The 144,179-nt window shown below is 34.0% G+C and overlaps 4 protein-coding genes, 1 long non-coding RNA gene and 1 pseudogene across 6 annotated transcripts; 4 read left to right on the top strand and 2 right to left on the bottom strand.

The window, feature by feature from the left end:
• The first annotated feature begins 39,013 nt into the window (after positions 1–39,013).
• On the top strand, positions 39,014–42,666 carry LOC139839794 (stem-specific protein TSJT1). Its single transcript, XM_071829952.1, has 5 exons — positions 39,014–39,304; positions 41,098–41,338; positions 41,475–41,595; positions 41,961–42,070; positions 42,289–42,666. The coding sequence occupies exons 1-5, from the start codon at positions 39,102–39,104 to the stop codon at positions 42,322–42,324; spliced, it is 711 nt and encodes a 236-aa protein (XP_071686053.1). The 5' UTR covers positions 39,014–39,101; the 3' UTR covers positions 42,325–42,666.
• A 1,548-nt stretch (positions 42,667–44,214) lies between these two features.
• LOC139903987 (nuclear transcription factor Y subunit C-3-like) lies at positions 44,215–47,935 on the top strand. Of its 2 annotated transcripts, none has more exons than XM_071885919.1 (4): positions 44,215–44,339; positions 44,425–44,495; positions 45,713–46,501; positions 47,689–47,935. In XM_071885919.1, exon 3 carries the CDS (start codon positions 45,721–45,723, stop codon positions 46,495–46,497), a length of 777 nt encoding a protein of 258 aa, XP_071742020.1. In that variant the 5' UTR covers positions 44,215–44,339; positions 44,425–44,495; positions 45,713–45,720; the 3' UTR covers positions 46,498–46,501; positions 47,689–47,935. The 2 variants fall into 2 exon arrangements, with proteins under 2 accessions (XP_071742020.1, XP_071742019.1); XM_071885918.1 differs by having other exon boundaries at positions 45,701–46,501.
• A 1,677-nt stretch (positions 47,936–49,612) lies between these two features.
• Positions 49,613–82,326, bottom strand: LOC139903986 (uncharacterized). Its single transcript, XR_011778612.1, has 4 exons — positions 82,303–82,326; positions 81,750–82,054; positions 50,637–50,735; positions 49,613–49,742 (listed from the first exon to the last, which is right to left on the bottom strand). It is a non-coding gene; the product is annotated as an uncharacterized lncRNA (long non-coding RNA).
• Positions 82,327–99,185: 16,859 nt separating this feature from the next.
• On the top strand, positions 99,186–100,655 carry LOC139903982 (ubiquitin domain-containing protein DSK2b-like). The gene is made up of 2 exons (XM_071885916.1): positions 99,186–99,579; positions 99,996–100,655. Exons 1-2 carry the CDS (start codon positions 99,348–99,350, stop codon positions 100,412–100,414), a joined length of 651 nt encoding a protein of 216 aa, XP_071742017.1. The 5' UTR covers positions 99,186–99,347; the 3' UTR covers positions 100,415–100,655.
• Positions 100,656–101,115: 460 nt separating this feature from the next.
• On the bottom strand, positions 101,116–105,187 carry LOC139903981 (ATP-dependent (S)-NAD(P)H-hydrate dehydratase). Its single transcript, XM_071885915.1, has 10 exons — positions 104,832–105,187; positions 104,162–104,238; positions 103,962–104,071; positions 103,742–103,856; positions 103,265–103,327; positions 102,986–103,149; positions 102,833–102,894; positions 102,358–102,424; positions 101,875–102,054; positions 101,116–101,494 (listed from the first exon to the last, which is right to left on the bottom strand). The coding sequence occupies exons 1-10, from the start codon at positions 105,067–105,069 to the stop codon at positions 101,467–101,469; spliced, it is 1,104 nt and encodes a 367-aa protein (XP_071742016.1). The 5' UTR covers positions 105,070–105,187; the 3' UTR covers positions 101,116–101,466.
• A 1,350-nt stretch (positions 105,188–106,537) lies between these two features.
• LOC139842979 (protein trichome birefringence-like 11) lies at positions 106,538–109,140 on the top strand (annotated as a pseudogene).
• The last annotated feature ends 35,039 nt before the right edge of the window (positions 109,141–144,179 follow it).

The following is a 144,179-nucleotide window of genomic DNA, read 5'->3' as shown; positions in this document are numbered from 1 at the left end:
AATATAAATTTGTAAAATTAATGTATAAAAATATTAATGATATTTATATGAATTTTTAATTTTATGCATTTTAAATTTAAGTTTGGTGTGAATTTAAAAACAAAAATTTACTTTATTTCATTAAGTTAAAAACTTGATTTTAAAATTCGTCGTGAGTTGAAGACTAGGTCGTTGAACCGAAATTGCTTTACCCGAGGGCGGGACGAGAAATTTTATTATCATTATTTTTAATCTTATTGATTTAAAGTATGCCAAAAACATTTAAAAAAACCCAAAAATCTTTGCTTTTAAAAAAATAGCTTTAAAATGACAAATTTTAAAATTTTGCCGAGGGACGAACTAGGACAACGATCTGAAACGCCCTCATTCTAAAAGAAAACAAATTTTTAAAATTAATTAATTGTTTTATAAGTAAATGATTTAATAAAAAAAAAGGGATCAGACCCCATGCGATCGCATGGGGTTTATGCTGTATGGCCATGCGATCGCATGGGAGGAAAAACCTGGTCAGATTACAAAGTCCCAGCGAGGTGTTCTCTGTCTCCACTTTCAACACACACATACACGAACAAACTCACAAAAACACCCCTAAAATCATCAATTTTCAACCAAATTTCACGAAATTCGTCACAATAATCCGCTATAATCATGTGTTTTCTCAGATGGGGAAGCAGGAAGGTAAAGATTTCACCCCTAAAACTCTTTAAATTCGAATTTTAGTGTTCTTGAGCTAATTTTTACCTAATTTGATTTTGTTAATTTCTAGTGTAATTAGAGTTAAATTGTTAGTATATTATGCATGTATAACCTAGATTGATGCTATTTGTCATGATTTGAAGCCAAAAACTTTAAAATTTTTAGAAATCTAGGGTTTGTGCTCTTGTGCAATTTGGGACTTTTTGATATAAACAGGTTATGGCCGATTTTTGTCATGAATTAGTGCTAAATTAAGTAGTGCAACATGTTTAGATAGCTAAATGATCCAAACTTTGATCCTAAACATGATTTTTGAGAATTAAAGTGAACTTTTTAAGTCTAAAATTCATGAACTTGATTAATTTGATATAAATGTCATTTGAAACTTGTTTAGTTGCTAGTAATGATTATTTTGACATGTTATTTGAGTTGAATGCTTATGAACTTTGTAAACATTTTCATATATGCTTATTTGAAAAAGTGTAGAATTGATAAAAAAAAAATGGAAATGAGTATAAGTTTAATCTGGATTAAACATGTTATTGTAATTATTTTAATTTGTTATTTTGCTAACACTAATGCATATTTGGATGCGCAAATTCTGTGTTTAATGTGTTTTGCAGAGAAATACCGATACTGATGGTGCATCATCATCATCATCTAGGCAACCTGATCCGGAACCACAGCCAGAGATGCAATATCACGAACCGGAGCAACAACAGGAACAACAACAATAACAACATTATGATCAACACGTACCATACTATGAACCAGACCCACAATTTTTTATTGCTTACGTTATATTTCCCGTTCATCATATAATAGAACACCCAACAATTCATGAAGAACAGTTGCATCCCAATTTAAGGATTGATAGAAGTTGGAGAGATTACCCGACGTACCAAAGTAACAAATTAAGCTTTGGACCAAAAATGTAGAAGTACCAAGGGTAATAGATTGGGAGCCTTTGGAAAGGGTCCACCTAGTTAACCCAGTTAGGCAGCATCTAATCCAAAGGTATGGCAGCTCTTCTTTTACTGATTGGGAACATTTATTTACCACTCGTAGGCCTGTATATAAAGAGTGGTGTGTTGAGCTAATGAGTACTATAGCTTTTAATAAAGATGTAGATAGGTTAGATGAGATGTACAGGATATCCATGCTGGACATGGCCAGGGCTTTACAGATTTACACTCCTGCTGAATTACTATCACCTGATTATACAAATTTGATTTATCATGGTGAACGGGTAGATAGAAATTTTGACGCTAACGCCATCTGGAGGCGTATGTCAAATTTTAATGTGTTTACGCGGGGAGGAAGACACTCCTATTTAGATATTAATAAAGCCGAGCTTCGTATAATACATAGATTCTTAGCAAACTCGATTACACAAAGAGGTAACAACAAGGAGAAAATGACATTACACGATTTATTTTACCTTAAGTGCATTCGAAACCTTAGAAGCTTTGTTAATATCCCATACTGTGTTGGTTTTTATCTGTCCAAAATGGTGGAAGGTATACAGGAAGGGGGAATAATAGGAGGAGGTATTTTTGTTACTCTCATTGGAGAGTATTTAGGTGTAGATAGGGATCAAGGGGGTCCGATGATGGTATGTAGGGAACAGGAAGAAACTTTAGGTTTGCAAGTCTATCAAGGTGCAAAGGTATTGACTAGGAGACGTAATCAGGCAGTACAATATCAGGGCCGCCATCCACAGGTAGAGAGGGGCTCGGATGAGGAGATGGAGGAAGCGGATGACATTAGGGATGTCATTAGGGATAGTGCTACTGACGTTTTCCAGCATATAGATGAGGTAGAAATGACTAATGAGGATATGCATCGTCGGTATGAGCAGTGGCAAGCCGCGAATGAGTATGAGACTTCCAGGCGACGCCAACACGATAGCTGGCAAGTTCATCAGCACCAAATCATGAGCCAGCTATCATATCAGGTACCAAATAACTACATCCCGACTCGGCCTGCTTACTATCCACCACATCAGCCCGACATGCGACCACCCTTTGACCTGTACGACCCCAATCAAGCATACCAGAACACCTATCACCAACCATGGAACCTGAACGACGATATGAACTGGAACCCCTATCCAAATCAATAGTGTTCCATTGGTGATGTCTTCTCTTTTATTATTTTTATCTATTTATGCTAAACATTTAACATTTTGATACTTTTATGTAATTTTTAATATGTTTATTATTTTGTACTAATATTTCATTTTTATACTTTGAAAGTGGGATATCAAGTCCCATTTCAAATTACCTTGCATGTTTATATTTGTATTGTATGTATTTTATCTCATGTACACAACAGGGTAAAACAGCGCAATTTTCAAAGACTGGCATTAAGTTCAGCAAAAGCAACTAATTTTAACGACAAGATGCAAAATAAATGTGAAATAACAACTGCAGGAATGAACAAATGATGTGCACCATTTATCATTCAAAGCATACAACAATATGTTTGGAAACTCTGGTAAATTTAATTATTTTTCTACGCTAATCACCCTCAATAATTTAAATTATTACTGATTCCTTGCAAATGAGGGCATTGCAAGATCTTAAGTGTGGGAAAGGGTTAAATTCTTTCGGGTTTTAAAATTTTAATTTAAACACTTGGTTACCATTAAAAATACTAGTAACGCAGTAATTGTATTAGAATCTAGTGCTCTCTGATAATAAAGAACAGCCCTAGTCTTATATACTGACTACCCAATTCTAGTAAAATTTTTAAATTTTTTTTTCAAATAAATGAATTCAAAATCATGTTTATACATATTTATGAACGATAAAACTAGGTGTTAACACGGAAATTATTGTTACCTCGTAAAAGACATAAATTGAGAAACAACCCAAAATGTTAGAATTCATTTAAAATGGAATAGAGGAGAATAAAAAGGCAAAGAAAGAAAAATAAAAGCCAAGTGTGGGAAAAATTTACCAAGTTATTTAGAACATATATCACATATTTTTGTACAAATAATTGAAGAAACTTTTGTTTTGGACGATATTAATCAGTTTTACCCAGTTTATTGTAATATAAATGGAATTTAAAAGGAAGTAAAGTCTTTCGAGAAAAAGACACGCGCTTCTTGATTTAGGTCAGGAAGTTGTCGTGTCGTCTAGACCAGTTGTAGAGTCTACGAAAAACCTTGAAAAGTTTTCTCGAAAATTAGCTGGAAATCCACGGACCTCAGCATCAAACAGGGTCGCAAAGTGGTCAGACTTATCCTAACCATGAGAGGATCTGTCTCGTACAATGGGGGGCACCGTGCAAATTAGCTTATAAGACTAATGAATCAGATCCCCAGAAAGGATAATCTCCTTAAAGATAAAAAAAAATCAGCTTTTAAGCCTGATATTACTCAATCCTTGAGATTGACCTTAAAGATTGAGAATTACAAACTCATGGAATTCGATGATATCTAAACTCGAGCTTGAACGAGAAAATATTTTGATCAAATTACAAACCGATTTGTTTTCTGAAAACTCATTTTCAATGCGTTCATTACCATTGAACGTAAAATTATAAGAATTCATTGGAATTCATTAGGTCACCTGAACCAAATTGGGAGTCAACCGTAAGAACGGTGGTTGCATAGCATGGTCGTAGACAGGACCTTGTGCCAGACCAAAAAATTATAGGGTGATCTTTACTATTGCTCCTACAAAGGATAGTAATTGCATCCGACACGATATAGACCATAATCAAAAGCATGTCACGGGACATTGCCTTAACAGTTGCTTGTTCAACGCTTTCCTTTACAACCGGATGGTAGTTTACCTAAAGGTAATATACGGAGCAAGTAAACTGGACATGTTGCTTTCCTAATACAAGGTTAGCAAGTGGGTGACACAAAACCGCAAGTTTTAAGCTAAAATTTTCAAATCTGAAACCCACAAAAACAATTTGCAAACACCGGTGAAGGGTTATTTCGGAAAACTAATCTAGAGTAAAAGCTAGATTGAAATTTCAAAAGATCAAATGTTTTCATAAAGATCCAATTTCCTAAAGGATCTAAATTTTTATAGTCATGTGGGACTGTAAACCACATCGTTACTACCATTGTTCATACCACCGTATTAAAACCACTGATGTACAAAGTGTGAAGAATAAAGAAGTGATTCTAGTAAAGTTATATTCAAGTTCTATATTGCTTGAGGACAAGCAACGCTCAAGTGTAGGAATATTTGATAATGCTAAAAACGAACATATATTTCATAGCATTATCCTTCAAGAAAGACAAACTTTTGGTTGTAATTGTTCTATTTACAAGTGATATTCATTTAAATAATAAAAGGTGAAGACAAAAGACAGATTCGACGAATTGAAGACGCAAACGACCAAAAAGCTAAAAAGTACAAAATACAATCCAAGTGGTTCAATTTATTGATGAGAAACGTCTAAAAGTTACAAGAGTATGGGCCGCAAAGCGCAAAGTACAAGATATTAAATTGTACGCAAGGACGTTCGAAAATCCGGAACCGGTACATGAACCAACTATCAATGCGCGATGCAACGGAGCTAAAATTACAAGTCAACAATGCACAAGAATATAATAAAATTAATAATTAATTATATAAAATTATATATATTATATTATATATTAAATATACGCGCATCTCACGTTTAAAACTCAATGTGAGCTGGTACAGCTGGCCATGCGATCGCATGGCCAGGAAGGAGGAAATTCATGCGGTCGCATGAGCTACTGTAGCTGGCCAAGTTCTATAAAAAGTCAGTTTGCTCGACGAGTTATGTACACATAATTCAATCTATCTCTCTCTCAATTTATATATATATTTATATTTTAATTTTAATTTTAATTTTAAGTTAATAATAATAAGGTTATAGTGGCGAATGTTTTAAGTTTGTAAGTCGAAATTCTGTCCGTGTAACACTACGCGATTAATACTCATTGTAAGTTATATTCAACCTTTTTAAATTAATGTCTTGTAGCTAAGTTATTATTATGTTTATTTAAGCCGAAGTAATCATGATGTTGGACTAAATATTAAAGACGGGGTAATTGGGCTTTGTACCATAATTGGGGTTTGGACAAAAGACCGACACTTGTGAAAATTGGACTATGGGCTATTAATGGACTTTATATTTGTTTAACTGAATGATAGTTCGTTAATTTAATATAGAGATTTACAATTTGACGTATCCATAAATAACCATATACACTCGATCGGACACGATGGGCGGGATATTTATAAGTACTAATAATCGTTCATTTAACCGGACAAGGGAATGGATTAATAGTCAATGGACTCATTAAAACAGGGGTGGATTACATACAAGGACACTTGGTGTAATTGTTAATTGAAACAACCCAACCCGTATTAAAACCGGCCCATAAATCTTTTTTCCCTTTTAATACGCTTTAAATAACACTTTAGGTCCCAATTGTGTTTCCATAAACATCTTTAATACAATAAAAGGTTTAATAAACCCTAAAACATTTAATACATTGATTAATTGTCCAAACGGACATACACTACCCGACTAGTTTAGTTTCCAACCAAAACCGAGCATGGTGATTTGGGACTACGCTACCCAAATCCTAATCGAATACAAAAGCAAGATCTTCTAAGCAACCTAGCCAAGATCTCTAATTCCCAAGCTTACCCGATCTGCCAAGCATGCGAACCTATAAAAATATCAACAACGAGAGGGTAAGCTAACGCTTAGTGAGTGAGAATATACTACATACATATATATGTATAAAATGGACACGCCACAAAAATATCAAATACCGTATACCGAAGCATCCAAGTGTAAAGGCAAGCTAAGCTAGGCATACCATACAATCACTAAGCAACAAGTTAAAGATATCAACAAAGTATAAGTTCACCAACGACGATGTGAACAACGCCAATAAGCTACACCCGGAGGGTTAGCTACAACACAACATTACATTAATATATATAACAATATAAAACGAATAAGGTTAACCCCTTAACACCATTACCGAATACCAAACGCCACAATGAAGATTGGCCGAACTACACGAGCCTTAGTAATCCGAACCCACACGAGATTACTATCTTCACAACATCGAGGTTGGCCGAACTACACGAGCCTTAGTAATCCGAAACCACATGAGATTACTACCTCAATAAGATGACCGAACTACACGAGTCATCATGAATCCGAACTACACGCGATTCACTTCTCAACATCAAAACCCACGATCACGGGATTATAAAATCCACCACATCGGGGTCATCCACATCACAACCAAGTGTGATGACGTACACACATAGTGTGCACCTCGCCAAAGGTAGTCAACCAAAATGCACAACCGTACCAATTGGACCTATACACAAGTCCATCAAAACCACCTATATGTGAAGTGAGCTCTATAACCGAGAACCACTTCACCCGACCCGCACCCATCCTACACATACATATGCATATAGGATATTAACACTCACCTTGTCGCCTTGAAGAAAAGCTTCCAAGTAATCCGCAACTCGTCAATGGAAAGTACCTAATCCATTATCACAATTACAACAACACACAATTGGGGTTGACTTACAAACCAACCCAATTCGACACTTAGTGCCATTTCGACCCAAATGCACTTCCAAGGACAAACCGCGCCCAAACTAACCAATAATCACTAACACAAGTGATAATGGTCCTAATATGCCAATTAAACCCGAACACAAGTGTTAAACACTTATCGTTCTCAAAATCGCCATTAAACCCTAATTTTGACCCATAAGGTCAAAATCTCACCATTTACAAGTTTTGACACCAAAACATGTTTAACTCGGTTTTATACTTCAACTTAATCCATTTTAAGTTTACAAAACTCAACGAATCGACATTCGGGTCATAACCAACAACAAACCCTAATTTTGACTCTAGTCAAAATTAGTCAACCACAAGAACCCTAGAAGTCTCCAAAACATCAATAATCACTAATACTAGTGATTATACACCATCCTTAAGCCTTAAACATGGTTAAATCATTAACCAACCCAAAACTCACCTCTAACACTTACAAACCCAAATCTTGGTGTTAATCTCCAATTAACAACTAAATGGGTTCCATCTATGAATCATACAATCAAAAGCCCCAAATTTGAATGATGAAAACGAAAATAAAATTCGGAGTTAGAGCTTACCACTAGTATCACCGTGTAGCTAAGAACGAGGAGAACAAACTTGTCAACTACGCCAAAGATCAAATCCCGCTTCTTCCTTTCCATAAATCCTTTTGAAATCAAGTGGGTGTTTGAGTTTGAGAGGAAAAATGAAAAGAAAAGGAAAAGAAAATAAGAAATGAAAGGAGTGGATGAGATTTAAGATCTCAATCTGGTTCAAATGTGAAAAGACCAAAATGCCCCTCACTTTACCTAAATATTGCGAAAACAGGAACCAGTTAACCCACATTGCCGCGCCGCGGCCTTAAATGTCTTGCCGCGACATTTGCCTAGGTCTGGGATCATTTTTTGTCAAGCTTCTGATCTGGATTCCAGTTAAATGCCGCGCCGCGGCCTCCTTTATCGCGCCGCGACGTTCAACGTGGTCTGACTCATTTCCTTGCATACAAGACCTTAACACTCGAACATGTCCCCAACCCTTCGTACATACACAATACACTTATAAATCACGTACGGAGAAAAACGGGGTGTTACAACTCTCCCCCACTTAGATTCGATCACGTCCTCGTGATCCTCGTCACTTAACCAAACGGACCACACTTCACGGTCCTCAAACATAAGTCCCAACCAACATTCCTAAGCAATTCTTCCCACTGAATTGCCTTTAACAACTAAATCGTCACCCGCGATTTATCAAATCCACAATCCGAGCACTAAAACCATGCTTATTCCCTAACATCGGGAAAACTCAACCAATCTCGTACCGAGATATCAACCCCTTAGCGTACCCTTACCGAGTACGACGCTAAAAACAACCAAGTCTCAACCTAAGGTCAACAACCCGAAGCGATGAAGACCGAACCAAACGAATCCTGACGGATAACACCAATCACTAAACATCCCTTGTAGTGCGCAATATGACCAATACGCAACTACCGTAACATCATAACCCAACGGCTAAAACCAATAGCGCCCAAAACGACTATGGAAACGCAAATCTCAAGGTGTACAAAATCAACTATCGTCACACCCTTAACATCTTGTGAGCGAAACACGGCTATCGCCTCACTAATCATACAACATGGTCCTCACGACCCCACCATCGGCGTATAAAAAAACCGATAGTTCCCACAACATGGTCCTTACGACCCCACCATTGGTGTATCAAACAACCAATAGATCACACGACATGGTCCTTACGACCCCACCATTGGTGTATAAAACAACTAATAGATCAAACATCATGGTCCTTACGACCCCACCATCGGTGTATAAAACAACTGACAGATCACACAACCCGAAGGCTGGCCGAAAACACACGCGCCTTAGTGAATCCGAACTACACGTGACTCACTACCTTCACCACAACAACAATCGGGATTGGCCGAACTACACGCGCTTTAGTGAATCCGAACTACACGAGAGTCACTATCCCGGAGGAATGACCGAACTACACGAGTCATTTGTGAATCCGAACTACACAAGACTCACTCCTCAATACAATGACCGAAACCACACGAGTCATTTGTGAATCCGAACTACACGCGACTCACTTCCACAATAAGATGACCGAAACTACACGCGTCATCGTGAATCCGAAACCACACGCGATCCACTACCATGATGAAGTCAGCGGAGCCGAAGATCATGTTTCACCAATCTCAACACCGGATGAAGTCAGCGGACCCCGTCAACGGTAATGCTTCACCGATATAACACCTCGCTCATGATGAAGTCAGCGGACCCCGAAGGTCATGCTCCACCAATCGCATACTCCCATGATGAAGTCAGCGGACCCTAAAGGTCATGCTTCATCAATCACCAATACCATGATGAAGTCAGCGGACTCCGAAAGTCATGCTTCATCAATCAACGCCCTTTTGGCCTCGAACGACGAGTAGCGTAACATCGCGCTCTGCTACGCCATAGTGAACCCTAACGGATACCACTAACCATTCACACACTCGAGCAAGAACCACCTATATCAAACATAGGCACAAAACAATAATTCTCTAGAAGAGAATCCGACACACACCTCCCTTAACCGAAGGATTTCACCTTGCTCACCAAACACGTCCATTATCTCTCAACGGGATTTACCACATTACCACCTCGGTGATAATTCAAATCCAAACCATAAGTACAATTTATCCGAAATTGTAATCTACCACAAATCGACCAAAACCAGGTCTCGACAACATTTTCCGGATCTACCAAAAGCGTCATCCGAAATCTCACACTAAAACTTCCTCGTGCGGGAGTGTAACTCCCCCACTTGGAACTACGTCCCATATCCACAACTCGTACAACCGTATAATGCTACCAAGGGTAGACTTTACAACAATTGGGTTCACACGACCCATCACCATATCTTGCTCCAACCTTGAGCATACTAAGGATCTTAACCTATCCTTAAACACTTCGAACGAAAAGTGTACCACCAATTACACAACCCAAATCCCTCGCAATCATCCAATTGCTTTAGTTTGTCAACTTCCACCTTGTCACTCATGTACCTAAGGGTTTCACTTCGGTACCCTAAGTACAATGTAACCACAACATAATCGTAGTCGAACACCACGCTAGTAGGTATAAAAGAGGCACCTAATGTCGCGTCACGTAGACTCCTTTACCAACGTACATCGAGATCCAAAACACTCGACTTCAAGGGTTTCATCCCACCCGTCGAACCTCATGGTTCATCAACTCCAACATACAAGCGAACACGCGCTTAACAATCGAACACCAAAACCCATTTCCATGGCTTGGTAGAAACATTTCCCAAATACTAAGGAATGCTTGGTTACGCCAAGTCTTACGCCCTTCGCCCAACAATCAAAACGTCACCATAGGGTACTTCCATTAGAAACGTCACCCATGACGATAACATGCACAACACGATGCATTTAACATACTCCAATTCAAACGGCACTTAATAAATGATCAAAGGGCATATTTATTAAAACGAAACGTACCTTAACGTCTCCTTGCCGCACCCATCCCCGCTAACTTGGGACATTCCGACTTACGATGTCCTTCTTCTTGGTAATTGAAACACACCATACCATCACCCTTTGGTACCGAACATTCCCAAGACTTGTGACCCCTCATGCCATATTGTAACATCTAGATGCACTAGAATCCAGTATACCCGTCCGCGTACCACACTCGGACCCTTAGTCCTCTAACTCGGAGCACCATACGAAACAACCCTTCTCTCACTTGAAGGTTCACCAATCTTTGATCGCGTATACGACTCGAAACCTCTAGCCACGGCGAATAATTCCGCAAACGATTTCGCGTGACCCCGGCTAATCTTATTCTTCAAGTCATCATTCAAGGTTCGATAGAAATCTTGCATCAACAAATTATCATTCCCCAAATACTCCGGGCAAAAACGAGCCTTCGCCATAAAGGTCGTCTTGAGAGTATTCAAATCCATAGAACCCTGTTGCAAATTTTGCAACTCATTACGCACTTCCGACAAATCGGCTGAAGTCCGGAACTCCTCGAAGAATTCCTTCTTAAACCCGTCCCGCGCTAACGCCATAAACGGTTCACCACCGACAAGATCAATCTTACCATCCAACCAATCCTTTGCCCTACCCCGCAACAAACTAGTAGCGAGTCTCGTCTTCTTCTCAGGAGGGCATTCAATAGTATGAAAACACCCTTCGACATCCGAGATCCAAGTTGTGCTTACCAAAGGATCATGTTTCCCGTCATACATCGGGGGTTTAATCCTCATGAAGCTCTTAAGACAACGCTCCATTTCACCATTACTTTGAAGTTCGGAGTACTTCTTATCCATTTCTTCTCGAAACGCACTCATTTGCTCCGCAACGGCGGCCGCAACTCTAGTATTAAACTCTTCATCATTCGTCTCAATCTCGTTTCGCGTCGCCATTCTAAAGAATGCAAAACATTTAGTCCATGAACTTATAAAACCATACGCACAACACTGCCCCATCTTGCTTAACACCCGTCGTACATCACTTGTTTGACACGATTTGCACCCGTAATAAGGTTTGCAAGTCCTTATTACGCATACACGTCATCTCAACTCGTTAGTACAACGACCGCCTCGCTCGATGATATAAACAACACAACGACGATTCCACGCGATATAAATACACGCAAGGGAATAGCATCACAACACAAGCAAAAAATCCTAGTTAGTCCACCTACAAACAAGGCACTAACTATAACCCGTTCCGACCCGTTCACCTACAAGTCCCGCAACAAATAAGCACACACAAAAGTCTAAGTCTAGGCACCTATCTCAAGTCGCCTAAATCCCTTAGACCATGCTTTGATACCACTTGAAACAACCCAACCAGTATTAAAATCGGCCCATAAATTTTTTTTTCCTTTTAATACGCTTTAAATAACACTTTAGGTCCCAATTGTGTTTCCATAAACATCTTTAATACAATAAAAGGTTTAATAAACCCTAAAACATTTAATACATTGATTAATTGTCCAAACGGACATACACGACCCGACTAGTTTAGTTTCCAACCAAAACCGAGCATGGTGATTTGGGACTACGCTACCCAAATCCTAATCGAATACAAAAGCAAGATCTTCTAAGCAACCTAGCCAAGATCTCTAATTCCCAAGCTTACCCGAGCCGCCAAGCATGCGAACCTATAAAAATATCAACAACGAGAGGGTAAGCTAACGCTTAGTGAGTGAGAATATACTACATACATATATATGTATAAAATGGACACGCCACACAAATATCAAATATCGCATATCGAAGCATCCAAGTGTAAAGGCATGCTAAGCTAGGCATACCATACAATCACTAAGCAACAAGTTAAAGATATCAACAAAGTATAAGTTCACCAACGACGATGTGAACAACGCCAATAAGCTACACCCGGAGGGTTAGCTACAACACAACATTACATTAATATATATAACAATATAAAACGAATAAGGTTAACCCCTTAACCCATTACCGAATACCAAACGCCACAATGAAGATTGGCCGAACTACACGAGCCTTAGTAATCCGAACCCACACGAGATTACTATCTTCACAACATCGAGGTTGGCCGAACTACACGAGCCTTAGTAATCCGAAACCACACGAGATTACTACCTCAATAAGATGACCGAACTACACGAGTTATCGTGAATCCGAACTACACGTGATTCACTTCTCAACATCAAAACCCACGGTCACGGGATTATAAAATCCACCACATCGGGGTCATCCACATCACAACCAAGTGTGATGACGTACACACATAGTGTGCACCTCGCCAAAGGTAGTCAACCAAAACGCACAACCGTGCCAATTGGACCTATACACAAGTCCATCAAAACCACCTATATGTGAAGTGAGCTCTATAACCGAGAACCACTTCACCCGACCCACACCCATCCTACACATACATATGCATATAGGATATTAACACTCACCTTGTCGCCTTGAAGAAAAGCTTCCAAGTAATCCGCAACTCGTCAATGGAAAGTACCTAATCCATTATCACAATTACAACAACACACAATTGGGGTTGACTTACAAACCAACCCAATTCGACACTTAGTGCCATTTCGACCCAAATGCACTTCCAAGGACAAACCGCACCCAAACTAACCAATAATCACTAACACAAGTGATAATGGTCATAATATGCCAATTAAACCCGAACACAAGTGTTAAACACTTATCGTTCTCAAAATCGCCATTAAACCCTAATTTTGACCCATAAGGTCAAAATCTCACCATTTACAAGTTTTGACACCAAAACATGTTTAACTCGGTTTTATACTTCAACTTAATCCATTTTAAGTTTACAAACCTCAACGAATCGACATTCGGGTCATAACCAACAACAAACCCTAATTTTGACTCTAGTCAAAATTAGTCAACCACAATGAAATGTCCCGTTCTTATTGATTAAAAATGTTCCATATTAATTGATTTCGTTGCGAGGTTTTGACCTCTATATGAGACGTTTTTCAAAGACTGCATTCATTTTAAAATAAACCATAACCTTTATTTCATCAATAAAGGTTTAAAGAGCTTTACGTAGATTATCAAATAATGATAATCTAAAATATCCTGTTTACACACGACTATTACATAATGGTTTACAATACAAATATGTTACAACAAAATAAGTTTCTTGAATGCAGTTTTTACACAATATCATACAAGCATGGACTCCAAATCTCGTCCTTATTTAAGTATGCGACAGCGGAAGCTCTTAATAATCACCTGAGAATAAACATGCTTAAAACGTCAACAAAAATGTTGGTGAGTTATAGGTTTAACCTATATATATCAAATCATAATAATAGACCACAAGATTTCATATTTCAATACACATCCCATACATAGAGATAAAAATCATTCATATGGTGAACACCTGGTAACCGACATTAACAAGATGCATATATAAGAATATCCCCATCATTCCGGGACACCCTTCGGATATGATATAAATTTCGAAGTACTAAAGCATCCGGTACTTTGGATGGGGTTTGTTAGGCCCAATAGATCTATCTTTAGGATTCGCGTCAATTAGGGTGTCTGTTCCCTAATTCTTAGATTACCAGACTTAATAAAAAGGGGCATATTTGATTTCGATAATTCAACCATAGAATGTAGTTTCACGTACTTGTGTCTATTTTGTAAATCATTTATAAAACCTGCATGTATTCTCATCCCAAAAATATTAGATTTTAAAAGTGGGACTATAACTCACTTTCACAGATTTTTACTTCGTCGGGAAGTAAGACTTGGCCACTGGTTGATTCACGAACCTATAACAATATATACATATATATCAAAGTATGTTCAAAATATATTTACAATACTTTAATATATTTTGATGTTTTAAGTTTATTAAGTCAGCTGTCCTAGTTAGTAACCTACAACTAGTTGTCCACAGTTAGATGTACAGAAATAAATCAATAAATATTATCTTGAATCAATCCACGGCCCAGTGTATACGTATCTCAGTATTGATCACAACTCAAACTATATATATTTTGGAATCAATCTCAACCCTGTATAGCTAACTCCAACATTCACATATAGAGTGTCTATGGTTGTTTCGAAATATATATAGATGTGTCGACATGATAGGTCGAAACATTGTATACGTGTCTATGGTATCTCAAGATTACATAATATACAATACAAGTTGATTAAGTTATGGTTGGAATAGATTTGTTACCAATTTTCACGTAGCTAAAATGAGAAAAATTATCCAATCTTGTTTTACCCATAACTTCTTCATTTTAAATACGTTTTGAGTGAATCAAATTGCTATGGTTTCATATTGAACTCTATTTTATGAATCTAAACAGAAAAAGTATAGGTTTATAGTCGGAAAAATAAGTTACAAGTCATTTTTGTAAAGGTAGTCATTTCAGTCGAAAGAACGACGTCTAGATGACCATTTTAGAAAACATACTTCCACTTTGAGTTTAACCATAATTTTTGGATATAGTTTCATGTTCATAATAAAAATCATTTTCCCAGAATAACAACTTTTAAATCAAAGTTTATCATAGTTTTTAATTAACTAACCCGAAACAGCCCGCGGTGTTACTACGACGGCGTAAATCCGATTTTTACGGTGTTTTTCGTGTTTCCAGGTTTTAAATCATTAAGTTAGCATATCATATAGATATAGAACATGTGTTTAGTTGATTTTAAAAGTCAAGTTAGAAGGATTAACTTTTATTTGCGAACAAGTTTAGAATTAACTAAACTATGTTCTAGTGATTACAAGTTTAAACCTTCGAATAAGATAGCTTTATATGTATGAATCGAATGATGTTATGAACATCATTACTACCTTAAGTTCCTTGGATAAACCTACTGGAAAAGAGAAAAATGGATCTAGCTTCAACGGATCCTTGGATGGCTCGAAGTTCTTGAAGCAGAATCATGACACGAAAACAAGTTCAAGTAAGATCATCACTTGAAATAAGATTGTTATAGTTATAGAAATTGAACCAAAGTTTGAATATGATTATTACCTTGTATTAGAATGATAACCTATTATAAGAAACAAAGATTTCTTGAGGTTAGATGATCACCTTACAAGATTGGAAGTGATCTAGCAAACTTGAAAGTATTCTTGATTTTATGTAACTAGAACTTGTAGAATTTATGAAGAACACTTAGAACTTGAAGATAGAACTCGAGAGAGATCAATTAGATGAAGAAAATTGAAGAATGAAAGTGTTTGTAGGTGTTTTTGGTCATTGGTGTATGGAGTAGATATAAAGGATATGTAATTTTGTTTTCATGTAAATAAGTCATGAATGATTACTCATATTTTTGTAATTTTATGAGATATTTCATGCTAGTTGACAAATGATGGTTCCCACATGTGTTAGGTGACTCACATGGGCTGCTAAGAGCTGATAATTGGAGTGTATATACCAATAGTACATACATCTAAAAGCTGTGTATTGTACGAGTACGAATACGGGTGCATACGAGTAGAATTGTTGATGAAACTGAACGAGGATGTAATTGTAAGCATTTTTATTAAGTAGAAGTATTTTGATAAGTGTATTAAAGTCTTTCAAAATTGTATAAATACATATTAAAACACTACATGTATATACATTTTAACTGAGTCGTTAAGTCATCGTTAGTCGTTACATGTAAGTGTTGTTTTGAAACCTTTAGGTTAACGATCTTGTTAAATGTTGTTAACCCAATGTTTATAATATCAAATGAGATTTTAAATTATTATATTATCATGATATTATCATGTATGAATATCTCTTAATATGATATATATACATTAAATGTCTTTACAACGATAATCGTTACATATATGTCTCGTTTAAAAATCATTAAGTTAGTAGTCTTGTTTTTACATATGTAGTTCATTGTTAATATACTTAATGATATATGTAGTTCATTGTTAATATACTTAATGATATGTTTACTTATCATGTTAACTATATATATATATCCATATATATGTCATCATATAGTTTTTACAAGTTTTAACGTTCGTGAATCACCGGTCAACTTGGGTGGTCAATTGTCTATATGAAACATATTTCAATTAATCAAGTCTTAACAAGTTTGATTGCTTAACATGTTGGAAACATTTAATCATGTAAATATCAATCTCAATTAATATATATAAACATGGAAAAGTTCGGGTCACTACATTACCTACCCGTTAAATAAATTTCGTCCCGAAATTTTAAGCTGTTGAAGGTGTTGACGAATCTTCTGGAAATAGATGCGGGTATTTCTTCTTCATCTGATCTTCACGCTCCCAGGTAAACTCGGGTCCTCTACGAGCATTCCATCGAACCTTAACAATTAGTATCTTGTTTTGCTTAAGTCTTTTAACCTCACGATCCATTATTTCGACGGGTTCTTCGATGAATTGGAGTTTTTCGTTGATTTGGATTTCATCTAACGGAATAGTGAGATCTTCTTTAGCAAAACATTTCTTCAAATTCGAGACGTGGAAAGTGTTATGTACAGCCGCGAGTTGTTGAGGTAACTCAAGTCGGTAAGCTACTGGTCCGACACGATCAATAATCTTGAATGGTCCAATATACCTTGGATTTAATTTCCCTCGTTTACCAAATCGAACAACGCCTTTTCAAGGTGTAACTTTAAGCATGACCATCTCTCTAATTTCAAATTCTATATCTTTTCTTTTAATGTCAGCGTAGCTCTTTTGTCGACTTTGGGCGGTTTTCAACCGTTGTTGAATTTGGATGATCTTCTCGGTAGTTTCTTGTATAATCTCCTGACCCGTAATCTGTCTATCCCCCACTTCACTCCAACAAACCGGAGACCTGCACTTTCTACCATAAACTGCTTCAAACGACGCCATCTCAATGCTTGAATGGTAGCTGTTGTTGTAGGAAAATTCTGCTAACGGTAGATGTCGATCCCAACTGTTTCCGAAATCAATAACACATGCTCGTAGCATGTCTTCAAGCGTTTGTATCGTCCTTTCGCTCTGCCCATCAGTTTGTGGATGATAGGCAGTACTCATGTCTAGACGAGTTCCTAATGCTTGCTGTAATGTCTGCCAGAATCTTGAAATAAATCTGCCATCCCTATCAGAGATAATAGAAATTGGTATTCCATGTCTGGAGACGACTTCCTTCAAATACAGTCGTGCTAACTTCTCCATCTTGTCATCTTCTCTTATTGGCAGGAAGTGTGCTAATTTGGTGAGACGATCAACTATTACCCAAATAGTATCAAAATCACTTGCAGTCCTTGGCAATTTAGTGATGAAATCCATGGTAATGTTTTACCATTTCCATTCCGGGATTTTGGGTTGTTGAAGTAGACCTGATGGTTTCTGATGCTCAGCTTTGACCTTAGAACACGTCAAACATTCTCCTACGTATTTAGCAACATCGGCTTTCATACCCGACCACCAAAAATGTTTCTTGAGATCCTTGTACATCTTCCCCGTTCCAGGATGTATTGAGTATCTGGTTTTATGAGCTTCTCTAAGTACTATTTCTCTCATATCTCCAAATTTTGGTACCCAAATCCTTTCAGCCCTATACTGGGTTCCGTCTTCCCGAATATTAAGATGCATCTCCGATCCTTTGGGTATTTCATCCATTAAATTTCCCTCTTTTAAAACTCCTTGGTGCGCCTCCTTTATTTGAGTAGTAAGGTTATTATAAATCATTATATTCATAGATTTTACTCGAATGGGTTCTCTGTCCTTCCTGCTCAAGGCATCGGCTACCACATTTGCCTTCCCAGGGTGGTTACGAATCTCAAAGTCGTAATCATTCAACAATTCAATCCACCTACGCTGCCTCATATTCAGTTGTTTCTGATTAAATATGTGTTGAAGACTTTTGTGGTCGGTATATATAATACTTTTGACCCCATATAAGTAGTGCCTCCAAGTCTTTAATGCAAAAACAACCGCGCCTAATTCCAAATCATGCGTCGTATAATTTTGTTCGTGAATCTTCAATTGTCTAGACGCATAAGCAATCACCTTCGTTCGTTGCATTAATACACAACCGAGACCTTGCTTTGATGCGTCACAATAAATCACAAAATCATCATTCCCTTCAGGCAATGACAATATAGGTGCCGTAGTTAGCTTTTTCTTCAATAACTGAAACACTTTCTCTTGTTCATCATTCCATTCAAATTTCTTCCCTTTATGCGTTAATGCAGTCAAGGGTTTTGCTATTCTGGAAAAGTCTTGGATGAGCCTTCTGTAGTAACCAGCTAGTCCTAAAAACTGGCGTATGTGTTTCAGAGTTTTTGGGGTTTCCCACTTTTCAACAGTTTCTATCTTTGCCGGATCCACCTTAATACCTTCTTTGTTCACTATGTGACCGAGGAATTGAACTTCTTCCAACCAAAATGCACACTTTGAAAACTTAGCGTACAATTCTTCCTTCCTCAATACTTCTAACACCTTTCTCAAATGTTCACCGTGTTCTTGGTCATTCTTTGAGTAAATAAGTATGTCATCAATGAAAACAATGACAAACTTGTCAAGGTATGGTCCACACACTCGGTTCATAAGGTCCATGAACACAGCTGGTGCATTAGTTAAACCAAACGGCATGACCATAAACTCGTAATGACCGTAACGTGTTCTGAAAGCAGTCTTTGGAATATCAACTTCTTTCACCCGCATTTGATGATACCCGGAACGTAAGTCAATCTTTGAATAAACAGACGAGCCTTGTAGTTGATCAAATAAGTCGTCGATTCTCGGTAGTGGGTAGCGGTTCTTGATGGTAAGTTTGTTCAACTCTCGGTAGTCGATACACAACCTGAATGTACCATCTTTCTTCTTGACAAACAAAACAGGAGCTCCCCACGGTGATGTGCTTGGTCGAATGAAACCACGCTCTAAAAGTTCTTGTAATTGGCTTTTCAGTTCTTTCATCTCGCTGGGTGCGAGTCTGTAAGGAGCACGAGCTATTGGTGCAGCTCCTGGTACAAGATCTATTTGAAATTCAACGGATCGATGTGGGGGTAATCCCGGTAATTCTTTCGGAAATACATCGGGAAATTCTTTTGCAATGGGAACATCATTGATGCTCTTTTCATCAGTTTGTACTTTCTCGACGTGTGCTAGAACAGCATAGCAACCTTTTCTTATTAGTTTTTGTGCCTTCAAATTACTAATAAGATGTAGCTTCGTGTTGCCCTTTTCTCCGTACACCATTAAGGGTTTTCCTTTTTCTCGTATAATGCGAATTGCATTTTTGTAACAAACGATCTCTGCTTTCACTTCTTTCAACCAGTCCATACCGATTATCACATCAAAACTCCCTAACTCTACTGGTATCAAATCAATCTTAAATGTTTCGCTAACCAGTTTAATTTCTCGATTCCGACATATATTATCTGATGAAATTAATTTACCATTTGCTAATTCGAGTAAAAATTTACTATCCAAAGGCGTCAATGGACAACTTAATTTAGCACAAAAATCTCTACTCATATAGCTTCTATCCGCACCCGAATCAAATAAAACGTAAGAAGATTTATTGTCAATAAGAAACGTACCCGTAACAAGCTCCGGGTCTTCCTGTGCCTTTGCCGCATTAATATTGAAAACTCTTTCGCGGCCTTGTCCATTCGTGTTCTCCTGGTTCGGGTAATTTCTAATAATGTGGCCCGGTTTTCCACATTTATAACAAACTACATTGGCATAACTTGCTCCGACACTACTTGCTCCGCCATTACTCGTTCCGACACCATTTGTTCCTTTCGTTCTATTAACCCCTGGTCCATAGACCTCACACTTCGCCGCGCTATGACCATTTCTTTTACACTTGTTGCAAAATTTGGTGCAGAACCCCGAGTGATACTTTTCACACCTTTGGCATAGCTGCTTCTGATTGTTGTTGTTGTTGCGGTTATTATTGTTGTTGGGATGATTGTTGTAGTTGCTGTTGTTGTTGTTGTTGTTATTGTTGTTGTTGTTGTTGTTGGGCCGTTTGTTGTAGTTGCGATTGATGTTGCGATTGTTGGGATAATTGTTGCGATTATTGTTGTAATTGCTGTTGTTGTTGTATTGGTGATTCTTATCACCGTTTTCCTCCCACTTTCTTTTAACTTGCTTCACATTGGCCTCTTCAGCAGTTTGTTCTTTAATTCTTTCTTCAATCTGGTTCACTAGTTTGTGAGCCATTCTACATGCCTGTTGTATGGAGGCGGGCTCGTGTGAACTTATATCTTCTTGGATTCTTTCCGGTAATCCTTTCACAAACGCGTCGATCTTCTCTTCCTCATCTTCGAACGCTCCCGGACACAATAGGCACAATTCTGTGAATCGTCTTTCGTACGTGGTAATATCAAATCCTTGGGTTCGTAACCCTCTAAGTTCTGTCTTGAGCTTATTGACCTCGGTTCTGGGACGGTACTTCTCGTTCATCAAGTGCTTGAATGCTGACCACGGTAGTGCGTACGCATCGTCTTGTCCCACTTGCTCTAGATAGGTATTCCACCATGTTAACGCAGAACCTGTGAAGGTATGCGTAGCGTACTTCACTTTGTCCTCTTCAGTACACTTACTTATGGCAAACACCGATTCGACCTTCTCGGTCCACCGTTTCAATCCGATCGGTCCTTCGGTTCCATCAAATTCCAAAGGTTTGCAGGCAGTGAATTCTTTGTAGGTGCATCCTACACGATTTCCTGTACTGCTAGATCTAAGGTTATTGTTGGTATGTAGCGCAGCCTGTACTGCGGCTATGTTTGAAGCTAGAAAAGTACGGAATTCCTCTTCATTCATATTCACGGTGTGTCGAGTAGTCGGTGCCATTTCCTTCAAAATAGTCAAATGGAACAAGTTAATCATACAGAATATTAAGAGTAGTTAATAGTATTTCGTAGCATAATATGAACTCATTTATAAAAGCTTTTTCTTCATATTAGCATTTTATAAGTTTAAATTCGGGTAGTACCTACCCGTTAAGTTCATACTTAGTAGCTAATATACAATTCAACTACTACAATTCTATATGAAAAACTGATTATAATAATATTTCGCGTTCAAACTTTTACACAATATTTTACAAACTTACAATACCGCTTATTTTACATATAGCATGAAATATAGCACACAATAAATTTGATACAAGATAGTTGTGAAGATAATTCTAGCTAGTACACAAGTCGTTCAGCAAAGGCAATAAAGACACGTAATTCATACGTCCAGAAACAAGTCATGCATTCTGGTTTTACTAGGATTACTTCCCATCCTTGGTCTTGTGGAACATAACCGTTATGGCCGTTGATAAGACAGCATGTTGTAACGTCATCAAAGGGACGAGGGTTACGTAATGTCCAACAGTCCCGTAACAATCTAAAAACCTCATTTCTTACCCCAATTACCGACTCCGTCAGTTGTGGGAACGTTTTGTTTAATAGTTGTAGCCCGATGTTCTTGTTCTCACTTTGGTGAGAAGCGAACATTACTAATCCGTAAGCATAACATGCTTCTTTATGTTGCATGTTAGCCACTTTTTCTAAATCACGAAGTCCAATATTCGGATATATTGAGTCAAAATAATTTCTTAACCCATTGCGTAAAATAGCATTTGGGTTCCCCGCAATATATGCGTCAAAGTAAACACATCGTAACTTATGGATTTCCCAATGTGATATCCCCCATCTTTCGAACGAAAGCCTTTTATAAACCAAGGCATTCTTGGAACGTTCTTCGAATGTCCTACAAACTGATCTCGCCTTAAATAGTTGTGCCGAAGAATTCTGACCGACTCTAGACAAGATTTCATCAATCATGTCTCCGGGTAGGTCTCTTAAAATATTGGGTTGTCTATCCATTTTGTGTTTTTATACTGTAAAATAGACAAGAGTTAGATTCATAAAAAAATACTTATTAATACAAGCAATTTTTACATATATCATAAAGCATAAGCACACTATATTACATATATTACACCACACGAATACAACTATCTTATTCCGACTCGCTTGTTTCTTCTTCTTCGGTTTTGGTTCGTTTTGCCAAGTTTCTAGGGATATATGATGTTCCCCTAATACGAGCCGTCGTTTTCCACATTGGTTTAGAAAAACCTGGTGGTTTAGAGGTTCCCGGGTCATTGTTACAACTTAAGGACTTCGGGGGTTGACGATACATATAAAGTTCATCGGGGTTGGAATTAGATTTCTCTATTTTTATGCTCTTTCCCTTATTATTTTCTTTTGCCTTTTTAAATTCAGTTGGGGTAATTTCTATAACATCATCGGAATTCTCGTCGGAATCCGATTCATCGGAGAATTGGTAATCCTCCCAATATTTTGCTTCCTTGGCGGAAACACCATTGACCATAATTAACCTTGGTCGGTTGGTTGAGGATTTTCTTTTACTTAACCGTTTCATTATTTCCCCCACCGGTTCTATTTCTTCATCCGGTTCCGATTCTTCTTCCGGTTTCGATTCTTCTTCCGGTTCCGACTCTTCTTCCGGTTCCTCTTCGGGAACTTGTGAATCAGTCCACGAATCATTATAATTTACATTTGACTCTTCATTATTATTAGGTGAGTCAATGGGACTTGTTCTAGAGGTAGACATCTATCACATAATATCAAACGCGTTAACAGATTAATATATCACATAATATTCACATGTTAAAAATATATAGTTTCCAACAAAATTTGTTAAGCAATCATTTTTCAAGTAAACACGGTCGAAGTCCAGACTCACTAATGCATCCTAACAAACTCGATAAGACACACTAATGCAAAATTCTGGTTCTCTAAGACCAACGCTCGGATACCAACTGAAATGTCCCGTTCTTATTGATTAAAAACGTTCCATATTAATTGATTTCGTTGCGAGGTTTTGACCTCTATATGAGACGTTTTTCAAAGACTGCATTCATTTTAAAATAAACCATAACCTTTATTTCATCAATAAAGGTTTAAAAATCTTTACGTAGATTATCAAATAATGATAATCTAAAATATCCTGTTTACACACGACCATTACATAATGGTTTACAATACAAATATGTTACAACAAAATAAGTTTCTTGAATGCAGTTTTTACACAATATCATACAAGTATGGACTCCAAATCTCGTCCTTATTTAAGTATGCGACAGCGGAAGCTCTTAATAATCACCTGAGAATAAACATGCTTAAAACGTCAACAAAAATGTTGGTGAGTTGTAGGTTTAACCTATATATATATATCAAATCATAATAATAGACCACAAGATTTCATATTTCAATACACATCCCATACATAGAGATAAAAATCATTCATATGGTGAACACCTGGTAACCGACATTAACAAGATGCATATATAAGAATATCCCCATCATTCCGGGACACCCTTCGGATATGATATAAATTTCGAAGTACTAAAGCATCCGGTACTTTGGATGGGGTTTGTTAGGCCCAATAGATCTATCTTTAGGATTCGCGTCAATTAGGGTGTCTGTTCCCTAATTCTTAGATTACCAGACTTAATAAAAAGGGGCATATTCGATTTCGATAATTCAACCATATAATGTAGTTTCACGCACTTGTGTCTATTTTGTAAATCATTTATAAAACCTGCATGTATTCTCATCCCAAAAATATTAGATTTTAAAAGTGGGACTATAACTCACTTTCACAGATTTTTACTTCGTCGGGAAGTAAGACTTGGCCACTGGTTGATTCACGAACCTATAACAATATATACATATATATCAAAGTATGTTCAAAATATATTTACAATACTTTAATATATTTTGATGTTTTAAGTTTATTAAGTCAGCTGTCCTCGTTAGTAACCTACAACTAGTTGTCCACAGTTAGATGTACAGAAATAAATCAATAAATATTATCTTGAATCAATCCACGACCCAGTGTATACGTATCTCAGTATTGATCACAACTCAAACTATATATATTTTGGAATCAATCTCAACCCTGTATAGCTAACTCCAACATTCACATATAGAGTGTCTATGGTTGTTCCGAAATATATATAGATGTGTCGACATGATAGGTCGAAACATTGTATACGTGTCTATGGTATCTCAAGATTACATAATATACAATACAAGTTGATTAAGTTATGGTTGGAATAGATTTGTTACCAATTTTCACGTAGCTAAAATGAGAAAAATTATCCAATCTTGTTTTACCCATAACTTCTTCATTTTAAATACGTTTTGAGTGAATCAAATTACTATGGTTTCATATTGAACTCTATTTTATGAATCTAAACAGAAAAAGTATAGGTTTATAGTCGTAAAAATAAGTTACAAGTCATTTTTGTAATGGTAGTCATTTCAGTCGAAAGAACGACGTCTAGATGACCATTTTAGAAAACATACTTCCACTTTGAGTTTAACCATAATTTTTGGATATAGTTTCATGTTCATAATAAAAATCATTTTCCCAGAATAACAACTTTTAAATCAAAGTTTATCATAGTTTTTAATTAACTAACCCAAAACAGCCCGCGGTGTTACTACGACGGCGTAAATCCGATTTTTACGGTGTTTTTCGTGTTTCCAGGTTTTAAATCATTAAGTTAGCATATCATATAGATATAGAACATGTGTTTAGTTGATTTTAAAAGTCAAGTTAGAAGGATTAACTTTTATTTGCGAACAAGTTTAGAATTAACTAAACTATGTTCTAGTGATTACAAGTTTAAACCTTCGAATAAGATAGCTTTATATGTATGAATCGAATGATGTTATGAACATCATTACTACCTTAAGTTCCTTGGATAAACCTACTGGAAAATAGAAAAATGGATCTAGCTTCAACGGATCCTTGGATGGCTCGAAGTTCTTGAAGCAGAATCATGACACGAAAACAAGTTCAAGTAAGATCATCACTTGAAATAAGATTGTTATAGTTATAGAAATTGAACCAAAGTTTGAATATGATTATTACCTTGTATTAGAATGATAACCTACTATAAGAAACAAAGATTTCTTGAGGTTGGATGATCACCTTACAAGATTAGAAGTGAGCTAGCAAACTTGAAAGTATTCTTGATTTTATGTAACTAGAACTTGTAGAATTTATGAAGAACAGTTAGAACTTGAAGATAGAACTTGAGAGAGATCAATTAGATGAAGAAAATTGAAGAATGAAAGTGTTTGTAGGTGTTTTTGGTCGTTGGTGTATGGATTAGATATAAAGGATATGTAATTTTGTTTTCATGTAAATAAGTCATGAATGATTACTCATATTTTTGTAATTTTATGAGATATTTCATGCTAGTTGCCAAATGATGGTTCCCACATGTGTTAGGTGACTCACATGGGCTGATAAGAGCTGATCATTGGAGTGTATATACCAATAGTACATACATCTAAAAGCTGTGTATTGTACGAGTACGAATACGGGTGCATACGAGTAGAATTGTTGATGAAACTGAACGAGGATGTAATTGTAAGCATTTTTGTTAAGTAGAAGTATTTTGATAAGTGTATTGAAGTCTTTAAAAAGTGTATAAATACATATTAAAACACTACATGTATATACATTTTAACTGAGTCGTTAAGTCATCGTTAGTCGTTACATGTAAGTGTTGTTTTGAAACCTTTAGGTTAACGATCTTGTTAAATGTTGTTAACCCAATGTTTATAATATCAAATGAGATTTTAAATTATTATATTATCATGATATTATCATGTATGAATATCTCTTAATATGATATATATACATTAAATGTCTTTACAACGATAATCGTTACATATATGTCTCGTTTAAAAATCATTAAGTTAGTAGTCTTGTTTTTACATATGTAGTTCATTGTTAATATACTTAATGATATGTTTACTTATCATAGTATCATGTTAACTATATATATATTCATATATATGTCATCATATAGTTTTTACAAGTTTTAACGTTCGTGAATCACCGGTCAACTTGGGTGGTCAATTGTCTATATGAAACATATTTCAATTAATCAAGTCTTAACAAGTTTGATTGCTTAACATGTTGGAAACATTTAATCATGTAAATATCAATCTCAATTAATATATATAAACATGGAAAAGTTCGGGTCACTACACACAAGAACCCTAGAAGTCTCCAAAACATCAATAATCACTAATACTAGTGATTATACACCATCCTCAAGTCTTAAACATGGTTAAATCATTAACCAACCCAAAACCCCCCTCTAACACTTACAAACCCGAATCTTGGTGTTAATCTCCAATTAACAACTAAATGGGTTCCATCTATGAATCATACAATCAAAAGCCCCAAATTTGAATGATGAACACGAAAATGAAATTTGGAGTTAGAGCTTACCACTAGTATCACCGTGTAGCCAAGAACGAGGAGAACAAACTTATCAACTACGCCAAAGATCAAATCCCGCTTCTTCCTTTCCAAAAATCCTTTTGAAATCAAGTGGGTGTTTGAGTTTGAGAGGAAAAATGAAAAGAAAAGGAAAAGAAAATAAGAAATGAAAGGAGTGGATGAGATTTAAGATCTCAATCTGGTTCAAATGCAAAAAGACCAAAATGCCCCTCACTTTACCTAAATATTGCGAAAACAGGAACCAGTTCGCCCACATTGCCGCGCCGCGGCCTTAAATGTCTTGCCGCGACATTTGCCTAGGTCTGGGATCATTTTTTGTCAAGCTTCTGATCTGGATTCCAGTTAAATGCTGCGCCGCGGCCTCTTTTGTCGCGCCGCGACGTTCAACGTGGTCTGACTCATTTCCTTGCATACAAGACCCTAACACTCGAACATGTCCCCAACCCTTCATACACCTATCGTACATACACAATACACTTATAAATCATGTACGGAGAAAAACGGGGTGTTACATTAATAAAGTATTAAAACCTTGGATTGCACACAGTTGATAACCATGTGTAATCATTAACAATGTATTAAAACCTTATTACAGTTTAAGTCCCCAATTAGTTGGAATATTTTACTTCGGGTATAAGGATAATTTGACGAGGACACTCGTACTTTATATTTATGACTGATGGACTGTTATGGATAAAAACCGTATGGACATATTGAATAATCCAGGACAAAGGACAATTAACACATGGTAATAAACTAAAATCAACACGTCGAACATCATGATTACGGAAGTTTAAATAAGCATAATTCCTTTATTTTATATCTTATCGCATTTTTAATTATCGTACTTTTATTTATCGTCATTTTATTTATCGCACTTTAATTATCGTCATTTACTTTACGCTTTAAATTAAGTTATTTTTATTTTTTAATATTTTACATTAGGTTTTAATTGTGACTTAAGACATAAAATCGACAAACCGGTCATTAAACGGTAAAACCCCCTTTTTAATAATAATAATAATAATAATAATAATACTTATATATATATATATATATATATATATATATATATATATGTATATATATATATATATATATATATATATATATATATATATATATATATATATATATATACAAATATAGTTTAAAATAAAAATATAGTGTTAAACTTGGCTAGTTCCCTGTGGATGAACCGGACTTACTAAAAACTACACTACTTTACGATTAGGTACACTGCCTATAAGTGTTGTAGCAAGGTTTAGGTATATCCACTCTATAAATAAATAAATAACTTGTGTAAAATTGTATTGTATTTAATAGTATTTCGCAATAAAAATATAACTATTTCGTATACACCTCGCATAACATCAAAATCGTCGGAGACTTTGTCAAAGCTGTTTATCAAATAGGTGATATCAAGGCATGGGGTTCCTATATCCATTATTTTGGATAGAGATACTTGTTTCACGTCATGGTTTTGGAATAAGTTTCATGAAGATATGGGTACACAATTGAGAATGAGCACGGCGTACCATCCTCAAACGGCAACCGAACGTACGAATCAAACATTGGAGGATATGTTACGGACGTGTATTATCGATTTCGGTGGTAGTTGGGATGAGTATCTGCCTTTGGTGGAATTCTCGTACAACAATAGTTACCATGCTAGTATTGGAATGCCACCGTATGAGATGCTTTATGGGCGAAGATGTTGAACTCCTATTTGTTGGGGTGAAGTGGGACAAAGGGAAATCGGGAGTACCGATTTGGTTTTAGAGACGAATGAAAAAATTGAGATGATTCGGACTCGATTGAAGGCGGCGCAAGATAGACAAAAATCTTATGCCGACAAACGTAGGTGAAAAAACCCGTCCATATTACTATAAACGCAGTACGTTCTCATTGATCCCATAGCGAGGTATTTGACCTCTATATGATACGTTTTAGAAAATATTGCATTCGTTTCATAAAAAGCAAATCATTATTATACATAATGCATGTTTTAAACAAGTGGGCGATTATTTAAGAAATAATCCCCAAAATACATCGGTTTCCAAATACTACACACGTGACGTAACAGTCGAATATAATACATGACAAAGGTTTTATTGAATGCAACACTTTATTTAAATAAAAGTATGAGACTCCATGCACAGGTTGCTCAGATAATGCAACAGCAGAAGACTTTCTTAAGGACCTGAGAATAAACATGCGTAAACAGTCAACACAAAGGTTGGTGAGATATATAGGTTTATCATTGATTTTATAGTTATAAATATATGTACACTCGCAAGTGTATAAAAGTATTCTATAATTTGTTGAGCACTTCGGTAACCATACTTAACCATTAATGTGGCATATTCCCTTTATTATGAAATCTCCCTACACTGTACCAAGTGTAGTAAAAACGAAGTACTATGCAACCGTTTACAATACTAGAGCGACTAGCCCGGTTGGGGTTGTCAAACCCGAGAGATCTATCAATAGGATTCGCGTATACATGTTCTTACAACATGTAAATATTAGTTACCAAGCTATTAGGGAAGATATGCAAAGTGGTACAACTCAACATAGAATATATTTTAAGTACTTGTGTCTATAGCGTAAAACATAAAATGCATGTATTCTCATCCCAAAATATTTGTAGAGTTTAAAAATGGGACTATATACTCACAGTAGTAAAAGTATATTAATAATAATTTTTCAACTTATTAAAAATATGACCGTCGTCCTTGGATTCACGAACCTATAACAATAATAACGATTCAGATAATAATACGACATATGAATAAAATAAAGCAAGTTCATAGAATACTTATATAATAATTTTTAACATTTTATGTTAGTAGTCCATTGTTAGTAGTGCTTTGTTAGTAGTCCAAAATAGTCCGAAAAGTCCAACAGTCCAATAATCGGTATATATATATATATATATATATATATATATATATATATATATATATATATATATATATATAATCTTAGAATTACCCCACGACGTATTGTATACGTATTGTCTTTGCATCAACCCAGAGACTTATTGTATACGTATTGTCTTAGAATTAACTAAGACGTATTGTGTACGTATTGTCTTAGGATTTATCAAAACGTATTGTATACTTATTGTGTTAGGACGTACCAAGAATATTATTATACATATATACAATCACAGAATTAACCAAGATTATAATATTTTGTTATACTATTGATAACATGGCCAATTATATATAGGATATAGGAAAAGTTAACAAGGATATGGTTAATATAGTTTTTATAATATAAATTTCGTTCATACAACGTTAATTTTAGCAGATTTTGTTTTGCTCGTCAAATATTCATTACAACTCCGTTTAAAGTGAATCAAATTGCTATGGATTCATAAAGAATTAAATTTTACAAAACCAATTCGAAAAGTTCATCACAAGTAGTAATTTGTAGAGCTTTACCCTCTTTTTGTGTCGGTGGACAGATTTGGAAAAATCCCGGCATCCACCCAATATATGATTTTTGATAAAAATACTTCCACTTTGTCTAAAATCATGAAAAAAATACTGGAAATCTTATTTATATATATTAACATATTTCCAAAGTCTTAGCCTCGAACTCAAAGTCTAAGATAGGTTTTTAATTCCCAACCCAAAATAGCCAGCTTTTTACCGAATGGAGATGAAAGGATATATGTTAAGTTTCAAGGTGTTCTTCATATGTACAAGTTATAAGTTCTTATATTAACTTAATATAACATCATAATACATATAAATAAGTGTTATTAGAGTTAAGTTAGAAAGATTAGATTAGTTTTTCAAACAAGCTTGGTGTTCACCCAAACAAGTTCTAGTTTTTACAAGTTTTATAAGTATAATAAGATAGCAACTATACAAGGAATTGAACAAGGATTTTGAGAAGTATTTTACCTTGATTATGAAGAGGAAAGTTACTGAGATTAAAGTATGATATGAGAATATTCAAGTGTGTGTTTTTAGTTTAAGAAAATGTGGAGTAAAAATGAGTTAAAATGGTCCTTATTTATAAGCTTATAATTTTGGCTTTTAGTGAAAATATCTAAGATAAGTTAAATTGTATTAAGTCATGCATGACATATTAAATTGATTAGGTCATGGATGACATATTACACAAATAATTGCATATTTCTATTAGTATATACCAATAGTAAATACTTCTAAAAGCTGTGTATAATACGGGTAAAAATACCGTATGAATGCGAGTAGAATTCTTTGAGGAAATTGAACGAAAATACGAGTATAGCTATCCTTTATATGTATTGGTATATTATAAAGTGTATTCAATACTTGTAAGGATGTATTTACACTCGTAATACATTATATGTAAATACATTTTAACATAAGTTAATTACGTCGTTTAAATAGTAATATATATATATATATATTATTTGAAAACTCTTTAAATTAGTAGTATGAAAATATATATATAATACTTTGTTAATATACTTAATGAAATATTTAATTATCATATTTTCAAGTTAAATATATATAAATCCATATATATATACACAATAATTAAACAATTAAACAATTAAATCAAGTTATGACGTTCGTGAATCGTCGGAATAAAAGGGTGACCAAAAGCTTGTGTAAAACTCTTTTCGGAGGTTCAAGATTTATTAAAATTCATTGCTTATCAAGTCAAAATTATATAAAGATTATGTTTAAATTTGGTCAGAAATTTTCGGGTCGTCACCAGTGGCGACCGATTGAGTTCCAAGAAGGTGACATGGTGATGCTTAAAGTTTCGCCATGGAAGGGTATTATTCGGTTTCGAAAACGGGGAAAGTTAGCTCCTCGGTTTATTGGGCCATTTAAAATTTTAGCTCGTGTTGGTGAAGTTGCGTATCGTTTGGAATTACCCGAAGAGCTTGCGGGGATCCATAACACATTTCATGTTTCCCATCTCCGTAAGTGTCTTGCGGATGATTCATCATGGGTACCATTAGACGAGATTGAGCTAAACAACAAGTTAAAGTATGTAGAAGAGCCGATTGCTATACTCGATGAAAAGGTGAAAAGGTTGAGAAATAAAGAAGTGGGAACTTTTAAAGTTCAATGGGGTCGTAGTAAAGGTTCCGAGTTACTTGGGAGCCCAAAGAATTTGTGTTGGTATATCTTCACGCTTGTCATGCGGCTTGGATCGCGAGGACGCGCTCCGATTCAAGTGGGGGAGAGTTGTAAGACCCGAATAATTATTGTACAGTAGTGTAAATAGGATACATAAAGTGTGGAAGCGTTGTGTAATTAAACAAAGGTCAGAATCTGTCCAAACCTTTGTGCGCGCCACGCAGGGTAAGTGTGCGCACCTCGCACTGCTCCTGTGCACAGATTTCAGTTTTAATTTAATTTAAACGTGGGTCATTTTGGTCTTTTCACTTGAGGTCGGATTTAAAGCCACTAAAAGGCTGGTTGGAGTCTTTAGTTCACATCTACCAACCTCATCATCTCTCCCATACAATTCTAGAGTGAAAAACCCATTGAGAGAGAGAAAGCTCAAATCAAGAAGGAAGAAGTTAATTTCGGGCCAAAACGCGAGTATTAAAGTTGTTCATCTAATCACTAGCTACGTTGTGATTGTGGTGGTAAGCTCTAATCTTGATTTCCTTATTTAATTTGGTTAAGGGTTAGGGTTTTGGGTTAGTGATGAACATAAAACCCATTATTGATGATTTTGAGGGTTCTTGGGTAAGATTGAGTCATGAGGACTCAATAATAACTAACCTAGGGTTCAAATTGTTAAATGGTGTTTATGAGTTTTAATTGGTTAGTTAATTACCAGCACACCTAGATATTAAGTAAATGGGTGCTATTTGGGTATGTTGATGACCCAAAATGGGTGTGTTAACCTTGAGATGGGTCAAAGGAGTCTTTGGTGACCCAAGTGGTCTAATGAGTGTGAAAATGTGATAACCTTGTGTTAAAAGTGCATTAAGACCATAATCGAATTAATGTTAGGGGTTTGGCGAAATCCCGACCTAGTGTTAGAGTTAATGGTGCAAATGGGTCACATTTGCACTATGGGTCAAAATGACACTTGAGTGGTGAGTGAGTTGGTTCACCAACTTGAATGTATGATTAATATTGTGCATAATGTAATAGGTGAGTTACGTTGAAGGTTGCGAGCTCGATTTATCATTCACCAAAAGGTGATAAGGTGAGTGGAATAATTATACATGTGTGTATGTAATGTATTTTACTTGTGCGAAATGCGATGTGGGTTCTAAGTTCGGGTATGCGATACCACATCATGTTGGCATGGGATGAGGGTTTAAAGTTCGGGCGTTCGATACCTCATCATCATGTGTGGCATATGATATGGGTTAAAGTTCGGGCGTTCGATACCATATCATATATGTGCGTGGGCGTGAAGTGTGGGTTTAAAGTTCGGGAGTTCGATACCACATTTCACGTGACGGGTGGGTTTAAAGTTCGGGCGTCGATACCACCTAAGGGACTAGTAATACATACTAGTGGCGTCTGCGTGGCTAACGGTTCATTCGCGAGAATCGTTCCCTTCGTGTTTTGATTAACCATGGTTGTGTAGTTGTAGTGTAACATATTATATTGTTCATGTTATATGCTATTGTTGTGCTAGCTTGTGTTATCGGAGATTTAGCATTATACTTGCGATGGTATGCTAATTAGTTTGCTAGCGTGTATGCGGTAATTGTGTAAGTGATTGCAAGTAAGTAGGTTATATATGTAAATGTATAATTATTGTATTCACTAAGCGTTTTGCTTACCTTCTCGTTGTTTACCTTTTTATAGGCTCCGACGTGGACAAGAGAAAGGGTATTCGTTTGGACTAGTGATCCCACTTCGTTATTTTAGGAGAAGCTTTTGGACGTTTAGCTTTTGAAGTTTGACCAAGATTTGGGTAGTTTATCCCCCAAACACCATGTTCAAAGTGTCGTTTGGAATTTAAACTAATGTGGTCGAAACTTATATTTTGTACGAAACTCGTAATTCGTCATATGTGGGCCCGGTTTCGTAAAACTTGTTTTATTATTGAAACGTGTTAGTTTTAACTATTATAATGTGATGTGAAAAGCGTTTCGTCTAAAAGTGTCAGGAAGTGGGAAATCTTTAACGCAAAATTGGAAAATTTTGACAGCGGGCTGTCAGGCCTTGTGCGCGACGCGCACATAAGGGGCTACGCGCCGCGCATCCCACTGTTGTAAAAAAAAAAAAAAAAATTTGTTTGCGGTTGGATAACGGGTTGGGTCGTTACATCATCATATTCTCAGATAAGGTGATCACCGAAAAATTAGCTTTTTTGGCAGAAAAAATCGTCGGAAAACTTTTTGGCCGAAAAATGGATGACGTGGCGCCGAAAAATTATATGACGTGACGTCACCTTATCAGATTTGATGAGGTAGCGTCTTGTGGATCAGTGGATGCACATGTGGATGTATATTACTTTTATTGGACTTTTTTAAATTCCGAATCCTTTTTGTCTATCAAATTCAAATCAGGATTCTTATGGAAAAAGAAAAAATCGATATTTCCTTTATCAGAAAATTTGACTTTTATGTTATTGTACTTTTTAGGCTATTTTTACCCTTTAAAATAATGTGAATACACTTTAAATTAATTTGATCTTACAAAGAAAAACATCAAACTAATATTATTTTTAAGTGTATGTGTAACATCGTACTTTTTTTTAAACACAACGAAAACATATTATATTAATATTTACAAATCATACATTAGTAATTAACTAAACCATAGTTATTACAGTCATCCAGGTGTTACGTTAAACAAAAAGCTTTTACACACATATAGGTATCAAAATACAGACATCAGAGTTATGTGTATCAAACATATCAAATAGACAAACTTCTCAGTACCCGGCGTAAACATCCTAACCTGCAAGGGAGGAAATGTGGGGGATTAGCACAAGGTTAAGTGAATGAAAACATTCTAACAGTTATACGCATCTAGCATCAAGCTAAGTACAATTGCATAACACAACAATTAAACAGCCAATACAGTAACAAAAGGTCCAGCGACTTGCGGGCCATCAACTATTAGATGATCGGGCTAGAGTTTACCGATAGTTCCTGTTACTGGCTCCTTCGTATAGTAATACATAAGCAGGGGATACGTCATTCAAACTATAATACACGAATAGTAACACTTGAACCCAACCTCACTATTTAAGATTGACCTTTTGCCCAACTTTACTATTCAAAGCCGATTGTTAATTTCATTATTCAAAGCTGACAATACCCATGTGCACAAAATCATCACAAACAACATTGTACATCATATACTATCAATATCAAGCTAAACATGGAAGAACAACAGTAGCATAACCCGCTACTACATACATATAGCAGTTAAGATAGTCCCACTCACCTGATAACAACATGAACTCAGAAATCTAATGTTACCGAGTCTTCTCCGTTCCTTTAATACTTGAGAATATCATATCTCAAGTTAGTACATATCACATCAATTATATCATCAATCCATACTCTAAAAAACATGATATAGCTCTATATGTCCATATATGACAAGTTTACATGGTTCTCCATTTAATTGAAACTATCACACGCGTGTAAAACGAGGCATACACGCTATCATGTCATTTTGACCCAAATTAAAGTTTGATTTAGTGTTTTAAAAGCTTACCATTGGAAATTAGACGTTATTACGTCTCCAACGGTAGTTTATTCATAAAAAACGGAGTTACAGTTTGAAAGTTACGGTCAAAACGACTTTTGCAAAATCCTGACAACCTGCAACTGCACGGATGCGCCTGCAACCGTACGGATGCATATGTATTCGTACGGATGCATCTGTATCCGTACGGTTACACCCAAAATGGTCCGGATACAACCCGTATCCGTACGGATGCACCTTGTATCCGTACGGATGCTATTCATCAGCACCAGGTCGATGTTTTCGTGATTTTATGCTCCAAATCTCGTTTTTGCATTGTTTTGACACTAAAAATCACTTAGGAAATATGTAGAGATCATAAGTAAACGTTTTCTAACATCTATGGGTGTTTATAACACCTCAAAATACCATTTTGATTCATAAACCCATTTTATATAAAAGTTGGACAAAATCATCAAATTCAATTGAATTTGGACATGAAATCGTTTGTAAAATACCTTGTTTAAGCTACTGAAATCACAAGGAATGATTTCACAACTTCAATTTAACACAAAAACGAGAATCAAGGATTAGGGCTTGTGAGGATTAAAAACGTATGTGGTGTTTATGTGTGGAAAGTTTCTAAAGAAAGAAACTAAGAAGATGCAGGGGTTTTAAAGCAAAACGGGTTTCCTTCATTGGAAGGAAATCTCTTCCGTGTGTCATACGGGTATTTACCAGTTATCTGAAACATCACTTACCTCCTTAGGCGGTCCTAACGAGGTCCAAATTAAATAAACAAATATGTTCTGTGACTCTTGTCACAAAACACACTTAACTAACCAGTCAAATAATTATAAGTACGTAATATTAACTAGGGTAAAATGGTCAATTACCACTATGCCTGAATCGAGGTTGTTACATTATGTCAGGAAAATTATATCTGTAATAACATCATATTCATATTCTCATAATATAATACGAACTCATTAACTTTTAAGTATAAAATCTTTCTACTTTTTTCGAATTTAATTACAGATAAAACAACCCGTTTCCAATAATTACCACGTTAATTTGTCACATAGGAGTTGCATGTCAATTTAATAACATCAAATATAGAAGAACAAAATTGTTTGTTTATTTAATCAACATCATGTCATACATCGGACTGTCTAAGAAAGTTTGAGTTCATTATAAAAGTAAATATGTTCCTTAGATGACACAACACGTGTTGAGACTATAAGCACTACAGATCTCATGAGAACTCTTCAGTTAAGCACACTCGAACGAAGAAACTCTCCAAATATCTTTGTATCACCACACAAAACCATTATTAGTATGTTAGTACAATATATTAAAAAAAAAACTTAGTTAAAACCATTAAATATTAGTATGTAATTAATGTTTCAGTATCTACGAAGCTTAAGGCTGTTTTTTTCTTCTTCGGACGGTTGAAATATCATTAAAACTAGCGAGGAGCTAAGAAAAAGTTACAAGGTAATAAAGAATAAAACAAAGAAAAAGCAAAATAGAAAATTACATACGAAGCTTAAGGCTATCTTAAGCCTCTTGTATTCGATAAAAACTTTTGTCGACGAATAGGTTTAATTTACCTAATGACAAAAAAAAAAAAAAAAAAAAAAAAAAAAAAAACTTGAATAAAAGGTACAAAAGTGGTAGCATAACATGAAATATTGCTAAAGTAAATATTCTTGAAGTATATGTGCTATGAGTATCTTATATTATTCTAGATATAAATAATTTACTTTCTACTTTAATAAATATCTAAACAAAAACAAAGAAATTTAGAAAGGAATTGTATTTAGAGACTTCGATAGTCAAATAAAACATCATAGAATTAATCGTGTAGGTATTCTTAATCAAAAGATTTATAGCTTCTAGTGAAAGTATTTATATATTCTTTCATCGTCCTTCAAGTATATTAAATTTATAAAAAAATATTCATTTTACACTTGTTAAGGAAGATTTACTTTAAATAGAACAATCGCGTACCATGTATAAAATAATACATGCTACAGTAGTTAGTATAATAATCTTTATAAGTAATAAAATCTTAAGATAAAATAAAATTTTAAGATAAGATGCGTCTTTTTTTTAGAACGACAAATTTTATCAAACTATCAACTCGCTGGCGAGTAAATGTAGTAATCTAGTTTAAATAGTAATGGGTAATAGATTATAGAATAGTGTGTGAATAAAATTTAGAAAGAGATATTGTAATCTGACTTAAATAGTAATGGGTAATATGTCTATAATTCTAGTAATTCGTCTTCTGATTCAATGCTTGTTGAAAGGCCGAGAAAGAAGAAAAAAAAATTGTCTCATGAAGAGGAGTTTGAAGTGTTTGATGGATTTGTTAGAGAGATGCTTGATTCTTTTTGTTTAGTGAGAAGGCGGTTAGATAGATTATCATCTTTTTTTTAGTGTTGTCGTGTCCTTTTGAGTTTCGTAGTCCTTTTGAACTTTAGTTGGTTTAGCAAGCTTTGATTTGGTCTAGTTTAGTTATGCTATGCTTTATCGATTTGTAAGTTTTTAGAAGGTTTCATTTTTCGATGATCCTTCAAATGATTTATAAGAAAATTTCGTTTTTTGGGGTAAAAAGAAAAGAAAATAAGGGCTCTAGTTAGAGCACTCTTAACGGTACCGTCCTTGGTACCGTCCTTGGCTTAGTCTTTAAAGATTCCAATATTAGTAACCCGTCATGGGTTAGTGCTTGGAAGACCCGTGCTTCACTTTTTCATGGTATGACAAAATGGATCACGAATGTATGTATATTTTGCCTTACTACTTGTACCCGTAAATAATTAATCAATTTAGTGAGTGTGAGGAAGAGTTTGATGGGTACGTCATGGTTGTTAGCATTTAGTGTTTGGTTAGTGATGAGAGGAAGATGCTGATGTGGCGCTAATGTGAGAGTCAGTAATTCCATGACGGACCGTCATGGATAAGAGTGGTGTTACACAACTTCTCTGTCAATGTAGAAGGAAGATAAAACACGGGACATGTCCGTCAAACCATTCAGTCGCTATCTTAGACACGGAAATCATCGACTAAAATCGGGTCCAGAACCCACATGCCCTTCGTTCCCTTATTTGTCATTTTCTTTTGTTTAAAAAATAAATTAATTAATAATTTAATGTTAAATAAATAAAAAAATTATTTGCAAATGACAAAAATAACCTCACCTTCTTTCTATAAATTTCTTCAGCTCCGTATGATAACTCTCATGTTTTCAGTTATAGGTTTCAATTTTACAAAATAAAATAAAACAGAAAATAAATAACTTTAAATAGTTATAATAATTCAATATGTTAGGTGTATTTAGCAGTTCAATAGTTTCACCGCCGGAGGAGCTGGTGGCAGCCGGAAGCCGTACACCGTCGCCGAAGATATCGTCCAAATCGCTCGTTAATCGGTTCATCGGAAGTAATGAATCGGTGGTATCGATGCAGATCGGTGATGATGTTCAATTGGCGTACACTCATCAGAACGAATCAATTACACATCCGAGGTAAAATATTATATAAATTATTACATATGTGTATATTTTATATGATCATCGGTGACACGTGTCAAATACTGATACAGTTTACGATTAATTTTTCTTATCTCTGAGGAATTAAATTGTTTAATTGATGATGATTTGTTATATTAATTTCTATACATATCGAATTGAATTTGACGTAAATTAGAAATATCGATAACGGTGGTAAAAGTTAGCTTGATTCTGCTGATACAGTGATACCTGTAGACACATGAAGAAACGTTATTGTTTTGATACTTTGAGATAAGATCTATGATAAAAATGAAAGAGCGTACATGATTAATTAACCTTTTATCAGGATTAGGTTAATGACTAATTACGAACTATATCCAAATAAATTTGTCATGCCTATAGTTATAGGTTGATCTTTTATAAATATCAATACAGTTGTACAGTATGTAGTAAAATGTGGAGTATACTGTAAGATTTAGGTAATTAGTTTGCAAACTTCATCAGAGATACGATCTCCATCACTGTTGATCATGATCATTATTTAGTAGCAGAAGATTTAGGTAATTAGTGAATTACGTGTAAACGATGCTTGCTTGTATCTGAAAACAGGGAAATATTAGAGTATGTACGTATTTTACATGATCTACTATAGTATTTTTTTCAAATATAATATTTCTTGCATTATTATGTTATTCCTAGCCTTGAATGTTTAGTTATTTTCATTGCCACGTGTTAGTATATGACAGCATGACGGATCGGTATGTCTTACCAATTTTTTTAAACTAGTTATTATCGCCGTTGTTAACAATGAATGATACTAATTCTTGTCGTTTATATAACTTATATTGGTACAACACTACAACCTTAAGAATGTAATTTATGGACTAAAGCTTTTAAACTTTTAGCAACTGCTAGGTGCGAATTTAGCTTATTTACATTACAGGTACTTACTTTTAGGAAAAAGGTTTTTTTTTAGCTCAATCCTTTAAATTAAAAGAGAATAATAATAAAATAAAACCCAACATAGAAGGTAGCTCTTTTAAAACACGTGATAAGCCCATCCATAGATCGTTTGAGTAACACAAGGACCTTATTACGTTGTATTATATTTTATATTATATTATATAATTATATATGTTATAATGAGAAACTGATTTACATAGGGCCAAAATAGTAATCTATTTCTACAGTATATGCCAAAGTATTTTGGGGTCGAATTCTTCTGCTACTAAATAAATGCAATTTAATTTCATTATCTAGAAAGGTGAAAACTACACGTGACGATGTTGCTTTGCAATATGTTGTATGTGTAACTCCTGTTAAACAGAATGGTTAATTGGCAGTGATTCTTTGCTATTATATTTATAATCAAAAGTTCCTAACGTGGTTTTTTTTATAAATTATCCTATATGAAAGATGAAGCTAAGAGTGGCGAATAATCGAGAATGATAATGACATGATAATGGTTTCCTGTTTTACTCGTAGTTTTCACATCATAGACTTATCCAAATTCAACAAGCACTGAATAATTCATAGTATTATATTGGCTTGTAGTATGTGATACCAGACACGCCCCATTAAAAAAGTCGCCACTCCATTTTTTTTTTAATTCCTTGTTCCTAATATGGACTACTAAAAAAGTTGAGTGTTGCTTGTGAAGACAAAAAAGATTCAATTATCTATGTACTTTGCTTTAAATGATTCTTAAATTATCCTTTTCACTACTTTTCCATTGGTGATATGTCATAGGATTTATTAAGCATCTTAACTCCATTTTATTGATAAAATTTCTATATTGAACATGGTAGATCTTTTGCGGTCAAAGACGAGATATTTTGCTTGTTCGAAGGAGCACTTGACAACTTGGGTAGCCTAAAGCAACAGTATGGGCTTTCCAAGTCGGCTAACGAAGTCGTTTTGGTCATTGAAGCTTACAAGGCTCTTCGAGATCGAGCCCCGTATCCAATAAACCAAGTTGTGGGCCACCTTATTGGAAGTTTTTCATTTGTTGTCTTTGACAAGTCAACCTCTACTTTATTTGTGGCCACAGTAAGTCATAAACACATAATTATCCCCCCATTTTTTTACTTTTACTTTAATAATTATAATATAATACTTAAAGATGCGATTAATCTTTATCATTTATATATTAATTAATTAGTGGTGTTGGTAACGATAATGACAGGATCAACATGGCAAGGTTCCTTTGTATTGGGGAATCACAGCCGATGGGTGCGTTGCATTTGCCAATGATGCTGATTTGCTCAAAAGTGCCTGTGGCAAGTCACTTGCTTCGTTCCCTCAAGGTTCGTTTCATTCATAATATTTGTAAAAATACAAAACGGGTCGGGCAATTTTGGGTAATGGGTCGAAATGGCTAAATATGAGCGAGTTAAACCCAAAACATTATATTATATATATATATCCATTTATTGAATTTATATCATGAACTTTTACTGCATCAAATATGACTACTAATCATAAGGTTTTTTATTCATTAAAAATACATTTTAAGACAAATGTTTTTGCTCGTATCATTATAAGATTTGATATTAACCGTTTGACCCGCTAGAGATTATAACGATAGAAAAAATGGGGCAACAGACAACTACTTGGGTTGAAATTTCCACATGTTTTTAAAGTTTTTAAAGCGTGCCTTGATGGTATGCAGGATGTTTCTACTCCACAGCAATTGGAGAGCTCAGATGCTACGAGAATCCGAAGAACAAAATCACAGCCGTCCCTGCAACTGAGGAGGAGATTTGGGGTGCAAAGTTCATGGTAACCAATTAAATTATATTATATATATTCCATTAAGCACACATCAATACATCATATTCTATTACAACTTGTGTTTGTTTTCGTCATTATATTCGTGGTTTCTAGTGTATATCTAGTTGTCCAAAATATAGAACTCAATTATTTATTTAGATCAGGTATATATCACTATCAAATTGTCAAACAAAGATTGTGACATCTTGGATGATATTTATTTTTAGGTGGAAGGCCCATCAGTTATCTCAGCCACACAGTAAGCACATCTCTTTCATCCCATCCCTCCATGGACTATTGCTTCATCCACAACTTTTTATCCGGTTATCACTTTTAATATGACGGCATGCGAGGATCCCATCTTACTGAATCAACGTCTTTAGTAGGATGATATGTAGATGTTTGGGCTGTTTAGGGACCGAGGCTGTAGTTTTTTTCATTTGTATGTTGTTCTGTGTACAGAGACACGCCTTGTGTAATAAAGTCTGGGTAGACATGAATGTAAGATGTATGGTTGTGATCTATATGTTTTATATGTATATATGTGGTGGTGGTTGTCCTTGCAAACTAGGAAATGAAATTTAAGTATGCTTTGAAGTTTGAAATGTACTCTATTTAACTAGCGGATGTTATGGACTGATTTTGGACCTACAATTGGGTTTGGGTGGGCTTCAATGAGTTTGTCCAGTCACAGTTGAGCATAAAGCCCACGAAAATCACAAAGAGTTGGATATTGTTCTGGCAAACACCTTTTGTTAATTACTCCGTATTAATTTTTTATTTTATTACTTTGAAAAGCAGGAAGCATTTTGTTAATTATTTACGTTTCACAAAATTTCTTCAAATCTTCAAATCGTAAATCAAAACACCCCTAGATCTATAATCACTGTATGATGATTTTGATCTACCTACTTATTTTATGACTAGTATGCATCGTGAAAAAAACACGAGACGAGGTCGAGACATCGGAACCTTGAAATGTCGCAACGTTCAAAACGAGTTCGAAACGGATGTTGTCATGCTGACAAACATTGATTGATTTTGTATATAAATATCTCAAACATAAACATTTCAAATATAAAGAGTTCAAATTAAAGGCAAAAACATTGTGTTTAACCAACATTGCCTTTTAATTTGAAATATTTATGTTTGAAATACATAAATATTCAACGTTGGTTAACATTCATCTCGACCCCGTCCCGACCCCGTCTCGACCTTTTTTACCGTTGTGAACAATAATCTCCGAGTCCGTACACTTTCTTAAATAGAAAATGTGCGGTATCTGAATTACAAAAATAACATTTTAAAGTTTTATTATTTGCGTGTTACAAAAGGATTTTTCTAAATGTTGCTTTAATGGTTGTGGTGAACACGACAAAACGTATCATATAATTAAAAATTGTCACTTATATTATTTTTATGAAAGACGGCGTTATATTACGATGTGTAGTTAGTGAGGATTGAAGTCTAGCCTCTTTTGAAGGTTTCCAAACACTGAATCACTAGATTACCTATTGAGATTTTATAAATGTCACTTATATACTATATTGTAATAATTAACGTTATTTTCAATATCATAATATCATCAGCTGGAATAATTTGTACAAAAAAGTTTGGAATGGAAATTCAACTAAATTTTGGAAAGATATTTGGATAGGGGATACGCCTTTGTATCCCAAAACCCTAAACCTTGCGATTAAGAAGAGTGCACTTTTCGATTCCATTCGTAGTTTTTTGTTTTTCTGGTTAAAAAATAGAGGAAAAGGTGTAAGTTGTATGCAAACATGGTTCTGTAATCCGTTATAATAATCCCTTCTAGCTTCTTGCTAGTTTGGGTTTGGTGATTTATAAAATTTGGTCGTTCAAAAAAAAAAAAAAATATTATTTACAATTCTTTTAAACATGTATATAAACGATAGTCTTAAATATGACGTATAAAAATTATAATTTAAATAGATTTTATAGATATAGATGGATTATATAGATAGATTACAAATTACAAATGATTATGTTAAACTCAATTTGAATTTTGAAAAGAAAAAGAATTATTAAATAGCCCAACACACCAAATCATATCGAACATAAAGAATACGACATCCATCACTATATAGTTTATTACTATATCCCCTTTTATATATACGTTTTTATTTTTATTCGCTCTATATATATCGTCACAGACCACATTTAGGTATCTGCGTCGTTATTGTCACTTCCCTTTCTCTCGACCAACCTACCTGTCTCACTGCCAAACCCTAGCTCTACTAATATCAGACTACAGGTACCATCTCTACATCTATACATATATGTTACACGATTATACAGCTTAAATTTCTCTAACTTTACTCGATCTGCTTTCAATTCAGATATAAAATTCTGCTTGATTAGCTTTCGTGCGTCGATCGAAGTCGTTTCAAGTTAGCAAAGAGCTTTCGAGGTATGCAAATCATTTTTCATATGTGTATGCAATTCAGTTATATATGTATATATGTAATATGTATGTATGTATGTATAATTTAATTTTAGTAATTGTGTGAAAGTTGGGGAATTCATATTTGTTACTTTGTGGCTAAATTGGATTTATTGTTTATTATTGAACTAGTCTGTTTTGTTTAGTGAAGGAAATATATTGATTTGCTTTTAATGTGAAATGCATTATTATACGTTTATTTCTCATATCAAGATCAAGCATATAATCGTGTAGGTTTTAGATGTTATTTTTGTTTGAATTGGATCTAAAATGATTAAGGAATTGAGTTTTGGGTTGTTAGTAAATTTTTATGCTACTAATGCTACAAGGATTTACTAATATGAAACCAAGCTCGTCTAATAATATAAAAATCTCAAACGGATATGTTTTTTTTCTTCAGGTACCCGGGGAGGGTCTGGGGAGGGTGAGTATTCTTATCCAGATGTATGTGGCCTAACCGGGTTATCCTATGATTATTTTCAAACCTTTGTCTGGCCACTCCTTGATGTGCTGTTAGTTAGGTTTGAACTTGAGACCTATTGTGAGGATATCAGAACCACTAGGATATCTTCGGATGGTTTATTTGAAGTGTTGGTATATTCTAATCCATCAACAATGTACATGTTAATATCGATAGGAAGTTTGTTATTATTTTCAAAAGCTTTCAAAGTCTTAACTAATTCTTTTCTATGCTTTTATAATGTAAAAAAAATGAAGTGATATGTTCTTTCCACAATTCCACTACGTCATTAGTGTGATTGAAATCTTGAAGCCCAAGGAAGAGGATACACTACACGTGGTTTCTGGTTATCAGCGTGTGATTTAGTTATTTACCTACGTTTGGTTAAGGCTATCGGTTGGTAACTAGAAGATTGGTGTAAAATCTAGACAGACTCGAAATTGAGTCTCTTTTATGTAAATTATATTCTTGTTTTTATGCATGATTCCCCGCTTCTTGCAGTCTTGCTAGATGGTTTCTGTGTTAATCAAAACGTAAAACCTAGTTTAGATGATGATGATCTTCCTTGCTCTTGAAAAAACCCAAGTCCAAATCTCTTTTTTTTCCTACTCTCACAAAGTTCATTTGTATACAATACAAATCTATACTTCTAATTGTTATTTTTTGTGTTGTCTAAAAAAATAGTTTAATTTCTTACTTGTGCATTATGAAGGTGTGAACACAGTTGTGAAGATGGATCAGCAACAAGCTCAAGGTATGGGAGCTATCGGAAGCTCTGCTCAGATGCCTTACAGTATGGCACCGTATCCACCAAATCAGATGATGGGTATCGTACCCCCTGCATCAGTTGGAGGTTCGGTCCCACCTTCACAAACATCTGGTCTTCAATCACCGCCAGCTCAACTCGCTCAACAACAGCTTGCTTATCAGCACATCCATCAGCAACAACAGCAGCAATTGCATCAGCAGCTCCAAAATTTCTGGGCAAACCAATATCAAGAAATTGAGCAAACTACTGATTTCAAGAACCATAGTCTACCATTAGCTAGGATCAAAAAAATCATGAAAGCAGATGAAGATGTGAGAATGATATCAGCTGAAGCACCAGTGATTTTCGCTCGTGCATGTGAAATGTTCATCCTTGAGTTGACTTTAAGGTCTTGGAATCATACTGAAGAGAACAAAAGGAGGACCCTTCAGAAAAACGACATCGCTGCTGCAATCACTAGGACTGATATATTTGACTTTTTAGTTGATATAGTACCGCGAGAGGATTTGAAAGATGAAATACTTGCTTCTACAATGCCGAGAGGTGGGCCCGTTCCTGTTGGAGCTCCAACTGAGGGTCTACCGTATTACTATATGCCGCCGCCACAAGTTGGTGCTTCTGGGATGTACATGGGTAAGCCCGTGGATCCTCAAGCTCTATACGGGCAGCAGCCTCGTCCGTACATGACTCAGCCTATGTGGACACAGCAGCAACAACAAGAACCACAAGAAGATGCTTAAGCAGGTACTGCCTAATCCCAGTATGCATCATGATCATGAGTTAAAAATTTTTTATTGTTGCCTTAAACATTGATGTTTCGATATTGTGTCACTTTAATATACGTAGCTACCGTTTGTACTTTGTGCATTTTCTTTACATATTTTCCGTTATTGCTAGAGGTATCAAAATGGGCAGGCTGGATATGGGTACTTCTGAAATGGGTTTGGATGATTGATTTGATATAATTTTATAATATGGAATTACTTAGGAGTTTTATGCTTTAGAAATACATTCATGATGCCTTTTGAAGGGTATGTACTGTTTGATCCACTCTCCTTCACATGCATTTATTTTCCTTTTACGTATTTGATGAGTTACGGATATAATAGAACCTGAATTAAACCATTAATATGTACAAAAACAACAATACTCAATCGTACTAATGCGGGATATGGGGAAACCATTAACATGTAAATTTGTTCAAATTGCCACCTCTAATCACTGCATATCTGTTCCTTGCTAAACACATTCTTTTTAAATTAAGGTGCAGCATATGTTAACTGTAATTTAAGCATCCGAAAGATGTAGATTAGTGACCTTTCTTGATTATATTCGTTTGCTATTACATTTGTCTTTGTGCAGGAAATTATCACAACTAAATGTTCAGTTTTTGATCTGAACTTATAGAAAATAATAAATAGCAATGAATGTATTGTAGGGTTGTTTAATAAAAGTCATTACAACGTCAACATCCTTGAATATGAAATAGGAACTTCGAAAAGTTTATATCATTGATTGAAAATGTTGCATGGACTTTGAGGTGTCCGAATTCCGGAAACGAGCTGGATTTTAACTTTAGTTACATGATAAAGACATTGTATTCTATTGCTAATAACGTTGAGTTGCTAACTTTTGTTCAGCATAGAAAGTAATAATATTTGTTATCATTGATGCTCAACTCCTGTTTTCGTCTAAGTTATTCACATGGTGACTAGGAGCTGATTTGAGGTTTTTGTTTTTTTTTTTTTACCTGCAATGCTTGCAGTAAATGCCATTTGAAAAAAACTAATTTAATACTGGATAGGAGCTTTTATGTTAATTTGTTACTGCTGTTTCCTTTTAAATTGATCTGCCATATAAGTCTTATGATGCATCTTATATTAGTAATGTTATACATTAATACTAACCTTCTTGATAACGTTTTGGTACAGGATACTTGCAAGAGATCGAAATTTGAACATGGTGGCTGTAGAAGAACACTCACTAATGGGCATTTGTATTAAAGTTCAGTTTTATTTATGCGGTTATTTAGGAAATGCTTGTAGTCTCACTTAACTATGTCTGTGTCTCTACTTGTCTCGGACAATATGTTGTTTTATGACCGTTGGTGGCTAACGTGTGTAATATCTGGAATCGGTTTTCAAAAATATTAGCTTAACTGATCCATTACGAATGGTATCTGCATCTCTTTTGCTGGCAGTAAATCTTCGTTCGCATATCAGTATATCTAGACTAACTACATCTTTTATGAGACAAAAACGTGTTTTATTACAAAAGGTACTATGGTTATATATTTGTTATGTTTTAACACAAATAGCGAAAATATGTGTATACTCTAAGTCTTTAGGATCCTTTCATATGTGTGAAAGTGAATTGTATGAAAGTAGCTACTTCAAATTTCGGAGTTAAATATTTTTTATTGTGTGAAAGTAGATACTTCAAGTGCAGTTTTCCCATGCACACTACCAATACCAAAACCACAATTCTACCAACACTTAAGATGCTATTAATGGATGTATAATCAATTAGCTAGCACAATAAATTTCTATACATATGGATGTATACCACTCAAGTAATGCCTCAACGGTTAAGAATTGAGCAACTGTACAATTCTCAAATTAAATATCAAGTTACGGTGTATACTAAGTCCGAACAAATCACATGATAGTCTGATTAAATTGCGTATATTCGTGTAAAAATCTTCGCCATTCCTGATTTAAATATATTGACGTTTTTCTTTTACCGGTTTGTTATGATGTATACAAGTTTAAGGGGGTGTTTGTTTTAGCGTTTAGAAAATTAATTATGCGTTTTATATAATTAGAATCAGATAATCAGTTGTATCTAATCGTGATTTAAATTTATGGTGTTTGGATTTAATTATATTGTTTGATATCGTAATAATCTAATAATCAGTTTAAGAGGGTTTGGGAAAATTAGAGTTCTTGATAACTTAACGTGTAAAATGAGCTTAATGCGCAATTCACCCGGTATCAGGTCTCGCGCTCGGGGGACTTGATTACCCGAGTTTTTACCTTCTATAGGGAAGCCAATGTGCTCGTTCATAGGAGCGTTTCCTCGCTTACCAAAAAAAAAAAAAAAAACGTGTAAAATGACTAAAAAGGATATTCTTTTTATATAACAAGAGTGTGAAGAAAAGGGGGGTGATTCTCACACATCACTTTTTGATCCATGTACACTTTTATTTCATAAAATCACAATTATACCCCAAAAAAATTAAACTTATATTATTATTCAAAGTACAATTAAAAGTATAATAGGTAATTAAGTATATATGGATCAAAAAATAGTATGTGGGGATCATCTCCCATGAAAAAATATAGGTCGTGCAATTTTAAATTAATATATATTCATCTATAAATTAATTAAAATCACTCGGTTGCAGTACTAAGAATAAGATTTTAAGTTGCACATTTATTCATTAGATATTCATATTCATCTAAAAACTTCACCAACATATCATATGAACATTCTTGGTTAACAAAAAGTATGACAAAATGTATAGTGGAGTTTTAAATATACATTACATTTTTTAACTACATATCTATGAAATAATTTAATTGGCACATATAGGGTAGTGACGTTACATCAAGGTAACAACGCAAATAAGATACGTAACAAAGCAAATAAGAGAGAGGATTTTGAAGTTTTATAAGGTTACTAGATTTATGAGCCCGTGCGTTGCACGGGGATTCATCTGCAAACATTATTGATTTTTAAGCTTATATATGAAATAACGATATTATAAGAAAAATGTCAAAAGTACTATTGTGATTGAATTAGTAATATATGTTTTTGTGATAGTCGTGAAAGTAATTATATTAAAAACAGTGTTCCGTAACGCTACAAATGAATAAACTATAATGCGACACTCATTGCATATTGGTTGTATACATATAAAAAATGAGTTGTGTAGATATCAATCCCCTTTGATCATAGTTAATGTGATGAAGTAGCAATTTTCCTGTAATTTGTCAATGAAACTTTTAAAAATGGATATATCATAAATAAAACAACTACGTATGGAAGCGTAATAGCACAAATTGAACGAAAAATGAAAGTATCACACTGTAAGATACGTAGTTCGAATTTTTATACAAAATGTAATGTTTGATTAAAATTGAATTAAAACGTGCTTCAATATATTCTCGGTATACATATTTATTTATTTTACTATTTGAAGGGCCAACAACATCAACATGATCCAACTTAAGACTGCAAAAAAGAACACATACATTAATGAGCTAAAGATTGCGGGTCCCTGCCATATATACACGTTTTGGCACAAGATTGCGGGTCAGTTTTCACATCTTACCGGTGTCACGTTGAATAACGGACTGGGGACTACATCTACAACATATGTTTGTATTTCAAATTTTTCTAAAGCATTCAATGAAAGTTACCGCAATATAATTTTCATATTAAAGAATCATCATCTTTAATACACATAACTAAACTAAACCAGTTAGTTACAGCCTACACAAAAATTGAAACATATACAAACAAATTAGGACATACTTTAAGATAACTTTTAAAGGATACTATAATATAAAGTATAGAAGATAATGGTGTCTGCAACTCAAATAATTTGTTTAAAGCCATTGAAAACACGACATTTTAAAGTATTAACCCAAACCCATTTTAACCTGCCCAAATAGACACATATAACTATCAGACAGTGCAACTTATACAAACTAACTAAATGAAAATGAAGGCTTATAATTCGGACAACACACTTCTAAACTCCCAAAAATTGAGATGGAACTGTTTTCAGGCTAGAGAGCAATAAAGACATGCTACACTGAATTGAAATGTCTTAACTAATTTTATAATGTTTATTATATAAAGAAACACGAACCATGAATTTACAGAAACGCTTGCAGTCCCTCGCCATTATAGATAATCATTTTCTCGCTGTTTCTTCAGTTTTGGCTGCAGTTTTGATAGCTAATTTCACCTGTCAAAAGTATCAAAACAATGATTAATTACATGTACAAATGCTTTAGTATTAATTGTAACCAAAGCACATTATTTTATCCACAGGCCTTATTCAAGATCTGAGAAACCAGAAGTCAATTAGAGTGCAAGTGTGGTAGAGATGACCAAATGGGTGGGTCTTGCAAGTCGAGTAAAGGGTTTAAATGTTTAAATTTTCACGTGCTGATCTAAAAAGGTCAAGTAAAGTTGGACCGACCATTCACACTTTATCATGCTTTTCTTAATTTTATACTACGTATATAATAATTCATTGATCTTTTAAATACAAATGTATAATCACAACAAATAATAGCATTACAATAAAATTTAAAATTTATGATCATGCAATTTTAGAGTAATATGCATATGAATACAGTCTGGGTAATTTCCAACCCATTTGATATATATCCTTATTTGTTAATCTTTAGCTTGACACGTGTGACTCGTTAGAAATAAGACTTGACCCAAATCACCTACATTTATAAAATACTTGGCCAAATTTACCACATATTCATGTTTGATATTTATTTATATTATAATCAAAAAGCCTGCATAGTATGTGACAACCCGGAAATTTCCAACCAAATTTAAACTTTAATCTTTATATGTTTCCGACACGATAAGCAATATTTGTTAAGTTAAATTGCAAGAATTTTAAACTATGTTCATACATTCATTCAACCTCGACCAAATTCCAACGATTCACGAACCATTAAACGAATATGATTATATATGTGTATGTGTATATATATTATAACTTGAAACGTAAACAAAATATTAGATTAAATACTTTTTATGATTGTATCTGTTTCAAAATATTTATCAATGGAATTAGAAGATAAGATCAAATGATTGAATTATCAGATATATTGAATTATGATTACAAGTCTCTGTTGAAAGGCCCACGTTGATTTGAGAAATCTTTCCGTTTTAACAATATTCGGAAAATGATAAAGTGATTTATAAATAAGAACAAATTGTCAATCATTGAGAACTAGACAAAGGATAGTGGAAGATTGAATCTCATAAAGACTCGATTGATCTATTTAGTTTCAAACGTACAAAAACATTTTCAGTTTAAAAAGAACTTTATTATTAAAACGTATATAACTTTTATAAATATCTAGAACCACTTTTAACAACTCATTACTTAACTAGTATGATAAAGATAACGATATTTATATTTTATTTTATTAAATATATATAACGATTTAAATTAATATTATATATATTTATACGCGTATTATACGTACATAGTTTTATACTTTTACTATACTTAAACTTTACCTTTACTTTATTGTTACTTTACTTTAACTTTAATAATTCACTTTAATAATTCATACTTTAATAATTCACTTTAATAATTCATACTTTAATAATTCACTTTAATAATTCATACTTTAATAATTCACTTTAATAATTCATACTTTAATAATTCACTTTAATAATTCATACTTTAATAATTCACTTTAATAATTCAAAAATCTATTATAAATAGAATTCAATAGGTTTCATTATTTCATAGAAACTTGAAAATATTTTTCTCTAAACTCTCTCAATGGATTTACATATATATATTTACTCCGTATTATTTCAAGATATTATTAGTATACATAAAATATTACGACGGAGTGCTATCCGAGTGATTTCGAAATTGTTTTTCGAGTAGGATAGGATTAAGGAAATTATGGGTTATAGCTATGGAGGTGATTGAGTATGGTTCATGGGTATGCTCGTGAGGTCAATATAGTGTTTATCATTTCCGTTGCGTCTACGTACCTTTCCTGCAATATTGAATCTCAATATTGATACGTGAGTACTCATAATTTAACTTTTACATACTAATAGTGTATCCATAACTAGTGCTCGAGTATTTAGGATTATGCATGCTTGTACTTTTGATATTGCCCTTAGACAGGTTAGGTTGAATATTGAATTAGTTAAACTTGCGGTTGAGATAAGGTATAATATATGCATGTCCTTGGAAAGCTAGCGAAAAATTAAGGACTTTTCCTTTAGATATCGAATAGTTTCGATGAACGAATTAGAAGTTATAATCAATTGAATTTTCGATATTTTTATTAAAAATGATTATTATTATCGTCGTTTTTATCGTCGTTCTAGTTTTATCTTATTATTATCATTATTATTATCTTTATCAATAAAAGGGATTTATCATTAAAAATTGTTATTTTTTTTATTATTACTATCGTTATTATCGTTAAAGTTATAATTAGTATTATTATTATTATTATCCAATTATTATTATTATTATTATTAGTATTATTATTATTATCATTATTAATATATATATCATTATTTAAAAATGGAAATTGTCATTGTTATTATTATTATTACTATATTATCATTAAGATAATTATTAGTATTATCGTTAAAAATGTTATAGTAACTATCATTATTAATATTAGTGTAATTAAAACAAATATTTGTAACACCTAATTATTTTGATACTATTATTATCATTATTATGAACACGATATAAAAGACGATTAAAAGCTATTAAACGAAATGATTAGGAAATAATGAGTAGGAGTATCATGATGAAATTAAAATATTATAAGATATTGATTTAGATAAAATTATCGTTCTTATTATTTTTATCATTACTATTATTATTAAAAGTATCGTTAGTATTAAAACTATCATTTTAACAAAAATTATCATTTTAATAGAAATGTCATTGTTACTATAAAATATCATTATTATTATTAATTTAAATAGAATTATTATTTTAAAGATAATATTAAAAATTATTGTAAATATTAAAGTTATCATAATTAGAATTATCGTTTTATCATAATGTCATCTTAGTAATTATAAATATTGATATTTTTATAATAATAATTATTATTACAAAATAATACAACTTTTACTTACTATCATTATAGATATTATTTTATCAAATAAATATGTGATACAAACATATTTTACTACGTGTAATAACTTACTTTAATAATACCTATCATATTATATTTATGATATTAAATGAACCCTATAAATTTTATTACTTAATATATATAAAAGTATATTATATTATATAAATTTAATATAAAATTTTATTTATTAATAAATAAATTATATTATTTACTCTAATAAATCTTTTAAAAATATTTAAAAATATAAAACGACGATATTTAAATTATATATTAATCATGTATAGATTTTTGGAAATTATTTTGAGTCAAATTTACTTTTGTTGACTTTTGCATATTAGTCTCGAGCATTAGGATTGTGGTACACTATGACTTGGCCTAATTTGTTAGACAAATATTGACCAACACATAATTATATATAATTAATTTAGGTTCGTGAATCCGAGGCCAACCTTGCACTTGTTCAATGACGTTATATGTATTTTTACTACGAAATACAGTATGGTGAGTTTCATTTTCCTTTTTACCCTTTATATTTTTGGGACTGAGAATACATGCGCTTTTATAAATGTTTGACGAAATAGACACAAGTAATTGAAACTACATTCTATGGTTGAATTATCGAAATCGAATATGCCCCTTTTTATTAAAGTCTGGTAATCTAAGAATTAGGGAACAGACACCCTAATTGACGCGAATCCTAAAGATAGATCTATTGGGCCTAACAAACCCCATCCAAAGTACCGGATGCTTTAGTACTTCAAAATTTATATCATGTCCGAAGGAGGATCCCGGAATGATATGGGATATTCTTATATGTATCTAGTTAATGTCGGTTACCAGGTGTTCACCATATGAATGATTATTTTTGTCTCTATGCATGGGACGTATATTTATGAGAACTGGAAATGAAATTCTTGTGGTCTATTAAAATGATGGAAATAAATGATTATGATAAACTAATGAACTCACCAACCTTTTGGTTGATACTTTAAAGCATGTTTATTCTCAGGTGTTAAAGAAATCTTCCGCTGTGCATTTGCTCATTTTAAAGATATTACTTGGAGTCTTTCATAGCATATTTCGAAGAACGTTGCATTCGAGTCATTGAGTTCATCAAAGATTATTATTAAATCAATTTATAGTTGGATAGTGGATATTATGAAATGGTATGCATGCCTGTCAATTTTCGATGTAAAGAAATTTTGTCTTTTAAAAACGAATGCAATGTTTGTAAAATGTATCATATAGAGGTCAAATACCTCGCAATGTAATCAACTATTGTGAATCGTTTATAATGTATATGAACGGGTCATTTCAGTTGGTATCAGAGCTGTGGTCTTAGCGAACCAGGTCTGCATTAATGTGTCTAACTGATAAGTCGATAGGATGCATTAGTGAGTCTGGACTTCGACCGTGTCTGCATGTCAAAAGTTTTGCTTATCATTTTGTGTCAAAAATTAACTACTTATCATCCTTAGGAAATTACCTGCTTATCATTTTTAGTCTAAGATACGTCTTGCTGCATTGATTGCAAGAATAGTGTATAGACAAAAATTCATATCCTAGCATATCTGCTAAATCATATCTTATCGTATCTGTCACTTTAAACTTTGCCTGACATATCCCGCAAAGTCCTCCGTAATCTACGAAATCTTTTGATATATATATATATATATATATATATATATATATATATATATATATATATATATATATATATATATTCTATGTAATTAGAATACCATTCGTTAGCTAAAATCATTTCATATCGAAAAAAAAAATCCTTTATCCAATCATACGAAATGGAATTCGTCATCAGTTCAAGTCACTCAGATTCCGAAATGGAATCCCATTCAAGCTCCGAAAGCAGTGTGACCGCAATAGATCAACCAATCAGTCATCACATATTCTGGATGAATTGGGGATGCGTTCGTAGCCTCCTCAATCATTGGAGACAAGAAGAAGGTGATCCCTTCCATCCACCACATTGCCCTCTTGACGAAGAACCTGAAGCACTTACCGGCGAACCTGTCCGAAACACCATTTTCTCTCTCATTTCCAGAGTATCTCGTTACGATTATATATTACATCAAATTTTAGATTTTATTTATCCGCTCGTCCGAACCGACAATCACCCCGGTGTAATAGAAGAAGTCAACGAGCTTCGCGCTCGGGTAGTGGCTTTGGAGAATATGGTGCAGAGATTACAAACACCAGCAGCAGCATCAGCAGCATAACCAGTACCACCATCATCAACGCCAACAGTACCATTACCACCTCCAACCACAACCGCGTCGTAAACCTCAACTTCACAATCTGTCCCACGAGCATCAACGTCATACGCACCATAAATACCAAGGAGTACCAACAACAATAACTGACGAAGTATTAATTCATAACTTCATTGGAGAAACATTCCGCGGCGATTATGTAATCTCTAAAGTCTTAGAGATTATCTAATCTAGCCCTAACCATAAATTAGTTAAGCGAACCAAAATGATAGAAGGAAGAGTAGAAACCCTGACAAAAATGGTGTGTGATTAACAAGCTAAACTTGCTTTACCAACAGCATCAACAGTACCGTCAGCGTTACCAGCATCGTCAGTACAGTCAACATCCGAATCAACAACACCGATAACATCACAAACTCCGTCAGTTCAAGAATCACTGTGGACATCATTATGAATCAATAACGTGTATATTGTATCAACGAGTTATGAAGAATTAACTCATTCCCTCTGAAGAAATTATATGTATATTATATATATATATATATATATATATATATATATATATATATATATATATATATATATATATATATTGAAATAAATCTTTCCGTGCTAAGCTATTGTGTGTGAATCTTAACTACTCGGTTAATTCATATTAAAAATATGCAATAATGTACGTCCTTCGGCCGCAACTTAACCAGCGTTAACTACAATCTCTGTCGCAATTCAACAAATTCCAATTCATAATAAATCAAGTATATATTTGATTTTACACTTTCATCATCGATGTACCCGAAACTTTTCAGATAACTTCATTCGTACTTTGCGAAATTCACAAGAATTCCACGAACCGAACATCATACATCAACAAATAACGAAGTATTGATTCATAATTTCAATGTCATTAAAGAAATACTGCGTAAAAGTTATGTACTTTTTAAAGCCTTTAGGGATTATTCAATTCTAGTTTCAACCGTAAATCAAATGAGTTTAATTTAACATTAACTCATTAAATCTATGTTACATCTGAAGAAAATATACATATATATATTTTCATAAAGACTGTAATAAAATTCTTTTGTACAAAATATTAATTGTGAAATTTTTTTTTAACGGGTAGGTAATACCCGAGAGATATATAAATTCACAATTAATATGTTACATTCTTCGAATCTGATTCAGTAAATCATCCATTATATTCCCTACTTTCACAACAATATACATTCTTTTATAGAAATCAAAACAACCATACTCATTCAAAATTTAATTGCATATTCTGATTTTGAAATCTCAAAATTCAACTTGAGATATGACCAAAATCATCACTCTTAAATCCTTACATCTTTCACAAGCTATATTTTGACTTCAAAACTGTGTTAGAACATCAAATGTATGTTAACGATTACAATCTGTGTTCAAACCCTTCGAAAATTTCTGAAGACGCTTCGAATGATGAGCAATCGAGATGATGATCCAACCACATGTTACCCACAGTTATGTACCCGAAAAACTCTTGAAACCAAAGTAAAAGTTTAAACAACGTATCCGCGTCAGATTCTTTGGCATTTATTAGCAAAAATAACTTTGCGACTCCTATTCAAAGTAGCCAGTTTTGTCACAGCTCCAGCAAGTCAACTTCAACTTTTCAGTCAGATTAACCTTATTATAACCTTGAGATATACACCATCGTTACTAGGAAACCTTTTACATTCCACCACATTATTAGCAGATGATAATGCTAAAAACGAACATATATTTCATAGCATTATTTCTCAAGAAAGACAAGCTTTTAGTTGCAATTGTTCTATTTACAAGTGATATTCGTTTAAATAATAAAAGGTGAAGACAAAAGACAGATTCGACGAATTGAAGACGCAAACGACCAAAAAGCTCAAAAGTACAAAAGACAATCAAAAAGGTTCCAATTATTGATAAGAAACGTCTCGAAATTACAAGAGTACAAGATTCAAAACGCAAAGTACAAGATATTAAATTATACGCAAGGACGTTCGAAAATCCGGAACCGGGACCAGAGTCAACTCTTAACGCTCGACGCAACGGACTAAAAATTACAAGTCAACTATGCACATAAATATAATATAATATTTAAATAATTCTTATAATTATTTATATATTATAATAAATAATAAAAACCGTCGGCAAGAAAGACTCCAAAGGGACTGAGCTGTAAATTCATTCTCCGCGACTCGCGGAGTTTGAAGAGGATTTCACCGCGAGTCGCGGAGCCCCAAAAATCGAAAATCCCTATAAAGCTCGCGCATTCTGATCGTAAAAATTCACCAAATATATATCTCTCTCTCTCAATATATCGTATATATTTATATTTATATTTTAATTTTAATTTTAATTTTAATTATAATTCTAATAATAAGGGTATGTTAGCGAATATTGTAAGGGTGTAAGTCGAAATTCTGTCCGTGTAACGCTACGCTATTTTTAATCATTGTAAGTTATGTTCAACCTTTTTACATTAATGTCTCATAGCTAAGTTATTATTATGCTTATTTAAAACGAAGTAATCATGATGTTGGGCTAATTAATAAAATTGGGTAATTGGGCTTTGTACCATAATTGGGGTTTGGACAAAAGAACGACACTTGTGGAAATTAGACTATGGGCTATTAATGGGCTTTATATTTGTTTAACTAAATGATAGTTTGTTAATGTTAATATAAAGATTTACAATTGGGCGTCCTTATAAATTACCATATACACTCGATCGGACACGATGGGCGGGGTATTTATATGTACGAATAATCGTTCATTTAACCGGACACGGGAATGGATTAATAGCCACTAGAATAATTAAAACAGGGGTGAAATTACATTCAAGGGTAATTGGTGTAATTGTTAACAAAGTAGTAAAACCTTGGTTTACACGCAGTCGATAACCTGGTGTATTCATTAAACAAAGTATTAAAACCTTGTTACAATTCGAATCCCCAATTAGTTGGAATATTTAACTTCGGGTATAAGAATAATTTGATGAGGACACTCGCACTTTATATTTACGACTGATGGACTGTTATGGACAAAAACCAGACGGACATATTAAATAATCCAGGACAAAGGACAATTAACCCATGGGCATAAAACTAAAATCAACACGTCGAACATCATGATTACGGAAGTTTAAATAAGCATAATTCTTTTATTTCATATTTAATTTCCTTTATTTTATATTTAATTGCACTCCTAATTATCGCACTTTTATTTATTGTTATTTAATCATACTTTTAATTATCGTACTTTTTAATTATCGCAATTTTATTTTATCGCACTTTTATTATTCGCAATTTCATTATCGTTATTTACTTTACGCTTTAAATTAAGTCTTTTATTTATTTAATATTTTACATTAGGTTTTAACTGCGACTAAAGTTTTAAAATCGACAAACCGGTCATTAAACGGTAAAAACCCCCCTTTATAATAAAATTACTTAGATATATGTTTGTATTTTTATAAAAGTAAATTAATATAGCGTTAAGCTTTGTTTAAAGATTTCCCTGTGGAACGAACCGGACTTACTAAAAACTACACTACTTTACGATTAGGTACACTGCCTATAAGTGTTGTAGCAAGGTTTAAGTATATCCATTCTATAAATAAATAAATATCTTGTGTAAAATTGTATCGTATTTAATAGTATTTCCTAGTAAAATATAAACTATTTCGTATACCTTAGCTTTGACATCAAGTATTTTTGGCGCCGCTGCCGGGGAACTCTTAAACGCCGGAAGCGCAACGCTAATATATAAAATAAAAATAAAAAACTTTTTAAATATTCGAAAATATAAAAAGAAAAACAAAAATATAAATATTCTTAGGAGTTTGATAAATATTTAAGTTTTATAAAGTTTCTTTGTTTTTATAAAAACATAAGTTTTATTTAAATCAAGTTTTAAGATTTTTATTTATAAAATTATAAAGTGATTCTATTTTTATTTAAGTTTTAAATATAAGTTTTATTTATACACATATTATTTTTTTATAAACAGAAAAAAATTAAAAACAGAAAATAAAATAAATAAATAAATAAAGAAAAACGCGTTGAAGATATAACCTGTCAGCTGAATTTTGGAACCCCGCGACTCGCGGGGTTTGAAGTTTTAAATACCGCAACTCGCGGAGTGACTCTGACATGCGACAGAACCCTAATTCAGCATTTATTACGGGTTATTTAATAATTATTATTATTATTAACCCTAATTATTATTATTATTATAATTAATTTTATTTTAACTTTTACTTTTTATTTAATTTATGTATTTAGTATTAATTAGTTTTATTAAATTGTAAAATTAGTAGTTTTATTAAATAAATAATATAAAAATAATATTTTTATAAAAATTGTAATTTTTACAACTTTTTGTATATTTTTATATTTTGTCCCTTTTTAATCGTTTTAGCGTAATATTTGTATTTTTAGCTCATATTTAATTTTAAACTTAGTTTTTGCTATAGTTATTTTTACTCCTAGATTTTTAGGCTTTGCCGTAGAATTCCTTAAGTGCTTTTTCTTTAGACTAAGATTTAGGTACTCTAGAATTTTGCGACGCCTTTTTAAGTTTTAGTTTCTTTTTAAGTTATTTCCATTTGGGATTTAGTTTTTCCTGTAAGCTTTAATATTTTTAGACACTTTTTACTATGTATCAATTATCATTCCAATTAGTAATTTCAATTTGCGATTATAATTTTAAGTTAGTTGTAGTAATAAGGTTAGGTTAGTCAAGTATTTTTAAGTTTTATAAGTTTCTTTTATTTTTATTTTTTTCGTCACCTTTTATTTTTCAACCATTTTTCTTTTTCGACCTTTTGCGACGAACTCTTTTTCTTTCTTATTTCTCGCTATTCTAGTTTTAGGACATAGATTTTTATTCTACTTCTTACCTAAATTTCTTAAAATTACGAAAATTTATTTTGAGTGGTTAAATTGATAGACATCAAAATTTTCTGGTTCGTAGTAATAGTTGGATTTGTACGTGGACCGGGTTATTGGAGCCAAACAGTCCTCAATTATATTGAGACCAAACGAATCCTGCCCCTCTGCTGCATCTTTTGGCTATTTGAAACGTGGGCAAAATCAGAAAAGTCTATTGATTGGATAACTTATATAATTTTTCTTTCCTTTTTAAAAACTAATAGGATATTCAGTGAATGCACCGAGCAAGACGTTCACCACCTTTTGTACGTTCACCACCTGTAACTAGATCAAGACATTTAGCAAATATAACCGCCGTTGATTTTTCTTTAGAATCGTCATCCAGTAGACCAAGTACTTTAGTTCAAATTTCCGATAATCCATTTTTTGAACCCGACCTCACAATTGAGAATCCGGAAAATATTCAGGAACGGTTCATAGATCCTGAACCATTAAACTTTCCTCCAGAGCCACCAATCATTCAAACAGAGATTGTTGAGGAACGAACCATTAAATCAGAATCATCTAGTGATACCGATTCAACAAATTCAATTATGGAAAATCTGGAACCTTTAAGTATGGAAGACCGAATGAGAGCTAAACGCACTGGCCAAGGTCACGCAATTACTCATCCAGACATTAATGCACCAGATTATGAAATCAAAGGACAAATTCTACATATGGTGACTAACCAATGCCAATTTAGTGGTGCGCCGAAGGAAGATCCAAATGAACATCTACATACCTTTAATAGGATCTGCACACTATTTAAAATACGAGAAGTGGAGGATGAACAGATATATCTCATGTTATTTCCCTGGACTTTAAAGGGAGAAGCCAAAGATTAGTTAGAATCGTTACCTGAAGGGGCGATTGATACATGGGATGTTTTAGTTGACAAATTTCTTAAACAATTCTTTCCTGCATCTAAAGCCGTAAGACTTCAAGCAGAAATTGTTACGTTCACACAGAAACCAAATGAAACTCTATATGAGGCGTGGACTAGATATGGAAAGTTATTAAGAGGATGTCCGCAACATGGTTTAGACACCTGTCAAATAGTACAAATATTCTACCAAGGATGTGACATCACTACAAGAAAAGACATAGATATAGCAGCTGGTGGTTCTATTATGAAGAAAACCAAAACTGATGCTTACAAAATTATTGATAACACTGCTTCCCACTCACATGAGTGGCACCAAGAAAAAGACATCATTAGATCATCTAAAGCAGCTAGAGCCGATTCTAGCCATGACTTAGATTCCATTTCCGCAAAGATAGATGCTGTGGAGAGACGAATGGAAAAGATGACTAAGGATATTCACTCAATACGAATTAGTTGTGAGCAGTGTGGAGGACCACATTTGACAAAAGATTGTCTCAGTATTGAATTAACAATGGAACAAAGAGAGAATATTTCATACATAAACCAAAGGCCTGGAAATAATTATCAGAATAATTATCAACCGCCAAGACCGATTTACAATCAAAACCAAAATTATAACCGAAATATTCCATACAACAACCAACAAGGTCCTAGCAATCAACAAGTATCCAATAATACTTACAATCAGCAAAGACCGAATTTTCAAAACAAACCACCACAACAAACCGATGATAAAAAGCCGAATTTAGAAGATATGATGACGAAGCTAGTTGAAACTCAAACGCAGTTTTTCACCTCTCAGAAACAAACCAATGAACAAAATGCTCAAGCATTTAGAAATCAACAAGCTTCTATTCAAAATCTGGAACAAGAAGTAAGTAACCTAGCAAGGTTAATAGGTGAAAGAAAACCGGGAAGTCTACCTAGTGATACAAATGCTAACCCCCGGAATGAAACAGCTAAAGCCATTACCACAAGAAGTGGTACAACACTTAAACCACCTGAAATACCTGTAACTTCTGATGAAGCTATTCCTACTCCACAAGAACCACAACCTGATCAAGATAAGGAAAAAGAACCGGTAGTTGAAAAGATTAATGAAGATAACACAGTTAAGGATAAACCTTATGTTAAACCATACCAACCACCACTTCCTTACCCGAGTAAAATGAAGAAAGAGAAACTTGAAGCCGAGCAATCCAAATTCTTGGATATGTTTAAACAGATAAATGTAAATCTTCCTTTCATTGATGTGATTTCAGGAATGCCTAGATATGCTAAATTCTTGAAAGATCTAATCTCAAATAGAAAGAAAATGGAAGAACTCTCGGCTGTTACTATGAATGCTAATTGTTCAGCAGTGCTGTTGAATAAAATACCAGAAAAACTATCTGATCCAGGAAGTTTCACAATTCCATGTTAACTGGGTAGTCTTAGTTCAATAGAAGCATTGGCAGACTTAGGTGCTAGTATAAATCTAATGTCGTATTCACTATACGCTAAACTAGACCTTGGAGAATTAAAACCAACCAGAATAAGCATACAACTAGCAGATAGATCAATAAAATATCCTAGAGGGATAATGGAGAACATGCTAGTTAAAGTTGGTACTTTAGTATTTCCAGTAGATTTTGTTGTTCTGGACATGGAAGAAGATTCTCAAGTTCCTCTCATATTAGGAAGACCATTCTTAAACACGGCTAAAGCAATGATAGACGTGTTCGGTAAGAAACTGACCCTAAGTATAGAGGATGAGAGTGTTACCTTTTCAGTTGATAGAGCAATGCAACAACCACAATCTGCAGATGATACATGTTATTATATTCAAACTATAGATGCACATGCAGAATTATTAAAAGAATTTCCAGAATTACAAGGAACAGGAGAATGTTCTTTAGGAGAAGGTAATGAACCAATTGATGAAGCTGAAATGTTAGCTACACTTATAGCTAATGGATATGAACCAACAACAGAAGAAATTCAAATGCTAAAAGAAGAAGACAGATATCGATACAAATCATCGATAGAAGAACCTCCAAAATTAGAGTTAAAGCCACTTCCAAACCATTTGGAATACGCTTATTTACATGGTGAATCTGAATTACCTGTAATAATATCGTCTTCTCTTACTGAAAATGAGAAATCACAACTCATTTCTGTGTTGAAAGCTCATAAACCCGCCATTGCATGGAAGATTCATGATATTAAAGGAATAAGTCCTTCGTATTGCACACATAAAATCCTTATGGAAGAAGGTCATAAAACGTATGTGCAACGCCAACGAAGACTAAATCCTAATATGCAAGATGTAGTTAAGAAAGAGATTATTAAACTGCTAGATGCAGGTTTAATTTATCCAATTTCTGATAGTCCATGGGTAAGCCCAGTTCAATGCGTACCTAAGAAGGGTGGCATGACTGTTATTACAAATGAGAAAAATGAGCTTATTCCTACTAGGACTGTAACAGGATGGCGTGTATGTATTGATTATAGAAAATTAAATGACGCCACCAGAAAAGATCACTTTCCCTTACATTTCATAGATCAAATGTTGGAAAGATTAGCCGGAAATAGTTACTATTGTTTTCTAGATGGATTTTCCGGATATTTTCAAATTCCAATAGCACCCGAAGATCAAGAGAAAACCACATTCACGTGCCCTTATGGTACTTTTGCTTACAAACGCATGCCATTTGGACTTTGTAATGCCCCTGCAACCTTTCAAAGGTGTATGATGGCGATTTTTCACGACATGATAGAAGAATGCATGGAAGTTTTCATGGATGACTTTTCAGTCTTCGGTGATACATTTAAATCATGTCTAGTTAATCTGGAACGAATGCTAATTAGATGCGAAAAATCAAATCTAGTACTTAATTGGGAGAAATGCCATTTCATGGTTAAAGAAGGCATCGTTCTTGGACATAAAATTTCAAAAGAAGGAATTGAAGTGGATAGAGCTAAAGTAGATGTAATTGCTAAACTTCCACATCCCACCAATGTTAGAGGAGTTAGGAGTTTTCTAGGGCATGCCGGTTTTTACCGACGTTTCATAAAAGATTTTTCTAAAATTGCCACTCCTATGAATAAACTCCTAAAAAAGGATGCTCCATTCATCTTTTCAGATGAGTGTATCAAATCTTTTAATATTCTTAAAGAGAAACTCACTAATGCGCCGATCATGATAACGCCAAATTGGAATCTACCATTTGAACTAATGTGCGATGCAAGTGATTTTGCAATGGGAGCCGTTTTAGGACAAAGGATTGAAAAACGATTTCAACCTATTTATTACGCTAGTAAGACGTTACAAGGAGCACAAACGAACTATACAACTACTGAAAAAGAACTCCTTGCTATTGTCTTTGCTTTTGACAAATTTCGATCATATCTCGTTCTAGCAAAAACGGTGGTCTATACCGACCATTCTGCTCTTAGATACCTATTTTCAAAACAAGATGCTAAACCAAGATTAATCCGTTGGATCTTACTCTTACAAGAGTTTGATATTGAAATCCGAGATAAAAGAGGAGCAGAAAATCTCGCCGCTGATCATCTTTCTCGTCTTGAAAATCTCGAATTAGAAGTTCTAAATGAATCGGCCATACAAGACAACTTTCCTGATGAATATCTATTGAAGATAGATTATAATGAAATCCCATGGTTTGCAGACTATGCAAACTACTTAGTTTGTGGATTCCTTGAAAAAGGATTATCATACCAAAGACGAAAGAAATTCTTCAGTGATATAAAACACTATTTCTGGGAAGATCCACATCTGTTTAAAAGTTGTCTCGATGGAATAATACGCCGATGTGTATTTGGAGATGAAGCTAGTAAAATTTTAAACCATTGTCACACAGGACCAACAGGAGGGCATTATGGGCCTCAACTAACAGCAAGAAAAGTTTATGATGCTGGATTCTATTAGCCTACAATTTACAAAGACGCACACCTTCTTTGCAAATCCTGTGATGCATGTCAAAGGGCCGGAAAAATAAGTCAACGTGATGAAATGCCACAAAATGTCATCCAAGTATGTGAAGTATTTGACATTTGGGGTATTGACTTTATGGGTCCATTTCCAAAATCTCATAATAATCTATATATACTCGTAGCCATTGATTATGTATCTAAATGGGCGGAAGCACAAGCTCTCCCAACTAACGATGTACGAGTTGTAGTCAACTTTTTAAAACGTCTTTTTGCAAGGTTTGGAACACCGAAAGCTTTAATAAGTGATCGGGGTACTCATTTCTGTAATAATCAACTTGAGAAAGTTCTTAAAAGATATGGAGTAACTCATAAAATCTCCACCGCATATCATCCACAAACAAGTGGACAAGTTGAAAATACCAACCGAGCTTTAAAACGTATTCTAGAGAAAACCGTAGGATCAAATCCGAAGGAATGGTCCATTAAATTGGAGGATGCACTCTGGGCTTTTAGAACAGCCTACAAAACTCCAATTGGAACCACACCTTTTAGACTTGTTTATGGAAAAGCATGTCATCTTCCAGTAGAAATTGAACACAAAGCATTTTGGGCTTTGAAGACATGTAATCTTGATTTACATGAAGCCGGACGTCTACGATTAAGTCAACTAAACGAATTAGAAGAATTAAGACATGAAGCATACGAAAATTCATTAATCTATAAAGAAAGAACGAAGAAATGGCATGATAAAAGAATCAGAAGTTCAAAAGAATTTAAAGAAGGAGACAGAGTTCTTCTTTTCAATTCACGATTCAAGCTATTTCTTGGAAAATTGAAATCAAGATGGTCTGGACCATTCATAGTCAAAAGAGTTTTCCCATACGGAACGATAGAATTGATAAATTCAAATGGGATTGAATTTAAAGTTAATGGTCACAGAGTTAAACATTACATACATGGTCCGATGGAAGTCGACAACGAAGTTAATCACAATTTCGACACCACAGCCAACTAAGTGTGGGGAGAATCAAGTCTTTAAAGGATAATATGTATTTCTGTTAGAGTTAGATTGTCTGTTTTCGTGTAGTTCTCGAAAATGGAACCCGAATGGTCTTTCCCTAGCAGACCCTAAAGAACTAGTCTTCTCCCCCCATTCTGAATTTTTATTTTTTTTAGGTTTTTACGAAATGAAGACTGCCTGTGAACTAAACCATGGTCTAATGCTACACGCTTTGATCACTAAAAGAAATAATGACATACTACCGAGTGAACTAGTATCTGGAATCAGAGAAAGAATGGACGGAGTTAGAAAAGAATCCAGATGCGAAGATAATAAGTTTCAATTTGGTAAAGGAAAATCAAAATCCGCAGCAAAAAGAAGAGCACGACACCTAGAAAGATGTCACAAATGCGGAAAATGGTCACATGGAGGTAAATGTTCAAATAATCAAACCTATTCAAATACCGAATTTGTTACTTTATGCAGAGACGGACCGTTTATATGTTTAGAAGAAAAGACACTGAATGCTCGAGGTTACGCCTATGTAGCCATGGAAAACCAATTAAACCGACTATCTTATGAATGGGATAGATCATATAACTAAGAAATCTATTCCACAGGTATGTCTGTACAGTTTTTATTTTTATTTTTATTTTTAACCTTTTGATAATAAACGCTAATTTGTTCGCTAAAAAGTATTAAATTAGTATTAAATAAAATTAGGTTTGGCGACCGAAATTATTGATATCATTCAAAAATTTATTACATCACTGCGAAATTTAACGTTTATTCTTAAGGTATAAATATCTTTAATCAATCAACCCAAAATATTTCAAAAATTCGTCATGAGTTAAATTAGGTCTTGGAACCGAAATTACTTTACCGAAAAAAAAGGGGCGCATATTTTTGATAATATTTGATTGATTAAAGTGGGATAAAAAGACAAAAAGATTTTTAATTTTATTTTTACCATGTTTTTAAAATTAATATTTAAATCTTAAATTAATATTGTAAACTTTGTAAAAACAATATATTTAAAATTGTAAATATTTGAAAAATTAATATAAGTTTGATATGAATTTATAAATTTTTAAATTAAATTTGGTGTGAATTTTTAATTTTTAAAATATAAATTTTTAATTTTATGCATTTCAAATTTTAAGTTTGGTGTGAATTTTTAATATAAATTTTGAATTTTATATTTAAGTTGTGTGAATTTAAAAACAAAAATTTACTTTATCTCATTAAGTTAAAAATATGATTTTTAAAATTCGTCGTAAGTTGAAGACTAGGTCTTTAAACTGAAATTGCTTTACCCGAGGGAGGGACGAGAACTTTTATTATCATTATTTTTAATCTTATTGAATTAAAGTATGCCAAAAACATTAAAAAACCCAAAAAAATCTTAGCTTTTAAAACAATCGCTACAAAAAGACAAATTTTAAAATTTTGTCGAGGAACGGACTAGGACATCGATCCGAAACGACCTCGTCCTAAATAACAAGGGAAACAAAATTTTAAAATTAAGTACTTAATTGTTTCATAAGTTAATGATTATAAAAAAAAAAAAAAAAATATAGCAAACTCCGCGACTCACGGAGTTTGGAGCCTTAATCTCCGCGACTCGCGGAGGAGTCGGATTATAGAAAAAAAATAAAGAGCTGCAACAGCTCAGTTTCACACACCACAACTCAAAAATACTGCGAAAAACACTTCGAAAATACACCCAAAAACACCCCAAAAACACCCCAAAAACACCCCAAAAATCCCAATTTTTAACGGTTAATCACCAAATTTTTTTACTAAAATCATGTTGAGAAGGATGCTATCTAAGAATTACTCAAGAAAAACGGTAAATTTCTACACCTAAACACCATTTAATCCGAAATTTGGTGTTCTTGAGCAATTTTTTCCCCAATTTGATTTTGATGCTTTTTAGTGTAATTATGCTTAAATTGTTTATGTATTATGCTTGTATAACCTAGATTGATGCTGTTTAACATGATTAGAAGCCTTAAACTTCAAATTTTGAATAATCTAGGGTTTGTGTTCTTGAGCAATTTGGGGCTTTTTGATATAAACAGGTTATGGCCGATTTTTGTCATGAATTGTTGCTAAATTGAGTAGTGTAACATGTCTAGGTAGTTAAATGATCCAAACTTTGAGCCTAAACATGATTTTGAGAATTAAAGTGGACTTTTTCAAGTCTAAAATTCATGAACTTGATTTTTGAAATATAATGCCATTTGAAACTTGTTTAATTGCTAGTAATGATTATTTTGACATGTTATTTGAGTTGAATGATTATGAACTTGGCGAACATTTTCGTATATGCTTATTTGAAAAAGTGTAGATTTGATGAAAATATGAAAATGAGCTTAAGTTTGATATAAATTGATAATGTCATTGTAATTATTTTGATTGATGATTTTGCTGACACTAATGCATATTTGGATGCACAAAATTTGTGTTTGATGTGTTTTGCAGACTGAAAGGGGTGAATCTTCATCCCAAGCCCGCAATGCTCCTGCTGAGAATTTGGAACAACAGGAGGTGGATAACTACTACAAGCAGGATATACCTCATCCAGTCATGACCTTTTCTGATATGCACTTGGAAGAGTTGCACCCGAACCTGAGATTTGACAGACTTTGGATAGATTATCCAAAATATCAAAGGGGTTTGCATACTCTTCATTCCAAGGTTGTTGAGGTACCGAGGGTCATAGAATGGGGACCCTTAGAAGCTGTAGAATTGGCCGGGCCAATTAGGGAATTACTTGTACAGAGGTATGGTAATTCTTCTTTTAATGACTGGGTACGTTTATTCACCATGCGTAGACCTGTATATAAAGTATGGTGTGAAGAATTGTTATGTAGTATAGAGTTGAATGATCGGGTAGCTAGTTTAACTGATCGTTCTTTTATTAGATTTTTGTTAGGCGGTTCGATGCGCCACATGTCTTTACTGGACATGGCTCAGGCTTTACGTATATATACGCCTGAGGAGTTAGCGTCTGCCGATTGTAGAGGATTGATACTAAACGGTAGAAAGATAGATGAAAATTTTGATACACACGGTGTGTGGAGTCAAATGACAAGCCATCACCGTTTCAAAGGGGGGAATTACTCTTATTTGGATATAGATAGAGCCGAATTAAGAGTGATACATAGGTTTTTAGCTAATTCGATTACACAAAGGGGTAAGAACAAGGAAAAAGTAAATGAACAGGGTTTGTTTTACCATATGTGTATTCGAGACCCACAAAGCGCTGTAAGTATACCATATTGTGTGGGTTATTATTTATCAGCTATGGTTCGGGGGATGCGACCGCATAGCATAATAGGAGGTGGTATTTTTATTACTTTGATTGGTGAATATCTCGGTGTGGATATAAGTCGGGGGGGATTATTAGTAGAAGAACCAGAACCCCGCGATACTATAGGTTTAAATGTATACCATGGTGCGAAAGTTTTGAAGAGGCGAAATAACGCCGCAGTACGATACCATGGTAGACATCCACAGGTGGAGAGAAACCAACAGCAAGGTAATGTAGGAGGGGGGAATGAGATGCAAGAAATGCAAAGGTTTATAGCTTCTCAGGAATACGAAAATGCTAGACAAAGAGCATTTGAAGATTGGCAAGTTCATCAGAACCAAATCATAGCTCATTGCCAACATATAGGTAGAAACTATATTCCTACACCGAAACCCATCTTCCCTCCTTGGTCTATAGAGATGCAGCCACCATATCCTACGTATGACCCTGCCGAAGCATTCTATAGCACCTATGGTTATGCCTGGAACCCCTATTGGTACCAATATCATCCTTAGTTTACTTATTATTTTTTTTTATTTTGTAATTTGTAATTATTGATACGTTTAATACTTTTGTTAATATTGTAATCATTTTTATAATTATCTAACTTTTATTCTTAGATTTTAATAATTTTTGAACGTGGGGTAATATACCAAACTTCAAAAATATGTATATATGTTTGCAGTTTATCTTATGTACACAACAGGGTAAAACAACGCATTTTCAAAGACTGGCATTAAGTTCAGCAAAAGCAACTAATTTTGATGACAAGATGCAAAATATATGTGAAATAACAACAAGACGGAATGAACAAATGATGTGCACCATTTATCATTCAGCAAACAAACGCCAATATATTTGGAAACTTTGGTAAAAATTTAATCATTTTCACACAAATCACCCTCAATAATTTAAATTGTTACTGATTTCTTGCAAATGAGGGCATTGCAAGATCTTAAGTGTGGGAAGGGGTTAAATTCTTTCGGATTTTAAAAATTTTTACTTTATACACTTGGTTACCATTAAAAATACTAGTAAAGCAGTAGTTGTATTAGAATCTAGTGCTCTCTGATAATAAAGAACAGCCCTGGTCTTATATACTGACTACCCAATTCTAGTAAAATTTTTCAAAATTTTTAATTAAATGAACTAAAAATCATGTTTATACATATTTATGAACGATAAAACTAGGTTTTAACACCGAATTTATTGTTACCTCGGAAAGGACATAAATTGAGAAACAAACTAAAATGTTAAAATTCATTTAAAATGGAATAGAGGACGATAAAAAGGAAAATAAAAGCCAAGTGTGGGAAAATTTACCAAGTTATCTTAAACATATGTCACATATATCTGTAACAAATAACTGAAAATACTTTTGCTTTGGACTCAACTAAACTGTTTTACCCGATGAAAGAAAAGAAGAGATGGATCTACACGATGAATCAATTCCATCATTAAAAGGAAGTAAAGTCTTCCGAAAAAGAAACGCGCTTCTTGATTTAGGTCATGAAGTTGTCGTCCAGACCAGCTGTAGGTTGACGAAAAATCTAGAAAAGTCATCACTAAAATCAGCAGGAAATCCACGGACCTCAGCATTAAACAGGGTCGCCAAGTGGTCAGATTTATCCTAACCATGAGAAGGATTTATCTTGTACAATGGGGGGGCACCATGCAAATTAGCTGGACAAGACTAATGAATCAGATCCCCAGAAAGGATAATCTCCTTAAAGATTAAAAATTAGCTTTTAAGCCTGATATTACTCAATCCTAGAGATTGACCTTAAAGATTGAGAATTACAAACTCATGGAATTCAATGATATCTAAACTCGAGCTTGAACGAGAAAATATTTTGATCAAAATTACAAACCGATTTGTTTTCTGAAAACCCTATTTTCAATGCGTTCATTACCATTGAACGTAAAAACCTAGGAATTCACCTGGAATTCATTAGGACACCTGAACTAAATCGGGTGTCAACCGTAAGAACGGTGGTTGCATAGCATGGTCAAAGACAGGACCTTGTGCCATACCGAAAAATTATAAGGGTGAGCTTTACTATTGCTCCTACCAAGGATAGTAATTGCGTCCGACACGTTATAGACCATAATTAAAAGCATGTCAGGGGACATTGCCTTAACAGTTGCTTGTTCAACGCTTTCCTTTCAACCGGACGGTAGTTTACCGAAAGGTAATATACGGGACAAGTGAACTGGCCGTGTTGCTTTCCAAATACAAGGTTAGCAAGTGGGTGACACAAAACCATAAGTTTTGAGCTAAAATTTTCAAATCTGAAACCCACCAAACCCACAAAAATATTTTGCAAACACCGGTAAAGGGTTATTCCGGAAAACTTATCTAGGGTAAAAACTAGATTTAATTTTCAAAAGATCAAATGTTTTCATAAAGATCCAATTTCCTTAATGGATCTAAATTTTTATAGTCATGTGGGACTGTAAACCATATCGTTACTACCATTGTTTATACCGCCGTATAGAAATCACTGATGTACAAAGTGTGAAGAATAAAGAAGTGATTCTAGTATTTCAAGACAATATTGCTTGAGGACAAGCAACGCTCAAGTGTGGGAATATTTGATAATGCTAAAAACGAACATATATTTCATAGCATTATTTCTCAAGAAAGACAAGCTTTTAGTTGCAATTGTTCTATTTACAAGTGATATTCGTTTAAATAATAAAAGGTGAAGATAAAAGACAGATTCGACGAATTGAAGACGCAAACGACCAAAAAGCTCAAAAGTACAAAAGACAATCAAAAAGGTTCCAATTATTGATAAGAAACGTCTCGAAATTACAAGAGTACAAGATTCAAAACGCAAAGTACAAGATATTAAATTATACGCAAGGACGTTCGAAAATCCGGAACCGGGACCAGAGTCAACTCTTAACGCTCGACGCAACGGACTAAAAATTACAAGTCAACTATGCACATAAATATAATATAATATTTAAATAATTCTTATACTTATTTATATATTATAATAAATAATAAAAACCGTCGGCAAGAAAGACTCCAAAGGGACTGAGCTGTAAATTCATTCTCCGCGACTCGCGGAGTTTGAAGAGGATTTCACCGCGAGTCGCGGAGCCCCAAAAATCGAAAATCCCTATAAAGCTCGCGCATTCTGATCGTAAAAATTCACCAAATATATATCTCTCTCTCTCAATATATCGTATATATTTATATTTATATTTTAATTTTAATTTTAATTTTAATTATAATTCTAATAATAAGGGTATGTTAGCGAATATTGTAAGGGTGTAAGTCGAAATTCTGTCCGTGTAACGCTACGCTATTTTTAATCATTGTAAGTTATGTTCAACCTTTTTACATTAATGTCTCATAGCTAAGTTATTATTATGCTTATTTAAAACGAAGTAATCATGATGTTGGGCTAATTAATAAAATTGGGTAATTGGGCTTTGTACCATAATTGGGGTTTGGACAAAAGAACGACACTTGTGGAAATTAGACTATGGGCTATTAATGGGCTTTATATTTGTTTAACTAAATGATAGTTTGTTAATGTTAATATAAAGATTTACAATTGGGCGTCCTTATAAATTACCATATACACTCGATCGGACACGATGGGCGGGGTATTTATATGTACGAATAATCGTTCATTTAACCGGACACGGGAATGGATTAATAGCCACTAGAATAATTAAAACAGGGGTGAAATTACATTCAAGGGTAATTGGTGTAATTGTTAACAAAGTAGTAAAACCTTGGTTTACACGCAGTCGATAACCTGGTGTATTCATTAAACAAAGTATTAAAACCTTGTTACAATTCGAATCCCCAATTAGTTGGAATATTTAACTTCGGGTATAAGAATAATTTGATGAGGACACTCGCACTTTATATTTACGACTGATGGACTGTTATGGACAAAAACCAGACGGACATATTAAATAATCCAGGACAAAGGACAATTAACCCATGGGCATAAAACTAAAATCAACACGTCGAACATCATGATTACGGAAGTTTAAATAAGCATAATTCTTTTATTTCATATTTAATTTCCTTTATTTTATATTTAATTGCACTTCTAATTATCGCACTTTTATTTATTGTTATTTAATCATACTTTTAATTATCGTACTTTTTAATTATCGCAATTTTATTTTATCGCACTTTTATTATTCGCAATTTCATTATCGTTATTTACTTTACGCTTTAAATTAAGTCTTTTATTTATTTAATATTTTACATTAGGTTTTAACTGCGACTAAAGTTTTAAAACCGACAAACCGGTCATTAAACGGTAAAAACCCCCCTTTATAATAAAATTACTTAGATATATGTTTGTATTTTTATAAAAGTAAATTAATATAGCGTTAAGCTTTGTTTAAAGATTTCCCTGTGGAACGAACCGGACTTACTAAAAACTACACTACTTTACGATTAGGTACACTGCCTATAAGTGTTGTAGCAAGGTTTAAGTATATCCATTCTATAAATAAATAAATATCTTGTGTAAAATTGTATCGTATTTAATAGTATTTCCTAGTAAAATATAAACTATTTCGTATACCTTAGCTTTGACATCAGCAGATGTACCAACAACTTCATTATCCTTTGACTTTAGCCTCTCCAAAAAGTCATTATAATTATTCATTGAAACCCCATCATTTACTCATTCGCATCTTGTAATGAGAATTGCCATACGAATCATTGGGAATTAGCAATCAGTATTTTGAAATCTCGCAGCATGTCTACGCCAACAGTTATATGTGTATATATAACGTCTATCTTCTGGACTTAATTTGAATGTGAAGTTTCTGAAAAACACTCCGAACTACGAATTGGTTCTCCGAAAATGAAAAAAAAAATGCTGATGAAGCAGCAAAAACTATAAACGACTTTAAACGGTAAAAGCTGGATGATAATGATGTAGTGTGCTGGCAAAGCGCAGAAAAAGAGAAGTTTTGGAACTGGAAAACGGATTGAGCAAAGTAGGAAGAAGGCTGTGGACAAATTACAATGACTGAACCTGACTTCAAAGGATCCAAATGATTCAGTACATGCTGAAGTCATTAACGAATACCTTGCTCCTGACTCTAAACCCCTGTGGACAATATTCTTCATCATCCTCTGATATTAGAAATTCTAAAATATTATCATATCTTTCATTATAAATATCCTCCATATTTCTGAAGATATTTTCTTAATTTTTCTTATTTGAAATCATTTACCTCTTCGCGCTATCTGTATTACATCATAAAAGAAACTATTTTAGTTTCTAAATTCTGAAATATTCAAGTTTAAAATAGGAATATTTTGAAGTAGAGTTGGGAACTGAAGCATGAATTAGTATAATATAATGACACTTGATCAATGTGATTATATTACAGTAAGTCATGCTGAGTTTCTAAATGGAACGTGATGATTCACAGATCATAACATCATCATGTGCCATGTTATACGACTCTTGTATTCTATTTAACCTCTAAAATATCAAGAAATATTTCTTGATGATTCGGCCTTTTCCAAGGTATTATAATAATTTGACAAGTCAAGATCGTGCCATCACAATTTCCTTCCTAGAACATTAACAATGTTCATTCCGAAATTCATATCTGTGAATTCTGGACCATTACAAGAGGTGCTTAATCGCAAGAAGAAGAAACGAAAGGACAAAACTCTGAAATAGAAAGTGGGGTATAAATTGCAGCAAATAAAAGAGAGCATTAACTGTGAATGATAATGATTATAGAAGACAGAAGCAGAGACTTTGAAATATAAGGGAACATATAAAGCCCAATGACAAACCAAAAATTATAAACCATATATATCGATGCATATAGCAATATACAGACACGGGAGAACTAGAAACACTATAAACCCAAGAGTATAGCAGAAGTAAATAGATTCTTCCGGCAGTAGATGAAAAAGAAGAATGACCGATATGAAAGTTAGAAGTATATCGAGAATCAGAACTGGATGGAGCATATTGATGAATACTTTAAAATATGAGTTGAAGGGGAAAGAATAGAAGGTGATGAAACATGACTAGGAACTTAGAAATCAACAGATTTAACTCACACAATGGCGGAATAAGTGAATCAAACCCTCTAGTGAATAGGTTAAGTTTTTTTTGATTAATTTAGTCAAACCACAACTAAATCAAGTGTGATTCGATTAACACCTAGAGCTATTATTCACCACCTGGGTGATTTGGACTGAGAGAGAATCGGAGGAGCTCACTAGATCTGAGTGTGTGTAACAAATGAGAGGCTTAACCTAAAATGAAGAACATAAGACTTTATATACCCCTGCTGTTGACTCACCTATACGATTCATTCATCACACGTACGAGTTGGCTTCATCAGTCGTACGGGTGATCACTCACTCGTGTCTTCTCATTTAGGTTGTAATTGTGACTTAGCTCAGCATCAACCATGCGTATGAGCCTGTCAGCTGTACTAGTGATGCTTCACTCGTACGTCTGACTAAGTCTAACATAGTTAAACATCTAAATCTCGTTCCTGCAGTTCCTGTAACCACATACAAACACGGATAGGATAATAACGAGCAATCATGGTGGCCTGTAAACTGTTGTACCTGCAATGAACGCGGGTAGATGTCTAGGAACTTGCATAAAATGCATCAACAGAAGGTGTGAGTTGTAAAGAAACGAATGAGGTGAATTTATAAGAAAATCTCCGACAGAAAAATTAAAATGGACGATCGCATTTAAAGCGGATCCTAATTCCCTTGATTACCGGAGAGTCAAATCTTATTAAGAAGATTTTCTTCAAATCCCTTGAAATCTGGGAATCAATCATATCTACGTCAAATGATAAGATGAATCTACACTTACTCATTTCACTCTTCTATGTTAGCTTCATTCGTACTCTTCATATAAATGGATTGTTTATCCAAATTATTCGCTGATGATAAAACTCTAATTTTCAGCCCGTATGCATCATGAAAACATACTTATTATCATTCACGACCTTTTCACTCAAATTTTGGGACGAAATTTCTTTAACGGGTAGGTACTGTGACAACCCGGAAATTTCCAACCAAATTTAAACTTTAATCTTTATATGTTTCCGACACGATAAGCAATATTTGTTAAGTTAAATTGCAAGAATTTTAAACTATGTTCATACATTCATTCAACCTCGACCAAGTTCCAACGATTCACGAACCATTAAACGAATATGATTATATATGTGTATGTGTATATATATTATAACTTGAAACGTAAACAAAATATTAGATTAAATACTTTTTATGATTGTATCTGTTTCAAAATATTTATCAATGGAATTAGAAGATAAGATCAAATGATTGAATTATCAGATATATTGAATTATGATTACAAGTTTCTGTTGAAAGGCCCACGTTGATTTGAGAAATCTTTCCGTTTTAACAATATTCGGAAAATGATAAAGTGATTTATAAATAAGAACAAATTGTCAATCATTGAGAACTAGACAAAGGATAGTGGAAGATTGAATCTCATAAAGACTCGATTGATCTATTTAGTTTCAAACGTACAAAAACGTTTTCAGTTTAAAAAGAACTTTATTATTAAAACGTATATAACTTTTATAAATATCTAGAACCACTTTTGACAACTCATTACTTAACTAGTATGATAAAGATAACGATATTTATATTTTATTTTATTAAATATATATAACGATTTAAATTAATATTATATATATTTATACGCGTATTATACGTACATAGTTTTATACTTTTACTATACTTAAACTTTACCTTTACTTTATTTTTACTTTACTTTAACTTTAATAATTCACTTTAATAATTCATACTTTAATAATTCACTTTAATAATTCATACTTTAATAATTCACTTTAATAATTCATACTTTAATAATTCACTTTAATAATTCATACTTTAATAATTCACTTTAATAATTCATACTTTAATAATTCAAAAATCTATTATAAATAGAATTCAATAGGTTTCATTATTTCATAGAAACTTGAAAATATTTTTCTCTAAACTCTCTCAATCGATTTACATATATATATTTACTCCGTATTATTTCAAGATATTATTAGTATACATAAAATATTACGACGGAGTGCTGTTCGAGTGATTTCGAAATTGTTTTTCGAGTAGGATAGGATTAAGGAAATTATGGGTTATAGCTATGGAGGTGATTGAGTATGGTTCATGGGTATGCTCGTGAGGTCAATATAGTGTTTATCATTTTCGTTGCGTCTACGTACCTTTCCTGCAATATTGAATCTCAATATTGATACGTGAGTACTCATAATTTAACTTTTACATACTAATAGTGTATCCCTGACTAGTGCTCGAGTATTTAGGATTATGCATGCTTGTACTTTTGATATTGCCCTTAGACAGGTTAGGTTGAATATTGAATTAGTTAAACTTGCGGTTGAGATAAGGTATAAGATATGCATGTCCTTGGAAAGCTAGCGAAAAATTAAGGACTTTTCCTTTAGATATCGAATGGTTTCGATGAACGAATTAGAAGTTATAATCAATTGAATTTTCGATATTTTTATTAAAAATGATTATTATTATCGTCGTTTTTATCGTCGTTCTAGTTTTATCTTATTATTATCATTATTATTATCTTTATCAATAAAAGGGATTTATCATTAAAAATTGTTATTTTTTTTATTATTACTATCGTTATTATCGTTAAAGTTATAATTAGTATTATTATTATTATTATCCAATTATTATTATTATTATTATTAGTATTATTATCATTATTAATATATATATCATTATTTAAAAATGGATATTGTCATTGTTATTATTATTATTACTATTACTATATTATCATTAAGATAATTATTAGTATTATCGTTAAAAATGTCATAGTAACTATCATTATTAATATTAGTGTAATTAAAACAAATATTTGTAACACCTAATTATTTTGATACTATTATTATCATTATTATGAACACGATATAAAAGACGATTAAAAGCTATTAAACGAAATGATTAGGAAATAATGAGTAAGAGTATCATGATGAAATTAAAATATTATAAGATATTGATTTAGATAAAATTATCGTTCTTATTATTTTTATCATTACTATTATTATTAAAAGTATCGTTAGTATTAAAACTATCATTTTAATAAAAATTATCATTTTAATAGAAATGTCATTGTTACTATAAAATATCATTATTATTATTAATTTAAATAGAATTATTATTTTAAAGATAATATTAAAAATTATTGTAAATATTAAAGTTATCATAATTAGAATTATCGTTTTATCATAATATCATCTTAGTAATTATAAATATTGATATTTTTATAATAATAATTATTATTACAAAATAATACAACTTTTACTTACTATCATTATAGATATTATTTTATCAAATAAATATGTGATACAAACATATTTTACTACGTGTAATAACTTACTTTAATAATACCTATCATATTATATTTATGATATTAAATGAACCCTATAAATTTTATTACTTAATATATATAAAAGTATATTATATTATATAAATTAAATATAAAATTTTATTTATTAATAAATAAATTATATTATTTACTCTAATAAATCTTTTAAAAATATAAAACGACGATATTTAAATTATATATTAATCATGTATAGATTCTTGGAAATTATTTTGAGTCAAATTTACTTTTGTTGACTTTTGCATATTAGTCTCGAGCATTAGGATTGTGGTACACTATGACTTGACCTAATTTGTTAGACAAATATTGACCAACACATAATTATATATAATTAATTTAGGTTCGTGAATCCGAGGCCAACCTTGCACTTGTTCAATGATGTTATATGTATTTTTACTACGAAATACAGTATGGTGAGTTTCATTTTCCTTTTTACCCTTTATATTTTTGGGACTGAGAATACATGCGCTTTTATAAATGTTTGACGAAATAGACACAAGTAATTGAAACTACATTCTATGGTTGAATTATCGAAATCGAATATGCCCCTTTTTATTAAAGTCTGGTAATCTAAGAATTAGGGAACATACACCCTAATTGACGCGAATCCTAAAGATAGATCTATTGGGCCTAACAAACCCCATCCAAAGTACCGGATGCTTTAGTACTTCAAAATTTATATCATGTCCGAAGGAGGATCCCGGAATGATAGGGGATATTCTTATATGTATCTAGTTAATGTCGGTTACCAGGTGTTCACCATATGAATGATTATTTTTGTCTCTATGCATGGGACGTATATTTATGAGAACTGGAAATGAAATTCTTGTGGTCTATTAAAATGATGGAAATAAATGATTATGATAAACTAATGAACTCACCAACCTTTTGGTTGACACTTTAAAGCATGTTTATTCTCAGGTGTTAAAGAAATCTTCCGCTGTGCATTTGCTCATTTTAAAGATATTACTTGGAGTCTTTCATAGCATATTTCGAAGAACGTTGCATTCGAGTCATTGAGTTCATCAAAGATTATTATTAAATCAATTTATAGTTGGATAGTGGATATTATGAAATGGTATGCATGCCTGTCAATTTTCGATGTAAAGAAATTTTGTCTTTTAAAAACGAATGCAATGTTTGTAAAATGTATCATATAGAGGTCAAATACCTCGCAATGTAATCAACTATTGTGAATCGTTTATAATGTATATGAACGGGTCATTTCATAGTACCTCATCTATCTCATTATTGAGGGGTCTGACACGATTTACTTCATAGAGCAATATGTTTTTCACAATGACCTTCATGGAGTTCATAGAATAATGTATTAAGTTAACTCCATAGAATAGTAGCATTAAGAAAGAGCCCATCTATTGTGTTACTGTAAAGGTCTAATCTCCCCACCAACAAATCAATGTGATAACTCTGCAGACTTCATTGCCATCCATAATGTATTCTTTGTTCCTACCAATCTCCCCACCAACAATTTACAAACACACCATCTAATGCTCTTTTATATGGTATACAAATATGTAGACATTAACAATACCCATTGTATCAAGGTGGCTTAAGGTTGAGTCAAATTCATCTTTCATATGACTTAATTGTAGACTGGTTGTCAAACACCGTGACAAAAAACACTCACTATAAATCTGTATTACACTGAAAATCACAAAATCTTGATCTTACCACACCTTCAATATTTTTATATGAATTAAAGATATACTTTCAGGTACTTTGAAGCCGAATTCCACATGGACTAATTCTAAGTTCCTATATGCTATATTGCATCATTAAAAAGAAAAACTACATACCTTTTTTGTCGGAACCCCAAAGTTCTTGTGAACGACTTTTTGATGTGTCATGGGTATTTTTCGTTGTGCAAGTTGAAGCGAATTCAACAAATATGAATAAGTCAGGACATTTGCAGCCCTTCTGATCTAAAGCGAATAATTTGGTTTAGTTTTACACTCACCTGTTTCCCTTTTGACCCGACCGACGCATTATTAGATGGTTTAAAAATTGCAGGTTTTGTCATGTGACTCAAGACCCACCCATTTTGCCATTAATCATTTTTGGTTATACAATATACAAGAAAATACAACATACTGTTATTGGTTATCAAAATTTCTTGTGCCCAATCTTGCTTAGTCTTGAGTCCATAATCATAAAAATATTAGTAACCCACCATTACATTATGTCATACATAAGGACCCAATACATATAAATGATACAAAAAATAGTTAAGTGCATCCAATGATCCCAATTCCCAAAATCCATCATCAGAAAACCTTACCGATTTATATAGATGTATGATAAGAACAATTGCATACCTTATGTGTCTAAGCCCCAATGCTCGAGTCCAAAAAGTACCATAGCCTCAATCTTTGAATTGACGTATGTAGTTTTGGTCGTTAAAGCAAGTAGGACACACATATTTAAGCAATAGTTTTTCATCATTCATAGCACCATTATATCATACAGTCCAAGTAGTCGATTTGAACAAAGTGATCTCGGTCATATCCATTAAAAGCGCCATTATAAAAGTCCATATTTGATTAGTCCAAGCAGTCGATTTGAATCTAGATATATTGTCGATTCCTCGATTCTCTCGGTCGTATCCATTAAAAGAACACCCCTAATATATAGTCAGTAAAGAAATGTGTTCAAATGAGCATGGCTGCAATGTTTCATATTTCAACATCATAAGTTTAAAAAAAAAATTAGATAGAAGACCATTTACCAAATACCTTGAATATTTAGAAACCAAAAAAAGCAAGAATTTAAAAAAAAACAAAATCAGTCAATATAACCATTAACAAAAGACTGGACACCAGTGAGTATACCACAATCGATACAAAATACAAAATGTATACGTAAACTTACGATAGAACATGCTGGTCCTTATAAACTTACGCTAAACATACAATAAGAATGTTGTGAAAAGCGACACCGAATTATAGCAAACCGCTAGTAATACTCGAAATAATGACAATAAAGGAACACCAAGATTTAACGTGGAAAACCCCAATAGGGTAAAAACTACGGGCAAGGAAAGAAACGTTTCACTAATAAGAAAAATATGAATTACACTTTCTCTCTAATTACAAGGATAAGTATCAATCTTTATATCTCTTGTAATTAGGAGATTAATACTCACAACTCTCTATTTATCTACTAGAATACAAGATTGAAGAATGAATATGGGATGTATAAATGAGCTTACATGTTGCTCTATTTATACTAATTCAAGATGGCTAAATGGTAAATATTTAGTAGACAATTTGGTAGGTATAGTATGCCAAGTTTTACCAAGTCTTATACCACAATATACATGTGTGTATTTGACCATAGAATTCACCAACCAAGCCTCCATATTTGACAATCTCCCACTTGAAGATTCGATTGAAGCTTAATCAATCTTCACACGATAATTCTTCCTTGCCAATGATGTTGCTTACGTCTCTGCTAGGCCGCATGAGGAACGGCACCAAATAAACTTGTCACGGTTGATTGACTTTGTTAGAAAATCGGCCACATTGTCGTCAGTATGAATTTTCTGCACATCCACGGTTCCTTCTTCCACTTTATCACGAACGAAGTGATACTGAACTCGTATATGCTTTGTTTTCGAATGAAATGCAGGATTCCTTGCAAGATGCAAGGCACTCTGGTTGTCACAAAATAAAGTGATATTCTTCTGTTTGTGCCCGAGTTCCTCCAACAACATCTTCAACCATACTGCCTCTTTAGTAGCTTGAGTAGCTGCTACATATTCTGCTTCTGTTGTTGACGTTGCCACAACTGACTGCAGTTTTGAAACCGAGCTTACTGTTCCACCACAAAGTTTGAAAACATATGCAGTGGTAGATTTACTTTTATCGATATCACCTGCATAATCTGAATCAACATACCCTTTGACAATAAATTCCGGTTCCCCATAACATAATGCAACATCTAAGGTTCCCTTGATGTATTTAAGGATCCTCTTTACCGCATTCCAATGCTCTTTACCAGGATTCGCCATGTACCGACTAACTACTCCCACTGCATGTGCAATGTCTGGTCTTGTACATATCATTGCGAACATTAAACTTCCCACTGCTGATGCATACGGTACGCGAGACATCTCCTTCCTCTCGTATTCACTGCTAGGACACATAACGGAGGATAACTTGAGATTAGTAGGAAGTGGGGTTGAGATTGGCTTACTATCTTGCATATTGAAGCGCTGCAAGACTTTCTTCAAATAATTCTTTTGAGAAAGCCAAACCTTCCTATTATCTCTGTCTCGGTGAATTTGCATTCCTAGAATCTTGTTTGCGGCACCCAAGTCTTTCATTTCAAACTCCCTAGCCAATTGAGCCTTCAGCTTATTAATACGATCTTTATTGGGGCCTGCAACCAACATGTCGTCTACATATAACAGCAAAATAACAAAATCATTGTTCCCAAACCTCTTGAAATATGCACAAGGGTCTGCATAAAGTCTGTTATATTCAAGGCTCATTATGAAAGAATCAAATCTCTTGTACCAACATCTCGGTGCCTGTTTGAGACCATACAGAGATTTCTTTAACCTGCAAACCAAGTTCTTTTTTTTTTGTAGTTCAAAACCTTCTGGTTGAAGCATATAAATTTCTTCTTCAAGATTTCCATGAAGAAATGCAGTTTTCACATCTAGCTGCTCTAGATGCAAATCAAATGTAGCACACATCGCTATAACTACTCGAATTGTTGTAAGTCGAACCACAGGAGAAAATATTTCATTAAAGTCCGTACCTTCTTTTTGAGCATATCCTTTAACCACCAGTCTTGCACGATACCGCTCCACTTGATCATCGACATTTCGCTTGATCTTATACACCCATTTATTTCCAATAGGTTTTCTACCTTTTGGCAATGGCACAAGTTCCCATGTTTTATTTTTATGAAGAGCTTCAATTTCTTCCTGCATAGCTGTCATCCACTGAGATGCATCTGAATGATTTAGTGCCTCGCGAAGAGTTGTTGGCTCTCCTTCCTCTGTTAGAAGACAATATGCAACATTGCTTTCCATAATATAATCTGAGTGCCACCCTGGACGTTTCCTTTCCCGATTAGAAATACGAGTCGCTGGAGCTTCATCAACGACTACTTGATTTTCATCGTGCTCTGGTACTGCTTCAGAAGAATCTTTATGAAATTCATTACCCACCTGTATCGGTATAGTTTCTTTTGAAGTGCTAACATCTTCAAGATCTTTGTCTTCTATAAAGACAACATCTCTGCTGATGACTACTTTGTGGGCAGTGGGGTCCCACAAGCGATACCCCTTAACTCCATCAGCATACCCCAAGAACAAACACTTTCTGGACTTCGGATCCAACTTTGTCGTTTCTTGAGAATTGTACAATGCGTACACAGGACTTCCAAATACATGAAGGTCAGAATAATTAACTGGTTTTCCAGTCCACATTTCCATCGGTGATTTCAACTCAATTGCAGTTGATGGTGACCGATTTATCACGTAACAGGCAATACTTACTACTTCTGCCCAGAATGATTTTCCCAAGCTTGCAGTTGTCAACATCGCCCTTGTTCTATCTAACAAGGTTCTGTTCATCCGCTCTGCCACTCCGTTTTGTTGAGGAGTGTATGCTGTCGTGAACTGCCTTTTGATACCTTCTTGTTTGCAAAACTATCAAATTCATCACCAGTGTATTCTCCTCCATTATCTGTCCTCAAATACTTGATCTTTTTACCAGATGCAAGTTCAACCCGCGCTTTGTAAACTTTGAAAACTTCAAACACATCCGCCTTTCTCTTGATTGGGTACACCCAACATCTCCTAGTGTAATCATCAATAAATGATACAAAATACTTTGCTCCTCCTAGGGATTGAACTGGTGCTTGCCACACATCAGAGTGAACCAATTCTAGAATCAATTTACTTCTAGAATTTGATGTGTTAAACTTCAGGCGATGCTGCTTGCTGATTACACAATGCTCACAGAAAGGTAGCGATACCTTTGTAAGCCCAGGAATAAGATTTCTTTCCACAAGAATCTTCATACCTTGTTCAGACATGTGTCCAAGCTTTTGATGCCATGTCATAGCAACTTTATCACTTGAACTATTCGAAGCAACAGATGCTTCCGATTCCTGTACCGTCTCGCCTTTAAGAATGTATAAATTAGCACCCACCTTTTCTCCTTTCATAAGTACAACCGCGCCTTTCTTGATTATCATAATCTTCTCATGTATCACCATCTTACAACCAAGATCATCCAATTGTCCTAAAGACAATAAGTTCTTCTTCAAACCCTCCACGTGTCGCACACCTTGAATAGTACGAGCTGTACCATCATGCATCTTCAGAATGATATCTCCAATTCCAATGATCTTTAGTTTATGATCATTACAACTGTATACAGATCCTCCTGAGATACGTTCATATTGTTTGAACCATTCTCTTCTAGGGGTCATGTGAAAAGTAGCTCCCGAGTCAAATAACCAGACATCAACAAATGTCTTTCTGCCTTCATTTGCTACCACTGCCTCACTAACCAAAGCAGTCCCATCATCTGAAGTGCTTGCAATGTTTCCTTGAGGATTTGAGTTATTTAAACTTCGACAATCCTTCTTCAGGTGACCTTTCTTGCCACAATTGTAGCATGTATAGGTCTTCTTCTTTTTAGACTTCGATTTACCATGAGTGTGACTCCCACTTGAGCCACGTTCCGTTGATCTGCCTCCTGACACCAATAAGGCCTCCACTTGTCGTGAACCGGCCTGTTTGTCCTCCTTGTTATTGCGCCGATTTTCTTCTTCTAGAATAGCAGCCGCAACTTCATCATAGACTAGATACTCCGAGAGAACATTATTGGTTAAGTTAATAATGAGTTGATCATACGAGTCAGGTAGACTCTGAAGTAAAAGTTCAGCACGTTCTTTTGGCTCTATATTGCAACTTAATGAAGCAAGTTGAGAAAATAGAGTATTCAAAGAATTAATGTGCTCATTAACTGAAGTAGATTCATTCATGCGTAGCGCATAAAGTTTCTTCTTAAGGAATATCTTGTTGTGGAGTGATTTGGTCTCGTACAATTTTACGAGGTGATCCCAAATCTCTTTCGCAGTCTTCTTTTCTTCAATGCTAGACAAAACGCCATCTGCTAGTGCCAGATGAAGATTTGCGATAGCCTGGCCGTCCATCTCTTCCCATTTTTCATCAGTGACTTCGGCGGAACGTCCACTGATGGCCGCCAAACACTTATCCTTTCTCAGGATAGCTTTCATCTTTAGTTTCCATAACGAGAAGTTACTCCCGTTGAACTTTTCAATTTCAAATTTCGTAGACATTGCTATAATTACAATCTTCTTTTCGACAATACTATTTTTCTTGAAATAACACCCAAGGACTTTTACCGAGTGAAAATAATCTTACTTATTTTCTGATGTGGACGATCCACTCTCGTGGCAACCATAGAGCATACGATAAGTAGATTAATACACACTAGATATTAGACCTTAGCTCTTGATACCACTTGTTGTGAAAAGCGACACCGAATTATAGCAAACCGCTAGTAATACTCGAAATAATGACAATAAAGGAACACCAAGATTTAACGTGGAAAACCCCAATAGGGTAAAAACCACGGGCAAGGAAAGAAACGTTTCACTAATAAGAAAAATAAGAATTACACTTTTTCTCTAATTACAAGGATAAGTATCAATCTTTATATCTCTTGTAATTAGGAGATTAATACTCACAACTCTCTATTTATCTACTAGAATACAAGATTGAAGAATGAATATGGGATGTATAAATGAGCTTACATGTTGCTCTATTTATACTAATTCAAGATGGCTAAATGGTAAATATTTAGTAGACAATTTGGTAGGTATAGTATGCCAAGTTTTACCAAGTCTTATACCACAATATACATGTGTGTATTTGACCATAGAATTCACCAACTAAGCCTCCATATTTGACAAAGAACCCGTTCGTTAATCGTTTTATCCCTGTCATAGACAAAAAACAATCCAGAAAAAAACAATAACGTAATTAGTAACATAATCGTTAGGCTTCGTGCATTTGTTTTAGAAATTTGTACAACCTTCTTTGCATAAAGTTTGCAAATTCAGCATAAGTACTTCCAAAATTGCTCAACTCGGGTATTCTATTGTCACAACGGGTGTGAAATCTAATAATTTAGGTATAAGTTGAACATGTCAGAATGGTGGTTGATAGGTGTAACCTCCTAACCCTTTCAACCTAATGAATTGTTATATTAAGATCAAGTGTAAACCCAACAATTCAAAAAGAAAAGATAGCCATCAACAAAAGTGATATTGTGTCAAAAACCATATATAATTTGCCTACATAATAATTTTTTAACAGGTAATACTTGTATCTGTATGCCCAAGTCAAAAAGACACCAATTCTATGTTGCTGCTTCACAGTGTTTTACTCTTCAAGTACATCCTCATCGTCTGTGTATGTTTATTCTAACAGTGGAACAGAACGTATGCAACTACATATCCCACTCTCTTCAAAGAAAACATGGTTAAAATGGTTCAGTGTAAACCATACACATTTAAAAAGAGGAACAAAGAAAATATGCATACTGATAGAAGTGGGAATATATGCTACTTGTGATTTCAAAAATCATAATATTGTTTCAATAATGATCTAGAAGGTTGGATGGATAAAACATAATTTATAGATTACTTTCAACCCATTTGAACAGTTCCTTTTCTAAAAAATTTCAATTTGACCTGTCTAAGATTAAACACAACCCAAATCTACCCAATAGAAATGGCATCATCAACACAAACATACCCAATAACCATTAGCATCATCAACACAAGCTTCTATCCACATGTCATAAAATCACATTTGTGTATACTCTAAACCACAATAGCAGTCCTGTGAAGTTGTTTACCATATTCAGTTTATAATAATCATAACAATAATAATCCTGGAAAACGTCCTTTATAAAGCAATTCTAATTAACAAAGATATCGCATAAAATACTAACAGTGAACAAACATATACTTGAAACAATTTATAATTTTTTCAAGCATTTAAACAAACACTTGGAGTGCAATTTTTGTTTTCATTTAATGAAAACATATGTTAAAATCAAACAAAGTTTACTAAATCATGATACCGTGTCATCAACTGCATCACGAAATCGTATTCATCGACAGTTTGTTGTCAAAAACCGTTCAATAATCTGAATTAACAATAATTGATGAGCAATGTGGTATTGAAAACCCATACAATAAATCAAGAACGTACCTGAAAAAAGTGAATCACAGCGATATAAACCTGTACATTTTGTATTTGAAGATAAATCAAAAACACCGTTCGATCTTGAGAATTGAAAAAAAGATGAGGAAACATACGTCTTGCTAAATCGAGAAATCTGATGAATCACTTGAGAAGTCATTGATTAAATCAATTGGTTAATTTGATATAATCGAATGTACCTGATTTGAGTGATTTTTGAAGCCGCAGGAGATGAGATCGAAGGAGATTAGGGTTGCGGTGGATCTGCGTAAACTGTTAGAGAGAGAGGCCATAAAATAAAACTGCTTCATAAATTTGTTAATTACGGACACGCGTCAATTGTATTTATTTAATTCAAAATTAGGAGAAAAAAAGTATTTTTTGAGGGTGAATGTGTGCTACAGGAAGGATTTATCCTACCGGATTAGTAATATAGAGGATTATGGTAAAATTAAGTGTGGATTTCTTTGAATAATAATCACGTTTTTCAAATATTATCACCACCCATGCTTTTGCATTTCTGCGTTTTGAACATAAGAAAACGTAAATAATCGATTTTAATTATTTATATCCCAAATACTAAAAATGAATTATTTATGATTTCTAAACGTGATAATCAAATAATCAATTTCTAAACGCTAAAACAAGCACCTCTAAGTTGTTTATATTAATTATATATTATATAAATATATTAATAGACATAGTTCAAAAAATTTGAGTTGCTATTTTTTTTGGACTTAGTTGTCATTTACATTTTTTTCATTTTTCCAATTTTTCAAAAAAATTATCAACCAATGACAAATATACATGTAGTAGAAAATAACTGGAATACCCCCAGTTTTATGGCCAACAAGTACGCGGATCTGCTACCCGGCCCATCAAATTGGTGGAGTATGATGGGACTTTTATTAACCAGCACGTGACCATGCGAGTCCTTTTTGTTTTTATTTTTATTTATAATTTTTTAGCCTTAAAGGTTTTAATAATATAATAAATATAATAAATAATAATGTCTACAATAAATAACTAATAATTTTTATCGTTACATTTTAAATAAATTTTAGCTAATCATCATGCTACATTTCTTTTGGTTGAAAAAGACCTTTTCAGTGTCATCTTCTCTTCTGATACGAACAATTAATGTGAAATTCGTTAGTAACTTTTTTAAAATATGTGTAAATTTAATTTAGTATAATTAAAAATTAAATTCACTATAAATTTTTTTTTCATTGTTTAGTAAAATTAATATTGCTCATTAATAACTATGTCATAATTTTTTTAATAATTACCATTACCAACGTATTTATCTAACCAATCACAATTAATTTAAACTTGTAAAAAATTATTACACCACGTCGCAACGCGCGAGTTTTTTTTTTTTTTTTTATCTAGTTACAACTATATTTATAATTGAGGGTGGCGCTTTAACAATAAAACAAATTAATAAAATAAAGTTATTTTACTAGCGAAATAACTAAAACTCGTATAGAAATGAAGTCGTTTTTCAACAGAAAACACCCTTAACAAGAATACAAAAGAAACGGAGAAACGGAAGCTCGTGTCTAGAAAAGACTCAATTAACACAGAAAGACTAGCTATAAACGAGTCCCCTCTAACTACCTGCAAAAAACTTAAAACAAACTAAACAAATCTAACTGATCCAAAATCCAAACTAAGCAATCCAAATAGAAGTCAACAAACCAATAGAAAAAGGAAAACAAAAGAACACGAGACAAACCAGAGATCTCAACCTCTAGATCCCTCTCTCTTCAACTTACCATTAATCGTTACTTTCAAAGTGTTCTTTCCGGATTGCTTCTCTATATTTTAAGATAACACATTGGCGGTTTCATCACCCGGTGCACTCTCCCCGACCAAACGTGTCATCATATCATCAAAAGCCGCCTAAGCAACCACGCACATATTTCCTATCATGTTTTCCGATGAATCGTCGTCTTTTCCCTCATGAGCACCCATAAACAAATTTTGGATCGCGTCCCCGAAATCTAAATCATCGATATGATCTCTAAGCTTAAAAGTGCTGGAAGTAAAAGTCTCATACACCTTCCTTCTCGACCTCATAAAGTTATGTAAGTACTCCTATAACTTATTCAACTAAAAATCATGGGACACCTCATGAGTTGACGAATAATAAATACTCCTATATAAATATAAAACAATATATTCAACATTAGATTAGATATTAAATTAAATTAAATATAAAAATATAATATAAACACTATAAGGGAACAGAGGACGAGCAACGAAACCCTTTTGCGGCAACTACTTCTCGCCGCTAAACGACAAAATTTTCCATTTCTTTGACTTGTTTTTGGTCCACGTGGGTGTTGTAAATTTAGTGTAATTTTGGGTTTTAATCTACACTTGTAAATGGGTTTGGAGGTACGGAGTGTACACCCATTAAGTGATAGATTACCCGAACCCAAAAGTGGTTTTCCATTATTTACTATCATGGCTTGGTCTACCTGAAATTTGACTAAGTGTTTTCAGTACTAAGTTTTCTTAGTAAGCTGAAATTTGGCTAAGTGTTTTGTGCTGGTTGTTCTGCATTGCTGGTCCTTGTACTGGTTGTTCTGCCTTGCTGGTCCTTGTGCTGGTTGTTCTGCATTGCTGGTCCCTGTGCTGGTTGTTCTGCGCAGCTGGTCCCTGTGCTGGTTGTTCTGCGCAGCTGGTCCCTGTGCTGGTTGTTCTGCGTAGCTGGTCCCTGTGCTGGTTGTTCTGCGCAGCTGGTCCTGTTTGCTGGTTCCTCTGCGCTGCTGGTCCTGTATGCTGATTTTTGCGCTGCTGGTCCTGTATGCTGACTTTTGCGCTGCTGGTCCTGTTTGCTGATTTTTGCGCTGCTGGTCCTTTTGCAGTGCTGATTCTTAAGAGACAGCAGTAAGAAAACACTTAACACAATTTTGAGTGATTACGGAAGAATTATTCTTGCACCCACTTTTGCTTTAGTGGTTGAAGGAATAATACTTGTTTATTATAAAGTGATCACTCATGCTTTGATAGTTGTAAAATATAATATTTGTTTATTGTAAAAGTAACAACTTTTACTTTAATGATGGAAGTGATAATATTTGTTTATAGAAATATTCTTCCTGTAACCACTTTTGAATATTATAGAAGATACTTTTATTAATCAATCGGCCAATTGATTTTAATAAAAGACTCTTTCATGATTAAGGGTGTATATAAATATATTAACCAATATGCATGAGAAAGAGACACAAGTTACGAACACCAAAATATTCTTCTGCAAAAGGAATTCTTGTTTCTGCCAAAACAAGAATTTAATCTCTGTCTTATCCCAAAGTGATATTCGTGTAACCCAGGCTATAAGGGTCGAATAATTACTTTCGGAAAGTGATACCACGATTCAGTGATTTATCCGGCTATCGATTATTTTACCCAACACGAAAGAATTTAATAAAACCTCCAACAATCGAAAGTAATTATCCGTTATAATCGATGGCGGCTACGATGAAACACATGACGGCGAATTTCTCCAAACTTGATAAGTTTGAGGGAATTGATTTTAGGAGATGGCAAAAGAAGATGCACTTCTTTCTGAGCAGCATGAGTGTGGTGTACGTACTCAGCACACCAATTCCTGAAGATCATGGTGATGATGCCACTATTGAACAAATTCGAAAAAGGTGCAAGTGGGAGAACGATGACTACATCGCTAGAGGTTTAATCCTCAATGGTATGGCTGATTCCCTTTTTGATATTTACCTAAATGTTGAATCTTCTAAAGAACTATGGGACTGTTTAGAAACCAAGTATATGTCAGAGGATGCTTCTAGTAAAAAGTTCCTTGTGAGTAATTTTAATAATTACAAGATGGTCGATTCTAGACCGGTCTTGGAACAATACAATGAGCTCATTCGTATACTTGGTCAATTCACACAACATAAGATGAACATGGATGAGTCTATTCAAGTCTCAAGCATAATTGATAAACTACCTCCATCTTGGAAAGAATTTAAACATTCTTTGAAACATAAGAAGGAGGAGTTAACTCTTGTTGAGTTGGGTAGTCATCTGCGTATTGAGGAATCCCTCAGGTTGCAGGATAATGACAAGCCAAAGAGCAACGAAGTTGCTGGTACGTCTGTTGTCAATATGGTGGAACATAAAAAGTTCACTAGTAATAATGACAAAAAGGGCAAACGTAAACATCAAGGTTATAACAAGGCTAATCCGAACAAGAAGTCTAAATTGACTTGTTGGAAGTGTGGTAAAACTGGACACATGAAAAAGGATTGCAAGGTTATTTTTGGTAATAATAATGCCAAAGGATCTAGCACAAGCGGTTCGGGAAATGGTTTAAACAACCACAACTCGAAAGGTCAGAATATATTTAATAATTCAAATGAGAATTATTATGTTTCATATATATCTGAGGCTTATTTTGTGCAGGATGATGACGTCGCGTGGTGGGTTGACTCGGGAGCCACCACCCATGTATGCAAGGATAGATTTTGGTTCAAGACTTACGAGTCCGTGACTGATGGATCAATTCTTCATATGGGAAATGAGTCAACAGCCTCTGTTCATGGACGTGGAAGTGTGGATTTGTGTTTTAGTTCTGGAAAAACTATTTGTTTGTTTGATGTTTTGCATGTACCACAAATAAGAAAAAATTTGGTTTCCAGTAGTGTGTTAAATTGTTGTGGTTATAAACAAGTGATTGAATCTGATAAGTTTGTTTTGTCAAAACATGGTATGTTTGTTGGTTTTGGTTATTTATGCAATAGAATGTTTAGACTTAACATTAATCACTTGAATGTTAATTTTGCTTTTATATCTACTTCTAGCATAAATAATTCTACACTTTGGCATGCTAGACTAGGACATGTACACTTTAAAAGAATGCAAGATATGTCTAAAGATGGATTAATACCGGCCTTTGACATGAACAATGAAAAGTGTAAAACGTGTATGTTAACAAAGATCACTAAGAAACCATTTCAAAATGTACATCGTGATACTGAAATTTTGGAATTAATACATAGTGATTTATGTGATTTGCATGCTACTCCTACTTTAGGGAACAAGAAATATTTTGTGACTTTTATTGATGATGCTTCTAGATTTTGCTATGTTTATTTGTTACATACTAAGGATGAAGCATTAGATAAATTTAAAATATTTAAAACTGAAGTAGAATTACAACAAAAGGCTTTGATTAAAAGACTTAGAACGGATAGGGGAGGTGAATACATTGACCAATCGTATTTCCAATCCGTTGGTATTATCCATGAGACCACAGCTCCTTATACTCCACAACAAAATGGTATATCTGAAAGGAAGAATAGGGTCCTTAAGGAAATGGTTAATTCCATGTTATCCTATTCGGGTTTAAGTGAAGGATTTTGGGGAGAAGCTATGTTAACAGCTTGTTATTTGCTTAATAGAGTTCCTAACAAAAGAAACAAGATTACACCTTATGAACTTTGGAATAAAAGGAAACCTAACTTGAATTATCTTCGGGTATGGGGTTGTAGGGCGGTTGTAAGACTACCTGATCCCAAGAAGAAAAGTTTAGGTGAAAGAGGTATAGATTGCATATTTGTTGGATATGTTGAACATTCCAAGGCATATAGGTTCTATGTAATAGAGCCTAATGAGTTTGTCTCAATCAATTCTGTGATTGATTCAAGGGATGCAATCTTTGATGAAAATCGATTTTCATCTATACCTAGACCAAAAGATATGATACCAAGTAACAATGGAATCAATAAAGATTGTAATGATGAAGTCTCTGAAAAGGCTGTTGATCAGTCACTTGAGCTTCGGAAAAGCAAAAGAAAAAGGAAACCTAAATCATTTGGACCAGATTTTCAACTATACTTAGTTGAAGGTTCTAGGGAAGATGTGTCTACCCAATATTCGTATTGTTTCAATGTTGATGATGATCCTAAAACATATGATGAAGCAATGAGGTCTCAGGATGTTGCATTCTGGAAAGAGGCAATTAATGATGAGATGGATTCTATCATGGGCAATAACACTTGGGTGTTAGCTGATCTACCTCCTGGTTGCAAACCTTTGGGTTGCAAATGGATCTTCAAAAAGAAGATGAAGGTGGATGGAACTATTGAAAAATTCAAGGCAAGGTTAGTCATTCAAGGCTTTAGACAAAAGTCTGGAATTGACTATTTTGATACTTATGCTCCCGTGGCACGTATCACTACCATTAGATTGCTGATTGCTTTGGCTACGATTCACAATCTAGTTATTCACCAGATGGATGTGAAGACAGCATTCTTGAATGGTGAATTGGATGAGGAGGTTTATATGAACCAACCTCAGGGCTTTGTCATGCCAGGAAATGAAGGCAAGGTGTGCAAACTTGTGAAATCCTTATATGGTTTGAAACAAGCACCTAAGCAATGGCATCAAAAGTTTGATGAAGTGATTTTATCTAGTGGTTTTAAATTAAACCAAGCAGATAAATGTGTATATAGTAAATTTGATGATTCTGGTAAAGGAGTTATAATTTGTCTATATGTTGATGACATGTTAATCTTTGGGACTGACCAAAGTCAGGTTGATTTAACAAAAGAATTTTTGTCATCAAAATTCTCAATGAAAGATATGGGGGAGGCTGACGTTATCCTTGGCATTAGGATCAAACGTGAAAGCAAAGGAATTTCGATTTGTCAATCTCATTATATTGAGAAGGTGTTGAAAAAGTTCAATTGCTTTGAATGTAATCCTGTGAGTACCCCTGTTGATCCAAGTGAGAAGCTTATGCCTAATCAAGGTGAAGCTGTATCACAACTTGAGTATTCTCAGGTGATTGGCTGTTTGATGTACGCCATGACTTGTACAAGGCCGGATATTGCTTTTGCTGTGGGAAAACTGAGTAGATATACTAGTAATCCTAGTACTCATCACTGGCAAGCAATTAGGCGGGTACTGAAGTACTTGAAGAAAACTATGGACTATAGTTTATCTTATAATGGGTTTCCTTCGGTAATAGAAGGATATTCTGATGCGAGTTGGATAACCAATATTGAAGATCATTCTTCAACGAGTGGTTGGGTGTTCTTGCTTGGGGGAGGTGCTATTTCATGGGCTTCTAAGAAGCAGACATGTATTACCAACTCAACGATGGAATCTGAGTTTGTTGCTTTAGCTGCTGCTGGTAAAGAAGCAGAATGGCTTAGAAACTTGATCCATGAGATACCATTATGGCCTAAACCTATAGCACCCATGTCTATCCATTGTGATAGTGCTGCGACATTGGCAAAGGCTTATAGCCAGATGTACAATGGAAAGTCTAGACACTTAGGTGTCAGACATAGCATGATTCGTGAACTCATCATGAATGGGGTGATTTCTATAGTGTTCGTGAGGTCACAACAGAATTTAGCTGATCACTTGACGAAGGGATTGGCAAGAGACTTGGTGAACAAGTCTGCTGTGGGGATGGGTTTAAAGTCCACATAAATTTCTAATTATAAGATACCCAATTCCCTTCTGATGAAAATTAGAAGTTGAATTCAATGTGGAAGACTTATACTTAGAAATTTGGAGTACAAAATTTTGTATCATCCCAAGGTAAGGTATGTACTCGGACATGTTGAAGGTGAGGATGAAGTTTAGCTTCTTAATGGTTTATTTGAAAAAGTGCAATAGCGGGTGCATGACTGAAATGAACTACCTATGTGAATGTGAAGTTTTGCCGCTTCAACAAAGCTTGGACTTTTGCTTTAGATACATTCATGAATGGATATGGACACATGGCTTGTAAAGTGTCAGGATAGCTTTAGAGTATTTGAAAACTTATGTGTATGTTATTTTCAGTTATTCAAATGAGTTGAAGGGTTCAATTCTTAGAACACCCCGATTCTCGAATATTTGGAATGTGTAATGTACTAAGGTGAAAATTCAATCTTCAAGATATTTTCATTTATGCATGAGTTTTGTTTTAATTTGTTTAATTCTCATGAAACGAATTGCACTAAATTGGGGAGGATTGTTGTAAATTTAGTGTAATTTTGGGTTTTAATCTACACTTGTAAATGGGTTTGGAGGTACGGAGTGTACACCCATTAAGTGATAGATTACCCGAACCCAAAAGTGGTTTTCCATTATTTACTATCATGGCTTGGTCTACCTGAAATTTGACTAAGTGTTTTCAGTACTAAGTTTTCTTAGTAAGCTGAAATTTGGCTAAGTGTTTTGTGCTGGTTGTTCTGCATTGCTGGTCCTTGTACTGGTTGTTCTGCCTTGCTGGTCCTTGTGCTGGTTGTTCTGCATTGCTGGTCCCTGTGCTGGTTGTTCTGCGCAGCTGGTCCCTGTGCTGGTTGTTCTGCGCAGCTGGTCCCTGTGCTGGTTGTTCTGCGTAGCTGGTCCCTGTGCTGGTTGTTCTGCGCAGCTGGTCCTGTTTGCTGGTTCCTCTGCGCTGCTGGTCCTGTATGCTGATTTTTGCGCTGCTGGTCCTGTATGCTGACTTTTGCGCCGCTGGTCCTGTTTGCTGATTTTTGCGCTGCTGGTCCTTTTGCAGTGCTGATTCTTAAGAGACAGCAGTAAGAAAACACTTAACACAATTTTGAGTGATTACGGAAGAATTATTCTTGCACCCACTTTTGCTTTAGTGGTTGAAGGAATAATACTTGTTTATTATAAAGTGATCACTCATGCTTTGATAGTTGTAAAATATAATATTTGTTTATTGTAAAAGTAACAACTTTTACTTTAATGATGGAAGTGATAATATTTGTTTATAGAAATATTCTTCCTGTAACCACTTTTGAATATTATAGAAGATACTTTTATTAATCAATCGGCCAATTGATTTTAATAAAAGACTCTTTCATGATTAAGGGTGTATATAAATATATTAACCAATATGCATGAGAAAGAGACACAAGTTACGAACACCAAAATATTCTTCTGCAAAAGGAATTCTTGTTTCTGCCAAAACAAGAATTTAATCTCTGTCTTATCCCAAAGTGATATTCGTGTAACCCAGGCTATAAGGGTCGAATAATTACTTTCGGAAAGTGATACCACGATTCAGTGATTTATCCGGCTATCGATTATTTTACCCAACACGAAAGAATTTAATAAAACCTCCAACAGTGGGGTCCACAACACATTTGCGGCGATGTGTTTTTCACTTTGCCGCTATTTGTGTTAAAGTGTCGCCGCAATCAAGTTCGCGGATTAAAGTAATTCAGAAAGAGGAAAATTAAATTTTCGTGAAAAAATTTGGGTGTAGACAATTGCGCCGATAGTCGTCGCAAACAGTTGTCGTTTTTTAAATTTAAATATTTATTTAAAAAAAATTAAATGATGCCATTAACCTTAATTAATAATAGTTTAAGTGTACTAAACATAATTTAAAGTTATAAATATTAAACACAAATATATATTTCACCGTCACGCGTTGTCACATTACACCGTTACATAACTATACGCCGTTATATTACACCATTACATTTGGTGAGAAATCTTGGGCGGGAAAACTTTTGGCAGGAAATCTTGGGAGGGAAACTTCTTCTATTTAAGTGGCTCACACATCACAAAATTAGTATACTACAACATTATGGCCGAGAGTCGTTATGTACATCTTGTTATATATACACACCAATATACATAACGTCGCAATAGTATACATATTGTATATTAATTTTCCCTCCTTTTCATTTTCTTTAAAAAAGAGTGGTCCCACACCATAACGCCGCAAATGGTCGTCGCAAAAGACTTTAGACAACGAACCCGACTACCCGAGGAGTTGATGTATTTGCGACGAGCTATCATCGCAAAAGGTTTTTGCGGCACAATTTCTGGCGGCGAGTTTTCTCTCCCCAAAAGCGCAGACTCCCTATAGGGAAAGTCGAAAAGGAATTTTTATTATTTGTTATTGATATGTACATGGCTATTTGTTATTCATACATAATTATACATTGTCTCTTCAAAACATATTTAGTTATGTATGGATAAATTGATTGTACACGGATAACACCCTTTATTTTTATAACAAGAAGATGTACAGGGGAGGCTCAGAGGGGGAACAAAGTGATCGACCGCTCAGGGCCCATGATTTTCGGGCGCCCAATTTTTTTATATACACAGACATAATCGGAGATTTGAGATGTAGGAGAACTAGAAAAATTCAAATGAAGCAGCGAAGACAACGCACAATAGGCCCCAGAAATAAAAGAAATTAAAGTCCACCAACATTCTAGCAAAGTCGAAAGAGTTTTTTTAAAATAGTTTATAATATTAGTTAGGGCCTGGGCCCTTTTTACAAATCGTTCAGCACCTTTAAATTCTCGGGATCGGCCCTGTATTATAATGAGGAATTGGCATGTGGAACATTCGAATAGGAATGGAACATTCGAATGAATTGGGATGTGGAATAGTCAATAGTGGGCCACCCTCCCGTCACGTGGTTTACCTAATATTAAAGATCGGATAGGCGTAGACATCAGTCACGAATGGGTGTATGAACAAATATACTTGCGCCCCAAGTTGGGCTCCTTCCCCAAGTCATAATTAAACCCTTACGTACCATTTATATTTTATATTTATATATCTCCTAATTCCTGTTCATCCTACGATTTCAATTTTAAACTTCTTCCACCGATCAATCAATTTAGCTCGAATCTCACACATCATGACCAACGGTGTTGATTCCAGCAACTCTGATACCCGTGAATCCGTCACTATTAACGTACGGTGTTGTTCTAACAGCATGATGCCGAATTTCTCCGTTCAAGTTAGCCTCGAGGCGTCTGTCGAGACGTTTAAGTCTCTTATCGAACAGAAGTCTGATATTCCGGCCGGACAACAACAATTGATGTATAAGAGACGTGTTTTAGAAGACGGTCAGACTCTTAAGAGCTATGGTATTTTGTTTATCTTACTCTATTTGATAATTGATTGATTAATTATTACTCCTGTATGTTTAACCTAATTGTTAGGTTTTATTAATTAATTATAGCCTCATGAATGTGATAAAAAGTATTACTAGATAGATACTGCTGCTGTTAACGTCACGATATTACATCCGGTGGCCGATCGATATTACATATTTACATCTTGAATTTTCTTAAAAGGTTTGTAAATTAGACAAAATTGTACAGCAGTTTTTGTTAATATGTGGTTTGCCAATTTCATATTTGTATCTCATTTTATTGCATCAGGAGCTAAAAAATTAATTATAAAATAGTGCAGCACCAACGACGGCTTTCTGTTTTTAGCAAATGTCTTGAAGCATATAGTTTAGTCGCTCTGATATCTTTTTCTTTTTATGTGGTTACAGGCTTGAAGGCCGAGCACACTGTTCACATGGTTTATGGTTCGCTTGAAGGAGAAGGAGAAGGAGAAGGAGAAGGCCCATCACCAATTCCTCAACTTAATTTTATGAATCAAGTTTACTTGGACATGCGGCGTCAGTTGACTCTCAATCCTAAAATGATGAAAGCAATCATGGATTTGCCTGATGTCCAGAACGAAATGGCGGGGAATCCCCAATTTATGGAGTTGCAGCAACAGACTCAAAATCCTGACAAGATGCAACAAGTCTTGGATCTGCCTGTTGTCATGAATATATTATTATGCTGTCAACCAGATGTTTTGATGAAGACGTTGCGGGATACTTACCCTCATATCACTGATGATGATGTTTATGTTGAGGTTGATGATGATTACCATTATGAATATGAGTACGAGTATGAATGATGATTATGAGTATGATGATGATGAGTATGATGATGAGGAAGAGACATAGTGATATGTATCAGCTAGGAATGGAGAATCTACCAAATTTAGAAGAAAGATGAAAGGAAATCAGATGATGCATTTAGGCAGGCATTTATTCACTACGTTTATTCATTATTGTTATGTTAAATCTCCATAACATTCATATTTTATTATGCTGCACTTTTATTAATATGTAAATTTGCTCAAATTGCCACCTCTAATCACTGCATATTTGTTTGTTGCTAAACACACATGTTCATTTCAAATTAAAGGTGCACACGAATGAGGTGTATAATAACAGTAACTGTAATCTAAACAGCTGAGCGATGTAGATTAGTGACCTTTCATGATTATATTCGTGTACTGTTAAATTGTTCTTTGATACTCGGTATGTTCTAGTGCTAATATTTGTTAATATTATCAGTCACAACATATAGTTCACTTTTTAATCTGAACTTGTACAAAATATTGAATACCAATGCATATAGAGTTGTGTAATACTCCGTAAAAGTCATTACAACATCAACGTCCCTGAATATGAAAAAGGAATATAAAAAAGTTTATCATTGATATAAAATGTTGAATGGCCTTCGAGGTATCCGACAGCCAAGAATTTAGCCAAGTTGGATATACCTTGAACGAATTAGGAACACTAACCAATCCTATCATATTAGCCAAGTTGGATATACCTTGTTAAACACTGCAAAACGGTTGTTTTTTTTATTTTTAACATTCGCCAAGGTTTTTTTTTTGTATGTTTTTTTTTATGCTATGTATTTTTTTTTGCAAGTATAATACAGTACGGTGCACATATATATACCTTGAGGAGCTGGATTCCTCATATCTAATCTTAAACCATATTCCTTAAGAATCCATTTATATGCAACAAAGTATCAAAACTTTGGTACTCATCTTTATTTCACACTAAAGGATATTATTATCTTTCTAACACTAAGCGCCCTCAATTAACCTGATAACGAAAGAAGACAGGCCAACATGACAGTGAAGTGAGCCATACTCATAGCATAGCTCTAAGAAACTGGACATATTTCTTCCAAACTGCAAAACCAACACAACCACGCAATTAGATAACTTCTTAAAAAATTACAAATGAATGACTGATATATTTATCTGAAATTAAAATAACCAACTGGCGAGTTCTGATGTACTTCTGCTCTACTGCTTGAACTTGTAATAATCAATTTCTAAGAGTTGGGTAATTCTGATTATTACAGTAGTTTAGGAAATTGATACATATGACGTTCAGTGTTATGTCAACTCTTATAAGGTCACAAAATCTGGTCCTTTAACAAATTGATACATAACAGAGAACGATGGCATTATAGAAAAGAAAAAAGTGAGATACAACAAGAACTAATCAATTTCAAAACGCAAAATTCAAATACGCGTAATCTAATTAATTTAACATAGATACTTACCTTCTTCCCAAGCATTCTATAATATCGGTGGTGAGGGTTGATCTCTTCTTATCTGCAAATGCAACTGATGCTGCCTTTCTCATCAGCGCAGATCCTGCAATACACCCCAACATAACCGGGTTGATACCGGGGTCAACTTCACCAATACGCTTTCGAGCCCAAGCTAAGAATACTGCAACACTGCTCAACAAAACAAACATTTTTTTTTTTGTCATTTGGACTTTTTAACTGTTGCTCTAAATGACCTCATTTTTATTAGTAAGACTCATATGTATAAGCTTTATAAATGTATATATTACAGCACTTCCAACTTTCAATTTCACTACTAATGTTTACAAATATTTTTATTAATATCCTTTTACATCTCTGATTATACATTACACTATCATAAGTTATGTATTGTAATTGTTAAACCGTGCACCAGGTCATGATATTAGTTATAATAAGAATATTATTTTTGTAATCATATCGTAATCATATCACCTTCCAGATAGTATATCACCTTGTCCGCCACAACGTCTAGGGGAACCATATATGCTAACTGCTTCAACTGCATGGTAAAAAAAAATAACAATTACAAATATCCTGTTGCAATACTAATGATCCGGTTTATTCAGATTCAGATAAAGATAACTGGGAGGTAGGGAACACTTGACCCTACTTGATCCCAGTTTCATGTTGTCTTACCGTTCCTCCATTACGTGGTATTTTTATACCTGTTTGACCCGTTATCAACATAAATAATTGATTAATTGATCATTTTTATAAATGGGTTAAAACTGTGGCCTCTACTTGGAGTCGAACATGTAGTGGATCTGAACTACATACACATCATAAGGAATATTTAATACATGCAGCTTACATTATATGCATTATGACTAAAGCTATGTGCTCAATGAACCTTAAAGATCATAATTACATAATACCAAAATATATAATGACGATTATTAAAAAATACCTCCTTCGCCATCACTAATGTAATCAGTTTGTCCTTTACGGAGAATAGTCACACCACCAATACTGTAAAAAGAAAGGTTTCGAGCTATTCGTCATTTTATAGCACTTTCTTATGCATAACACTATCAAAATTACTTAAAATAAAAGATATTACCTCTTTGCAAGAGACAGTAGTTGCTGGGGTCCATCTCGATCATTTACTTCACAGTTTAATACTTTCTGAACAAGACGTTTATATTCATTTACATTTGGAGTCAGAACAGCTAACGGATAGCCGCTCACTAGATCGAGACAGTTCGTGACAAGAAATAGTCCATCCTGTAAAACAACACAAACTAGCATCCAAAAATATCATCTGAATAATAAAAGTATGCAACTAAAATCATGAAAATAAAATCCAACAAAGATTTCAATAGTTCCGTATAATTTGTACCCCGTCAATGACCATCGGTACATTGCTTTCCCGTGCATGCTTCATAATATCACTAACGCAATCCTTCAAGCATAAAAAACAGTATATAATTAACTTTACGTCTAACTGAACCATTGTAATTATGAAAAGCTTTATGTGTGCGTTTTCCTTTAAAAAAAAAAAAAAAAAGAAATTATGAAAAGCTTTATATGTTTATAAACACAAAGCATGGTGAGGCCTAACGATGCAATTCGAATCTGTGTCATTACGACCAAACTAAAACGTATATATAAATAAGTTATTAAAAATACTGATAAATTTTAGAAAAATGGCGTAGTTTTAATTGATAATATAAATCATTTGTTATTTAAAGGGTACGCCTATGTACCACACTACCCCTTGCTTTTCAATAATAATTTTCTTTTTTCTTCATTGTACATCAATGTTTAAATTTTTTTTATTTTCTATTTTTCCTTTTAAGGAAATACAGTAACACACCAGAAGAAACGGATCTCTTCCAAGTCCAGGGCCGATGACAAGACAATCGAATCTTTCCATCCACTTGTCAACTTCAGCAAGAACCCGGGTTGAGATTGATTTTCTGTCTTCATCCCTGAAAATAATGATACAAATAAAATTTAATACTAAGAAGAAGAAAAAAGAAATCAGAATCATTTCGTCTTGTAGAAAGACCGATGTGTTCTAACTTCAAACTGACCTCACATTGTATGATTCCTCTAGCAAAGGATGCACGATTAACTCAGGGCTGTAGCTTTTAATAACTGGAGCAGCATCTTTAGTACAGATCACGTGTGATAAGTCTGCACCCTAAATAGGGAAAAAAGCTTCATACTTGTGAAATTTACAACGGAACAAAATCAAAAGTGAATAAAATGATGTGTGAAGAAAGAAACTAACAATTTTAAGAGCTGAAATAGCCGAGAAGTACGGTGCACCAGTGTATTCACGACAACCACCTACAACCGCTATCTTTCCTGAATAAAGGGAAAAAATTAACAGTTGAAAAAAGGAAAAACGAGTTCAATGAATCCAAATTTGATGCAAAAGGTACAATAACAAAAGAGGAATTTTATGGGAGTGATCCGTACACAACTAATTTTTAGCTATACACAACCTACTATTATGCTTTATAATGTTGTAGTTTAAAGCATGTTCGGTTGTGCTTGTGCATAGCTTAAAATTGGTTGTGTACAGATCATCACCCGAATTTTATACATCAATTCACAGTTCCGAATAGAAACTTTATAACATGCAAGTACATGATGCTTCAAGGATCATAAACAATCAAATTTCACATAAAATTGTTAACATCTACAATAAATTGAACTTCTGAAAGATTGGGTCAAAAAAAAAATTCTAAAATAAATTTTACAATTTCTAAGCTAGAAGTATTGGGTCAAAACAGACAGTACACACACGTCTTTATTACTTCAAGAAACGTTGAAGGTGTAAACCTCATTATCTAGACTGAATTTAAAACAATAGACACAAAAAATGAAATAAAAATAAAATAAAATAATATATAAATTGATTAGTTTAGTGTGAATCATGAAAAAGGAAAGCTCACCTGCTTGGCCTTTATGTTTATTTGAATCAAGATTAGGGGAAATTGACCTCAAAACACTGATAGCATCAATTTCTAAATTAGGGTTACCGCTACTCATTACAGATTGCATTCTTGTGTTCTCCTTACTAATGTTATTCACGGACAAAACGGTGTCGTTGCTGCTGATACGGCAATCTCCAATCAAACACCTAAGTAAGTGCTGTTGTCTTCTAATTATACTCCCATAACACTGCTGCATATATCTATGTCTTTAACTACACATGTATGATCTTTAATTGTCTGAAGTAGAAATATAACTGGTATGGAAATTAGGGCTATGAAAATGGGAACTTACAACAAACTGAAAATTGGTGATTTTTTAATAATATTTTCTTGGACTGATTTCTTCAGCGGTGGATTTTAGCGAAATATTGAGTAAAGTGCGCAAGTTGGTCTCTCTATTATCTTGAAAATACACAAACCATCCCTCATAAACAAGTTAAATAGTATGGAACATCCTTGTGCGTTGACTTAAATCAGTCCAAGTTTATGCATCAACTTTCCAATCCCTATAAACAAATTATTTATTTTTTTTTTTGAACGGCAAGATTGCATCAGTCCGGACCGAAGCCTAGTCATCATTTGCACACACACACGTTCGGGCAGGAAACCCGAACCACGATCACAGGGATTCGAACCCTTAAACCATCCCGAGGGGCAGGCGGGCCGGACCTTAGTCCCGGATCGGGTCGGTAAAACCTTCCCTTTGGGCTGACCTCAATGGAGCCTATTTCAGTCCATGTTTAATTTGGTCATTCAGAAGCCAGGTTCGAACCCTGGACCTCTTACCCGGCGAGGGTGTTAAACACCACCGTGATACCACTCAGGCAAATGCCTATAAGAGGATTAATATGTAAACCTACTACACATCTTTTCCACGGGAGTCAATCTTCGCCTTCTAGACAATATGTAGCTGATGCGCCCGCCCCCTCTTAGTCAATGGGGCAGCAGGGTGCGAAGATCAAGATATCTTTTTTATGACTTCCATTCCACTTATCGATCCCAACCCAAGGCGGCGTCTCCGGTTGAGGAAGAGGTAGGCGGCCTGGTGGACTATATGACTAAACATAAGTAAGAGTTAACAGCTTCAATTATAGTGACTTAACTGCTAAACTATCCGTTTGTTTTACTGTTCCATATATAGTCATCACAATATCGTGAGTCATTACACATTTCCTCACCTTTTTAGACGAGTGAGGCGAATAAGAGATTAAGAGTGAACTAGGTTTTTTTTTTTTTTTTTTTAATAACCTTGTGCAACAAGGTGTTATTCCACCATCCACGTCCGTTTTGGTTGACAACGGAGCGCTAACGTTTTAACTTATAAATTGCTAACGGCACGGGGAAAAAGATTCGATTGTACGGCCGTTTTGTTTTGGTTAGTTTTATGTTTTTTAGTACCGAGACTATTCGTCAAATGGTTGTACTTTTGTTTGACTTTATTAATCTTGAAACTGTTATTGTTTTATAGCATTTCTTATTTTAGGGGCGAAAGTAATTATTAAGCAAGCAACACAGCAAAATCTAATGATTCATTCATCTCTTCAAATCCCCCATTATTAATGTGCTATGCTTCCAGTTTGCATCATATTTCTTTGTAAAAAGCAACAATTTTTATTGCAGATGGTGAAAACCTATCTCACCAACACTTAAATTCGTCAATTTACATGAAGAAATTAGAGTCTTTAAAATTGTTTGAACCCTCATTAGAAATATTGGGTTTTTTGTTGATTACAGTTTCTATAACTTTTGGGTTATTTTACTTGGATTACAAAAGTATTGTTAACGGTGCATTTAGATTAACAAATGTGAATGTGAAGCTTAAACGGTTGAAAAAAGATTATAAATATTACTCCGTAGTAGTAATAGATAGAAAAAGACTAGATTTTTTTAGTGAAACTGGTGATAGATGTGACTGTGTTTGATGGCGATTGGTTGTGGGATGAAAAATTTTAATTGTACCAATCTAAAGATTGCAGGTCTATAGATGAAGGGTTTAGGTGTTCTGAAAGTGGACGCCCTGATCTTCTCTACACCGAATGGCGTTGGCAACCTAAAGACTGTAACAATACTGCAACTATATCATCTAATTATTTTGTTTCTACTTTCGTTTTACAATTTATGTTTTGGTAAGTGTTTGTTATGCAATTGGGATTTTTGTTTTAGTTATTTGATAAAAAAATTTAGTACGTAAAAGTTATCCAGGTTGCTTAATAAAATGAAAGTTGCATGTTAGTGGACAATCAAGTAGGGCTAGTTAACTATTGTTTTGTTTGCCACAAAGGGTTGAGTACCTGATGGAAGCAATACTATATTATGTGGTGTGTTGGAAATATATCAATTAAGTTACCTATTTTTGGTCAGCTGGATGTAACTGTTTAATTGGTTAATAGTGGCACCTTTTGTTAATCTTTAGATGTCAATTAATTAATGAGTGTAAGGGCATGTTTATGAAATATATTCTTGATACCATTTGATCTTTTTTACACATATCTATTTGATGAAACCATGAAAGATGTATTTTATGCGAATGTAATTCTCAGAAACTATTTATAACAACAAAGTCATGAATGCGATTTTGACTCTTCAAGTAGCATTAAGTCGTATAAATGTTACTTATTTTGTGTTGAAAACAGATTTGGCGGGAAACGAATGTTGGAAAACATGAGGAACAAATGGGTAGTCTTTGTTAGAGATTCTATCGGCAGAAACCACTCAGAGTCCATGCTCTGCATGTTGTCGTCTGCAAAGTACACCACCTCCGGATTCTATCTCAAAGATAAAGACTATGCTTAAGTTAGACCGAATGAATTGGACCTCGTCTAATTGGCGGGATACTGATGTTCTTGTTTTTAACACAGGACATTGGTGGAACAACGAGAAGACCGTAAGGGGGTAAGCCGCTTATCTTTTTTTATATACTCCATCAATTCTTAAATGAGGATATGTTTGACTAGTTCGGCCAAACTTATAACAATAGAAGTTCTTAGTGATGCGATTCTTGAATTATATTAACTCTTTCAAGATGTGACTTTCACTATCCTCCGTGCTCATTTAATTGGTAACTTTTCCAACTGTTTGTTGATAATGTTTTCTAGAAACAGGGGTATGTTTGACTTTTAAGGTCAACGTTGAACTTTTTAAATTCATAATTGATGTGATTTGTTCACAAATGTAGCATCATCTCTTTAAGATGTTTTTCTTATTATTTTGTGTGTTTAATAACATCTGTAAGGTACCTTTGTATTTAGAAACTGCATACAGAAAGGCCCCAGACACTGTTTTATATATTGTGGATCAATAGTGAAGTAAATACAACAAAAACACTAGTGTATTTTCGCACATACGCCCCAGTGCATTTCAGGTTCTTTATTTGATATCTTTTGATCGTTTTACCAAGTTTCCACCCTGTCCTGCCCACAGTGACGATTATATGATTATAACTCAACGGGTCCCAAAAAAAATTTCAGTATCAATTATATTAGAGTGCTATTTTAGTGATAATTTACCTTAAAAAAAATTATAAATTCGAAAAATATATGAGGTCCGAGTAGTATAATTTAGTGGTATTCTATACAATTTAAAAGAAATACTATAGATTTGAAAAATATATGAGGTCATACATTTGAATTTAGTGGTGTCCTATACAATTTACAGAGTATTCTCAACTAAAAATTTTCAAACTAGCAGTGTCCCGTGACCCCACGGGTCTCTTATTAGAATCGCCTCTGCCTGCCCAAAACAAGAAACTTAAAACTCCAAAGGTAGATATGTTTGATATTTACACTTTGGGATACTTAGTTACTTACCCATTTCGCCTGTTATTATTATTTTTTTCCTAGCCTTATTTTTTAATTTTACCCATTTGACCTTTTAAAATGTGAATATAACTTGAACCAACCTGTGAATAATCGTGTTTACAGAGGTGGAAACATGCAGCTAAGTCCTACAGCTGCACACAGACAAGATTGCAGCCATTGGTGTCTTCCTGGGGTCCCCCTGATGCGTGGAATGAGATACTTTATGCATTAATAATAAAACATGTAGCTTCTTTTGGTATTAGTAGTTCAGTAACATGTTTGCTATTTATTCCTTAGTGAGCTGGTGAACATTTAGTGTATATATGCCTTTCATTTGACTGTATACAACGCATCTTGCAGATGTTTGCGTTGCTTTTTGAAGTTTCGACATCTTTAAGATCCTTCAATAGGCAAGTCGGAGCATTAATCGACATGTTTATTAAGTTGAGTTTAGTTCGATTCACATGGCGTTTCGTATTTATAGTCGATGATTAAAAGAAAAGAACGTATTTGTCAACTTATTTGAACTTGATATGTAATGCATTATGCATGTACTGAGACAGCAAAATGCTGTTTTTAGGGTTGAATACTCTGGAATAATATTATAGATCTGATGGAGCTGCTGTATTCAGTTAGATCTTGCTAGGTTCCAATGTATATATAGTTAATTAATAAATACGGAGTAAATAAATTGATATAATTTTGTTGTGATTCAAGAACATGGAGGGAGAATCAATTAATCATAGGAACATTGGTCTGTGCAACATGCTTTGTACCATAAATTGGGCGGGAATTTACTCGATCAAGTTGGGTGCATTATCATTTAGACCATGCGCTATGCACATCGTTGTGCTCATATCGTTGCCGGAAATCGACCACAACGGGCTCTGTGCAGCCGTTGTGGTCCAATTCGTCGTGTCGTTGTGGGACGTTTCAACGAAGGCTACAACGGTCGAAGGTGCATTCCGATTGGTTGGTTCTGCAGGAAAAGGCTCCGATTTAAATTTGTAATCTGCATATATCCGTTATAAAATTTGATTATAAATATACACACTACATTTCTCTCTATATACATACTATCTCTCAATATACATATATATCAAACACACTCCACATTTTCACACCATGAATTCAAACAAAGTTTTCATTGATGTGCATTAGGGGGGTCGAGCTGACTATGACTGGAAGTCATACATTTGCGGAAAAAATATCTTTTGAAGATGTCGATGTTTCCGACTTTGGTGTGTTACTCAGGGTGGAGAAATAACTTCTCTTTATTCTAGGATAGAGGAGGGATTGTCTACGTCTCACCTCCCACATACCTCGCTTGTGCGGGATTGGGTTTGTTTTGGTTGTTTGCAGTTGTTGTTGTTGTTATTGTTGTTGTTGTAGTGTTTCCGACTTCGATTGCTCAAAGTTGAAAAAATTCCTCGAAAAAGAAACACCATACATATTTACGCAAATTGTGTATTTCGACGAAGAGCGGTAAATGTTGATGTTTATGTTTACGGATGAGCAATGAAATGCGCAAAAAGAGCGAGCCAAGACACGAACTTGTCGAATAGAGTTGTATCTCATAAACATGGGTCAATCAAGTCACGGTCGGGTCCCTGAAGATGTAGATGGGTCAGTGACGATACGATAGGAGATGCAAAGTATTGATGAATGTTGCAATTTATTTTATCTCAATCGTTTTAGAATAATGTATTTTATTTAATGTATTTTTAGGAATTAAGTTGTAATCTTAATTATTGTATTTTATTTATTACTGTTTGATTTTATTTAATTAAAACAATTTTACTTTATTTGATTTAATTTTTTAAATATTTATTAAAAATAAAAAATGAAATATAAATGCCACATAGTGCCCCACAACAACACAACAATACATCTACCATAGCGCTTCATCCATCCCACAACAATGACACGTCAACAAAAATCTCCCTCACAACACCACAACACCACAACATTAAAAATTTGCGTAGTGAATGGTCTTATAAACAAGCTAGGCATTTTACAAAATTTGATTAATATTTTTCTTTGTATTATGATTTGTGTAAACTGTTTAAAACGTTATTAATGAGAGAGGATGATTATGGGTTGTGCTTATCACAACATCAATTCACACTAATCCATTTCGTAAACGTATCCGTATTAGTATCAATACATCAATTACTAGGTCATCTTGTGATAGTTAAATTATACTACCTTCGTCCTATTTCTACTGTCCGTTATCTTGGGATGTACCAAATTAATTTTTTACTTTCATAAACGAAAAAAGAATAATGTGATAAAGTTCTTTTGTGCCTCTACTTTATACATGTAAGATAAAAATATCGGTAAAAAGTAAGGGGTAAAACTGAAAAGTTAACAAACAATACACGTAACAATCATTTTTTCTTAACCGTGTTTTTTAGCCGGAAACAATATATTTGGAACGGAGGGAGTATTAAAAATAGTTATCGTGTATGAGTCTTCTTTATTTTAGTTTAAATCGTAAGCATGTTGACACGACTAACTCATGTACTAATTATATCCGTCTATATATTTGGGAAGCTCATCAACCTTGAGGTAGTCGTGGACAAAAAAGGGATGTATGTGTTTGCTGCTCCCAAATAAAAAAAAAAAAAAAAAAATTAACTAAACGTAAATTGGGTTAGGAACTATATGACCCTTCACCATGACATGAATTGCCAACTCTACTTGATTTTAGGTAATAATGTAAGTAATTTGATGTGTGGCTGATGTTGAAGATCCCTATAACTTTAAGATCTGAATGAAAAGAACAAAAAAGTGCACTATATTTGACAGTAACCAACTTAAAAAAGGCTAATTAGACGAACCACAAGAATCAGATAAAAGCAGCCCAAATCAATCCGTTTGCAATATATTCCCTTACCCATGCATGCATGCATGCATGCATGTGTATGACACCTATGGTATTTTTGTTGCTTCTTGCTACATTCAACCATGTACTAATTGTAACTATCATGTCTTTATTTGGCACTTTTGCAGTCATGTGTGCAAGTGTATTCAAGTTAAAAATAGATTATTACAAAAACGGATAAAGTTTTCTCTATTTAGGCTATCTGAGGAGATCAAGTATTTTTACTCAGGTGTACGAGGCCTAGTGCTTAACTGAGTTATCCCGTTATCATTTCCGGCCCTTTCTCACTGCAAGATCTGTCGGTTTGAACCCAAGATCTGTCGTGAGGATATGAGGTAGAATGACAACCAAGTATATTCTCAAGATTAATGTTGTGGATGAGAGTAATCTGAAATATATGTGTGTGGGTGGTGGATGTGTTTTTGCCTTGGCTTCTGGTGCTCTAATCTATCTTATTTTTGCCCAACCGGATAGAATCATAAACACACTTCATGATCCTCTTGTGTGTCATAAATAGACAGATTGGCTAAATGGGTCCCACTACCTCACATGTCCAGCCCCTTATGAGAATTGAATACTTCCCCACACCACCCCCTACCCAACCCAAACACATATTCTTTCATTCTTTACTCATTACCCCATACCTTTTCCTTTCCCTATTTATACAACTCATTCAAAGAACCATAAATTTAAAAGAGTGAAGAAAAAACACTTGAAGTAACTACTTAGATAACACTTCAACACTACTTTAAAGCTTACACAAAGAAACTAAGATGGAAGTTATTGAAGATGATCTATTCTTTGCTGACTTGAGTCAAAGGATCAACCTTCTTATCATGGATGATGATGAAGACCCTACTCTTAACTGCCCTCCTGTTTCTTTTCAGGTTTTTATCTATATTTTTCTTATCATACATAACAGCAACAATACTCAATTTTGCGTATGCAAGATATGTGGGGTAAGATGTAGATAATATTTTTCTACCCACCCACATACAAAGAAAGTCATATATATATATATATATATATATATATATATATATATATATATATATATATATATATATATATATATATATATATATATATATATATTAAGGCTCTATATATGGAAATTGATACTTCACATGTTGATGGACTATCATATCTTGAACATAAACAATAGATAATTTGACAAGCTAGTCCTAACTTATTTAGACAAGCTAGGCCTAACTTATTTGGGTAGCATTTGGTTCTTAATAACTTATTTAAATGTTCTCTTGTCCTTTTCTAGGTTATCTCTCAAGCAATCCATCCAATCCATAACCAAATTCCAAGTTTTCATGATCAAAATGGTAGAAGAGAAATCAAAGGAACCGGAGTATTCATCCCACGATCTTCAAACAATCCAAGGAGGAGTAAGCAATCAAGATCCAAGTCTTCGAACACGAGGGTTCAAACTCAAAGACATAATGTTAATACTTCAAGTGGACACTTTTCCCATGAACACTACCAAAACCACAATTCTACTAACACTTCTTACAATTCTTTGAATCCCAAAAGATGCTATTAATTAATTAATTAATGGATGTATAATCAATTAGCCAGCACAATAAATTTCTATACAAATGGATGTATAAGCTCAATTCATCTAATGTGTAAGTGTGTATTAATTTTTAATAATTTGTTTCATCTATTTTTTGTGGAGAGATAAGTGACTTTTAGTGGGTATTGAATATTGATCATGTAGATCAAATAAGTGTATTAAGAAAATCAGTAGAGATGGAAGAAGCATTTATATATGGATTTTGTCAATAATTTGTACTTGATCGATTCTAAACATTCTTGTAACCCATGATTTATATGCTATTGCTTTAATTGTGATTAACTAGTTGCTCTAGCTTTCTTAATCACTACCTTGGATATTTGTTACTAATTATTTTATTAATTAACAATTACTTATGAATCTCATAATAAGAAATAAATAGATTTGAATCTACAAAATCCATTTTGTTTGTACAAAAGTACTTCAGCTTACTACGGTGTATACAATTCTCAAATTACATTATATATGTTAGGATGTATACCAAGTCAAAGACGATAATGATAGTGTGTATATCTGGTTATATCTGGGTAAAAATATTTGTCATTTTTTAACAGATTAAACATGAAAAATCTTATTCGTCTATTGATTTGTTGTGATATATACAAATCTAAGTGATTTTCTATTTAAATTAAATTGAATTAATAGGAAAAGAAAGATGTATAGTATAACTTATCCAACTATAAATGATGGGGCACATCATGGATTGACGACTAATAAATACTTAAATATGCTACATTTTAAGTGGATATCGGGGAAGGCATATATACACGTATCATAGTGTTTCTATTTTTTATTAGTATGTATAAATATTAAATATTAAATATGAATATATAAAGCCAGAAAGGATTGTTTGATTTTTTTAACATAAAAAGAAGATGTATCATGGGAATGGAACAATCGAATAGATTGGCATGTGGATAGTGGGCCACACCCCCGTCACGTGCTTTGCCCAATCAAGGTCGGATAGGCGTAGACATCACATTTTTTTTTTTTTCGAAAATATTATTAATATATATATATATATATATATATATATATATATATATATATATGTAAAAAGATCGTACACATCCGGTGGAACATGCAAATGACAATAATTGAAATTGAAAGAGCTCGCTCTTATCGTCCTACACATAGAACGAGTACAATGATTGAAAGAAAACGAGCAAACTAAAAATGTAATGACACACAACGTATAACCACCAAACCTAAATCTAAATATACCATAAAACCGAGCTCGTATTCAACCCCGCAAAAACTACTGCTCAACAGCCGCACACAAATATGAACGTCGGGCACTCCAGCAGCACCAAACCCGAGACCTATTTTCCGAGGTCAACTAAATCAACACACGCCGGCAACACCACCGAGTCCACCCGAACAGACTCGACTACGGGAAAAGTATGAACACACCAATGTAACGACAACCAAACAGTACCAAACGCGCAGTCAAACCAATAGAAGCCAAGCCAACTTCGCCGACTTTTCGAAGGATTTACAAATCCGTGGACCCAGAAACCGGCTCCCGCCGGCAACCGCAAAGAGTCACCAACAAAAACCAACCCGTGAAAACCGGCACTCGTCGGCCACCGAGAGCCATCTAAAGTGTAAGACCCAAATATTTATTGCACATAATGTATTTAAGGTGTTCATAAAGTGGGTAAAGCGTAGTGTGAATTAAAAGGTGACAGACTGATATAAGCTTCGTGCGCGCCGCACACAATTGGGGGCGCGCGCCGCGCACTGTTCCTGCGACAGAATTCTGCTTTTTTCTATTTTGAGTTAAATGAAGGGTAGTTTGGTCTTTTCACTTGGAGGTCGGTTTTAGGCCACAAAATGGCAGATTGGTGGACTCATTCAAGTCCACAATCTTATCTTCATTATCTCATCTTCAACCTCAAACCCTAGAGTGAGAAAAAGAATTTAGAGAGAGAGAGAGCTTCATTTGGAGAAGAAGAAGCTTGAATCGATCGAAGTCACTAGTGTTAAAGTTGTTCATCTCGTTCACGGCTACGTTGTGGTAGTATTGGTGAGCTCTAACTCCGAGTTTTCATAGTATGATTAGTGTTCATATTTGGGGTTTTGAAATGGGTGTTTTGACTTGGGATTAGGTCAAAATGGGTTTTGTGTCATAATGATGCAAGTAAGTGTTTTGATGATGAAACATTGTGTAAAATATGGTGTTAGAACATAATCACTAGTTGATTGTGATTATGGGTGTTTTGGGCAAGATTTGACTTAGTCAAATGGAGGTATGTGCAAACGGGTCGAAATTTGCACTTATGGTGTTTTGGACATAAGCTAGAGTGTTTAGCTTACATGTTTGTGAATTATCTAAGTAATTCACATTTGGACGATTAGGAGCTCAAGCGGGAGTTGCCTTTCTTGTAATCGAGGTGAGTGGAATATTTATACATGTATGTATGTAGTTTATTTACTCGTACGCGATGTGGGTCTTCGGTGCCACATCGTGAGTATTGGTGTTATGTCACGGGCCGGTGACTTATTGTTAGTATAGGTGAGGAGAACTACGGGTCGGTAGTATCTCGATAGGTGTTGCACAAGTCGGTGACACCTTACGGTGATTCACGAGCCGGTGACACCTCATGGTGGCTCACAAGTCGGTGACCCCTTTAGTAGAGGCGAGTTTCACAAGTCGGTGACACTCTATAGTGCTTCACAGGTCGGTGGTTGAAATGTCCCGTTCTTATTGATTAAAAACGTTCCATATTAATTGATTTCGTTGCGAGGTTTTGACCTCTATATGAGACGTTTTTTAAAGACTGCATTCATTTTAAAACAAACCATAACCTTTATTTCATCAATAAAGGTTTAAAAAGCTTTACGTAGATTATCAAATAATGATAATCTAAAATATCCTGTTTACACACGACCATTACATAATGGTTTACAATACAAATATGTTACAACAAAATAAGTTTCTTGAATGCAGTTTTTACACAATATCATACAAGCATGGACTCCAAATCTAGTCCTTATTTAAGTATGCGACAGCGGAAGCTCTTAATAATCACCTGAGAATAAACATGCTTAAAACGTCAACAAAAATGTTGGTGAGTTATAGGTTTAACCTATATATATCAAATCATAATAATAGACCACAAGATTTCATATTTCAATACACATCCCATACATAGAGATAAAAATCATTCATATGGTGAACACCTGGTAACCGACATTAACAAGATGCATATATAAGAATATCCCCATCATTCCGGGACACCCTTCGGATATGATATAAATTTCAAAGTACTAAAGCATCCGGTACTTTGGATGGGGTTTGTTAGGCCCAATAGATCTGTCTTTAGGATTCGCGTCAATTAGGGTGTCTGTTCCCTAATTCTTAGATTACCAGACTTAATAAAAAGGGGCATATTCGATTTCGATAATTCAACCATAGAATGTAGTTTCACGTACTTGTGTCTATTTTGTAAATCATTTATAAAACCTGCATGTATTCTCATCCCAAAAATATTAGATTTTAAAAGTGGGACTATAACTCACTTTCACAGATTTTTACTTCGTCGGGAAGTAAGACTTGGCCACTGGTTGATTCACGAACCTATAACAATATATACATATATATCAAAGTATGTTCAAAATATATTTACAACACTTTTAATATATTTTGATGTTTTAAGTTTATTAAGTCAGCTGTCCTCGTTAGTAACCTACAACTAGTTGTCCACAGTTAGATGTACAGAAATAAATCGATAAATATTATCTTGAATCAATCCACGACCCAGTGTATACGTATCTCAGTATTGATCACAACTCAAACTATATATATTTTGGAATCAACCTCAACCCTGTATAGCTAACTCCAACATTCACATATAGAGTGTCTATGGTTGTTCCGAAATATATATAGATGTGTCGACATGATAGGTCGAAACATTGTATACGTGTCTATGGTATCTCAAGATTACATAATATACAATACAAGTTGATTAAGTTATGGTTGGAATAGATTTGTTACCAATTTTCACGTAGCTAAAATGAGAAAAATTATCCAATCTTGTTTTACCCATAACTTCTTCATTTTAAATCCGTATTGAGTGAATCAAATTGCTATGGTTTCATATTGAACTCTATTTTATGAATCTAAACAGAAAAAGTATAGGTTTATAGTCGGAAAAATAAGTTACAAGTCATTTTTGTAAAGGTAGTCATTTCAGTCGAAAGAACGACGTCTAGATGACCATTTTAGAAAACATACTTCCAGTTTGAGTTTAACCATAATTTTTGGATATAGTTTCATGTTCATAATAAAAATCATTTTCTCAGAATAACAACTTTTAAATCAAAGTTTATCATAGTTTTTAATTAACTAACCCAAAACAGCCCGCGGTGTTACTACGACGGCGTAAATCCGATTTTACGGTGTTTTTCGTGTTTCCAGGTTTTAAATCATTAAGTTAGCATATCATATAGATATAGAACATGTGTTTAGTTGATTTTAAAAGTCAAGTTAGAAGGATTAACTTTTGTTTGCGAACAAGTTTAGAATTAACTAAACTATGTTCTAGTGATTACAAGTTTAAACCTTCGAATAAGATAGCTTTATATGTATGAATCGAATGATGTTATGAACATAATTACTACCTTAAGTTCCTTGGATAAACCTACTGGAAAAGAGAAAAATGGATATAGCTTCAACGGATCCTTGGATGGCTCGAAGTTCTTGAAGCAGAATCATGACACGAAAACAAGTTCAAGTAAGATCATCACTTGAAATAAGATTGTTATAGTTATAGAAATTGAACCAAAGTTTGAATATGATTATTACCTTGTATTAGAATGATAACCTACTGTAAGAAACAAAGATTTCTTGAGGTTGGATGATCACCTTACAAGATTGGAAGTGAGCTAGCAAACTTGAAAGTATTCTTGATTTTATGTAACTAGAACTTGTAGAATATATGAAGAACACTTAGAAATTGAAGATAGAACTTGAGAGAGATCAATTAAATGAAGAAAATTGAAGAATGAAAGTGTTTGTAGGTGTTTTTGGTCGTTGGTGTATGGATTAGATATAAAGGATATGTAATTTTGTTTTCATGTAAATAAGTCATGAATGATTACTCATATTTTTGTAATTTTATGAGATATTTCATGCTAGTTGCCAAATGATGGTTCCTACATGTGTTAGATGACTCACATGGGCTGCTAAGAGCTGATCATTGGAGTGTATATACCAATAGTACATACATCTAAAAGCTGTGTATTGTACGAGTACGAATACGGGTGCATACGAGTAGAATTGTTGATGAAACTGATCGAGGATGTAATTGTAAGCATTTTTGTTAAGTAGAAGTATTTTGATAAGTGTCTTGAAGTCTTTCAAAAGTGTATGAATACATATTAAAACACTACATGTATATACATTTTAACTGAGTCGTTAAGTCATCGTTAGTCGTTACATGTAAGTGTTGTTTTGAAACCTTTAGGTTAACGATCTTGTTAAATGTTGTTAACCCAATGTTTATAATATCAAATGAGATTTTAAATTATTATATTATCATGATATTATCATGTATGAATATCTCTTAATATGATATATATACATTAAATGTCGTTACAACGATAATCGTTACATATATGTCTCGTTTCAAAATCATTAAGTTAGTAGTCTTGTTTTTACATATGTAGTTTATTGTTAATATACTTAATGATATGTTTACTTATCATAATATCATGTTAACTATATATATAACCATATATATATCATCATATAGTTTTTACAAGTTTTAACGTTCGTGAATCACCGGTCAACTTGGGTGGTCAATTGTCTATATGAAACCTATTTCAATTAATCAAGTCTTAACAAGTTTGATTGCTTAACATGTTGGAAACATTTAATCATGTAAATATCAATCTCAATTAATATATATAAGCATGGAAAAGTTCGGGTCACTACAGTACCTACCCGTTAAATAAATTTCGTCCCGAAATTTTAAGCTGTTGAAGGTGTTGACGAATCTTCTGGAAATAGATGCGGGTATTTCTTCTTCATCTGATCTTCACGCTCCCAGGTGAACTCGGGTCCTCTACGAGCATTCCATCGAACCTTAACAATTGGTATCTTGTTTTGCTTAAGTCTTTTAACCTCACGATCCATTATTTCGACGGGTTCTTCGATGAATTGAAGTTTTTCGTTGATTTGGATTTCATCTAACGGAATAGTGAGATCTTCTTTAGCAAAACATTTCTTCAAATTCGAGACGTGGAAAGTGTTATGTACAGCCGCGAGTTGTTGAGGTAACTCAAGTCGGTAAGCTACTGGTCCGACACAATCAATAATCTTGAATGGTCCAATATACCTTGGATTTAATTTCCCTCGTTTACCAAATCGAACAACGCCTTTCCAAGGTGTAACTTTAAGCATGACCATCTCTCCAATTTCAAATTCTATATCTTTTCTTTTAATGTCAGCGTAGCTCTTTTGTCGACTTTGGGCGGTTTTCAACCGTTGTTGAATTTGGATGATTTTCTCGGTAGTTTCTTGTATAATCTCCGGACCCGTAATCTGTCTATCCCCCACTTCGCTCCAACAAATCGGAGACCTGCACTTTCTACCATAAAGTGCTTCAAACGGCGCCATCTCAATGCTTGAATGGTAGCTGTTGTTGTAGGAAAATTCTGCTAACGGTAGATGTCGATCCCAACTGTTTCCGAAATCAATAACACATGCTCGTAGCATGTCTTCAAGCGTTTGTATCGTCCTTTCACTCTGCCCATCAGTTTGTGGATGATAGGCAGTACTCATGTCTAGACGAGTTCCTAATGCTTGCTGTAATGTCTGCCAGAATCTTGAAATAAATCTGCCATCCCTATCAGAGATAATAGAGATTGGTATTCCATGTCTGGAGATGACTTCCTTCAAATACAGTCGTGCTAACTTCTCCATCTTGTCATCTTCTCTTATTGGCAGGAAGTGTGCTGATTTGGTGAGACGATCAACTATTACCCAAATAGTATCAAAACCACTTGCAGTCCTTGGCAATTTAGTGATGAAATCCATGGTAATGTTTTCCCATTTCCATTCCGGGATTTCGGGTTGTTGAAGTAGACCTGATGGTTTCTGATGCTCAGCTTTGACCTTAGAACACGTCAAACATTCTCCTACGTATTTAGCAACATCGGCTTTCATACCCGGCCACCAAAAATGTTTCTTGAGATCCCTGTACATCTTCCCCGTTCTAGGATGTATTGAGTATCTGGTTTTATGAGCTTCTCTAAGTACCATTTCTCTCATATCTCCAAATTTTGGTACCTAAATCCTTTCAGCCCTATACCGGGTTCCGTCTTCCTGAATATTAAGATGCTTCTCCGATCCTTTGGGTATTTCATCCTTTAAATTTCCCTTTTTTAAAACTCCTTGTTGCGCCTCCTTTATTTGAGTAGTAAGGTTATTATGAATCATTATATTCATAGATTTTACTCGAATGGGTTCTCTGTCCTTCCTGCTCAAGGCATCGGCTACCACATTTGCCTTCCCCGGGTGGTAACGAATCTCAAAGTCGTAATCATTCAATAATTCAATCCACTTACGCTGCCTCATATTCGGTTGTTTCTGATTAAATATGTGTTGAAGACTTTTGTGGTCGGTATATATAATACTTTTGACCCCATATAAGTAGTGCCTCCAAGTCTTTAATGCAAAAACAACCGCGCCTAATTCCAAATCATGCGTCGTATAATTTTGTTCGTGAATCTTCAATTGTCTAGACGCATAAGCAATCACCTTCGTTCGTTGCATTAATACACAACCAAGACCTTGCTTTGATGCGTCACAATAAATCACAAAATCATCATTCCCTTCAGGCAATGACAATATAGGTGCCGTAGTTAGCTTTTTCTTCAATAACTGAAACGCTTTCTCTTGTTCATCATTCCATTCAAATTTCTTCCCTTTATGCGTTAATGCAGTCAAGGGTTTTGCTATTCTGGAAAAGTCTTGGATGAACCTTCTGTAGTAACCAGCTAGTCCTAAAAACTGGCGTATGTGTTTCGGAGTTTTTGGGGTTTCCCACTTTTCAACAGTTTCTATCTTTGCCGGATCCACCTTAATACCTTCTTTGTTCACTATGTGACCGAGGAATTGAACTTCTTCCAACCAAAATGCACACTTTGAAAACTTAGCGTACAGTTTTTCTTTCCTCAATACTTCTAGCACCTTTCTCAAATGTTCACCGTGTTCTTGGTCATTCTTTGAGTAAATAAGTATGTCATCAATGAAAACAATGACAAACTTGTCAAGGTATGGTCCACACACTCGGTTCATAAGGTCCATGAACACAGCTGGTGCGTTAGTTAAACCAAACGGCATGACCATAAACTCGTAATGACCGTAACGTGTTCTGAAAGCAGTCTTTGGAATATCATCTTCTTTCACCCGCATTTGATGATACCCAGAACGTAAGTCAATCTTTGAATAAACAGACGAGCCTTGTAGTTGATCAAATAAGTCGTCAATTCTCGGTAGTGGGTAGCGGTTCTTGATGGTAAGTTTGTTCAACTCTCGGTAGTCGATACACAACCTGAATGTACCATCTTTCTTCTTGACAAACAAAACAGGAGCTCCCCACGGTGATGTGCTTGGTCGAATGAAACCACGCTCTAAAAGTTCTTGTCATTGGCTTTGCAGTTCTTTCATCTCGCTGGGTGCGAGTCTGTAAGGAGCACGAGCTATTGGTGCAGCTCCTGGTACAAGTGATAATGCTAAAAACGAACATATATTTCATAGCATTATTCCTCAAGAAAGACAAGCTTTTAGTTGCAATTGTTCTATTTACAAGTGATATTCGTTTAAATAATAAAAGGTGAAGACAAAAGACAGATTCGACGAATTGAAGACGCAAACGACCAAAAAGCTCAAAAGAACAAAAGACAATCAAAAAGGTTCCAATTATTGATAAGAAACGTCTCAAAATCACAAGAGTACAAGATTCAAAACGCAAAGTACAAGATATTAAATTGTACGCGAGGACGTTCGAAAATCCGGAACCGGGACCAGAGTCAATTCTTAACGCTCGACGCAACGGACTAAAAATTACAAGTTAACTATATATATAAATATAATATAATATATAATTAATTATATTAATTATATATATATTATATATATATATTTAAAACCGTCGGCAGCAGGAAACTCCAAGGGGGTAAACTGTAAATACCTCTCCGCGACTCGCGGAGTTTTAAGGGTATTTGGCCGCGAGTCGCGGAGCCCCAAAAATCAAGTCTGGCTATAAATCAACCCGAATTCTGATCAAAATCATCATCATTTTTTCTTCTCATTCATACGAAGTAATATATATTTATATTTATAATTTATATTTTAATTTTAATTATAATTCTAATAATAAGGGTATGTTAGCGAATGTTGTAAGGGTGTAAGTCGAAATTCTGTCCGTGTAACGCTACGCTATTTTTAATCATTGTAAGTTATGTTCAACCTTTTTATATTAATGTCTCGTAGCTAAGTTATTATTATGCTTATTTAAAACGAAGTAATCATGATGTTGGGCTAATTACTAAAATTGGGTAATTGGGCTTTGTACCATAATTGGGGTTTGGATAAAAGAACGACACTTGTGGAAACTAGACTATGGGCTATTAATGGGCTTTATATTTGTTTAACTAAATGAAAGTTTGTTAATGTTAATATAAAGATTTACAATTGGGCGTCCCTATAAATTACCATATACACTCGATCGGACACGATGGGCGGGGTATTTATATGTACGAATAATCGTTCATTTAACCGGACACGGGAATGGATTAATAGCCACTAGAATAATTAAAACAGGGGTGAAATTACATTCAAGGGTAATTGGTGTAATTGTTAACAAAGTAGTAAAACCTTGGTTTACACGCAGTCGATAACCTGGTGTATTCATTAAACAAAGTATTAAAACCTTGTTACAATTCGAATCCCCAATTAGTTGGAATATTTATCTTCGGGTATAATAATAATTTGACAAGGACACTTGCAATTTATATTTATGACTGATGGACTGTTATGGACAAAAACCAGACGGACATATTGAATAATCCAGGACAAAGGACAATTAACCCATGGGCATAAAACTAAAATCAACACGTCAAACATCATGATTACGGAAGTTTAAATAAGCATAATTCTTTTATTTCATATTTAATTTCCTTTATTTTATATTTAATTGCACTTCTAATTATCGCACTTTTATTTATTGTTATTTTATTTAATCGCACTTTTAATTATCGTACCTTTTAATTATCGCAATTTTATTTTATCGCATTTTTATTCGCAATTTCATTATCGTTATTTACTTTACGCTTTAATTTAAGTCTTGTATTTATTTTATATTTTACATTAGGTTTTAACTGCGACTAAAGTTTTAAAATCGACAAACCGGTCATTAAACGGTAAAAACCCCCCATTATAATAATAATATCACTTATATATATATTTGTATTTTTATAAAAGTAAACTAATATAGCGTTGAGCTTTGTTTAAAGATTTCCCTGTGGAACGAACCGGACTTACTAAAAACTACACTACTGTACGATTAGGTACACTGCCTATAAGTGTTGTAGCAAGGTTTAAGTATATCCATTCTATAAATAAATAAATATCTTGTGTAAAATTGTATCGTATTTAATAGTATTTCCTAGTAAAATATAAGCTATTTTATATACACCTCGCGAAACATCAAGTATTTTTGGCGCCGCTGCCGGGGAACTATCTTAAAAGCCGGAAGCGCAACGCTAATATAAAAAAAAAAAAAACAAGATTTTTAGTTACTTTTATTAAAAATTTGCTTTTGTAGAAATACGTTTTAATTATTCAAAAATAAAAAAAAACAAAAATATAAGCATTTTTAAGATTTTGTTAAATATTTAAGTTTTATAAGTTTCTTTATTTTTATTTTAGTTTATAAAAATATAAGTTTTAATTTTAATATCTTTTAATTATTTAAAAAACAGAAAAAAAAAAAAATAATAAAGAAAAACGCGTAAAAAGTGAAACCTGTCAGCTCAAATTCTGAACCCCGCGACTTGCGGGGTTTTCCTCTTTATTTGCCGCGACTCGCGGAGACCCTCTGACACACGGACAAAAACCCTAATCACGGGTTATTTTTAATTATTATTATTATTAAAACCTAAATATTATTATTATTATTAATTTTAGTTTTATTTTTACTTTATATTTATGTATTTTGTTTAATTAGTTTTATTAAAATTGTAAAATTAGTAGTTTTAATTAAATAAATAATATAAAAATAATATTTTTATAAAAATTGTACTTTTTACAACTTTTTGTATATTTTTATATTTTGTACTTTTTTAATCGTTGTAGCGTAACTTTTATATTTTTAGCTCATATTTAATTTTAAACTTAGTTTTTGCTATAGTTATTTTTACTCCTATATTTTTAGGCTTTGCCGTAGAATTCCTTAAGTGCTTTTTCTTTAGACTAAGATTTAGGTGCTTTAGAATTTTGCGACGCCTTTTTAAGTTTTAGTTTCTTTTTAAGTTATTTCCATTTGGGATTTAGTTTTTCCTTGTAAGCTTTAATATTTTTAGACACCTTTTACTATGTATCAATTATCATTTCAATTAGTAATCTCAATTTGCGAATATAATTTTAAGTTAGTTGTAGTAATAAGGTTAAATTAGTTAAGTATTTTTAAGTTTTTATAAGTTTCTTTTATTTTTCCGTCACCTTTTATTTTTCAACCATTTTTTCTTTTTCGACCTTTTGCGACGAACTCTTTTTCTCTCTTATTTCTCGCCATTCTAGTTTTAGGACATAGATTTTTATTCTACTTCTTATCTAAATTTCTTAAAATTACGAAAATTTATTTTAAGTGGTTAAATTGATAGACATCAAAATTTTCTGGTTCGTAGTAATAGTTGGATTTGTACGTGGACCGGGTTATTGGAGCCAAACAGTCCTCAATTATATTGAGACCAAACGAATCCTGCCCCTCTGCTGCATCTTTTGGCTATTCGAAACGTGGGCAAAATCAGAAAAGTCTATTGATTGGATAACTTATTATAATTTTTCTTTCCTTTTTAAAACTAATAGGATATTCTGTGAATGCACCGAGCAAGACGTTCATCACCTTTTGTACGTTCACCACCTGTAACTCGATCAAGACATCGTTTAACAAATATAACCGCCGTTGATTTTTCTTTAGAATCGTCATCCAGTCGACCAAGTACTTCAGTTCAAAATACCGATAATCCATTTTTTGAACCCGACCTCACAATTGAGAATCCAGAAAATATTCAGGAACGGTTCATAGATCCTGAACCATTAAACTTTCCTCCGGAACCACCAATCATTCAAACAGAGATTGTTGAGGAACGAACCATTAAATCTGAAGCATCTAGTGATACCGATTCAACAAATTCAATTATGGAGAATCTGGAACCTTTAAGTATGGAAGACCGAATGAGAGCTAAACGCACTGGCCAAGGTCACGCAATTACTCATCCAGACATTAATGCGCCAGATTATGAAATCAAAGGACAAATTTTACACATGGTGACTAATCAATGCCAATTTAGTGGTGCGCCGAAGGAAGATCCAAATGAACATCTACGTACCTTTAATAGGATCTGCACACTATTTAAAATACGAGAAGTGGAGGATGAACAGATATATCTCATGTTATTTCCCTGGACTTTAAAGGGAGAAGCCAAAGATTGGTTGGAATCGTTACCTGAAGGGGCGATCGATACATGGGATGTTTTAATTGATAAATTTCTTAAACAATTCTTTCCTGCATCTAAAGCCGTAAGACTTCAAGCAGAAATTGTTACGTTCACACAGAAGCCAAATGAAACTCTATATGAGGCGTGGACAAGATATGGGAAGTTATTAAGAGGATGTCCGCAACATGGTTTAGACACCTGTCAAATAGTACAAATATTCTACCAAGGATGCGACATCACTACAAGGAAAGATATAGATATAGCAGCTGGTGGTTCTATTATGAAGAAAACCGAAACTGATGCTTACAAAATTATTGATAACACTGCTTCCCACTCACATGAGTGGCACCAAGAAAAAGATATCATTAGATCATCTAAAGCAGCTAGAGCCGATTCTAGCCATGACTTAGATTCCATTTCAGCAAAGATAGATGCTTTCGAGAGACGAATGGAAAAGATGACTAAGGATATTCATGCTATACGAATTAGTTGTGAGCAGTGTGGAGGACCACATTTGACAAAAGATTGTCTAAGTATTGAATTAACAATGGAACAAAGAGAGAATATTTCATACATAAACCAAAGGCCTGGAAATAATTATCAGAATAATTATCAACCGCCAAGACCGATTTACAATCAAAACCAGAATTATAACCGAAATATTCCATACAACAACCAACAAGGTCCTAGCAATCAACAAGTATCCAATAATACTTATAATCAGCAAAGACCAAATTTTCAAAACAAACCACCACAACAAACCGAAGATAAAAAGCCGAATTTAGAAGATATGATGAAGAAGCTAGTTGAAACTCAAACGCAGTTTTTCACATCTCAAAAACAAACCAATGAACAAAATGCTCAAGCATTTAGAAATCAACAAGCTTCTATTCAAAATCTGGAACAAGAAGTAAGTAACCTAGCAAGGTTAATAGGTGAAAGAAAACCGGGAAGTCTACCTAGTGATACAAATGCTAACCCCCGGAATGAAACAGCTAAAGCTATTACCACAAGAAGTGGTACAACACTTAAACCACCTGAAATACCTGTAACTTCTGATGAAACTATTCCTACTCCACAAGAACCACAACCTGATCAAGATAAGGAACAAGAACCGGTAGTTAAAAAGGTTAATGAAGATAACACAGTTAAGGATAAACCTTATGTTAAACCATACCAACCACCACTTCCTTATCCGAGTAAAATGAAGAAAGAGAAACTTGAAGCCGAACAATCCAAATTCTTGGATATGTTTAAACAGATAAATGTAAATCTTCCTTTCATTGATGTGATTTCAGGAATGCCAAGATATGCTAAATTCTTGAAAGATCTAATCACGAATAGAAAGAAAATGGAAGAACTCTCGGCTGTTACTATGAATGCTAATTGTTCAGCAGTGCTGTTGAATAAGATACCAGAAAAACTATCTGATCCAGGAAGTTTCACAATTCCATGTTTTCTGGGTAGTCTTAGTTCAATAGAAGCATTGGCAGACTTAGGTGCTAGTATAAATCTAATGCCGTATTCACTATACGCTAAACTAGACCTTGGAGAATTGAAACCAACCAGAATAAGCATACAACTAGCCGATCGATCAATAAAATATCCTAGAGGGATAATGGAGAACATGCTAGTAAAAGTTGGTACTTTAGTATTTCCAGTAGATTTTGTTGTTTTGGACATGGAAGAAGATTCTCAAGTTCCTCTCATATTAGGAAGACCATTCTTAAACACGGCTAAAGCAATGATAGACGTGTTCGGTAAGAAACTGACCCTAAGTATAGAGGATGAGAGTGTTACCTTTTCAGTTGATAGAGCAATGCAACAACCACAATCTGCAGATGATACATGTTATTATATTCAAACTATAGATGCACATGCAGAATTATTAGAAGAATTTCCAGAATTACAAGGAACAGGAGAATGTTCTTTAGGAGAAAGTAATGAACCAATTGATGAAGCTGAAATGTTAGCTACACTTATAGCTAATGGATATGAACCAACAACAGAAGAAATTCAAATGCTAAAAGAAGAAGACAGATATCGATATAAATCATCGATAGAAGAACCTCCGAAATTAGAGTTAAAGCCACTTCCAAACCATTTGGAATACGCTTATTTACATGGTGAATCTGAATTACCTGTAATAATATCGTCTTCTCTTACTGAAAATGAGAAATCACAACTCATTTCTGTGTTGAAAGCTCATAAACCAGCCATTGCATGGAAGATTCATGATATTAAAGGAATAAGTCCTTCGTATTGCACACATAAAATCCTTATGGAAGAAGGTCATAAAACGTATGTGCAACGCCAACGAAGACTAAATCCTAATATGCAAGATGTAGTTAAGAAAGAGATTATTAAACTGCTAGATGCAGGTTTGATATATCCAATTTCTGATAGTCCATGGGTAAGCCCAGTTCAATGCGTACCTAAGAAGGGTGGCATGACTGTCATTACAAATGAGAAAAATGAGCTTATTCCTACTAGGACTGTAACAGGATGGCGTGTATGTATTGATTATAGAAAATTAAATGACGCCACCAGAAAAGATCACTTTCCCTTACCTTTCATAGATCAAATGTTGGAAAGATTAGCCGGAAATAGTTACTATTGTTTTCTAGATGGATTTTCCGGATATTTTCAAATTCCAATAGCACCCGAAGACCAAGAGAAAACCACATTCACGTGCCCTTATGGTACTTTTGCTTACAAACGCATGCCATTTGGACTTTGTAACGCCCCTGCAACCTTTCAAAGGTGTATGATGGCAATTTTTCACGACATGATAGAAGAATGCATGGAAGTATTCATGGATGACTTTTCAGTCTTCGGGGATACATTTAAATCATGTCTAGTTAATCTGGAACGAATGCTAATTAGATGCGAAAAATCAAATCTAGTACTTAATTGGGAGAAATGCCATTTCATGGTTAAAGAAGGCATCGTTCTTGGACATAAAATTTCAAAAGAAGGAATTGAAGTGGATAGAGCTAAAGTAGATGTAATTGCTAAACTTCCACATCCCACCAATGTTAGAGGAGTTAGGAGTTTTCTAGGGCATGCCGGTTTTTACCGACGTTTCATAAAAGATTTTTCTAAAATTGCCACTCCTATGAATAAACTCCTAGAAAAAGATGCGCCATTCATCTTTTCAGATGAATGTATCAAATCTTTTAATATTCTTAAAGAAAAACTCACTAATGCGCCGATCATGATAACACCAAATTGGAATCTACCATTTGAACTAATGTGCGATGCAAGTGATTTTGCAATGGGAGCCGTTTTAGGACAAAGGATTGAAAAACGATTTCAACCTATATATTATGCTAGTAAGACATTACAAGGAGCACAAACGAACTATACAACTACTGAAAAAGAACTCCTTGCTATTGTCTTTGCTTTTGACAAATTTCGATCATATCTCGTTCTAGCAAAAACGGTGGTCTATACCGACCATTCTGCTCTTAGATACCTATTTTCAAAACAAGATGCTAAACCAAGATTAATCCGTTGGATCTTACTCTTACAAGAGTTTGATATTGAAATCCGAGATAAAAAAGGAGCAGAAAATCTCGCCGCTGATCATCTTTCTCGTCTTGAAAATCCCGAATTAGAAGTTCTGAATGAATCGGCCATACAAGACAACTTTCCTGATGAATATCTATTGAAGATAGATTATAAAGAAATCCCATGGTTTGCAGACTATGCAAACTACTTAGTTTGTGGATTCCTTGAAAAAGGATTATCGTACCAAAGACGAAAGAAATTCTTCAGTGATATAAAACACTATTTCTGGGAAGATCCACATCTGTTTAAAAGTTGTCCCGATGGAATAATACGCCGATGCGTATTTGGAGATGAAGCTAGTAAAATTTTAAACCATTGTCACACAGGACCAACAGGAGGGCATTATGGGCCTCAACTAACAGCAAGAAAAGTTTATGAAGCTGGATTCTATTGGCCTACAATTTACAAAGACGCACACCTTCTTTGCAAATCCTGTGATGCATGTCAAAGGGCCGGAAGAATAAGTCAACGTGATGAAATGCCACAAAATGTCATCCAAGTATGTGAAGTATTTGACATTTGGGGTATTGACTTTATGGGTCCATTTCCAAAATCTCATAATAATCTATATATACTCGTAGCCATTGATTATGTATCTAAATGGGCAGAAGCACAAGCTCTCCCAACTAACGATGCACGAGTTGTAGTCAACTTTTTAAAACGTCTTTTTGCAAGGTTTGGAACACCGAAAGCTTTAATAAGTGATCGGGGTACTCATTTCTGTAATAATCAACTTGAGAAAGTTCTTAATAGATATGGGGTAACTCATAAAATCTCCACTGCATATCATCCACAAACAAGTGGACAAGTTGAAAATACCAACCGAGCTTTAAAACGTATTCTAGAGAAAACCGTAGGATCAAATCCGAAGGAATGGTCCATTAAATTGGAGGATGCACTCTGGGCTTTTAGAACAGCCTACAAAACTCCAATTGGAACCACACCTTTTAGACTTGTTTATGGAAAAGCATGTCATCTTCCAGTAGAAATTGAACACAAAGCATTTTGGGCTTTGAAGACATGTAATCTTGATTTACATGAAGCCGGACGTCTACGATTAAGTCAACTAAACGAATTAGAAGAATTAAGACATGAAGCATACGATAATTCGTTAATCTATAAAGAAAGAACGAAGAAATGGCATGATAAAAGAATCAGAAATTCAAAAGAATTTAAAGAAGGAGACAGAGTTCTTCTTTTCAATTCACGATTCAAGCTATTTCCTGGAAAATTGAAATCAAGATGGTCTGGACCATTCATAGTCAAAAGAGTTTTCCCATACGGAACGATAGAATTAATAAATTCAAATGGGATTGAATTTAAAGTTAATGGTCACAGAGTTAAACATTACATACATGGTCCGATGGAAGTCGACAACGAAGTTAATCACAATTTCGACACCACAGCTAACTAAGTGTGGGGAGAATCAAGTCTTTAAAAGATAATATGTATTTATGTTAGAGTTAGATTGTCTGTTTTCGTGTAGTTCTCGAAAATGGAACACGTATGGTCTTTCCCTAGCAGACCCTAAAGAACTAGTCTTCTCCCCCCATTCTGAATTTTTATTTTTTTTAGGTTTTTACAAAATGAAGACTGCCTGTGAACTAAACCATGGTCTAATGCTACACGCTTTGATCACTAAACGTAATAATGACATACTCCCGAGTGAAATAGTATCAGTAATCAGAGAAAGAATGGACGGAGTTAGAAAAGGATCCAGATGCGAAGATAATAAGTTACAATTTGGTAAAGGAAAATCAAAATCCGCAGCGAAAAGAAGAGCACGACACCTAGAAAAATGTCACAAATGCGGAAAATGGTCACATGGAGGTAAATGTTCAAATAATCAAACCTATTCAAATACCGAATTTGTTACTTTATGCAGAGACGGACCGTTCATATGTTTAGAAGAAAAGACAATGAATGCTCGAGGTTACGCCTATGCAGCCATGGAAAACCAATTAAACCGACTATCTTATGAATATAATAGATCATATAACTAAGAAATCTATTTCACAGGTATGTCTGTACAGTTTTTATTTTTATTTTTATTTTTAACCTTTTGACAATAAACGCTAATTTGTTCGCTAAAAAGTATTAAATTGGTATTAAATAAAATTAGGTTTGGCGACCGAAATTATTGATATCCTTCAAAAAAAAAAAAAAAAAAATTTATTACATCACTGCGAAATTTAACGTTTATTCTTAAGGTATAAATATCTTTAAACAATCAAACCAAAATATTTCAAAAATTCGTCATGAGTTAAATTAGGTCTTGGAACCGAAATTACTTTACCGAAAAGAGGGGCGCATATTTTTGATAATATTTGATTGATTAAAGTGGGATAAAAAGACAAAAAGATTTTCAATTTTATTTTTACCATGTTTTTTTTTAAAAAAATTAATATTTAAATCTTAAATTAATATTGTAAACTTTGTAAAAACAATATTTTTAAAATTGTAAATATTTGAAAAATTAATATAAGTTTGGTGTGAATTTATAATATGAATTTTTAAATTAAGTTTGGTGTGAATTTTTAATATGAAATTTTAATTTTATGCATTTTAAATTTTGAGTTTGGTGTGAATTTTTAATTTTAATTTTGAATTTTATATTTAAGTTGTGTGAATTTAAAAACAAAAATTTACTTTATCTCATTAAGTTAAGAATATGATTTTTAAAATTCGTCGTAAGTTGAAGACTAGGTCTTTGAACCGAAATTGCTTTACCCGAGGGAGGGACGAGAACTTTTATTATCATTATTTTTAATCTTATTGATTTAAAGTATGCCAAAAACATTAAAAAACCCAAAAATCTTAGCTTTTAAAACAATCGCTACAAAAAGACAAATTTTAAAATTTTGTCGAGGGACGGACTAGGACATCGATCCGAAACGACCTCGTCCTAAATAACAAGGGAAACAAAATTTTAAAATTAATTTCTTAATTGTTTTATAAGTTAAAGATTATAAAAAAAAAAAAAAAAAAAAAAAAAGTAACTCCGCGACTCGCGGAGTTTTAAGTGAAAACCTCCGCGACTCGCGGAGGGACAAAATTACAGAAAAAAAAATAAAACTAGCTGCACGATCAGTTCACTCCCACAAACAAAAACACAGCAAAAATACTGCGAAAACACCTCGAAAAAACCCGAAAATCACCCCCAAAAATCTCAATTTTTAACCGTTAATCACCAAATTTTTTGCTAAAATCATGTTGAGAAGGATGATATCTAAGAACTACTCAAGAAAAACGAATGAAAGGGGTGAATCTTCATCCCAAGCCCGCCATGCTCCTGCTGAGAACTTAGAACAACAGGAGGTAGATAACTACTACAAGCAGGATGTACCTCATCCAGTCATGACCTTTTCAGATATGCACTTGGAACAGTTGCACCCGAACCTGAGATTTGACAGACTTTGGATAGATTATCCAAAATATCAACGGGGTTTGCATACTCTTCACTCTAAGGTTGTTGAGGTACCAAGGGTCATAGAATGGGGACCCTTGGAAGCTGTAGAATTGGCCGGGCCAATTAGGGAATTACTGGTACAGAGGTATGGTAATTCTTATTTTAATGACTGGATATGTTTATTCACCATACGCAGACCTGTATATAAAGTATGGTGTGAAGAGTTGTTATGTAGTATAGAGTTGAATGATCGGGTAGCTAGTTTAACCGATCGTTCTTTTATTAGATTTTTGTTAGGCGGTTCGATGCGCCACATGTCTTTACTGGACATGGCTCAGGCTTTACGTATATATACGCCTGAGGAATTAGCGTCTGCCGATTGTAGAGGATTGATACTAAACGGTAGGAAAATAGATGAGAATTTTGATACACACGGTGTGTGGAGTCAAATGACAAGCCACCACCGTTTCAAAGGGGGAAACTACTCTTATTTGGATATAGATAGAGCCGAATTAAGAGTAATACATAGGTTTTTAGCTAATTCGATTACACAAAGGGGTAAAAACAAAGAAAAGGTAAATGAACAAGATTTGTTTTACCATATGTGTATTCGAGACCCACACAGCGCTGTAAGTATACCATATTGTGTGGGTTATTATTTATCAGCTATGGTTCGAGGGATGCGTCCACATAGCATAATAGGAGGTGGTATTTTTATTACTTTGATTGGTGAATATCTCGGTGTGGATATAAGTCGGGGGGGATTATTGGTAGAAGAGCCGGAACCCCGCGACACTATAGGTTTAAATGTATACCATGGTGCTAAAGTTTTGAAGCGGCGAAATAACGCCGCAGTACGATACAATGGTAGACATCCACAGGTAGAGAGAAACCAGGAACAAGGTAATGTAGGAGGGGGGAATGAGATGCAAGAAATGCATAGGTTTATAGCTTCTCAGGAATACGAAAATGCTAGACAGAGAGCATTTGAAGATTGGCAAGTTCATCAGAACCAGATCATAGCGCATTGCCAACATATAGGTAGAAACTATATTCCTACACCGAAACCCGTCTTCCCTCCTTGGTCGATAGAGATGCAGCCACCATATCCTACGTATGATCCTGCCGAAGCATTCTATAGCACTTATGGTTATGCGTGGAACCCCTATTGGTACCAATATCATCCTTAGTTTACTTATTTTGTTTTATTATTTTGTAATTTGTAATTATTGATATATTTAATATTTTTGTTAATATTGTAATCATTTTTATAATTATCTAACTTTTATTCTTAAATTTTAATAATTTTTGAATGTGGGGTAATAAACCAAACTTCAAAAATATGTATATATGTTTGCAGTTTATCTTATGTACATAACAGGGTAAAACAACGCATTTTCAAAGACTGGCATTAAGTTCAGCAAAAGCAAGTAATTTTGACGACAATGATGCAAAATATATGTGAAATAACAACAAGACGGAATGAACAAATGACGTGCACCATTTATCATTCAGCAAACAAACGCCAATATATTTGGAAACTTTGGTAAAAATTTAATCATTTTCACACAAATCACCCTCAATAATTTAAATTGTTACTGATTTCTTGCAAATGAGGGCATTGCAAGATCTTAAGTGTGGGAAGGGGTTAAATTCTTTCGGATTTTAAAAATTTTTATTAAACACTTGGTTACCATTAAAATACTAGTAAAGCAGTAGTTGTATTAGAATCTAGTGCTCTCTGATAAAAAAGAACAGCACTAGTCTTATATACTGACTACCCAATTCTAGTAAAATTTTTCAATTAAATGAATTCAAATCATGTTTATACATATTTATGAACGATAAAACTAGGTTTTAACACCGAAATTATTGTTACCTCGGAAAGGACATAAATTGAGAAACAAACTAAAATGTTAAAATTCATTTAAAATGGAATAGAGGACGATAAAAAGAAAAATAAAAAGCCAAGTGTGGGAAAATTTACCAAGTTATTTTAAACATATGTCACATATATTTGTAACAAATAACTGAAAATACTTTTGCTTTGAACTAAACTAAACTGTTTTACCCGATGAAAGAAAAGAAGAGATGGATCTACACGATGAATCAATTCCATCATTAAAAGGAAGTAAAGTCTTCCGAAAAAGACACGCGCTTCTTGATTTAGGTCATGAAGTTGTCGTTCAGACCAGCTGTAGGTTGACGAAAAATCTAGAAAAGTCATCACTAAAATCAGCAGGAAATCCACGGACCTCAGCATTAAACAGGGTCGCCAAGTGGTCAGATTTATCCTAACCATGAGAAGGATTTATCTCGTACAATGGGGAGGCACCGTGCAAATTAGCTGGATAAGACTAATGAATCAGATCCCCAGAAAGGATAATCTCCTTAAAGATTAAAAATCAGCTTTTAAGACTGATATTACTCAATCCTAGAGATTGACCTTAAAGATTGAGAATTACAAACTCATGGAATTCAATGATATCTAAACTCGAGCTTGAACGAGAAAATATTTTGATCAAAATTATAAACCAATTTGTTTTCTGAAAACCCTATTTTCAATGCGTTCATTACCATTGAACGTAAAATCCTAGGAATTCACCTGGAATTCATTAGGTCACCTGAACTAAATCGGGTGTCAACCGTAAGAACGGTGGTTGCATAGCATGGTCAAAGACAGGACCTTGTGCCAAACCGACAAATTATAAGGGTGAGCTTTACTATTGCTCCTACCAAGGATAGTAATTGCGTCCGACACGTTATAGACCATAATCAAAAGCATGTCACGGGACATTGCCTTAACAGTTGCTTGTTCAACGCTTTCCTTTACAACCGGACGGTAGTTTGCCGAAAGGTAATATACGGAACAAGTAAACTGGACGTGTTGCTTTCCAAATACAAGGTTAGCAAGTGGGTGACACAAAACCGCAAGTTTTGAGCTAAAATTTTCAAATCTGAAACCCACCAAACCCACAAAAATATTTTGCAAACACCGGTAAAGGGTTATTCCGGAAAACTTATCTAGGGTAAAAACTAGATTTAATTTTCAAAAGATCAAATGTTTTCATAAAGATCCAATTTCCTTAATGGATCTAAATTTTTATAGTCATGTGGGACTGTAAACCATATCGTTACTACCATTGTTTATACCGCCGTATAGAAATCACTGATGTACAAAGTGTGAAGAATAAAGAAGTGATTCTAGTATTTCAAGACAATATTGCTTGAGGACAAGCAACGCTCAAGTGTGGGAATATTTGATAATGCTAAAAACGAACATATATTTCATAGCATTATTCCTCAAGAAAGACAAGCTTTTAGTTGCAATTGTTCTATTTACAAGTGATATTCGTTTAAATAATAAAAGGTGAAGACAAAAGACAGATTCGACGAATTGAAGACGCAAACGACCAAAAAGCTCAAAAGAACAAAAGACAATCAAAAAGGTTCCAATTATTGATAAGAAACGTCTCAAAATCACAAGAGTACAAGATTCAAAACGCAAAGTACAAGATATTAAATTGTACGCGAGGACGTTCGAAAATCCGGAACCGGGACCAGAGTCAATTCTTAACGCTCGACGCAACGGACTAAAAATTACAAGTTAACTATATATATAAATATAATATAATATATAATTAATTATATTAATTATATATATATTATATATATATATTTAAAACCGTCGGCAGCAGGAAACTCCAAGGGGGTAAACTGTAAATACCTCTCCGCGACTCGCGGAGTTTTAAGGGTATTTGGCCGCGAGTCGCGGAGCCCCAAAAATCAAGTCTGGCTATAAATCAACCCGAATTCTGATCAAAAACATCATCATATTTTTCTTCTCATTCATACGAAGTAATATATATTTATATTTATAATTTATATTTTAATTTTAATTATAATTCTAATAATAAGGGTATGTTAGCGAATGTTGTAAGGGTGTAAGTCGAAATTCTGTCCGTGTAACGCTACGCTATTTTTAATCATTGTAAGTTATGTTCAACCTTTTTATATTAATGTCTCGTAGCTAAGTTATTATTATGCTTATTTAAAACGAAGTAATCATGATGTTGGGCTAATTACTAAAATTGGGTAATTGGGCTTTGTACCATAATTGGGGTTTGGATAAAAGAACGACACTTGTGGAAACTAGACTATGGGCTATTAATGGGCTTTATATTTGTTTAACTAAATGAAAGTTTGTTAATGTTAATATAAAGATTTACAATTGGGCGTCCCTATAAATTACCATATACACTCGATCGGACACGATGGGCGGGGTATTTATATGTACGAATAATCGTTCATTTAACCGGACACGGGAATGGATTAATAGCCACTAGAATAATTAAAACAGGGGTGAAATTACATTCAAGGGTAATTGGTGTAATTGTTAACAAAGTAGTAAAACCTTGGTTTACACGCAGTCGATAACCTGGTGTATTCATTAAACAAAGTATTAAAACCTTGTTACAATTCGAATCCCCAATTAGTTGGAATATTTATCTTCGGGTATAATAATAATTTGACAAGGACACTTGCAATTTATATTTATGACTGATGGACTGTTATGGACAAAAACCAGACGGACATATTGAATAATCCAGGACAAAGGACAATTAACCCATGGGCATAAAACTAAAATCAACACGTCAAACATCATGATTACGGAAGTTTAAATAAGCATAATTCTTTTATTTCATATTTAATTTCCTTTATTTTATATTTAATTGCACTTCTAATTATCGCACTTTTATTTATTGTTATTTTATTTAATCGCACTTTTAATTATCGTACCTTTTAATTATCGCAATTTTATTTTATCGCATTTTTATTCGCAATTTCATTATCGTTATTTACTTTACGCTTTAATTTAAGTCTTGTATTTATTTTATATTTTACATTAGGTTTTAACTGCGACTAAAGTTTTAAAATCGACAAACCGGTCATTAAACGGTAAAAACCCCCCATTATAATAATAATATCACTTATATATATATTTGTATTTTTATAAAAGTAAACTAATATAGCGTTGAGCTTTGTTTAAAGATTTCCCTGTGGAACGAACCGGACTTACTAAAAACTACACTACTGTACGATTAGGTACACTGCCTATAAGTGTTGTAGCAAGGTTTAAGTATATCCATTCTATAAATAAATAAATATCTTGTGTAAAATTGTATCGTATTTAATAGTATTTCCTAGTAAAATATAAGCTATTTTATATACACCTCGCGAAACATCAACAAGATCTATTTGAAATTCAACGGATCGATGTGGGGGTAATCCCGGTAATTCTTTCGGAAATACATCGGGAAATTCTTTTGCGACGGGAACATCATTGATGCTCTTTTCTTCAGTTTGTACTTTCTCGACGTGTGCTAAAACAGCATAGCAACCTTTTCTTATTAGTTTTTGTGCCTTCAAATTACTAATAAGATGTAGCTTCGTGTTGCCCTTTTCTCCGTACACCATTAAGGGTTTTCCTTTTTCTCGTATAATGCGAATTGCATTTTTGTAACAAACGATCTCTGCTTTCACTTCTTTCAACCAGTCCATCCCGATTATCACATCAAAACTCCCTAACTCTACTGGTATCAAATCAATCTTAAATGTTTCGCTAACCAGTTTAATTTCTCGATTCCGACATATATTATCTGCTGAAATTAATTTACCATTTGCTAATTCGAGTAAAAATTTACTATCCAAAGGCGTCAATGGACAACTTAATTTAGCACAAAAATCTCTACTCATATAGCTTCTATCCGCACCCGAATCAAATAAAACGTAAGCAGATTTATTGTCAATAAGAAACGTACCCGTAACAAGCTCCGGGTCTTCTTGTGCCTCTGCCGCATTAATATTGAAAACTCTTTCGCGGCCTTGTCCATTCGTGTTCTCCTGGTTCGGGCAACTTCTAATAATGTGGCCCGGTTTTCCACATTTATAATAAACTACATTGGCATAACTTGCTCCGACACTACTTGCTCCGCCATTACTCGTTCCGACACCATTTGTTCCTTTCGTTCTATTAACCCCTGGTCCGTAGACCTCACACTTCGCCGCGCTATGACCATTTCTTTTACACTTGTTGCAAAATTTGGTGCAGAACCCCGAGTGATACTTTTCACACCTTTGGCATAGCTGCTTCTGATTGTTGTTGTTATTGCGGTTATTATTGTTATTGGGATGATTGTTGTAGTTGTTGTTGTTGTTGTTGTTGTTGTTGTTGTTGTTGTTGTTGTTGTTGTTGTTGTTGTTGTTGGGCCGTTTGTTGTAGTTGTGATTGATGTTGCGATTGTTGGGATAATTGTTGCGATTATTGTTGTAATTGCTGTTGTTGTTGTATTGGTGATTCTTATCACCGTTTTCCTCCCACTTTCTTTTGACTTGCTTCACATTGGCCTCTTCAGCAGTCTGTTCTTTAATTCTTTCTTCAATCTGGTTCACTAGTTTGTGAGCCATTCTACATGCCTGTTGTATGGAGGCGGGCTCGTGTGAACTTATATCTTCTTGGATTCTTTCCGGTAATCCTTTCACAAACGCGTCGATCTTCTCTTCCTCATCTTCGAATGCTCCCGGACACAATAGGCACAATTCTATGAATCGTCTTTCGTACGTGGTAATATCAAATCCTTGGGTTCGTAACCCTCTAAGTTCTGTCTTGAGCTTATTGACCTCGGTTCTGGGACGGTACTTCTCGTTCATCAAGTGCTTGAATGCTGACCACGGTAGTGCGTACGCATCGTCTTGTCCCACTTGCTCTAGATAGGTATTCCACCATGTTAACGCAGAACCTGTGAAGGTATGCGTAGCGTACTTCACTTTGTCCTCTTCAGTACACTTACTTATGGCAAACACCAATTCGACCTTCTCGGTCCACCGTTTCAATCCGATCGGTCCTTCGGTTCCATCAAATTCCAAAGGTTTGCAGGCAGTGAATTCTTTGTAGGTGCATCCTACACGATTTCCTGTACTGCTAGATCCATGGTTATTATTGGTATGTAGCGCAGCCTGTACTGCGGCTATGTTTGAAGCTAGTAAAGTACGGAATTCCTCTTCATTCATATTCACCGTGTGTCGAGTAGTCGGTGCCATTTCCTTCAAAATAGTCAAATGGAACAAGTTAATCATACAGAATATTAAGAGTAGTTAATAGTATTTCGTAGCATAATATGAACTCATTTATAAAAGCTTTTTCTTCATATTAGCATTTTATAAGTTTAAATTCGGGTAGTACCTACCCGTTAAGTTCATACTTAGTAGCTAATATACAATTCAACTACTACAATTCTATATGAAAAACTGATTATAATAATATTTCGCGTTCAAACTTTTACACAATATTTTACAAACTTACAATACCGCTTATTTTACATATAGCATGAAATATAGCACACAATAAATTTGATGCAAGATGGTTGTGAAGATAATTCTAGCTAGTACACAAGTCGTTCATCAAAGGCAATAAAGACACGTAATTCATACGTCCAGAAACAAGTCATGCATTCTGATTTTACTAGGATTACTTCCCATCCTTGGTCTTGTGGAACATAACCGTTATGGCCGTTGATAAGACAGCGTGTTGTAACGTCGTCAAAGGGACGAGGGTTACGTAATGTCCAACAGTCCCGTAACAATCTAAAAACCTCATTTCTTACCCCAATTACCGACTCCGTCACTTGTGGGAACATTTTGTTTAATAGTTGTAGCCCGATGTTCTTGTTCTCACTTTGGTGAGAAGCGAACATTACTAATCCGTAAGCATAACATGCTTCTTTATGTTGCATGTTAGCCGCTTTTTCTAAATCACGAAGTCCAATATTCGGATATATTGAGTCAAAATAATTTCTTAACCCATTGCGTAAAATAGCATTTGGGTTCCCCGCAATATATGCGTCAAAGTAAACACATCGTAACTTATTGGTTTCCCAATGTGATATCCCCCATCTTTCAAACGAAAGTCTCTTATAAACCAAGACATTCTTGGAACGTTCTTCGAATGTCTTACAAACTGATCTCGCCTTAAATAGTTGTGCCGAAGAATTCTGACCGACTCTAGACAAGATTTCATCAATCATGTCTCCGGGTAGGTCTCTTAAAATATTGGGTTGTCTATCCATTTTGTGTTTTTATACTGTAAAATAGACAAGAGTTAGATTCATAAAAAAAAAATTACTTATTAATACAAGCAATTTTTACATATATCATAAAGCATAAGCACACTATATTACATATATTACACCACACGAATACAACTATCTTATTCCGACTCGCTTGTTTCTTCTTCTTTGGTTTTGGTTCGTTTTGCCAAGTTTCTAGGGATATATGATGTTCCCCTAATACGAGCCGTCGTTATCCACATTGGTTTAGAAAAACCTGGTGGTTTAGAGGTTCCCGGGTCATTGTTACAACTTAAGGACTTCGGGGGTTGACGATACATATAAAGTTCATCGGGGTTGGAATTAGATTTCTCTATTTTTATGCCCTTTCCCTTATTATTTTCTTTTGCCTTTTTAAATTCAGTTGGAGTAATTTCTATAACATCATCGGAATTCTCATCGGAATCCGATTCATCGGAGAATTGGTAATCCTCCCAATATTTTTCTTCCTTGGCGGAAACACCATTGACCATAATTAACCTTGGTCGGTTGATTGAGGATTTTCTTTTACTTAACCGTTTTATTATTTCCCCCACCGGTTCTATTTCTTCATCCGGTTCCGATTCTTCTTCCGGTTCCGATTCTTCTTCCGGTTCCGACTCTTCTTCCGGTTCCTCTTCGGGAACTTGTGAATCAGTCCACGAATCATTCCAATTTACATTTGACTCTTCATTATTATTAGGTGAGTCAATGAGACTTGTTCTAGAGGTAGACATCTATCAAATAATACCAAACGCGTTAAGAGATTAATATATCACATAATATTCACATGTTAAAAATATATAGTTTCTAACAAAATTTGTTAAGCAATCATTTTTCAAGTAAACACGGTCGAAGTCCAGACTCACTAATGCATCCTAACAAACTCGATAAGACACACTAATGCAAAATTCTGGTTCTCTAAGACCAACGCTCGGATACCAACTGAAATGTCCCGTTCTTATTGATTAAAAACGTTCCATATTAATTGATTTCGTTGCGAGGTTTTGACCTCTATATGAGACGTTTTTCAAAGACTGCATTCATTTTAAAACAAACCATAACCTTTATTTCATAAATAAAGGTTTAAAAAGCTTTACGTAGATTATCAAATAATGATAATCTAAAATATCCTGTTTACACACGACCATTACATAATGGTTTACAATACAAATATGTTACATCGAAATCAGTTTCTTGAATGCAGTTTTTACACAATATCATTCAAACATGGACTCCAAATCTTGTCCTTATTTTAGTATTCAACAGCGGAAGCTCTTAGTATTCACCTGAGAATAAACATGCTTTAAACGTCAACAAAAATGTTGGTGAGTTATAGGTTTAACCTATATATATCAAATCGTAACAATAGACCACAAGATTTCATATTTCAATACACATCCCATACATAGAGATAAAAATCATTCATATGGTGAACACCTGGTAACCGACATTAACAAGATGCATATATAAGAATATCCCCATCATTCCGGGACACCCTTCGGATATGATATAAATTTCGAAGTACTAAAGCATCCGGTACTTTAGATGGGGCTTGTTGGGCCCGATAGATCTATCTTTAGGATTCGCGTCAATTAGGGTGTCAGTTCCCTAATTCTTAGATTACCAGACTTAATAAAAAGGGGCATATTCGATTTCGATAATTCAACCATAGAATGTAGTTTCACATACTTGTGTCTATTTTGTAAATCATTTATAAAACCTGCATGTATTCTCATCCCAAATATATTAGATTTTAAAAGTGGGACTATAACTCACTTTCACAGATTTTTACTTCGTCGGGAAGTAAGACTTGGTCACTGGTTGATTCACGAACCTATAACAATATATACATATATATCAAAGTATGTTCAAAATATATTTACAACACTTTTAATATATTTTGATGTTTTAAGTTTATTAAGTCAGCTGTCCTCGTTAGTAACCTACAACTAGTTGTCCACAGTTAGATGTACAGAAATAAATCGATAAATATTATCTTGAATCAATCCACGACCCAGTGTATACGTATCTCAGTATTGATCACAACTCAAACTATATATATATTGGAATCAACCTCAACCCTGTATAGCTAACTCCAACATTCACATATAGAGTGTCTATGGTTGTTCCGAAATATATATAGATGTGTCGATATGATAGGTCGAAACATTGTATACGTGTCTATGGTATCTCAAGATTACATAATATACAATACAAGTTGATTAAGTTATGGTTGGAATAGATTTGTTACCAATTTTCACGTAGCTAAAATGAGAAAAATTATCCAATCTTGTTTTACCCATAACTTCTTCATTTTAAATCCGTTTTGAGTGAATCAAATTGCTATGGTTTCATATTGAACTCTATTTTATGAATCTAAACAGAAAAAGTATAGGTTTATAGTCGGAAAAATAAGTTACAAGTCGTTTTTGTAAAGGTAGTCATTTCAGTCGAAAGAACGACGTCTAGATGACCATTTTAGAAAACATACTTTCACTTTGAGTTTAACCATAATTTTTGGATATAGTTTCATGTTCATAATAAAAATCATTTTCTCAGAATAACAACTTTTAAATCAAAGTTTATCATAGTTTTTAATTAACTAACCCAAAACAACCCGCGGTGTTACTACGACGGCGTAAATCCAGTTTTACGGTGTTTTTCGTGTTTCCAGGTTTTAAATCATTAAGTTAGCATATCATATAGATATAGAACATGTGTTTAGTTGATTTTAGAATTCAAGTTAGAAGGATTAACTTTTGTTTGCGAACAAGTTTAGAATTAACTAAACTATGTTCTAGTGATTACAAGTTTAAACCTTCGAATAAGATAGCTTTATATGTATGAATCGAATGATGTTATAAACATCATTACTACCTTAAGTTTCTTGGATAAACCTACTGGAAAAGAGAAAAATGGATCTAGCTTCAATGGATCCTTGGATGGCTCGAAGTTCTTGAAGCATAATCATGACACGAAAACAAGTTCAAGTAAGATCATCACTTGAAATAAGATTGTTATAGTTATAGAAATTGAACCAAAGTTTGAATATGATTATTACCTTGTATTAGAATGATAACCTACTGTAAGAAACAAAGATTTCTTGAGGTTGGATGATCACCTTACAAGATTGGAAGTGAGCTAGCAAACTTGAAAGTATTCTTGATTTTATGAAA

Source organism: Rutidosis leptorrhynchoides, chromosome 4, assembly GCF_046630445.1.
Source record: "Rutidosis leptorrhynchoides isolate AG116_Rl617_1_P2 chromosome 4, CSIRO_AGI_Rlap_v1, whole genome shotgun sequence".
Taxonomy (NCBI): Eukaryota; Viridiplantae; Streptophyta; class Magnoliopsida; order Asterales; family Asteraceae; genus Rutidosis; species Rutidosis leptorrhynchoides.
Note: the sequence above shows the minus strand (reverse complement) of the source record. Positions and strands in the feature narration are given on the sequence as shown.

What these genes read in the sequence shown, in the direction of transcription:
- LOC139903981 (XM_071885915.1), bottom strand. Translation starts at nt 105,069, where the DNA reads ATGCAGCAGTGTTATGGGAGTATAATTAGAAGACAACAGCACTTACTT. An exon ending in TAAACATAAAGGCCAAGCAG is followed by an intron (nt 104,239 to 104,831) that starts GTGAGCTTTCCT and finishes CCCTTTATTCAG; the next exon opens with GAAAGATAGCGGTTGTAGGT. An exon ending in CTACTGTCTCTTGCAAAGAG is followed by an intron (nt 102,895 to 102,985) that starts GTAATATCTTTT and finishes TTCTTTTTACAG; the next exon opens with TATTGGTGGTGTGACTATTC.
- LOC139839794 (XM_071829952.1), top strand. Translation starts at nt 39,102, where the DNA reads ATGTTAGGTGTATTTAGCAGTTCAATAGTTTCACCGCCGGAGGAGCTG. An exon ending in ACTTGCTTCGTTCCCTCAAG is followed by an intron (nt 41,596 to 41,960) that starts GTTCGTTTCATT and finishes GATGGTATGCAG; the next exon opens with GATGTTTCTACTCCACAGCA. An exon ending in TTTGGGGTGCAAAGTTCATG is followed by an intron (nt 42,071 to 42,288) that starts GTAACCAATTAA and finishes ATTTATTTTTAG; the next exon opens with GTGGAAGGCCCATCAGTTAT.
- LOC139903982 (XM_071885916.1), top strand. Translation starts at nt 99,348, where the DNA reads ATGACCAACGGTGTTGATTCCAGCAACTCTGATACCCGTGAATCCGTC. An exon ending in TCAGACTCTTAAGAGCTATG is followed by an intron (nt 99,580 to 99,995) that starts GTATTTTGTTTA and finishes ATGTGGTTACAG; the next exon opens with GCTTGAAGGCCGAGCACACT.
- LOC139903987 (XM_071885919.1), top strand. Translation starts at nt 45,721, where the DNA reads ATGGATCAGCAACAAGCTCAAGGTATGGGAGCTATCGGAAGCTCTGCT.